The 144,179-nt window shown below is 42.2% G+C and overlaps 2 protein-coding genes, 1 long non-coding RNA gene and 1 pseudogene across 5 annotated transcripts; 2 read left to right on the top strand and 2 right to left on the bottom strand.

Annotated features, from left to right (window-relative positions):
- Positions 1-27,600: 27,600 nt before the first annotated feature.
- On the bottom strand, positions 27,601-42,468 carry snrnp48 (small nuclear ribonucleoprotein 48 (U11/U12)). Its single transcript, XM_078216818.1, has 9 exons — positions 41,998-42,468; positions 41,067-41,183; positions 39,737-39,797; positions 38,701-38,781; positions 33,124-33,303; positions 30,856-30,977; positions 29,833-29,969; positions 28,243-28,410; positions 27,601-28,141 (listed from the first exon to the last, which is right to left on the bottom strand). Exons 1-9 carry the CDS (start codon positions 42,193-42,195, stop codon positions 28,087-28,089), a joined length of 1,119 nt encoding a protein of 372 aa, XP_078072944.1. The 5' UTR covers positions 42,196-42,468; the 3' UTR covers positions 27,601-28,086.
- Positions 42,191-85,493, top strand: LOC144495943 (uncharacterized). 2 transcript variants are annotated; one of them, XR_013498363.1, is made up of 3 exons: positions 42,191-42,285; positions 77,968-78,120; positions 83,871-85,493. It is a non-coding gene; the product is annotated as an uncharacterized LOC144495943 (long non-coding RNA). The 2 variants fall into 2 exon arrangements; XR_013498364.1 differs by lacking the exon at positions 42,191-42,285 and adding an exon at positions 64,948-65,095.
- LOC144495941 (desmoplakin-like) lies at positions 61,315-134,484 on the bottom strand. 2 transcript variants are annotated; one of them, XM_078216816.1, is made up of 24 exons: positions 134,013-134,437; positions 126,596-126,692; positions 117,413-117,564; positions 115,081-115,264; positions 112,649-112,777; positions 108,951-109,019; positions 108,698-108,859; positions 105,913-106,017; positions 103,553-103,648; positions 102,746-102,871; positions 101,921-102,085; positions 99,896-100,050; positions 99,661-99,787; positions 97,191-97,392; positions 95,990-96,207; positions 92,654-92,826; positions 89,696-89,834; positions 88,350-88,543; positions 85,222-85,384; positions 83,423-83,506; positions 83,220-83,327; positions 77,556-77,654; positions 75,444-77,261; positions 61,315-65,165 (listed from the first exon to the last, which is right to left on the bottom strand). In XM_078216816.1, the coding sequence occupies exons 1-24, from the start codon at positions 134,321-134,323 to the stop codon at positions 61,989-61,991; spliced, it is 8,253 nt and encodes a 2,750-aa protein (XP_078072942.1). In that variant the 5' UTR covers positions 134,324-134,437; the 3' UTR covers positions 61,315-61,988. The 2 variants fall into 2 exon arrangements, with proteins under 2 accessions (XP_078072942.1, XP_078072943.1); XM_078216817.1 differs by lacking the exon at positions 75,444-77,261 and having other exon boundaries at positions 134,013-134,484.
- On the top strand, positions 117,992-118,508 carry LOC144496024 (large ribosomal subunit protein eL14 pseudogene; annotated as a pseudogene).
- Positions 134,485-144,179: the final 9,695 nt, after the last annotated feature.

Here is a 144,179-nt window from a genome sequence, read left to right as displayed (position 1 = left end):
TACAAAAATGGCTGAGTGTTGTTTCTGGTGAGAAAATCGGCGTGTTTCTCTCCAGAGAAACCTGGCCACACTGAGATCGGGGTGCCATCTTTAAAGGTTTTTCTCTGCAGTCCAGGGTCTCTGAGACACCACGTCACAGACTCGCTTAAGATCAACTTAAGCAATTAATGGTCAGGTTTGGGATCTTTCTAGTTTGACAGGCTCAGCAGTATACTTGGCTACTGTGAAACCCTAACGTGCATTTTAATATAAAATGATGAAGTCATCCAAATGCTGAGCTTTCTTTAATATAATTAAACATAACGGCTGGAATTTTTCAACCGTTCGCACCAGCAGGATTTCCCACCCACTGCAGTGAATGGAGACTTGGATTGTTGCCAAATTCTCCATCTTCACTCTAGCGGGAGCAGGGCGTGAATGGCTGGTAAGATCGCACGCAATTTTTAAAAAGAAATAAATTCAAATCACTAAATCCATCCTTGTTGCCCATCAGAGATAAAAAATACAACCTGTAAAGAAATCTTTGTCTCCTGATAGAAAGTGAACACTCACACTGATAAGACATGGAATGTATTTATTATTTTTTGATTTTTTGATTTGATTTATTATTGTCACATGTATTAGCATATAGTGAAAAGTATTGCTTCTTGCGCACTATACAAACAAAGCATACCGTTCATAGAGAAGGAAAGGAGAGGGTGTAGAATATAGTGTTACAGTTATAGCTAGGGTTAATTAGAGCATTATTAAAGTTTAAAAGAGTTAGAATGAAGTTTTAGAAGTATAGAATGAGAGTAAAAACTGGAATTAGAAGGTATGCTGGGCACAGCTTGCAAGAAGTTGCCTCATTCCAGCGCTATCTTATGTTGTGTATTACACTTGAAGTTTACCATTGGTCCTGGGTCACCTCGTCTTCCTTGGGCTCCTTTAAAGCCTCGGTAACCCTACAACATACACAAATCATTGGATTTTAGCTTTCATTGCAAACATGTACAGCAATCAAGTTTCTCCTATGTAGGTGGGAGAAATAAAAACTAAATTAACTTAAAAGGATTGTTCCCAGCTGTTATCTCCTGCTACCCACACCACCCCAACACCCTCCCCAATGTCCCTTAGGGAGGGAAATCTGCCGTCCTTACTTGGTCTGGCCTACATGTGACTCCAGAGCCACAGACTCTCAACTACACTGGGGCAATTAGGAATGGGCAATAAATGCTGGCCAGCCAATGTCGGCCATGTCCAATGAATTTTTAAAAAAGAGAGTCAAAGAGGCAGCAGCAAGAGGAAACACCCACATCACTGCTCTGGAAATATGGGACAAAAAGTGCCTCGGAAAAATGTAGTACAGGATGTGACACAAAGCGCTGAAATGCAAGACAATCCTTTAAAATACAGGACATTTGGTCACCCTGGCTATTTGTTCAACTCTTGCCCTCTCACAATCCTTCTGCAACTGAAGATTTACTATGTAGGGAACCATCTGTGCCAGATCCCAACACCAGCCACTAGGCTTTGTTGACACCTATGCTGATCAATGAATCCAATGGCAGAAGATGCATATTTTTAATCCTATCCATGGTAAGTGAAACTATTCATTACCTTAAACTAGAGGTGACCAATTTCATTGTGCAGATGGCATTAGGGTTGGATTTAGAAAGAACAGTTTCATTTTCCAGAGAGGTATTTAAATGAATGCTTTCCACATTGAAGCCAAACACAAGAATTGGTGTAAACTTACCCAAGAGTGTCCTTACATACCTTTCTACCCTGAGGTCCTGGCAATCCAGGAGTGCCTTTGTCACCACGGTAACCCTGTAACAATGGCATTGTTAAGGACCAGAATCAGAAACTCCAAGGTATTGTATGAAGTTAGCCTAGAACCTAATTTTTGTACTTGGTTTTGGCATCAGGGTGAGCATTATGTGTTTCACATCAGATATGATTCAAGTGATCCACTAGGAATCTTTTATCAAAACAAACTTTACTTAAGAACATAGTTAGAATATAATAAAAAGCATAACTTTTACCAATTAAAATACTTAGACATGACAAAGTATAATTTTAACAGCTAGCTATCTCTGTTGTTCCAATTTAAAGCAATACCCCATAGACATAAAACCATCTTCAGAATTAGTTACACAAAAACAAGTATGCTCACGTGATGCTGGATTTTCAGCTTTTTAACACTTCTGGACAGATATCCAGACAGCAGTTTCCAGAGAAGGATATAGCCTCAAAACAGTAAAACGTCAGAGAAGTAAACTTAGTCTCTCACAGCTCCCTGTCTCCAGATTTCAGAGACAGGAAGGGATGCTTCTCTCTGTATCTTTCAAAACAGCAATTCTCAGACAGAGATCCACTCTGAATCTCCAAGAAAGAAACATATCTGGCAGATTCCAGTCACCAACTTCAGAGAGGGGAAAAGAGAGACACTGCTCTCTCTCACCTCAAAAGCAGCATCTAAGCTTGAATTTCTGTGTAAGCCCAGCTCCCCCATCACATGACCATACCTGCCAATCATCCCAATCAAGTCCTACACTGCAAATATCCCAGGGGAAAACAGCAGAACAGCATTAGTTCAGATTAAAACCAACATTCTAGCCATTCGAAGCAGTTATGCTTCTGCAGCAACAATGCAGGATGCCAGTAGATAGAACAGTTCCAAGTGCATAAAACCGCTCCAACAAATTCTGCACAAGAACATGACTCAAATACATTTCCTAAAGGCACAATATCATCACAGCATTTACCTCATTACCTTTAAATCTCAGACAAAAAGGCAACCACAAGAAAGTTACTCTCTGAAAAACTTCCTGAAGTGATGGGAGAGCTTTACCTTTGGTCCAGGGAATCCAGGGAATTCAGGCAGTGCAGATCTGCAAGGACATCCTGATGAGGTGCCATCAAATCTTTGTCTTTCACACTACATTGGTTGTTTTTATGAATCAAAAGATTGACAACAACACAAGTTAGTCACCTTCAGTTTTCAAAAATTCAAGAGCAATTTGGACAAACGCTTTCAGAAAGAAAACTATTACATTTTATGGCAACCATATGATATGACACAGCAAATTTAAAATCAGAACCAGCTGTTTTAAGAGAGAAGTCAGGAGACAATTCACACGAAGTGTAGTAAAAGTGTGGAACTCTCTTCCTCAAACAGATGCATAGATCAACTAGTCATTTTAAATCTGTGATCAATATTCTCTTGCTAGCCAAGGGTATTAAGGGGAGGCAAATGGAGTTAGGAAACATATGTTTCACGGGCCAGGATTTTCCGGCTGTTCACTCCAGCAGGATTCTCTGGTCCTGGTTGAGCGCTAAATTCTCCATCCTCGCTTGTAGTGGTGGCGGGACATTAATGGCCAGAAAAATTCCGGCCATGATCTCCATAAGTGGCACTGGACTGAAGTCCTTGTTAATGATTTCCATCTTTTGAATGGCCGACCCCTATGTTCCTAGCACCAGTGTACAGTGTTACAATGGTGGGGCTCCAAGTTCGAACACATCTATCGTGCTGAAGTCCTGATCTCATTTGCAGAGGATTTGGACAAAGGCAAATGCCAGGGAACTAAAATAAAGATAACCACACTTCATCGGACTTATCTCCCATCCCACGTACTTTCTAACAGCTGGAGAGCTTAGCTGACAGTGGCTTGAGAGTAAGCTGTTTATCTCTTGAATGAGAGGTGGGGACGCCCCAGTGGAGAACTCACAGTAAAAGAACATAGGAAAGACCGAAATATAAACTCAAATTATTCTGAAAGAGGAAGAGAAATGCATCGGAAAGTTTAATTTAAAGTTTAAAGTTTATTTATCAGTGTCACAAGTAGGCTTACATTAACACTGCAATGAAGTAACTGTGAAAATCCCATTACTGTGAAAAGTGCCTATTTTTCACCTTTAACAACAAAGCAATAAAGTACCTGTGGAAGAGGAAATGTAACAGATTTTGTACTTACAAAACTAGGCAATTCACAACAAGTCACCTCAGTTGCCTTATTTGGGTTGCTATAAACTTTGAACTGTTGTACATCCACCTATAGGACATAAGGGAAGTATGGCAGGTGAATTTAAACTCATTCACTTACTCAGTGCTTATAAATCAGATCGACAAGCAGCGAATTGTAATGTCACATTATTCAGCTTTTGCACTTTAACAGTTATGCAATCAAACAGATACATGTATGTGTGATCAGGGGTTAAATAAGTGGTTTCAGCCGTTTGATTCAAATGCACAATATTGACCTGGATTTTGCTAGAGTGCATTAGTCACAGAATTCGAAGAAAACTGCCCTCAAAGGTCCAGCAATCACTGTGGAAGGAATTTCCCCTTCCTCTATGGCAGTTTCAATCTGGTGCCAGGTCAAGGGGCGGCATGGTGGCACAGTGGTTAGCACTGCTGCCTCACAGCGCCAGGGACCCGGGTTCGATTCCCGGCTTGGGTGACTGTGCGGAGTTTGCACATTCTCCCCGTGTCTGCGTGGGTTTCCTCCGGGTGCTCTGGTTTCCTCCCACAGTCCAAAGATGTGTGGGTTAGGCGGATTGGCCATGCAAAATTGTCCCTTAGTGTTAGGGGAGGGAATAGCTAGGGTAAAATACATGGGGTTATGGCGATAGGGCCTGGGTGGGATTGTGGTCGGTGCAGTCTCGATGGGCCAAATGGCCTCCTTCTGCACTGTAGGATTCTATGGTTCTATGATAAGGAGATGCCTTAACATACAATAGTAGTGATGTCAACAAGGGTCACGTTGAAGCATTCACAAACAAAGGGGTTAAAAGCACTTAATAAACTTCACTTCTAACTTAAATTTCCAGATGTGAAGTAAGATAGAAGATAAAATAAATATTAAAAATATAAATGTTATTTTGAAAATTGGGAATTTTTTACCATAATGAATAAATTGGGCGTTGCACATTGGGCGTGATCTTTCCAGCTCGCTGCGCCAGTCAATCAGCACTGCAGGCTGGGAAGATAGTGCCCGAGGCTTTTGCAATGGGTGCAAAAAGGTCTCGCACTGAAAGCCACCTCCTGGCCCTGATTTGCTGGTGAGAATCACATTTCATTCCTGTTCAACATGGACCAAGCCCCATGACCTCAGTAGGGGCATGGCTGGGCAGTGACCACTGGGCAGTGTCAACTTGGCACTGCCCACCAGGCACCCTAACTGTGCCAAGGGCAGTGTCAAGGGGGAGGGGCCTGAGTGGGGATGGAGCCTGAATGAAGGTGGGGCTATGATGGAGGGTGGAGACAGGGGTAGCCCTGTGGGGGGAAGAAAGGGAAGGAACTGTGGAGGGGGGGGCAAGGAAGGGATGATAGGCAAAGGGGGTGATTGACAAAGGGGAGGTAATCAGCAATGGGGGTGGGCCGCAGAGATGGGTGTGGGTGGCGGGGGGTGGGGGAACAGGCCAGGGATAACAGGCAATCTCCCAGTGCACTGTCAAGACTGGCGGGATTCACACCAGTTTTCATACCAAAAGTGACAGGAAAATTATGCCCACAGTTTCAGCACCATTATCACTGGAAAATCCAGGCCATTATTAAACAGTGAGGCAAAGAACATGAGGCAACTGTACCTCTCGTGAGAATCCAAGCCAGAATATCTGTGCTACTCAGTTTCATGAATATCTACACATCTTGCAACTTTATCTGGTGTTTGACAACAGGGAACTTTATAATATTACCCTTGTTGCTGCTATATTTCCATAAATTACTGACAGAATTAATATTACTAATCTACATAGACGCCTTCACTACCTCTGAGTTGCCTCTCTTTTACCATATGATTGCTATTTACTAGAAATATCCCTCAGTCAACGAAATCAGCAATATACAGTCAAACAAAAATAATCCGTGTATTTTATACCAAATTAATTATTTTAGATTTGTGATCACTGAAAACAGAACACTGAAAAAATATTAATGAAAGGCATGTTTTCCATTGTTATGACCTCATCAAAGTATATCAAAAATTCAGTCATAAACACAGGGTGGGATTTAATGACAAAAATTCTAAATGCCAAATGAGCGAAAGAAAAGAAAATTTCACACCTGTTTTTTGGGCGAATTTGAAAATGCAATTTTATGGCACTTAGTGCAAAAACGATGCCAGGATGTGATTCTCACCAGCAAGGCTGGGGGGAGGGGGGTGAGTGGAGACCATCCATGATTCTCCGTGGGAGAACCTGAGTTGGTGAGGTGGTTAAGGTAAGTGAGCCCAGATGGGTCTGGGGCTCGTTAATGACATGCTAAGCGTTTAATTAATATGTAAATCGGCTTTCTGATTTCACTGGCAAAACAGGGCTGGTACAATCGGGGGGAGGTGGGAAACTGGGCGCGTTCATTTGTCTTTTGGCTCCCGCTCGATCTTACCACCTCGCTTCTCTGAAAATCCGACGGGACCAGGTCGTAAGATCAGGCCCGTAGTTTCTTTATGCACAGCTGTGTGAGCGAAAGAGGTGATGGGGTGAGATGAAGTATCATGGAATGAAAGCTGCTTACCGGGAGTGTAGCATCATTCCGTGCTCCTGTCGCTAAAATAGTAACCCCATCCGTGACGATGAACCCATACTGTCGAATGGGAGCTGTGCCAACCTGCTGACAGTCAACAAACAGAGTCAGCTGCGTTCTGGTGGCACTGAGCGAGAGCGTGTGCCAGGCCCGGTTGAACAGCTGCCCCACATTCTCAAAGGTGGTGACCTCCTCTCCTACAGCTGCCACGTTGTAGACTTCAACAGCGTTGGTCTCACCATACAGTCGGAGGCGGAACTGCTCGTCGCCATATCTGTCGGTTACCCCCCACAGATTCCACACCATATCAGGGGTACTTTCTCTCATTCTAAAGGTTGTGACAACTGAGAATTCTTTGGGGAACCCATATGGATGAACAAACCTGCAAAGTGCATAGCAAATGTTAAAACATTTTTCCCTACGCATGATTGCAAGTGATATACATATTTTAAAAATGTTGTGATGCTGACGTTCCTACATCTTAATAAGGGAATACATATTTTCTGTATCGCACTCTGGTTACCCATCTGTGTTGCCCACAATGGTGCACTCGTGTATTACACCACAATGAGATAGATTATAAATTCAGTCAACTAAATGGGGGGAATTTTAATCTCGAACAATGTATGGGTTTGGGTCAACTGGGATTTTAAAATGTTAAAAATCCAAATTCCGACCCCAACCCTCCTCTATCCTGTTGACTTCTTTTTTTAAAAAGGTGGACAATTGGAGGAGGGACAACCAGCGCACTCCCAGAAGGCGGATTGTCCATTTAAATATTATAGTGAAGCTGCTTATCTCATAAAATATTAGTTTGAATAGAAGATTGGCTGGCTGGCAGAAAACTGAGAGTATGCATAAATGGGTCTTTTTCTGATTGGCAGGATGTGACAAGTAGAGTCCCGGAGGGGTCTGTGCTGGGCCTCAACTTCTTACAATTTATATCAATGACTTAGCGCAGAGGGATCGAGGTGTTCTTGTGCATAAGTCACAAAAAGTTAGTACGCAGGTACAGCATGTAATCAAGAAGGCAAATAGAATGTGATCCTTTATTATAAGAGGAATTGAATACAAAAGTAAGGCTGTTATGCTTCAGTTATACCGGGCATTGGTGAGACCACATCTTGAATGCTGTGTGCAGTTTTTCTCTTCTTATTTAAGGAAAAATGTAAATGTGTTGGAGGAGGTTAACTAGATTGATACCTGGAATTAGCGAGTTGTCTTATGGGGATAAGTTGAACAGGCTGGGCTTGTTTCCACTGGAGTTTAGAAGAGTGATGAGTGACTTGATTGAAGTATATAAGATCCTGAATGGCCTTGACAAGGTGGACTTGAAAAGGATATTTCCTCTTGTGGGTGAGTCCAGAACTAGGGGGCACTGTTTTAAAATTAGGGGTCACCCTTATAGGACAGAGATGAGGGGAAATGTTTTTCTCTCAGAGGGTTATGCGACTTTGGAACTCTGCCTCAGGAGGCAGTGGAAGTGAGGTTACTGAGTAATTTTAAGGCTGTAGTAGATAGAATCAAAGGTTTTCGGGGGTAGATGGGAATGTAAAACTCAAAACACAAACTGATCAGCCGTGACCTTGTTGAATGGTGGAGGAGCTTCAAGGGGCCGAATGGCACATTTCTGCTCCTATTCCATATGTTCATATATTGAAACATCATTTTAAAGTTAACCCTCATCCAACAAGCTTCCTGGAGTGCAGAGAAATTTTCTAGCACCTTGAGAAATTTGGCAACTAAGCAAGGCGAGAATTGTTGGATGTAGGTAGTAAGTGACTTTCCTTTTACCTGCTGGATCCAACTTACTTGCTTCATCCAACCCCATGGTGTTCCTTCCAATTTCCTCCCTGGTCTTTATGATCTGACCCCTATGATCTCCCTCAACCCTGGCCTTTGATCTGACCTCTGGTTCTGGTTTCAGATCTTGCCCCTGGTGCACAATCTGCTTTCTGGTCTCCAATCTCTCCCCCCACCCCCTCCACCCCCCACCCTCGCCCACTCTGGCTTCTAATATTCCTCCCCCAACTCTCCTTTCCAATCTATCTCTCCATCCACCGCCTCACCAATCCCCAGTTGTGGAAGGCTGACCCATCTGGTGGTCAGTCAGCCTCTCCATGTAGCCAACTACAGCTGAGAATCAGAAAGAAACATTAGTCCTACAATTAAATGCAATATAATCCTAGGGGAAACAGTTCTTCTGAGTGTCCCAGTAGTAAAATTTTCCCTCACCCACCTCCTGGCTTCCTCTCTGTCTCTAGGATCAAGTCCAATGATTTAGACAATTTGGCTGGATGATCACAATAAACCAGATAAAGACTACTTTCTCACCCAGAGAAAGCTGGCTAAAAGAGGCTAAAATGAAATGACAGATGACCACGAGATTTCTTTTGCTCAATTTCCAAGTGAATACAAGAGGGGAAACATGTGCATGATACGGTGGCAAAGTGGTTAGCACTGCTGCCTCACAGCAACAGAGACCCAGGTTCAATTCCAGCCTTGGGTGACTGTCTGTGTGGAGTTTGCACATTCTCCCCGTGTCTGCGTGGGTTTCCTCCGGGTACTCCAGTTTCCTCTCATAGTCCAAAGATGTGCGGGTTAGGTTGATTTGCCATGGTAAATTGCCCCTTAGTGTCAGGGGGATTAGCAGGGTAAGTGCATGGGGATAGGGCCTGGACGGATTGTGGTCGGTGCAGACTTGATGGGCTGAATGGCCTCCTTCTGCACTGTAGGGATTCTATGAAAAGAACTTTGCTTGAATTACATTTGTAAAATGTAAATATTAAAACAAAATAGTCAGCCAAATAGTTACTTGTGTTCTACATTTTTGAATACCACACCATATTTACATTGGACAGATGTTACTGAAGGACAAAATTAATTCATGACACGAGCAGTAAAGGTGCAGTTCAAAAGAATATTTATATGATGGTCTTCAAAAATGCCACCCTTATTGACAGAATGGATCTCAGCAGCAAGAACATGCAAACTCCACACGGACAGTCAGCCAAGGCTGGAATTGAACCCGGGACCCTGGCACTGTGAGGCAGCAATGCTAACCACTGTACCACCCTAATTTTAGCCTCTGTGAACCACTGCTACCAATATTTTGACAGTGTTTCTTGCGATGATTGCAAATGTGTTTAGTTATGGGCATTAACTTTGTGGGAGAATGCAATGACAATTAATGCAAACAAAACCCGATTCTGTTTAAAATTTGTATCAAACCTATTACAGTTCCCATGTTGGTATGCCTGGTGCATTTATGAATTTACCCAAAAAATGGGAAGCAACAGATTAGCTTTCTAAAATAGTGTATAGCAATTGGAGAACATTCACCTTGCAATTTCTTAAAAATGTGAAGTAGTATGTCAGGAATGGGATGATGAATAAGTGTACTGTGTATTAGCCTTATTTAGAATGTGGCCCCTTTAATTTAACTATGAGCATGTAAGCATATACATTTGGAACAAAAAATTATAGAATATTAAATTTTATAGTTTATTTTATAGTTCGAAGAACCTCATTGGTTTTGGACATGAGTTGGTCATGAATGGACTTATGTAAATGCAAGGTTTTCTTTCTGTGATATTACATACCTTGTTTCTCTCCTAATCTGTATTCTTGGTTCGAGGCGGTAAGCTGTTAGGTGATTCTGGGATCCTTCCACCTCATATATACCTATGGTGCTCAATACCCCTAATGCATCCAACATGTCAGTAACTGGAACAGAAAGGAATTGTAACTCGTACCAAATCTATAGCTGTTTATCTAATTTTCCTGAGCATGATTTATGCACACTTATAACTCAGTATTACATTGTTGGGTAGAAAATAGCTTGGACCTGGAGATGGGAAATGACACCATCCTTTTGGAAAATTGCACTAGTGCCTCTTGTGTCCATGTTTATTGGCTGAGGTTAGCTTGGCTGGAAGAACCAGAAATGGTTCATGGTCGCTTTTTCTTTTTTTTAAAATGATGGTCTAAAGAACAAGACAATAACCATCACTGCGGGTCACACAGAGACAAACCTTTAAAACTGGAGCAGCAAAGCACAAGCTGATTAAAAAGAAAAGGCAGACTAAATATTCTGGAGAGCAGCGTGGTAACAGCTGCCCATTACAATGGGCTGTTGTGTAGCTAATAGTCTGTGAATAGTCAAACCATGTTTGAACATTCAGAAGCAAATTCTTTAGCAAGTAGGAGCCAGTCATCCTGTGCTTTGTAGCAACATGACACACTGTAGTAATGCACTGGGGTTAGATTTAGTGTACAACATGAAAAATTCATGAGCCAGTAACCTCAAAGCTACCACTATAACTGAGTCGCGATGAGTGTCAGATATCCTTTGCAACCCAATGCACACCGCTAAATAACAACGTACAAGATCTCCTTGGGCTTTTTGTATCCCGCATTTTCTTCTGGGAGTGAGAGATGAGGAATAAACGCTAGGCAGGATTTCAAGGGCTTGTTAGCAAAGCTATGCATGATATGAATGTTGATGACATAATGAGGTAACAGTTAATGATGGAATATGAATGAAGGATAATACAGTGCTCTGCTCTTAAACGTGCATGATAGCCAATCTTTTTATTCTATATTGCATAATTTACTCACATAGTCCTTTGCCAAGTGTTCTGATCACTTGCTGTGCTGTTCTGAAGAAATCCAATTTGGAACTTGGTGCTTGGAGATCTCCATCCATGCAGCACATTTGGGTAAGTTGATATCATTGTTAACTGACTGTATATGTAATAATTTCCACAGAACTTTACCTCATGAGAAAAAGCGATTTTATAAAAATAGAAAGTTGTATTAAAAAATAAGCCTGTGATTTTAAAATTGCAGAATTTTAAGATTTTTGGGGCTCTCTACTTGTTCAGGGGGTCTAGGTAGGGGCAATGGGGATAGGGCCTGGGTGGGATTGTGGTCGGTGCAGACTCGATGGGCCGAACGGCCTTCCTCTGCACTGTCAGGTTTCTATGCTTCCTTTTGCACGGTTCAGCCTTTTAGGAACTCATTTAATTTTAGGCTACTAATAAAGTAGATATTGGCCATTTCTTAATTCACCATCCATTTAAGAATCTTGTTTTTATCTCTTAATTAAAATGAATACCGTTGTGTCACGATAGTGTGTTCAGAAGCATGTTTGGTTTTTGTAAGTGTTTTCAACATATAACAATGAGAAGCTTTGTACTATTCCAAGGACTGGATTTTCCAGGGGTATAACGCTCATGCTCAGGCCTATGCGTGGGATTTTATGGCCTCGCTTGAGTGAGACCGGAAATTCCCGCCTGCGGACAACGGAGATTTCCATTGTAGGACCCTCGCCTGCTCCGATTCCATGGCAGGCGAGGTGGTAGAGTTTCGGCCTATCTCTTTATATCCAAATGTTTATCAAACTCTGTTTCGAATATACCGCACAACTGAACAACCACAGCCCTCTGGGGTAAAGAATATTCCAAAGATCCGGAACCTTTTGAGTGAAGAAATCTCCCCTCATCTCAGTGCAAAATGCCCTATTCTGAGACTGCGTTCCCTAGTTCGAACACAAAATTAGGCAAGTGACTCCCTTCTGTTTTAATTGCATGCACGTGCACAAATCAGCAGCTCACATACCTTCTCCCTCTGATATATCATGAGTAAGAAGCGACTCCGTCTCCACATCGAATATTTCTCTGTGGCGTGTGTATGGCATTCTTGTGCGAGGATTGACTTCCCAGGCAGGAATGTAAGTACCTGTGGGGTTAGTGTAAGGATAATCTTTGTCCGTGACCATTTTTAACGTTGGCATGCCTGACCCCCTTTCATCTGGGTCAGGATCCCCAGAAACTATACGGTATAGCTCATCGTAGTCAGGTATTTCAATTTCAGGATAATATCCTGATGGGGATTCAATACCATTGCGAATGTCTGTTGTGATTCCATTCCCAACACCAGACATTCCATTCTTAGAGGAAGTACTTCCTGCTCCTGTGTTTTCTGATGACCCTCTGTGCAAATCTTCAGCTGTGGACCCTTTAAAGGCCTTCACGTCATCATCTCCTAAAGGAAACAATAGTTAACTTCAATAGCAACCTTACATAGTGTTGACTTTTGGATTTAGAGTCATAGAGTCATGGAGCAATACAGCACAGAAACAGGCCCTTCGGCCCAACCAATCCATGCCAACCATGATGCCCTCCCAGCTAGTCATAATTGCCCATGTTTGGCCCATATCCCTCTAATCCTTTCCCATCCATGTACTTATCCAAATGCTTTTTAAATATTGTAATTGAACCTGCCTCAACCACTTTCTCTGGCAGCTCATTCCATATACGCACCACCCTCTGCATGAAGAAGTTGCCTCTCAGGTCCCTTTTAAATCTTTCCCCTCTATGCCGTCTAGTTTTCAATTCCCCCTCTCTGGGAAAAAGATTGTGTACATTCAAAAGTATTTTCTGCATTTTGAGTGACTAATAGCTGGATTCGGCCAGAGACAACAGTATGGAGAACCAGTGTCTTGGGACCTTAAACCTGCCTTCAAAAAACCCCAAGAGTGCAAATTGGCACATCTGAAACCTCTCCAGTGGCATATTGTCTGTCCCAATATCCCTGGTTCATGATGATGCTTGAGTCTATTTCAAGTTTCATATTTGGGTGACACATTTCCAGACAATAGTGTTTGGAAGACAACTCCGTGGCCAGACAGTTTTGTGAAGTTCCGCTGCTGGTATTCAATACAATCTTTTCAATCATGGCAGAATGATGAGATGAAGCTTGCAGCATATCTTGTATTTCCAGCATAATCATACAGAGACAGACCTGACTATCAGTCCTGTTGCAGTCATGGTGATGTGGAAGGGCTAAGAACCGGACCGGAGGTCTCTGGTTTTGGAAAGTCTAGCATGGAGTAGCAGATCTAATCCAGCCCACTGATCTGACTGGAGGGCACGGTGGCACAGTGGTTAACTCTGCTGCCTCACAGTGCCAGGGACCCAAGTTCGATTCCAGCCTTGGGGGGGTGACTGTCTGTGTGGAATTTGCACATTCTCCCCATGTTTCCTCCGGGTGCTCTGGTTTCTTCTCACAGTCCAAAGATGTGTGGCTTAGCTAAACTAAATTGCCCCTTAGTGTCCAAGATGTGTAGATTAGAGGGATTATCAGGGTAAATAAGTGGGGTTACGGGGATTAGGTCTGGATGGGATGCTCTGTCGGAGAGTTGGTGCAGACACAATGGGCCTGCTTCTCCACTGTAGGAATTCTATGATTCTAATTCTATGATTCTATGACTGGGCCTTATGCCTTTAGAGGCCAAGAGCAAGAGAATTTATCCCTCACTCTGATACCTGCCGAACAGGACTCCAGTAGTCCATCATTGATCAGAAATAGGCAATTGTGACAAGGGGGTTTGAGCGATTTGATGAATTCAAACCACCTGACTGTATTTTGCAATGATTTGCATTTAACTGCACTATATTAACTGCTAATTCATAATTTAGAACATTAACAATCTTTAAAATTGCCAGGCACTATCAATAAAAATGTCACCTTCGTAAGTCAGAAGTCAAAAAGATTCAAAATTCACAATTCCCTGAAACATCTGCAAAGATATTGGCCATCGCTAAAATCTCCCTTCCACTAATTATATATTTGCCCTTCAGGATTTGGCCATTTTATGTTAACCAAAGAGGAAATGTTCATCCTCCCAGCATGCACCTTTGTCTCAAAAGAACATGTCAAAGCATATCATATTTTTCACAATACCCACTTCAGGAACCCTTAAATCTCTTTACAGCCCCTGAATCTTGGTCACCTATATAGCATGAAATGATATTCCCTGGACAAACAGAATGCATGGCTTCATAATCAAGGACCCCACGCACCCAGGACATATATTCTTCCACCTTCTTCCATCGGGAAAAAGATATATAAGTCTGAGGTCACGTACCAACCCACTCGAGAACAGCTTCTTCCCCGCTGCCATCAGACTTTTGAATGGACCTACCTCACATTAAATTGATCTTTCTCTGCACTCTAGCTATGAAAATACCACTACATTCTGCACTCCCTCCTTTCCTTCTCTGTGTACGGTATGCTTTGTCTGTATAGCGCGCAAGAAACAATACTCTTCGCTGTATAGCAATACATGTGACAATAATAAATCAAATCAAATCAAAACTAAAAGCCACATGTATTATGAGGATGTTTGTACTGTGCACTGGTTAGTATGGAGCCGGAAGAAGGGGCTTAGAGCTTCGAAAGCTTGTGTGGCTTTTGCTACCAAATAAACCTGTTGGACTTTAACCTGGTGTTGTTAAACTTCTCACTGGTTGGTAGCCAGAAGCGCAGCCTAATAAAAGCCAGCGAAGCTAAATAGCCGCATTAAAGCATTTCGGAATTTTTCATAATTTCTCTTCATTGGGAAGAAATGAGAAAATAACATTGTCAGAAAATCAGAAACCCCCTAAAATGTTTCTGATCTTTAACTGGAAGGTTTTGTAAGAGAATGACTGCTGCCAAGCAAATAGCAAACCTCTCGTTCTTCCAGCTTGACTTGACAGAACGATCCTGACGTTTAAAAAAAAACTTTGCATTCATTCTGAGAACCAGAAACAATGTAATTGTGCAATAGGCTGTGGAATTTATATGCTGCAAAACATTGCAGACGGATCAGAAAAATACACCATCAGCAACCAGGAAAATGTCATATGTAACATTTCTATTTTTGAAAATAATTATTCTAATCAGTCAAAAATAAACATAGGTATAAACACAACTTTCGTTTTACACAATTTATTAAAATTATTATTGGGGAAAACTATCTTAGAGAAAATCTGAAAAGTGCCACATCAAACTAAGTAAACAAGTAGATAAATTCAAGCGATAAATAAATTTAAGGACGTGTTTTCATAAAACAAGTTTACTTTAAACCCAAATGTTTAACATCTGCCAAGAATAATTTGGTGTCGCAAGGAGAATAAATTCTCCATGTGCACTATAAGAACAAAAATTAGTAAACTTTACCAATTGTTTTGCAAAGGGATTACCAACACAGGCTTTGTGTGATGGCTAATCTTCGCTTTATATCAAAATCTTCCACTAGTCTTCAGACTTTGAAAGGATCCTCCGGACATGATTTGATGATTATAGAACCACTTTTTTTTAACAGACTTGAAAAGGCAAAACCAGGAAACAGAGATAAACCAGAAACAGAACAGTGTCTGCAGAACATTGGATCAAGGCAATCCAGATCGGTTGATGTTAAACTGGTCGTTCAGATTCTACTCACCAGAGATGGAGCCTGAATATTCCTGACAATTAACATCAAGTGAATGTAGCGAAATTAGGAAACAAACTACTGGCCACAGCATCTGTCTCCTCAAAGGCATGGAAGAAATCTGTAAGTTTGGATTGAAAACATGATAAATTGATGATTGAATTAGAAAAGAAAGTTACATATTTTTAATATCTAATATGTTAGAAAACACCTTTTCCTGATCTGACAGCATTAGAATATCCTTGTAAGGAAACTACCTTGAAAGCAAAGAAATATAATGGAAGGGTTCATTAAGTTAATACAGTGGTGGGACACACACATTCTCATGTATTACTGGAACAAATTGTGAACAGAGTTACACGACCGAATTATAAAGTAACAACTTCAAACACAGCTTGGAGTTAGTGGAGTGATGCCTAGAATGTACAATCAAGATAAAAGTGTTCCATGCATGTATAGCAACCCCCTTCAATGTATCAGACTCCCAAGCAAAAGGTCTGGAAGAAAGGGAAAAGAGGAAATATTTGGAGCATAATCAGAACAGGAAATGCTGGATGAACACAGCAGGGCTATCAGCATCTGTTCAGAGACAAACAGAGTTAATGGCCAGTATTTTCCGACCATTCACAGCCCTGGGGTATTCTCCCATCCTGCTGCAGTGAATGAAGATTTGGCTGAGCGCCAAATTCTCCATCCTTGCTTGCAGCGACGGTGGGGCGCAATTGGCTGGAAAATTCCGGCCAATATTTCTAGTCCATTTGGACTCAAAATGTTCATTCTGTTTCTCGCTCCACAGATGCTGCCAGACCTGCCGAGCTGATCCAGAATTTTCTGTTACTATTTCAGATTTCCAGCATCTACAGTATTTTGCTTTTATTTTAACATTAGGACCATGTAAGTTAAGGAGGCCAACTGCCTTTTGCAGCAAGCTGCACTAGACAGGTTTGCAAGTATAATGATTATATATATATAAAACACAAGTTGTAATTCCACTGTGGCAATTTGAGAATTTGATTTCAGTTTTTAAAAATCGAGAAATAAAAACTCAGTAACAGTAAAAGTGGCCGACCCTCTAACTGCCAAAATATCATGATTCATTCAGGTTCTTTCGGAAAGGAAATCTGACAGCTTGGGATTCTCCCAAAAAAATTCTAAGTCTGCAATTCGCATGAAAATGGGAATAACCCCCGTCGATTTTTTTAGCAGGATTTTCAGATTGAGTCTCCCACACTCTGAGCACTGCAGAGTGCCCTCGTCGGATTCCCTCCAAAAATCAGGGAACAGGGCCTATTCCTGCCCGAGAGGTCCGCAGCATAGCGCTGAGAGGGCCACTGCACATGGACCAAGCTGTCAGCCGAGATCGGAGCATGCCCCGCATTGCCGGCTGCCCGATTGATGGCCAGCTTGACCACTGGCCAGTCCCGTGACTCCCCATCACTGCCCTTCCGACCCCTCCCACCCTCGCTCGCGAGACTCCCGAACTTCTCCGGGTCAGCCCCAATGACCCCCCACCTCCACGGTCCCTCTGGCCCCACCCCCTTGGCACTGCCCTATGCCCAGTGGGCAGTGCCAAAGTGCCCCTTGGCCATTGCCAGTTTGCCCCTTAGGCAGTGCCAGCCTGGCACTGCCCAGGGGGCAACCCCCTTACCCCTGACTTCGTGGGAGGGCCTCAATGGCCTCCCTTCACCCCAGCAGGGTCAGGCCAGCTGTTCCCCATTATTAGTGTCACAACTAGGGAGCAGTTGTAAACCCCGCTGGTGTGAACCACTACCAGCAGGGGGGGATAGACACGAACGGGCCCAGAGACTTCAGTCCCAGGCCCACTAATGAAATGGAAATACTCATTTCCGTATTGTAATCAGCTCCGTGCTGTTTTCCAGTGCCGAGCCGATTACATCAGAAATCTTGGACGGAGACATGCAGAAGCTGTGGCGCCCAGCGGGAAGCCCACAAAACGGCCTCCGCTGATGTCTCCCACAGCGCAGTGGGCTGGGCGAATTGCCCCCGACAGTCTCATGTTGTCTTGCCTATTTGTGACTCCAGTCCCACACCAATGCGGTTGACTCTTTACTGACCTGGTCCAGTACAAGAGAGAATTCCAAAGCATCAGGTCCAAGCATGTGAATGGACAGCCATTGACGGCAACGCAAAGGGAAGGGATTATCCAACTGACCAGAATCAGGTTAGCAAATAATTTGGGAAACATCGATGCTCGAAGGTATCTGGATTTTCATATGGAACAGCTAGATCCTAACATTAATACAAAAGTAAAATTCTGCAGATGTTATGGATTTTCACAGTAACTTCATTGCAGCGTTAATGTAAGCCTAGTTGTGACACTAATAAATAAACTTTAAATCTGGAATAAAAATAGAAATTCCTGAAGGTGAGGCAGCACCTGTGGTAAGAGAAACAGAGTTAAATTTTCAAGTGGATGATCTTTCATCAGTTCTGGTTAACTCTGTTTCTCTCTCCACAGATGCTGCCACATCTTCTAAGAGTTTTGGGGCATTTTTTGTTTGTATTTGTATTCTTTTTTGCAACATTAATTTTTCTTTTCCTTGTCTCCCTGCAGGTCATTTTGCCCCCAGGGGCTTCAAAGAAAGTTCCGGATGAATCTCTTTTACTTTGGCAAATAATGCACCAAATTGAAGTTCTTCCAGCTATGAATGATGATGGACACTCAGCAAACTTTCCATTTATATGGCGCACCTTTGCGAATGCCTGAAGAAGCTGATCCTTGAGAAGCAATTCTGCCATAGTTGCCACACATGAAGCTTCCAAGTGTCACTGTAGGTTGCTGCTTTTGATGTTGGCACCTGTTTCCCATGATGACATCATGGCGGGGCACGCCAACCCTGGGAAGCATCGCCATATTTCTCTGTCATCGGCTAGTGACCCCCAGGCCGCCTCACCGAATTGCATCAAGCTGACCCTTAGGATCGAGCTGATGGTCTACAAGGCCTGTGTTCTCAGCACCTTTGTACAGCTGTGAAACTTGGGTGACATGCAACCATCTAGAAAAGAAGCTCAAAGATTTCCATCTTTGCTGCCTGTGATATATCCCGGTAGGACAAGACCTGCAGTCCTTTCTAAGGCAGAGCTCTCAATTTTTTTTGTAGCATTCATCAGACAGAGGTGGCTTTGTTGGCTCATGTGTATCCACAGGATTGAGGACTTTCTGTATGATGACGCAGCTGGAGCCGGAAGACTGGTAGGAGTCCCAAAACTCCGCTTCAAGGATGCTTGCAAGTGTGACATGAATGTCCTAAACATCAACTATCACACCTGGGAGTCACTAGCTGACAAATGGAGGATAAATAAATATATTGTTCTGAATATTGTCCCCCACTGTCCTGAGTGCAGTGGCTCATGCTAGTGTACCACAACTCTAGTCCTTATGTCTGATGCTAGTAAATGTCAAACAATTCAACTGCGGTGAAGGATGAATAATCAAAGATCAGTTGATTCTTTCCTCACTTAACATCTATGTTTATAACCATCTTGATTTGTGGTATGCACTTAATAGTAATCAAGAACTTTCATTTCATGGGGAGGCAATGGCCTAGTGGTATTATCGCTAGATTATTAATCCAGAAAATCAGCTAATGTTCTGGGGACTCGGGTTCAAATTCCACCACAGCAGATGGTAGAATTGAATTCAATAATTAAAACAAAAATCTGGAATTAAGAATCTACTGATGACCATGAAACCATTGTCGATTGTCGGAAAAACCCATCTGGTTCACTAATGTCCTTTAGGGAAGGAAATCTGCCATCCTTACCTGGTCTGGCCTACATGTGACTCCAGAGCCACATCAATGTGGTTGACTTTCAACTGCCTTCGGGCAACCAAGGATGGACAATAAATGCTGGCCAGTCAGCGATGCCCATATCCCACGGATGAATAAAAAAAAATTCTCAATCCAGTTGTGCTGAGGCCAATTATAACACGCTTGCTCACAGATCACAGAAACCCTACAGTGCAGAAAGAGGCCATTTTTGGCCCATCGAGTGTGCACCGACCACAATCCCACCCAGGCTCTATCCCCATATCCCTACATATTTACCCGCTAATCCCTCTAACCTACACACCTCAGGACACTAAGGGGCAATTTTAGCGTGGCCAATCAACTTAACCCGCACATCTTTGGACTGTGGGAGGAAACCGGAGCACCCAGAGGAAACCCACGCAGACACGAGGAGAATGTGCAAACTCCACACAGTGACCCAAGCCAAGAATCGAACCCAGGTCCCTGGAGCTGTGAAGCAGCAGTGCTAACCACTGTGCCACCGTGCCGCCCGTGCTATGGTAATAATTCTGACATTCACATGTGTGTTTTGAGTATAAGGTGGATATGAATGTAGTGAGATGAACTAAAAGGTAGATTGCAGTCAGATACAGTGGGTGAAATTTTCCCATACCGCTCGCCACGGGAATCGTAGTGGGCAGGACACGAACTATGCACAAGTTCATTGACCTTGGGTGGGATTTTCCGGCACTGGGGCGAGCGCAGTCGGAAAATCCCAGCCAGTATGTTAGAGCCTCAGAAAAGTCCTTCATATTCTACAAAAACACCATTTTCCATAACTGACCAGTGTCTTCTTGAGATTGCCAATTTGGAACTATATAATAAGCCTGCACCCATGCTTGCTGAGAATGCTCTAGCATATTTCACATAGACCTGTTACAAACCAATAGACAGAAGAGGCTTTCATTACAGTTGCATTCCACTGGAGGTCAAAGGTTACTGTGTTAACCTCCTCCTGGACCCAGACATCCCTAAATTATTGTTAATTGATCATTTAATGCTGAATTCACAGTAGAGATTTTGTGAGGTTTAGAAAAGAAATTGAGTTTATTTTTGTCAAGTGAATTTTGTATAGGACAATAAAACTGATTATTAGAGATTAATTTGATGAGATGCTCCTCAAATGATAATAATTACAGTCAATTTATAAACTAAACCTCTTAGAATATCTTGGATTAATAATAAATCAAATGCCATGCTTTTCACTATGATCTCCTCCACATGAATATATAAAAGAGCAATCATTTGGAGTTATATTTATGTCACTGCAAGTTTAAGGTGGTCGTGACATAGAATGCAGAGTCAATGAATGTAAGGACATTTAAACTAGGAGCAGGAGTAAACCATTCAGCCCCTCAAGCCTCAATTCATCATGGCTCATTCTCAACTTCGATTCTACTTTTCTTCCAATGCCCATATCCTTCAATTCCCTTAAAGTTCAAAAATCTATCGATTTCAATCTTGAATATACTCAACAACTGAGCATTCACTGCCCTCTGGGATATAGAATTCCAAAAATTCACAACCCTTTGAGTGGAGAAATTTCTCCCCATCTCAATCCAAAATGGCTGTCTCCTTACTCTATGACTATATCCTCTCAGCATCTACTCTGTCAAGCTCTCTTGGAATCTTGTATATGTTGATGATAGATCACCGTTCACTCTTCTAAACTCCAGGAAGTATAGACCTATTCTATTCAATTTCTCCTCAAAGAACAATCTCTCATCTCAAGAGTCAATCTAGTGGATTTTTGTCACACCCCCTCGAAAGCTGGTATATCCTTCCACAGATATACAGATCAAAAATGGGTCTCATTACATGTATGGAGCTATTAAGACTGTTGTATGTCAGAGTGCTCCAGGTTATTCAATGAATAAGCCATGTGGGTCAGGAAGGCCTCAAGGTTCAATACCCATTGTTTGCTCAATTAGCTGCTCTTTGCAAGTTTGACACCTCCTCATTGCTGGGTTAAGAAATGGAAAGATTATAAATGTTTGATTGCTATTCAACCCCTGCTGAAAAAAAAACATGTTTCGAACAACAGTAACTTGGGCAAGAACATCCTGACTGCATGGAACTGTATCCAACAAGGAGTCAATGGAGCAAATTTTACAGTCCTGCCCGCCATGGGAATCGGAGCAGGTGAGGGACGGATTATGGAAAGGTCCATTGACCTCGGGCAGGATTTTCCGGTTCCAGAGCGAGCGTGGCCAGAAAATCCCGCCCAATGTCTTCAAGAGGGGAGGAGAGGGAAGAAACCTGTTGAGAAAAGGAAAGCGAAACAAAAATACATCAAAATGTGTCCCAGTTTGAAAGCAAGAAGATATGTGAACTTTCTTAAATGACTCTCAATCTGAAAAGTACAAAATTCTAACATTTATTTTCATTATTGAACATTACCCGTTGAAAATGTTATCCTGTCAAACTTTTAAGTAGCATTCCTGAATTAAAATCTGTTTTCAACTTATTATATGAATGTGAGATAATAGATCTGCAAATTCTACAGATGTTCAAAATGCAGTAAAACAAATCTTTGTCATCCAACAAGTTTAATCAATTATATTTTCTCAGATAAACATTTCACATGAAGGGAGGACTTCTCATTATCTACAGGGGCTGAGAAAGGATAGTTTTTACCTCGCTCAGCCTGTCTGATTTGCTTAGTTTGTTCACTCCGCCATGTGAAACAAACAGATCGTTATACCACTGCAAATAGAGGCAGTCTCTCTTTTATGCTCTGCACACCCAGTCTGTACAAGCTGCACTTTAAACGATCGTGTTTTGTACCCTATTTGATGTGGCATATTTTTCCATACAGTAGCACATGCATTAATATTATCTACTCAAAGTTACACTGAATGCATCTTGTAAGATACTGCAAGAAAAATCTCAAGTGATAAAAACAACAAAGCTCCTGACGAATCTAATACCCTCTACATGTTTCCTGAAGTACTAAATCAAAACTGGATACAGCAAAAGGACCCGTTTAACACAGAGAAAGATCAGGTGGATGTGCATGCACACACAGACAATCTGAACAATTCCCCTAACCCCTGTCTTCTTTTTTTTGTGAATCTAAACAGCCGATTTATATTCCATTGCATTTTAGTTATTTACTTTTTAATAATGAGAAACAGAGCAGCCTTTTTAAAAAAAAATGTTTCCAAGTTGCATCTAGCAGTTGTAAGACATGTCCATGCTCCCTAAATAGCTAAAACATCTCTGCTGGGTTTTTGCTCTGCCCATTAATACATTGCAACATTATAAAAGTACATAAGACTAAAGTCATTTCAGAAAACCTGCATTTTTTGCTTTTAAAATTCAGCTGGAATTGACCAAAATGTAATTGTGAATTTTCAAAATGAAAATACAGTGGTTTATTACATAGAATTTAAACGAGTTAAAAATATCAAAATGCCGCTATCCTATTTAACTTAGTTGACTTCAAAGGTTTTGTTTAATTTGCCATATAGTTAAGTTACTTTGAGCTGCAACAAGAAATCAAATTGATCAGAAATCAGCTTCAACAGCCACTAGTTTGAATGATAAAACCCTACATTGTGATGCCCTTGGGCTCAACACATTTACACTGATCATCTATCTATTACAATAGAATTCTTGTACTTTTTCATGTTATTTTATAAACTGATAATCCTCACTTTTGGGTGGGGACAAACTCACTGCCTGAAAACTTGTTTTTTCCATTTAAAAATATTTTTCTTGTATTTCTAAAATGTTATTTATTCTCAGGATGCATCTTATTACAGCCAGTTACTCTCCTGTTGACTTCCAACTCTCTTTGCTTTTAATTAAGACTTAAGAAGGAAGTACACCCCCCCCCCCCCCCCCGCCCCGCCACCATCCCACAACTAGGAATTTACTTAATCTCGGCTGTTACACGTCAAGCTGGGGCTTAAGTGTGTTTAAATACCATTTACTATCATATTTGAAAAACGAGTGTACAGCTAAGCATAACAAGAGCACAGTGTATTATAACAAATTGGGTTCCAGTAAACCAGTGTTTTAATGTTATTTTTGTTACTTATAAACACCAGCGTTCCACTTACCTCCACTTTTACAGCTGCCATTACTTTGGTCGACACACTAAATCACCTCCACAACACACTGGCTTCCAGGTAACCTAAAGCTCAAAAGCTCTCATTCATAATGGAGCGTAGTGGTTGATTTCTCAGATCTCCTTCCTCAGAACCATCCAATGTGACAGCCTTCTTCGATGCAAGTTTCATCTGCCCCCGTGCAATTTCGCACAGGCTCATCTCAGACGACCATCTGGCTGAGGTGTGAAATACTTGAGTTCTCCAACACAAACATTCAGTAAAGATCATTCTTTAAATTTCCCATCTGAGACTAGTCATTTACGACCATGACATGGCACATCTACCGCTACCATGGTCTACTAAAAGTAATAAAACTTTCAAAAGTTTTTAAAACAAAATGCGCAAAGTAACCACCGCCTTGATACATTGGTGCCTGTCACATTACAACAACCTTATGGGTGAACTTAAAAACCATTACGCACATTAATGCGTGGGTTAAAATAAATTGTTAAAACTAAGATTGGCAGAGCTATATTATTGGAAAATTATGGAAAATAAGTGAAAACTAAAGACCAATCGTCTCCAATGCTTGAAAGTCTCTTTCCTATGCTTTAGTTGTCTAAAATAGATATTGAGTTAGGTTCCAGAAGCGAAGTTCAATAGCTCCACAATAAGAATCATGAAAGTCAAGTTCACAAGCTCCCATATGGCCACCTGAAATTAACAGGTGATATTCTTACCCATCCCAGTCTAAAACCATTCCAAGAATGTCTATCTTCTAATAACTTCACCCTGCTGCAACAAATAGAGTTAAGACTTTTCCCATGAACAAAGCCATTCACTATATTAAAAAAAATTAAAATCTTGCATACAGAATCAGGGCATTTTAGGGCTGTAGAGAAGAGTGTGTCGGGATAATTAGATAGCTCTAAGACACACAGGCAGATATGGCTGTTTCAGCACCAATCCCATAAACTGTGTTTGCTCTCTCCCGTGTTAATGACAATAGGATCCACATTTAAGCAGATTTCCCCATGATTATCCATAGAATCAGAATGTACGCAACAATTTACAGGGTGGCACGGTGGCTAGCACTGCTGCCTCACAGGGTTCGATTCCTGGCTTGGGTGGCTGTCTGTGCGGAGTTTGCACGTTCTCCCCGTGTCTGCATGGGTTTCCTCCGGGTGCTCCAGTTTCCTCCCAGTCTGAAAGATGTGCTGGTTAGGTGCATTGGCCGTGCTAAATTCTCCCTCAGTGTACCCGAACAGGCACCGGAGTGTGGCAACTAGGGGATTTTCACAGTAACTTCATTGCAGTGTTAATGTAAGCCTACTTGTGACACTAATAAAAACATGTGCAAACCTTAAATCCACTGTTACAAGAATACTGTTTGAAAGCTTAATAAGCTTTGCATGTTAGTGAATTATGCAGCATAACATGCTCTTCCGTGATTTGAGTGATGCCTATCACTCAATTCCCTAGCTTTGCAGTTTTAGAAAGCTAAAATTTTAAGACCCCCCCCATTGAATACTGATTTTAATAACATGCAGCAATTGAGCTGGAATAATAAATCTTCTGCAGTCAGTCACACCAGCACATTAGTTTAGATTTAAAGCTTATATATTAAAAAAGAGGTTTGTTAAAAATAATAAGGCTGAGATTCTCCAATCTCGCTCGCCTCTCCACAACTGCCAGCAAGAATGTAGAATCAGTCAAAACTCCATTCACTGCAGCGGGACCGGAGAATCCCAGTCTGGGCGAGGTCAGGGAATTCTGGCCATAAAAGTACAAGGCTTCCTTCTGCACCATCAGTTGAATGTTGGATGCATCTTGCACGATCAGGACACAATGCAACACCAACATCACAGATATAATGCACCTACGTCTTGGAGCCTATCACAGGTAAGATAACGACAGGCTTTTTAAAGACTCTAAAGAGAAAACTTTATTTGAAAATACTGACATACCACCACCCAAAATGGAAATTGACTGGAAGCTTATGGTGATTAAAAAAATGAAATGTTTTTCCTGGTTATTTCATCCATAGGAGAACATGACAACTCAATTCACATTTTTTAAGGTTAGAATCCCAGTTATGTCCTTTGGATGGGATGTTAAACTGAGGTCCTGTCTTCCCACTGAGGTGGATGCAATGATTCCATGGCACTATTTCGAAGAGGAGTTCTCCCTGGCATCCTGGTCATTATTTATCCTTCAATTAACATCTCAAAATAGATTAATTGGTCATTATCTCATTGCTATTTGTGGGAGCTTGCTGTGCACAACTGCTTGCTACAAGTGATTACACTTCAAATAGTACTACACTGACTGTGAAGTGCTTTGAATTATCCAGTGGCTGTGAAAAGCACTACACAAGAGCAAGTATTTAGCTTTATCTAAAAGCTAAAAATCAAATGATACAATCAAGGGGGAGGGGGTGAAACGAGTGAACAAGGGGGACTCTATCCTTGTTCTGGAATGGAGGGGAGGGGGTGAAGGTTGTGGCACAGGAAATGGACCACACACTGTTGAGGGCCCTGTCAACAACTGTAGATGGGAAACCATGGTTGAGGAAGGAGCACATATTAGAAGAACCACTTTGGAAAGTGGCATTATCGGAGCAAATGCGACGGAAGCGAAGGAACTAAGAGAAAGGGATGGAGTCCTCACAGGATTGAAGATGGAGTCAAGAGGAAATAAGTTTGGTGGGACAGGAGCATGCTGACACAATGGACCTACCTGGATAGTCCTTTTTGTAGATTTTGGGAAGTAGGTAGAAGTGGCCTGTCCAGGCTTGGGAGACTATGAGGTTGGAAGCTGTGGGGGGCAGGCATTCGGAGGAAATGAGATCGGTAACAGTGTTGGAGATAATGGCTTGATGTTCAGTGATGTGGTCATGGTCCAGGGGGAAAGTAGGAGAAAGTATGTGAAATTTGGCACTCAGTCTCTGCGAGGTAGAGGTTAGTGCACCTTGGTCAGCAGGTTTGGACCTGAGGGAGTGATGAGCAGAAACTTCGGAAGGAGAGGTTGGAATGGGTGAGGGGGGCAGAAAAATTAAGACAGCCAATGTCCCGTTGACAGTTCCCAATGAAAAGACTGAGAGTAGGCAATTGTCCCGGCAGGGGTGTCCAATCGGAGCAGAATGTTGGAGACACATGAAAAGGATCTGTGGAACAGGGGGAGGACTCTTGCCCAAAGAAGTGGGCACAGAGATGAAGGCGACAGAAGAAGAGTTCAACAGCATGACGAGCCTGGAATTCATTGAGGTGGGGACATATAGAACATAGAACAGTACAGCACAGTAAAAGGTACAAAGCTAAGTCCTTTGCTGAGAACAGCATGCTCAGCCTCAATGGGGAAGGTCAGAGGGTATGGTGAACACACGGCAAGGGCTAGGGCTAGAAGAGATGGGGTTCGAGGGATTGGGACTGGTGGGGGCCTAAGATTCGCAGTGGTGTTGATGAGTGGTTAAAGCTCGTGTTCCTTAACATCTGCAGGAAACAGGAAAAGTTTTTTGTTCAAAAAGGTCGAATGATGCAGAGAATGAAATGAAACTGGGGACAGGGACAGCTTTGCGAGAGAATTGAGAGATGTCTTCAGGTGGCGGCGCATGGCAGAGTAGCTTTTAGTATGTGGCAAGATAGCAGTTCGAAGAATGCTGTATATCCTGGAGATACCTGTAAATTAAAGCTTTGTATGAAGGTCTTTCGCTTATTGAATAAACATGGCATCTGCTACCTTGTGTGTATTCAATGTATACTCTATTAAAAATACACATTTGAATTCATTTCTTTAAATCTATAGAAAGTTTAACGTTTCAGACGATTGGCAGGTGATGCATCACAAGAATTTACCCTCTGCAAACTTCATGAAATATAATTATTGAGCACAGGAGTTAATTGCCTCAATTTCAAAAATGTTTACCTTTAGTTTAATTTTAAAAAAAGGTCCTTGAGATGTCAGGAAGGAAGCTTTATTTCAAGTATAACAGACATTTTCCTTACCAACTGAATTCAGCTTAGGATTCAAGTATTTAATAAAAAATGTTAACCTTAAAAAAATTGAAAAATTACATTCAGTCAACAGGAAAACATCAGAAATTAATCAATACTTAAGACTAGTGTGCTGTAACCAGGTCTCACAGTTCAAACAATGTCAAACTTTGAATATACGATTCAGAACTCCAGATATCCACACTTGTCACTCAGATATACTCTGGCGAAAGCTATTCTTACTTTATAGCTGGAGACATCAGTTTAAAGTAATAATGTATTCAGATATTTATTGAGATCTTTAACCGGAAGTTTAACAATTTTCATTTTGTACAACCACCTGTAGACATTCATTTAAAAGGTTGCAGTTCTCAAAAATCAGTCCCTGTACACAGTCCTCATAGATTATTTTACAAGTTTTATTCCAGCTTCTCATTCTATCAGTCCTGGTTTACTTCCGCCGTTTGTGACTTCGGTGCCGGTCCTCATCACGGGAATGATGCTCTCTGAAATTATACATGAAAACTATGTTAAATCTGTCCTGCTACACAAGGATTCCATACCCTGCAACTAGAGTGAACCACTTTCCAATCGGAGATATACTCACTTCTCTCGTCTTTTCCTCGAGTCTCTTCCTTTATCCCAGTCTGGACTTCTTTTCCGTTCATGTGGACTTTGGTTGCGGTTCTTCCGCCGGCTGTCATGATCTATAGTCTTACTATTTCCAGTAGATTGGGATTCCATTGAAGGAGACCGTTCATCACCAGATCTTCTTCTATAACAGAAAAATACCCACCTCAGCAAAGAAAACGGTAATACAATGCTATTCCTTCACCAATTACCCTTTGGAAATTTCACAATAAAGCAGCTAAAATGAACCAGTTAGGTGCAATTAAAGTAAAATGAAAACAAAATGACTGCAATGTTGCGAGAAGTTTGCACAACAACATTTATGCTAAGTTTTAAAGTTTATTTATTATCGTCACAAGTAGGCTTACATTAACACTGCAATGAAGTTACTGTGAAAATCCCCTAGTTGCCACACTCCGACGCCTGTTCGGGTACACAGAGAATTTAGCATGGCCAATGCACCTAACCTGCACATCTTTTGGACTGTGGGAGGAAACCAGAGCACCTGGAGGAAACCCATGCAGACATGGGGAGAACGTGCAGGCTCAGTGACCCAAACCGGGAATTGAACCCGGGTCCCTGGCACTATGAGGGAGCTTTGCATTATATTCACACCTAAAAAAAGGTGTTTTTACTCATTGCTTTTGTATGTCGAAAAGAAACATACAAGCAATTCAGTCAACTGTTTTCAGTTGGCTGGAAAAAGTAACATTTGTTCATTTCCCTCAATCTTTCTCTCCCTCATCCCACTCTCGTGAAATTTAGAAACTTGCCATGCACAGAAATCAATAAAACTGCCACATTCCAATGTTTATAAGATGACTCCAACCAAGGTTCTAATTATGTCTCAGCAGATTTATTTATTGAGTGCTGCAGCTCAAGATGATGAAAGGTTGAACCCCAAATTGATGCTAAATTAACCAATTCTAACTAATTACTCAATTAATGACAATGATTGCTTGTCATCTAATTACATGAGATGAAAAGCAAACTTATATTTGTGAGATAGAGAGTGGGGAAACCAAAAAAAAATTCTTCAGGATGACAGTTTTCATATCATAGATCACAACATTTTATTAGGTTGCAAATGGCACAGCAGGTAACTTAGGTATACAACTGACTCAGTGGATTTAAGTTATTTGTGGAACAACATCCAAATTTGATTTGATGGTAAAACAGTGATGGGTTGCTTCTAGGACCAAATTGACTCCCACTGTTTCAAGTGCATGGTTGGACATGCATGAGAAATTCTCCATTTAAAACATAATTTTACTACTTCTATGTACAAATTTAATCATTTAAGTATAGACCAGAATTCTCAGGTATCATACATCCCTGCCACCAGTGAGAACGGAGAATTTGACGCTCAGCCAAATCTCCATTCACAGCAGTGGGACTGGAGAATCCCAGCCATAATTTCAATCTTTTCTGGGTGTTCATTGTGGATTGTAATGAAGCAAAAGTAGAAATCTATCCTCACTCACTAAATGATCAACAATTCACCTCATCTATCTGGATTTTTGCCACTTCTCATGGTCAAATCCAAACAATTTTGACAACTGCATACCTGCGAGAAATTGTAGAGCCTTTCAAAGATAATGAAGAGTTCTGATCATCATTCTCTTCAGTGTTACTGTAGTCATTCTGGTCGTTCCACTGTCTTGACAGTTCTTCCATATGTACATTAATAACATCCTTAATTATCTAAATTAATTAGGTACAATAAAAAGGATTAAATTTTAAACACAATAAACTGACAAGCTAAGAGCACATACAATAAATTCACTTCGAAACCGACTTCAGACCCACAGGCTGATTTCACAAGCGGTATTAGAATTACAACATAACCATCATTATCTAACACAACACAGGACACTCCTCCTCCCCCTGGTGGTGAATAATGGAAATTGGCAGATAGTCCTCACACAGTCTTAAAAATCTCATGCAGCAATAATGCGCAAATACATTACAAATAGATTTTAATCATCAGAAAACTAGGACAACATACAACCATTGGAAATCCGATAAATAATTTGAGGAGCAGATGACTGGGGTGCAGATAATGGAAGTTTTTGGACCATTTCCATCACTACTCTACATTTTTCAGTTTTCGTGCAGGATGACTCAAAAAAAAAAGTTCTAGTCACTTTACTTTCATGTGGCCTTGATATTTAGGTAAGCTTTTTAGCAATGTGGGCAGCATAACAAATTAATTGCTCTTGGACACTGGGTGCCTTAGTTTTCAAAGAGAATCAGGACTGGCTCTCAGGTCAAATTAAATAAATTACAATAGATGTACAAGTAGACAAGACCAGTTATATACTGCACAAATCTGCCACCCTGGTGTTCAACTAAAGGAAAAAAACAAGGATTACAATACTAAACTCCAAGTTAACCCTTTGTTGATAGCTTTATAATTCTATTCCAAGCATTTTCTTTGTGCTATTTACAACCTTAATTCCTGATGAGATTCACGAAATGAGTATGTTGAAAGAATAGGAATAAAATAATGAAGGGAAATCTAAAATGAATGAACTAATTAACTTAATATTCATCCTAGTTTAGACAACATTAGCTCATAGACCCTTACCTCTGTGTAAGATTTCTTTGTAATATGAACATTCTTGGCTCTGTAAGATTGGCGACGACGTTTATAATCTCTCATTTCAGCAAGAATTTCAAGGTGTGACTTTGGCCCTTTCTGTTCATCATCTATGTTTGGATGAGGAAGACATTTTTGAATACACATAATAAAAGTGGTCTGCATAATCACAGCTGAATGCAAGTATGGATCATACAATACAAAAAAAAACTTGAAACCCAACAGTAATCTGCACTAGTACCAGACTTTGCTTCCATAGTTCCAAACAAAATAGGCAGACTACATCTTTGGACAACTCTAATGCCGAAACTATCTATCCCTGCAAAATCTAAAAATGATTTATGATACATCTATAGTTAAATTTAGTTAACTACATGGCTTAGGATTCAATCTCAACCAGACACATTGATAAATGATCATGAGCTCTAAAAGTAATATTCTATTCCCCAATATGACCAAAAGACCATGATTTTTAAAGTTAAAGTTTATTAATTAGCCACACGTAGGCTTACACATTCATACTGCAATGAAGTTACTGTGAAAATCCCCTAGTCGCCACAGTCCTGTGCCTGTTCGGGTACACTGGGGGAGAATTTATCATGACCAATTCACCTAACCTGCACATCTTTGGACTGTGGGGGGGGGAAACCAGAACATTCAGAGGAAACCCACGCAGACACGGGGAGAATGTGCAGACGCCTCACAGGCAGTGACCCAAGCCAGGAATCGAACCCAGGTCTCTGTGAGGCAGCAGTGCTAACCACTGTGCAATATATTTTAACCAATAATCAGTACTGGTTGTTCAAGGTTATTGAAAAAACAGGATCACTACAAGAGAAAGGAGGACTTGTGGCAGAGTGGATAGCTTCCCTGCCTGAGCCAGAAGCTCTGAGTTTAAGTCCCACCCCAAGACTTGTTGGTTCATAACATGGCCAAAAGGTTCAACCTACAAAATCCTTCCAACTTGTCAACGGTTGGCGGTAAGAGTGGGAGACACTCCTGGTCAGCTATGCTTGGAGCTCCTTAAGCTATAAGCCTCTGGTGACAGACTAGCAAACTTTCCAAGTAAAAATAAGTTATGGGAACAGCTGAAAGTCTGCCTTGTGCACCACCAGGTGCAGGAAGAGAAACAACAACAAGAGAAAAGGGAAGTTAGCTAGGAACAACCCTTTGAGCCTATTTCATCATTCAGTTAGATCATGCCTGATCTGTACCTCAACTCCATCAATATGCCTTGGTTCTGTAACCCCTCCAAAAAAATCTGTCGATACTGAAATTTTCAATTTATCTGATCTCAGATGTTTGGGGGAACAACGTTCCAGGTTTCCACTACCCTGTGTGTGAAGTAGTGCTGCCTCATATCACCCTTGAGCAGACCAACTCTAACTCTATGCATCCTTGTTCCAGCCTTGCCTCCCAGAGGGAACAGTTTTTCTCCATCTACCCCATCAACTGCTTTAATGATCTTAAACACATCAATTAGATCACCATTCAACCTTTAATATTCAAGGGAATACTAGTCTGTACAACCTATCAGTGATAGACTGTACAGACTAGTATTCCCTTGAATATTAAATAATGTAATACTTTTAGTACTGATATCAGAGTGGTGAACACACTCGCAACCCCACCAAGGTTTTCCTAAAGTAATGTGCAAAACTGAAAATATGAGTCCAATTGAGCTTTACACATCTAACATAACTTGCACCCCATTCCATTTCAGCCCCCTTAAGATAAAGACTAACATTCTGTTTGGCAATTTAATTATTTTTTGTATTTGTCGACCAAGTATTTCGTGATTTCTGTACTTGGACTTCTAAATATTTCTGCTCCTCCAGTTCATAAAATACCTCGATCTATTCATGTTGGGTCCAAAGTGGATGACCTCAGTTCCCTCCATAGAACTCCATCTTCCAAAATTTTTCTCACTTATTCCATAAACGCCCCCTTCCAACTTTCTGCACTATTTACTGTGACATTAAATTTAGTGTCTTGGATATACAACTATTTATCCCATTTGTAAAACCCACAACATTTATGCACTCAAACAAATCAGAGTCTAGAATAGAACATTAATCAAACCAACCCTGCTGCAATCAGATATATTTTTAACAAGAGCTTTGGTGCGAGATTAAAACAGTGGTGATGTTGTACATTACCTTATATTTGAAACTAGACTATTGGTTCTGGTATTAGTAGAAGAATACACCAAGAAAGTACAAGCTACTAAGTTAAAAAGAAAAATCAAATACAAACCTCGACTGAGTTTTGCAGCAAGGTCCACATATAAATCATCATTTTCAATAGATTTAGTTCTTTGCTGGTTGGTTTCTTTGACAACACGTTCGTAGATAGCTAGGCGATCAGCAGGCGTTAGATCACAGATGAAATGCTTATGATTCTCAGGAACCTCACGGGGTACTGACGAATAATCACCTATATATATATTAACAGTTTATTCAGTTACTCCTAAACTTCATATAATTTTCAAACAAAATAGTGCAAGTCCAACTTCCACATGGAAAATGGGCTATTGTATGCGTTGTCCACCAAAAGCAATTTATAATTTTTATATTTTAAAGGTTCTGCAGATATCTTGAAAGATATCTGGTGATTAGCAAGAACGCTTTCTCAATTTCCAATTATGAATATGAAAAAATATTTTAATGCTTACAACAAGCCCAGTAGTGTTAACTGTATAAGCAATCATTAGTTTCAAGTTCCAACCTGCCACATCAATACCAAGGTTGCCATGTCTTGACCAGACCACCAGGAACAGCTCTTGCATTAAACTGAAAGACCGCACCACCTCACTCATGACATAAAATGCTGACAAAGAGGGGTCAGCATTCACTAGGAGGATGGCTGGAATTCTCTAGCCATTCACGCCGGCAGGATTCTCCGGTCCTGCTAGCAGTGCCCCCCGCCTGCAGGTTTCCCACCGGCATGCAGAGATGTCAATGGGACTTCCCACTGACAGCGGTGGGACCAGAGAATCCCGCCACTAGTAAACAACATGCCAGCTCCCGCCAGGAGGAAACACATAGCCAGAGAATCTTGCCCAACATCTTTCAAAGACAGGAATTCGAGGCGTACAGCCTGTGACTCCCCGAAAACACTCCCTACTTGGAGCATCAAATCACAGAATTCTCTTTGCAGCATTTATTAAAAGTTGTAATGAAGTCAGGTTATTCTGCCTTACCAACTAAAGGCATGTGTTGCAAATGGGAATCAAGACTCTGGAAAACATGGCAGTTTCTAAAGCTATAGGATAAAAGTGTCTCATCCAAGAAAGATAAATTTCTGTGTTATCAATATAAAATGTTACACAAAGTCAAAACTGCTTTCAAAATTTGATCTAGCATTGAACTGGTGGGACAATGCATCAATCCACTGCACCAGTTTGGGAGTCCTCAGACTTCTACACAAGAACTAACTTTTCAAACCTGACCAGATTATTCAGGTACAGCAAGTAGATAGAAAAACAAAAAACTCCCATTTCAGCCCCTGTTTACAATCTGACACTACAGCACCACTGGTAGAACAAATGAAAATGGCAGCCATGACTATACATCATGGGATATGGGTAAGTGATTACAAAGAAAAGAAAAATCACATTGCCACAAAATTAAAATAAACTATACTTTTATATCCTATGTTATGTGCTGCTGGTAAATCGAGCTTATTAACTAGATTTAGATGAGGATGTTCAAAACATTTTGTCAAACAAAAACTAAAATTGCACTGAATCTGACATCACAGAAATTAAAAGAGATCTGGGTAAAAATTGAGCAGTATGCTTCAATGTCAGGAATAAGGTCACATATTCAAACAGCTAAAGTGTGAGAATCTCTACTCTTCAATGCAAGATACTGAAGATGATACTGATAATATGCACATGAAAACACGCAACTTATTTCAGGTCCTAAAATTACCTTTGTCACAATAACTAAACCTTTATACTTTTAGAAAGTACTGCCTGTTCAGCAGGGATGGCAAATGAGGTTGCAACTCTAGATATTCCCATAGCACTTTAGGTGAAGTAACTTCATTGCATAAAATTAACCTAAAATGTGTTTACAACCCTTGTGCACTATCATACCGACAGACCATCTGGTGTATGTACAGCAAGTGATCCGCAGAACTTGCAAGTTAGATCCATCTATTGTTTACTTATTAAAACACATGTATGAAGATGTTTTAACAAACAATGGTAAGGAACTGTCAACAACAACAGCCTTCAATTTGACCCTGTGCTTCTGATCTCATAACTCTCCATCACCAAGACTGGCGACTTCTAGTTCCATAATATAAGCCTTTGTACCGTTGAAATCTTCATTCTTGATTTTGTAACCTCCAATCTCAACCATTCCAATGGTCTCCATAAACCTACGCTCAATCAGCTCTAAACACAGACCCATAAAGTACAGGTCTGCTAAGAGATGGTATTTTTATTTCATGGTTATCTGTGTAACTAGGTCCATTCAGCAAACATCAAATACAGATAGAAATGTCTTAATACAATTGTTTACTTCAATTTAACCAGTCCATTAAACTGAGGTTCATATTTAAAGGATATAATAATTTTAAAAGGATACTGTATGACATCAAGTAAAATTCTGTGCAAATCTGTACATGAGGAGAACATTCTTTCATGTTCATCATTCCTGCCAAATATACTCACCCCTGTTACTGAAAGAGAAAAACCAAGAAGTTTAAATTATCATGTTCAAAAGGAATTCCAAATATTTAGTGAAATGTGCATCACAGAATTACAGTTAAGTAGTTAGCTGCCATTGTAACAGTGTCAAAATAATGTTCTAGAGATAAAGGCAAAATACTGCGGATGCTGGAATCTGAAACATAAAATTCTGGAAAATCTCAGCAGGTCTGACAGCATCCAAGGAGAGAAAACAGAGCCAACCTTAACCCTTCACAGGCCAAAGGGTCATCCAGAGTCGAAACATTGGCTCGGTTCTCTCTCCACAGATGCTGTCAGACCTGGTGAGATTTCCAGAATTTTATGTTTCATGGTCAATAGCATTGGCTGAAGTTTATCTTTAGCTAGAGGTACCAAGATTTAACAACTGATGTGAAGCAGGCAAAGTTAGGAATTCCTCATGGCCAAAATCTCCGACATGTGTAGCTTGTATGCATATATTTCACATAAAATGCTAATTTTGGCACTTGTATTGGTCCCAGTATAATGCATACCTACCCAACCCCAATACTAACCAACTATCCTGAAATATCCAGAGGGAATAGAAATGAACATAATATGCAAAAGAAATTGCAGTGAAAAAGATTACTTCTTGGTACACAGTATTATAAATAAATAGTTAATTCAACTGCTTCAAACAAATGAAAAAATACCACTTATCATGCCAGTACAATAGGTTATTACTAGCGAATAGGAGGTCACAAAGGGAAATTTACCCATTAGAGAAGTGAGTCTCGAATTACTTAATAAAGCAGAATTAGACTACAATTACAAGATTTTATTATTCAAAAGCATTTCCATATTGACCATTTAACCTTTAAAAAAATATTTAAAACTCATTGAGCAGACAGTCTTTCAGTTAAGAATGTTAATATAAACTAGGGGAGATTTTTTTGTTCATCGGAACTTGAATAATGGCTTCTAGCTTTTCCATGAACCTCACTTCTATACTGTAAGGATCTACAAGAGATATCAGAGTTAAATATGTCAGTCCAACCTTCAAAACACTACTACTGACTGGTACAAGGGTAAATTCATAGGAGAGTTTTTGCATTGTGCCAGGAGTTTCGACTACACTATGCTTTTTGAAAAATAAAACAATAGGATTACCAAACACTGAAGTTCAATAGCTCATAGTAAATGTCTAAACCTGTGCACTTGAGTTCTCTAACTACATGAGTTTTCATTATACTGTAGACTGAATAGTTACAGTCATGACCATACGTTCCAAGAAGGCAGGACCAATTGCAACAGAATCACACAAGGAACTTGCCACTAACAAGTTACTGAATTAAAATAGGATTGAGCAGCTATTATTAATATTAAAATTGAAGCTTTTTCAGTCCTCTAGTAATGCAATCGATAAACGGCATTGGGTGTCTAAACCATGAGGAAAGAGGTTCACATTGAGAGAGAAAAGGACGCAGAGGCAGCATTATTGCAATATTTAAAGTTCTGAAGGGAATAGATTAAGTGGACTCCAGAATGATTCTCAATATTAATACAAGGGCAAGGCAACTTGGATCCATGCTTGAGGAAAAACCAAAATTTCAGGTTTAAGAAACAACTTATTTACTGAGAACATTTTGATTTTGAAACAGAATCGTAGGCTGGAACTTTCCCAAAAAATGACTGTGTCATAAGGGTGAGAAAACAGGAGCGATCCATGTCAGCCTGTCCAGCCCAAACCGGACAGCAATCATCCCACATTCGGGAGAGTGGCAAGTTGCGCTCCAGTTCTGGAAAGGGCAGGGCCTAAACACTCTGGTGAGCCCAGCTACAAAGTGATTGGGTGCCGTTTTGAAAGGGCACCCTGATAGACTCCTGCCCTCCCCCCACGGACATCAGGAAGCCCAACCGTCCTCCCCCCAAAGGCAACATGTTTCCCTGCTCCTTCCCCGACACGGACCACCGGCATCAGGGCTCTCCCAATGGGTACCCCTTGATGACCCCCGACATGTACCACCTCCATTCAGGCCCTACCCCAGCTGTGCCAGATGGGCACTGCCCAGCCATGTCCCTGACCACCCAGGGCTTCAATGGCTTCCAAGCTCCCCTCCCCCACGTGGCCATCACACCTGATCTGATTCTCACCAGGCTCTCGTCACACCTGAGGATCAGAAGATCCCAGGAGCTGGGAGAATCCGGCTTCAAACAGGCTAAACATATTTAAATGTTGTTTTAAATATGCTAATAAGCCTCATGCCCTTTGCGGTGAGACCCGGTTTGCGCCAGTGACAAGGGACTGCGACGATTGCCAACCATTCGGCACCAGGCGCAAAACCCGTTTTTAGGCCTGCATGCAAATTTTTGGGATTGGCGCGATCTGCACCAAGCACAACGAAGCCAGAAAATCGTGGCCATAGACTTCTTTGTTGCAGACAAGGCTATTGCTGGGCTTTACAATTAAAGTAGGGTTAGAAACCTGTGTCCTTTGAAACAAGGTTTCTGATTGTCTACTGTTCTGTTCCATAGGAACATCAATACAGGAGTAAGCCATTCAGCCCCTCAAATCTCTTCTGCCATTAAATAAGCTTATGGTTGTTCTCTATCTCAACTACTTATCAGCCTTCATTCCATATCCCATGATACCCCCATTTATTTTGGTGGGGGGGGGGGGCATCATTTACTGTAAATTCAATTCTACATAGTGGCTAAGCATAGTCAGCTGAAGCTTAGAAGGAATGTCCCAAAATTTTGTCCCCAAACTACTGACAATGTTCATCCTTCGCAAAAGTTGTATAACTAGCAGTGACAAGGCACATGCAGGTTGTGCCATCTAATGGATAGGGTGATCATTGATGCAGTTGATGGGTTTTATTTTCCTAATGCTCATAATGGCAGTGACATTTGCTTCCAGCTTCTGTACAAAGTTATACACATCTTGAAGACTAGCAATTGAAAGATGGTCTTACTGATGATATAGATAGTGCCTCAGCAGTTCAAATGGCCAGTGCCAGAACAGCTATTGCAAGGTGATCAGTTAGAAGAGGCATCATGATGCAATTGTAGAGTGCTAACGCCCTATATTAAGTCAATTTTACATTGGAATTACATTGAAGGTCTTATAAAATTGTATTTTTTTTTAAACTCCAACTTGGATTTGCTCTTACCTTGAGAAAACACTCTTTCTTCTTTTCCAAGTGGAGCTTTACTTTTTGCTTGTTGAATTATCTGAGCCTGCAAATCTTTATCTAAAACAGAACAAAAACAATTCTCACCATTTCACACAATCTTGAGTGATGGCACTTCAAAGATGAAGTTGAGCTTAAGATTTGAACAAAGAGGTACTCTTGAGAATCATACAGCTTGTCTTTGCTAAGAAAATGTGCATAAGTCATGCTTTTAACATGAAAAACAGAGCATGCATGTGACAGCACACTTATAAAAATATTCAGGTGTTAAGCATAAAATTGCTAAGTCTTTTGCTCCATTTCAGCAACCAAAACAATCTGCTAGGTGCATTTTGTCAATGCTTTTCTGGGATCATTTACTGATTATTCCAGTAGGATTCCTTTCCAGGTTCACTGGTCACCATATTCTAGAAAAGATATAGAGACAATAGAGAAGGTTCTGAGAAAATGTACAAGGCTGATAGCAGAAACATATGGGTGTGCATATCAGGAAAGGATTGACAGAGAGGGCCTCTTTTCTCTTGATAAAGGCAACTGAGGGGTGACTTAATAGAGGTCTTTAAAGGTTTTGACAAGATTGGATAGATAGTATGTTTCCTTTTGTGGGAAAGAGCATAACTAGAGGCCACCAATACAAGATAACCACCAAGAAATCTAATGGAGAAGTGGTGAGAATGGGGGACATGCTGCCACAGCGTTGAAGTGAATAGTGTAGACACATTTAAGGGGAAGCTAGTCAAATATATGAGGGTGATGGTAACAGACGGTTACAATAATAGATTTAGATGAGGAAAAATGGGAAGAGGCTCAAGTGGAGCTTAAACACTGGCTTGGCCTGATTAAGTCAACTGGCCTACTTGTGTGTCATATATCCTATGTAAAATATACACCCATCATTTCCTATGTGTAGAGCGTACAATTGTTGATTACATTCACATTGAAATTAATCATCAAGAAATGAAATCTAGAAGTTACAGCTATAGCCTTCTTGAAAATACCTATGTTGTGTACATACCCATTTTAAAAGTAGGTACCAGAGTTTTCTCATAGGCGAACAAAGGATCATACATTACATCCTGAATGATAAAAAAAATCAAGAAAAGACTGTCACTGTAAAGTTGAATTCACATATAAAACAACATTTACAAACAAGTATTTACCTAATGATGACTTAAGCTTGATAATACCAGCAGCCACACGTTTGACATAGCCCAATGAGAATCCTGGACTACATTTTCATGTTAGAAACATTACACTTCATGTTTAAAATAAACTAATGTATCTTCTAAAACAGAGGACAAAGGATTGTAATACAAATATGTCTGTTAATCATAGAAACCCAACTATACAGGAGGCCGCCATTTGGCCCATCGAGCCTGTACCGATAACAATCCCACTTAGGCCCTATCCCCGTAACCCCATGTATTTATCCTGCTAATCCCCCTGACACTAAGCAGCAATTTAGCTTACCCAATCATCTTTGGAGTGTGGCAGGAAATCAGAGCACCCAGAGAAAACCCATGCAGATAAGGGGAGAACATACAAACACCACACAGTCACCCAAGGCCAGAATTGAAGTCGGGTGCCTAATGCTGTGAGGCAGCAGTGCTAACCACCGCCTCAAATATAATGAATATAAAGCACCTTTAGGTTGTACTATTTTACAAAAAAGAAATCACACTTACTGGGCTTCATATGCTATACACTTCATTGCAAATACTGACAGGTGTGGTGAGCGTTGAGTGCATAATGGGTCATTTTATTAATATCTTCAAAATGATACATTTCAAGCATACATTCTTCATAAATGGAGGGAAGAAGCAATAGGCAAAATTGCATTTCACAGTGAAAATAATCCTAGGAGAGATCTCCATGAACTGATACCTCAGTATAACCATGTCTGTGGATCAGGCATGGCTTTACAGAGAAGCCTCTAAACAGTACTTTTCTAAAATCCACCCTTTTTTATGAATGTTCACGTACAAGTCACAAATGCTTGTTTTACTTTCTCTCTACTGTTCTAGATATCTTACTGACAACCACATACTGATGGGCTCCAGAAAGTCAACAATGCTAATCAACTTCAACAGGAAGTTGATAAATAGAAATATAATCAATGTGTGGGGTGGAACACACTCTGGAAAGATATCATGATGTTGCCAACACAGAATAAATGAATTAATTTGAAGTACCACATGCAGCTTCCACACATCTCTAATCTGTATCTCTGATACAAGATGAACACTTTCTAGAAAGCTGACAATTGAACAAAAACGGATTTGCAGAGAAAACGCTGGGTTACATACTGCCCATTTCAAATACATCTTGCACACTTGCATACAGACCTCTTCTTCTCTAGAATATTCCAGCTTCCTTAGTCTGCACGATGCAACATGCTTCTCCAGTGAAGATTTCGGAAGTTTGTGATCTGCATCGAATGGACAAGTAGCAATTGGATCAGGCTGAAAGAAATTTGGGGAAGAAAGTGTTATGTCCAGGATATCGGTCCTCCCATGCTACAGAAATGTGTTTTATTTTTATATATGTGCCTAACTGCAGACCCATCCTCCCCTTCCAGAGAAATGTATTATATATACACACACTCTATGTTATATATATTCTCTATAACTAGGCTAACTGCAGACCCATCCTCCCCACCAGAGAAATGTATACATCATAGACCCATCCTCTCCCACCTGAGAAATATGTGTTTTATTTATATTTTTCTCTATAACTGGGTTAACTACAGACCCTCCCCCATTATAGAAATGGGTGTTTTATTTATATATATTCTCTATAACTGGGCTAACTGCAGACTGATCCTCCCCTACCAAAGAAGGGTGTGTGTGTGTATATGTAAGAAGTCTCACAACACCAGGTTAAAGTCCAACAGGTTTATTTGGTAGCAAAAACCTGTTGGACTATAACCTGGTGTTGTGAGACTTCTTACTGTGTTCACCCCAGTCCAACGCCGGCATCTCCACATCATGTGTATATGTATACATACATACATACATATATATATAAATATGTATAAATAAATGAGAGATACTCACATACTACATTTTTACATTTTTCCTCTATAACTGGGCTACTGCAGACTGGCCCTCCCCTACCAGAGAAATGTGTGTAAAAATAAATATACATTAGAGAGAGATACCCACATACTATATATTTTTTCTCTATAGCTGTGCTAACTGCAGACCGGTCTCCCCGCCATAGAGATATGTGTGCGTGTATTTTTAGCAGGCCTCATGCAGCCTGGGTCTCTCCTACCGGCTGTGCCGCAACTCCGGGCGCGGCTTGTGGCGACAGGCCCAGTCCCGGGCTCTCGGCGCTCCAGCCCAGCTCGGTCAGGATGCCGCTGATGGAGCGGCCGCAGTGGCGCGCGAACTCGGCCAGCTGGCTCACGCGCTGCAAACGGCTCTGCAGCTGCTTGGAGAACTCGATGTTGGCCTCGACCGCCGCCGCCATCTTGTGAGCGACTGGACGACAACTTCCAGCGGCCGAGGGAGAGCGGCTCGACGACAACTTCCAGTCCTGCCCCCAAGCAGCCGGTTCCGGGTCAGTCACTCGCTCCTTTATACTGTTTTATTTTGGGGGGGGGCGGGGTGGTACCTTTTGGTACTTTGTTCCTCAAAAAAAATTAATTCCACTCATGGTCCCCACACCAGTGACAAACCAGATCCAAGTGGCAAGACCAGGATATACATCCCATCTTGGGTTCAATCAAACAAGATCCAAGCTGCCAGGATAAGGCATTGCACCCCCTCCAGGGCTGGATCTGAGCTTTATTTTAGCCAAAAGACCGAGGTAGCTTTGCAAAATTGCACCAGGTAAAGCCTCGGTTTTAAGCTCATTAGCTACCCTGATCGCTTACACTACCCAGGGAAAACCGATTCCCGGCATGGGTGACTGTGTGGAGTTAGCACGTTCTCCTTGTGTCTGCGTGGGTTTCCTCTGGGTGGTCCGGTTTTCTCCACAGTCCAAAAATGCGCAGGTTAGGTGGATTGGCCATGCTAAATTACCCCTTAGTGTCCCGGGATGCGTAGGCTAGAGGGATTAATGGGGCACATATGTGGGGTTACCGGGGTAGGGCCTAGGTGGGATTGTTGTTGGTGCAGACTCGATGGGCCAAATGGTCTCCTTCTGCATTGTAGGGTTTCTATCATTCTTTCTATCATCATTCTAATCATGATTGCAGGTGTCAGCACACCCCAAGCACAATGGGCTAGCCACGGACCCTACTTGATCATGGTTTCACCCCTCCCTCAGAAAACTAGGAGATGCTTTAAACTGATCTAATCAAGAGTCCGCCAGTGCCCATCCTCAAAATTAGCATCCTTCAACCCTTTACCATCAGGCTTGGCCAACCTTTCTGCTCACATATGTGCCTATTTTCTCACTCAAGGGGCCAACTAACAAATTTCACAATTTGGCACAAAAATAAACTGAATTTCAAAAAAATACTGTTGAGGTTTTAAGAAAAGAAGCAATTGCTGAGAAAAAGTACTGCAATAAATTGTTATGCTAAAAATGTAAGTAATAAGAATAACCAGCAGAGGGTCTGTATGTAGATGAGTGAGCGGATGCATGTGTATCTATTGATATGTTCTGGAAAGAGTGAGTGAGAAGCCTGAGATTGGGTGTGAGGTAGATTCACACTCTCCACACACACACACTCAGTGTCATGCTTCATCCATCCACTCACTCACTCCCGACACACACACTCACCCAAGTGTCTTGCTGCACCCACCCAACTTCCCGGTCCCACACGCAAACTCTCACTCACCCCCACACTCATTCAGTGTCATGCTTCATCCACCCACTCACTCAGCCCTGCACACACACTCACTCAGTGTCTTGTTGCACCCACTCACTACCCATCGTGCATCCACCCATCCACCTGCTCCCACGTACAAACACTCACTCATACCCCATTCACTCACCCCCCCACACACACACACTCAATGTCTTGCTGCACCCATCTACCACACTCACTCATCCACCTGTTCCCACACACACTCACTCCCTCCACCCCCTCACTCACATCCTCCTTCTGCGTTCCTTCCCTATTAAAATATCATCTTAGTATAATCACACAACAGAAGGAGGATGTGGTAGTGGTTTCAAATCATATTGAAGAACCAAATCCAGATGATTCTGAATTTGACATTCCTCAAATTAAATTGGATAATGAGGAAATTATCAAAAATTGGGATAAATTATTGAGTTACCTTCTGGAGGAAAATCAAAATGGCCTGAAAGAATTATTACAATCACATGGAGATATGTGTGAGAATAAGCTGGGAAGTACTAAAATAATTGTGAATGAGGTAGATGTAGAAAATGCTGTTCCAATTCAGCAATATCTGTATAGACTTAACCCTTCCAAGTTGGCACATGTTCAGAAGGAGAAGCTGATGTTTACTCGATCTGAAATGCAGCAGCCTGAAGTCTTGATTAACCAGGTAAAACTGGCAAAGACTGAGAAGGAGAACCAGTTACTGAACAATGATGTGAATAAGGAAAGTGAGCAAGTGTGGAGACAGATGCAAGACAAGTTGACTGGTTTGGAACTGTTCCTCAGTTGTTGAAATTACCTGAAAATAAATTGCAGGATTTTCAAAAACAGTTCATCATGTATGCCAATAAAAATGTAGATAAATCAACAGTCATGTGTGATCTCAAGATGGAGATTGAGGAGCAGAAGTATTTTACTCTTGCAGACAAAAGAAAGGGACAACAACATGAAGTGAGACTGTTGGATGAAACTGTACCATCATTCGAAATGAACTGATGGAATAATGAATCTGCACAGATTGCATAAATGTGGATACCCAGTGAAACAGTACTGTTCACAACTGGTGTTCGAGTAAATTCCAATGATTTTTGCGGCGGTGTAACTGCCACAGTGATTTGTGGAACCATGGTTGCAACAGATTTTTACACTGAGGAAGACAGTCTGCTGTGCATCTTTGCCAAAGAGTGTGCAGAAAGGGATGGTGAAGATCCAGAGCTAACAAGGGAGTTGGACTGCCTGACAGAGGAACTGAGGCCAATTAATAAGAAAGAGGACAGAGATAAAGTGACCTTTCTGGATGGCCTTGACCACACACATGTGAAGTTGAGAGATATGCATTGGGACAGGCTCTCTTTGACAAAGTTTGTGAGCAGTTCAATTTTCTAGGGAAAAAATACTTCGTTTTGACATTCCGAGACTCCCAAAATCAATAGAACTGGTTGGAGTTAGCGAAGGAAATTAAGAAGCAATTCTGAAGTGGTTTGTGCCAGTTTGCAGCCAATGTAAAGTTTTACCCTCCAATCCTGCCTAGCTCTCTGAGGACTTTACCGGAACTAATTTATACTCGTAATGATGAAATTGAGCTCAGACTTTGAATCATAGCAGGATTAAGGACCCAAGGAGGTTTTGAAAAGGAAAGAGGAAGCAGTTGAGCAACAGTGTGTTGAGAAAATAAGGAAAAGAGATTGTGATGGCTGATGCTTAATCACAACTTCGATGAAAGAAGCAGAAATGTTCAATGGTGGAAAAAATGACTGAAATGGACTATACTACTGTTATATTTGCATGCTTAGATTTAATAAAATATTGTAGAGTACTAATAGCGTGAAACTTTGCATATTGATAGTTCTTTTTTTAGCGGAAAGTAAAAGTTTATTTATTAAAGTTTATTTATCAGTCACAAGTAAGGCTTACATTTACACTGCAATGAAGTTCCTGTGAAATTCCCCTAGTCGCACCTCTTGAACGTAGAAACTACTGTAAGGGAATCAGAAGACAGATGTCTTTCTGTATTTGTCCAAAGGGGTTAAAGGCTGGAAATTTAGCATCCATGTGAGCAATCCATTTTTGGTGCCAATTGGTTCTGAAGGAAGATTTATGTCTATGGGGATAGTGCTTAAATTTGAACTATAGAGATAAATAGCTGCTAAGAATTATATTTTGTCATGTTTAAGTATTTTCAATTGGTAAAAGTTATGCTAATTCTTTTTGTTACATTTTAACTGTGTTGTTAAATAAAGTTTGTTTTAATAAAAGCTTCCCAGTGAGTCATCCGAATCATACCTGGAGTGAAACGCCTTATGTTCTCCATAATGCCAAAATCAAAACAAGTTGGGGTCTAGGCTAACTTCACAATATACCTTGGAGTTTCTTATCTGGTCTCTAACAACTGATATCTCATAAAGTGATGGAACAGTGTGATCTCTTTAACGCAGTGGAAATCACAAAGGAGTGGTCCAAAATCCTGGCACAGTGTCACTGCTAAAAGTGTAGCGGAAGCTCTGGTCAGCCAGGTCTTTGGAAAATATGAACCGGATTTTGGAATGTGGATCGCTAAATGAAAATATTGCTACGGGAGATTATAAATCTATATCTCAGAGTGGAATTTAGACCCTCTCATATAACAATCATCTGGGGAAATCCTGAGGACAAATTGCAAATATCAACTTTTGGTGCTGATCAGACAATTGTAGCTTCAAATGTATTTTGTTATCCGTAGTAACCTTAAATCTGTGTGCAAGTGTTATGCTAAAGGAGGAGTAGAGGAATATTGTATTCCATTTTTAAAATGTTTAATAAATGTTTTCTTTTGTTGTTGGAAACTAATTAGCAGTCCTGTGACTCCGTTTCCTTTACATTTGGTAAAAGTAAAAAAAAACTCTTATGATCTTTTGAGATAGAGTTCCACTCTGGGATCCTCCTGTCCAGTTATTACACCAACTGAGATCATAACAAAAAGTGGGGCTCATCATCTGGAATATCAAAAGGTGGGATATGGGTTATTAGTGACAACCTGGTGAAAATTTTGAAATGTGGAAAATAAGTTACTGGAGGCTGAAGAGAAAAACTGGTTTTGGGATTTATTGGTAACTGGTGTGATCTGTGAATTCTTAAAGAGTGAGTGCATCCGTATCTCTGGTGTAGGTGCCCACTTACGCCAGAGGTATTGAGGCCCGGGCCAAAAAAGGGAGCTACCATAAGATATACTATACAGATTAGAATCCAAAATGGCATTGGGAAAAGCTTTCTTAAAGATGGAAGATGCAACTCTAACTGGTTTACAGAAAGTAATCAAAAGTTGGTGAATGGCCAATAAATTTGAATTAGGATTACCTCCAAGATTAAAAAAAGCTGACATGATGGACAATCTAGCGAAACATTTAAAATTGCAAGGGTTGCTTAATAGATCAAATATTCCGTGAAGTGAGGAAATTGAAATAGCCAATCTTCAGTCGCAAAGAGATACAGAAATTAATAAGTTAGAGATGCAGGAATAATGGAGGAAATAGGAAGGGGGAGAGCTTTCCAACGGAGAGGGGCGGTACTCTGACACAATAGTTAGCACTGCTGCTTCAGAGTACCAGGGACCGGAGTTCATTTCTGACTTGGGTGACTGTGCGGAGTTTGCACGTTCTCCCCATGTCTGCGTGAGTTTCTTCTGGGTACCTGGGTTTTTCCCACAGTCCCTAGATGTGTAGATTAGGTGATTAGCCATGGTGAATGCACGTGTTTATGGGGTTAGGGCAGATAGGCCTGGGTAAGATGCTCTTTAGGAGAGTTGGTGAGGATTCAATGGGCTGAGTGGCCTCCTTTTGTATTGTAAGGATTCTATGGATTATATGGGAATGAGGAGAGAGAGAGGGAGTTTAAAAGGGAAATGGAGCAATATGAAATGGAAGAGAGAGACTTCCAACATTGCACACAGGCAGCAGAAAACTAAAGGGCAGCGCAGACAGCCGTGGAAGGTGGTTCTAGATTGGAAACTAGTGAGGAGATGTTCTAATATTACAAGCACTTCCCAAATTCGCGAATGAAATGCCGAGACATTTTTTTTATGCTTTTGAGAAAATAACCGAATGGATGAAATGGCCGGAAGAAATTTGGACATTGCTTTTACAAAGTAGATTGAAAGGTAGACATAGTGAGATGTATACATCATTCTCAGAAAAGGTACTGTAGATTATGATGTTGTAAAGAAGGATATCCTTATTGAGTGTGAGTTAGTTCCTGAGACATACAGACAGAAATTTTGAAATGCAAGAAAACAACATGTACAAACTCATTGAATTCTAGAGAGTAGAATCATAGAATCCTATGCAGAAGGAGGCCATTCAGCCCATCGAGTCTGCACTGACCACAATCCCACCAGGTCCTATCCCCATAACACCATGCATTTACGCTAGCTAGTCCCCCTGACACTAAGGGGCAATTTAACATGGTCAATCCACCTAATCCGCACATCTTTGGACTGTGGGAGGAAATCGGAGCACCCGGAGGGAACCGACGCAGACATGAGGACAATGTGCAAACTCCACACAAACAGTGACCCAAGCCAGGAATCGAACCAGGTCCCTGGCGCTATGAGGCAGCAGTGCTAACCACTGTGCCATCCCAAAGCAAAAAGAGTAAAGCAAAATAATTTTGACCATTGGATATGTGCATTACAGATAAAGAAACCATATGAAGCCCTTAGAGTGATGATTCTTTTAGAATAATTTAAAGATTTGCTTCCTCTGATTACTAGGTTGAGGAACAAAAATTAAAACTGCTAGACCGGCAGCAAAATTAGCTGTTGATTATGAACTGGTTGATAGAACCAAACTTTTTTTCCATAATTCTTTTAAACAAGAGAAGGATAAAAAGTGGGAAGATGAAAAGAAAACAAATGGTGAAGAGGTGGAACAGTTGAGAAGAGTCAGGAAAATTCCCTTCGGATCAAAAGGTGTTGAGGGTGGAAGTGACATTTGCAGGCTTAAGTGTTTCCATTCTAACACAGTGGGACATATTAGGGCAGATTGTAGGAAATTAAATGGAAGATGAGTTGCAGTAGTGGGAAAGGAAGCAGCAGAAAAATGAATGACTGTTAAAACTACAGCAGTAGTGCAGGTAAAACATGCTCTTTCAGAATCAATAATGAAAGGGGATAGATCTCAAGATAGTTCAGAGAATTATTTGAGTACAGAGGAAGGAAGTCAGGCTATTGGAGGTTCTGAATGCTTTGTTTCAAAGTGCTAGGTTTTCCATTATTTGTCTAACCAAATAAATAAATCACTTAAGATTTTGAGAGATACAAGAGCAGATCAATCATTGATGATACAATTTGTGTTCCAGAAATTTTAATGAAAGAAAAAGTACTCATAAGAGTGATTAATGGAAGGGATGAACCTGTTTCTTTTTGTAAAGTTAATTTATGAATGGAATTGTGAATGGAATTGTTACAGTGGCAATTATTCTAAATGATCTATTAGAGGAATAGATTTCATCCTAGGTAATGATCTGGCTTGTGGAGACGGCCAGTGATGATTCTTAGAATCTTAGAATCATCACTGATATGACGGCCAGTGGTTTGCAACAAGTTACTAATAACGATGTTCTTACCAAACCTTTGCAAACTACTGTGGAGAAAAATGACTCACTTATTGCAAATAACAAGCAATTGAAGAAAAACATGATTAACACCGAAAATCAACTCTAGAGCATGAAATAGGAGTTTGCAAATGAAAAACTGTTGAGAACAATCGAGAATTAATCAGAGAAAGTGGAATATTTGATTGAAGACTTGAACTGTCTAAAGAATAAACTTGAAAAAGCAAAATTTGCAAAGGTTGATCTTCAGTTAAAACTTGGTGAATTTCAACCATCAGAAGTATTTATGAAGTATCGTGCAAAATGCCTTGAACAAGAAAAGGAAGTTCTGGTAAATCAGATTAATTGGTTGAAACTGACAATGGCTTAACAATTCATTGTGAGAGGAGCAATGAGATTTTTGAACTTCAAAGCAAAATGGAGGAAATGAAAAAGAAGATGGATGGTGTGGAGTGTTGCAATTTGAAAGTTAGTGTGAATAAAAACTCTTTGTTGAATACTGATCAGGTTGAGCAAATAACTGATACAAGTAAGATTACTAATGCATCCAAGTCAGTAATGGGCGATAAGAAAACAACTGAAGTACCTGCAAAATTAGGGAAGTTCGAATTATCAACCAGAAGTGCTGACATTGCAAAATAATCTGAGTCAGTGACCTAAGACTCTGATGTAAAAATGCTTGTCGGTGATACACACAAAATGTAGCGTTTGGAAGAAGGGGAACTGAACATTTTGCCGAAGACCATTCAAATTCTACTGAGAATTGAACTGAGATAGTTCAGACATTGTGCAAAAAGGTTGAAGGATTAGAATGAATTTTGAAAGTTCAGAGAAAAGACATGATTGACATGTCTCAGAGTTGAAAAGAACATATTTGAAATGGGACTGGGAGAAACAACAAGATCATAAAATGTTCTAAGAACAAACAAAGCAAGAATACAATACTATTCTGGGTGAACAGAGAAAATATCTTAATAATATTATTGAAACAACAAAAAACGATTTTGTCAAGGGAAGAACTGAAATATTAATACACAAAAAAATGACATTTTGACTTTGTTAAATCAAAATGCTAATTTAACACGTGTGGATTTGGAAAGTGGGTTTGAGAATGGAACTATGCCTACAAGTGACAAAAAGGACAATTGCACTGTAGACTTAAATGAAACAGTCTTTTCTGAATTAAAAACCTGAAATCAAAAGAAAAAGAAACAGAAGACTGGAGTACGATAAAGTTACCATGTTTTGATTCCGATGTTGATGTTATTGTTTTTGTTTTGGTTAAATCATTGTAATTATATAAAATGACCTGTGCAACTGTGAACTAAGAAAAATGTACTTGTATGATGTAATAAGTAATGTGGTTAGAGATTTGCCTTATTAGGTTTGAAAAATGGGTGTAATTCCAAGATACAGAATTGTGAAAATGTCTTTCTTTCCCAGGGGGAGGTGCTAGGAAGCCATATAGTTACTGTTAAGGGATTTATATTTGTATGGGTAAACATTAGAAATAAGGTATAGTCTTAGGTAGGTTTAATTTAATGTTTCCATGTTGGCAAGGAAGCTGTGGTAAGTTTTCAGGCTAAGTGAAACGGTTAATAACCATACAAGTTTAAAGATCATATAAGCTGCTCGACTCGATCGCACAGGGAAAGAATTATACAGTGCAGAAGGAGATCATTCGGCCCATCGTATCTGCACCGACCACAATCCCACCCAGGCCCCCTGACACTAAGGGGCAATTTAGCATGACCAATCCACCTAACCCCACACATCTTTGGACTGTTGGAGGAAACCGGAGCACTCTGAGGAAACCCACGCAGACCCAGGGAGAATGTGCAAACTCCACACAGACAATGACCCAAGCCGGGAATCGAACCCGGGTCCCTGGCGCTGTGACACAGCAGTGCTAACCACTATGCCACCATGCCATCATTATGCCACCATCATTGTTTATGATTTACATAGATGATTTGGAGTTGGGGACCAAGTGTAGAGTGTCAAAATTCGCAGATGATACTAAGATGGGTGGAAGAGCAAAGTGTGCAGAGGACGCTGAAAGTCTGCAAAAGGATATAGATAATCTAAGTGAGTGGGCGAGGGTCTGGCAGATGGAGTACAATGTTGGTAAATGTGAGGTCATCCATTTTGGTAGGAATAACAGCAAAATGGACTATTATTTAAAAGGTAAAATATTGCACCATGCTGCTGTGCAAAGGGACCTGGGTGTCCTTGTGCAGGAATCTCAAGGAGTTGGTTTGCAGGTGCAGCAGGTAATTAAGAAGGCAAATGGAACTTTGTCCTTCATTGCTAGAAGGATGGAGTTTAAAAACAGCGAGATTATATTGCAGCTGTATAAGGTGCTGGTGAGGCCACACCTGGAATACTGTGTACAGTTTTGGTCTCCTTACTTGAGAAAGGATATACTGGCACTGCAGGGGGTGCAGAGGAGATTCACTAGGTTGATTCCAGAGTTGCGAGGGTTGGCTTATGTGGAGAGGCTGAGTAGACTGGGGCTATACTCATTGGAATTCAGAAGAATGAGGGGAGATCTTATAGAAACATACAAGATTATGAAGGGAATAGATAAGATAGAAGCAGAGAAGTTGTTTCCACTGGCGGGTGAAACTCGAACTAGAGGGCATAGCCTCAAAATAAGAGGAAGCAGATTTAGGACTGAGTTGAAGAGGAACTTCTTCACACAAAGGGTTGTGAATCTGTGGAATTCCCTGTCCAGTGAAGCAGTTGAGACTACCTCATTGAATGTTTTTAAGGCAACGATAGATACCTTTTTGAACAGTAAAGGAATTAAGGGTTATGGTGAGCGGGCGGGTAAGTGGAGCTGAGTCCACAAAAAGATCAGCCATGATCTTATTGAATGGCAGAGCAGGCTCGAGGGGCCAGATGGCCTACTCCTGCTCCTAGTTCTTATGCCGCCATGAAAGCTATGAGAAAACCACAGGTCTTGATTAAAGCAGACCAGATAAGCGTCAAGGGCCATAAAACTGCATGTTTTACTTCCACTGAATTATTTCCAGCTGCAGCTTGTCAGTACCTGTTATAACGAGGGTTTACTGAACTGGGTTTAAAGGACATGTGACCCATAATGAGGGACTAGCATTTGGAGCACTGCGAAATGCTGGTCAGAATTGGAATATTATACAGTGTGTGCTTGTCGGATTCTAGAGCCTCTACAAAACAACAGAAAGGTAATCGTTGCTCATCCGGCAGTAAGGATACTCCTGTAGCAAACAAATTAAAAACAACTTCACAAAATAAGTCAAAGTAAAAGTTTAATAAAGAAATTTAATTACACTACCACCACTTGGGCCATGCCCTGGGTCACAAACGCTCCCCCCATCCCCATCTGCTTTCTATTTATACCGGGTCAGCTGACCATCACAGCATGTCACCATTGGTTACATTGTAACAACCGTTGATATTAGGCCATTGAAGAAGGCATTTAAAATGGTACAGTTGGGCCCCACTCAGTGAGGCATAGTCACATCAGAGACGGAGATAATCTCTGGGGGCTTACTTTGTGAAAGTAATCACAGTTTTTGTCTGCAAGTTACAGATTCACTGACTGGGGTAATTCCACCTGCCTGGAAAAACATCAGATTACTTGTTTGATGCCTGGTGAAATGACTCGTTGTACATCAATGAGACACAGGGAAAAGTGAACCGCAGGCTATGCGGGGGAGGCTATGGCAATTGCCCATGAATATGTCAGTTGCTCCAGAGATAAAGGACAAAAACAGGTGAATCTAGCTACCCAGACTCCCACCAGATTGAAACAATCAGGGATACACCATTGGTGGACATATTTGTTCCAGGAAAGGCAGGAAACCACCTGACCAATTTGTGGGAAATAATCAGGATGGAGGTGACCATAGGGACAGGGGTAATATTATTATGGGCCACCATGATGCGCTATCTGTTAAGTTGCAAGTTCTGACAGTACCTTACTATGCTCCTGTGGCAGCCTGTAAAAAGGAAGAAGGGGGAAAATTAGAAACTGAATTTCACAGCAGCATAGTTTAGGATACCTCCTCCCATCTGGACAGCTGGCCATCTGAAGGATTTGGAGAGGTGTTCTCAACATCATATTGGCCTTTTGGGGTGGTTACCCAATGGCCAAAGGAGGGGATTGAAAGTGTTAATAATCACACAAGTTTAAAAATCACATAAGCTGCAAGTCAGGGAAAGCTATGAGAAAACCAGAGCTCTAGATTAAAGCAGATCCAGAAAAGCATCAAGGAACATAAAACTACACATAAGACTTCCATTGAATCATGTATAGCTGCGACTTCTCAGTATTTGTTAATAACAAGGAACAATGGACATGGGAGGTTGACAAACCATTGGTCAGACATATAGCTATCATACTCATGTCCGGAGGGCGGTAGATAGTAAGAAAAAACCCTTGCTTGATGGTATTATAATCAAGTAGATGTACACATGTTGTGATTAGTTAGTAGCATTCTTACTTTATGCATGATATAAACCTGATCAATAGTTGTGAATGGACAAAGATAACTTTGATACAAATGTAATCTCTAATTGGTATATGCTAATTACTTGTAATCAAATCGGGAAGAATATCTATTTGTGTAACTGTATCCAGTGCTCTGGACTACACCACCATCTTTGAGGAGCCCATCAGGATGTATACCTTGTTGTCATGCATTCTCTCTGATGCAGTTGAGTGCCATGCAAGATTGGGACCAATGTTCTTTGGTGGGGGGGATGTGCTGGTGAAATGCCATGAGACAATGGAGGCTCAACACTATTCATCCTGCTGGAGTAAAGAAGAAGCTGTGTGGGTATGTGCCTGTAGTGTCAGAGGGGGTGGTGTGAAGGAAATCAGAAATTCACAAAGGGGAAGCATTTGAGTGGAAGTCACAGATGAAGCAATGAGGGTCGGGGTTCTGTTAAGATTCCTCAGTGCTCAATGTGGTCTCATTCTTTCAGAGCATGATTCTAGAGAATCATGGAGCCTGTTGAGTTGGCATTTCTACTGATTGGGATTGCCCAGCTGCAGAGATGACGATGTGCTATGGCATGTAGCCAGGACCAGCAGCATGCAGCTGCTCAGGGAGCAGGACCACACATGGAGGAACAAAGACCGTTACCAGGCAAGCAAGGATGCCAAGGGCTTGGCCATCTAGCAGGGATGCTCCAAGTGCAAGAGCTGATAGACAGCATCCTCTTAAGTCACCATGGCGGCATGCAGTGCCATTCAGGAACCATGAGGGATTCCAGTCGTCTGTGTCCACACAATGGGCTTCATGCCGGTGTGTGCCCGTTTCCTGGGGATTGCTTATGACAGCCACATCTTGAGCCACTCACAAATCCCAGCTGTCTTTCCATGGGCCAGATCCTCCTCTGGGTTCAGGAAAACCTAACTGACACGCTGTCACAGCTCACAAACTGCATGTGACCCATGTGTGACTTCATATGCCATTTTTGTCTCTTTGTACTGAGGTTGGGTTTGCAGTGGATTTTGTGAGCCGTGCTGAAGTTCACCAGGGGTGTGGGTGCAGAGGTGGACCTATTAAAAGGCATGTCTCAGTTCTCCGACACAGTACCTAGCTTCCAACAGTATTTAAAGGCTGACACTGTTCGAACGGCACCCTAAACTCCATCCCCACCCACATGCCATACCAGCCCATGTCTCGCCTCAGATCGTAGCCATGATGTGGAGATGCCGGCATTGGACTGAGGTAAGCACAGTCAGAAGTCTCACAACACCAGGTTAAAGTCCAACAGGTTTATTTGATAGCACAAGCCACAAGCTTTCGGAGCGCTGCCCCTTCATCAGGTGAGTGGGAGTTCTGTCCATAAACAGGGCATATAAAGACACAAACTCAATTTACAAAATAATGGTTGGAATGTGAGTCTTTACAGGTAATCAAGTCTTAAAACTACAGACAATGTGAATGGAGAGAGGGTTAAGCACAGGTTAAAGAGATGTGTATTGTCTCCAGCCAGGACAGTTAGTGAGATTTTGCAAGCCCAGTCAAGTCGTGGGGGTTACAGATAGTGTGACATGAACCCAAGATCCCGGTTGAGGCCGTCCTCATGTGTGTGGAACTTGGCTATCAGTCTCTGCTCAACGACTCTGCGTTGTCGTGAGTCGTGAAGGCGGCCTTGGAGAATGCTTACCCGAAGTGTTCCCCAACAGGAAGAGAACACTCTTGCCTGGTGATTGTAGAGCGGTGTTCATTCACCCGTTGTCGTAGCATCTGCATGGTCTCCCCAATGTACCATGCCTTGGGACATCCTTTCCTGCAGCGTATCAGGTAAACATCGGCCGAGTTGCAAGTGTATGTACCGTGTACCTGGTGGATGGTGTTCTCACGTGAGATGATGGCATCCGTGTCGATGATCCGACATGTCTTGCAGAGGTTGCTGTGGCAGAACACTTCAGTGGTCACGGGCATTCGGCCTCTGATCTTCGGGTAAGCGTTCTCCAAGGCCGCCTTCACGACACACGACAAGGCAGAGTCGCTGAGCAGAGACTGATAGCCAAGTTCTGCACACATGAGGACGGCCTCAACCAGGATCTTGGGTTCATGCCACACTATTTGTAACCCCCACGACTTGCCTGGGCTTGCAAAATCTCACTAACTGTCCTGGCTGGAGACAATACACATTCCTTTAACCTGTGCTTAACCTTCTCTCCACTCTCATTGTCTGTACCTTTAAGACTTGATTACCTGTAAAGACTCGCATTCCAACCATTATTTTGTAAATTGAGTTTGTGTCTTTATATGCCCTGTTTGTGAACAGCACTCCCACTCACCTGATGAAGGGGCAGCACTCCGAAAGCTTGTGGCTTGTGCTACCAAATAAACCTGTTGTACTTTAACTTGGTGTTGTGAGACTTCTTACTGTGCTCGCCTCAGATCACCATACCACCTCTATAGCCTTCGGCTTCTGTTGCGTCAGTATCGCAGCCTAATATCCATATTCCACAAACATTTATATGGACAGTGCTAACTAAGCCACGCATGACTTGCTGAGATGGTAGTGCTGATAATGGTAATAATCAAAGTTTTGAAGATTTCAAGTGGTGGGCTGTGACTATTTCCTTTAACAGCTTGTTCCATTGTGGAATTGTTTTTGTGAAGATCATTGATACACTCTCTTAAAACAAACAGGCTTTATAATTTGTGTAAATGCTACCACATGTTTTGTTATTGCCAGAGGACAACAGTTATCAGTTTCTGTCAATTTACTCAGCTCATTTCATATTTCACAGAATATGATCAGCCTACTTTTCTCCCTCCTTTGTCACTCGCCCAATACTATGTATGGTCCTCCGATTCCATCCAATATCAATGGAATTTGAAACCCACACAGACACGGGGAGAACGTGCAAACTCCGCACAGACAGGCACCTGAGGCCAGATTGAACCCGGCTCCCTGGAGTTGTTGGGCAATAATGTTAACCACTGTGCCACAAAGGGACAATCTGTTATTACAACTTGAAATTGTCATCCCTCCTCAGATGATGTACTTTAAACGGGCTTCCAAAGCCCCACACTACCAGACAAAAATGTTGTGCGAGAGGAAATCCGATTGTCATTCTCCAATTAAAATTGGAAACCCTATCAGCAGGGGGAAGCAGCGGTGGCAGTGTCTCTGGAGCTGAGCCTGGCCCAGTAGTGCAAAAGGGTAAGGAAAGGAGGGTAGTGCTAATTGGGGACTCTACGGTGAGGGGGTCAGATAGGCGTTTTTGCGGACACAGACGGGACTCTCGGATGGTGGTTTGCCTCCCTGGTGCAGGGGTCCGGGATGTCTCTGGTCGAGTCCCAGAAATCCTGAAGGGGGAGGGAGAGGAGCCGAAGGTCGTGATGCATATAGGTACTGCTGACATAGGTAGGAAGAGGGAAGGGGTCATGAAAAGAGAATATAGGGAGTTAGGTAGACAGCTGAGAAAGAGGAATGCAAAGGTAGTAATCTCGGGATTGCTGCCTGTGCCGCGGGAGAGTGAGAGCAGGAATCGATGGAGAATGAGTGCGTGGCTGAGGGACTGGAGCAAGGGACAAGGATTTGGGTACTTGGATCATTGGGACCTCTTTAGGGGCAGGTGTGACCTGTTTAAAAAAGACGGGTGGCACTTGAATCCCAGGGGGACCAATATCCTGGCGGGAAGGTTGGCTAAGGCTACTGGAGAGACTTTAAACTAGAAAGGTTGGGGGGAGGGAATCGAAATGAGGGGACTGAGAGCGAGGAGGTTAGCTCGCAAATAGATAAGGAATGTAGACAGGGTAAGAGGGAGGTTAGACGAGTGATGGAGAAGGGAAGTGCTCAGGCTGAAGGTCTGAGATGTGTCTATTTTAATGCCAGGAGTGTAGTGAATAAAGTGGATGAGCTTAGAGCGTGGATTGCTGCTTCGAATTGTGATGTGGTGGCCATTACGGAGACTTGGATGTCTCAGGGACAGGACTGGGTGCTTCAGGTGCCGGGTTTTAGATGTTTCAGGAAGGACAGGGAGGGAGGCAAGAGAGGGGGGGGGAGTGGCACTGTTGATCAGGGATAGTGTCACGGCTGTAGAGAAGGTGGACGCCGTGGAGGGATTGACTACGGAGTCTCTGTGGGTGGAGGTTAGGAACAGGAAGGGGTCGGTAACTTTGCTGGGTGTTTTCTATAGGCCGCCCAATAGTAACAGAGATGTTGAGGAGCAGATGGGGAAACAGATCCTGGAGAGATGTAGGAATAACAGAGTTGTCGTGATGGGAGATTTTAATTTCCCAAACATAGATTGGAATATCCCTAGGGCTAGGGGTTTGGATGGAGAGGAGTTTGTTAGGTGTGTCCAGGAGAGTTTCCTGACACAGTATGTGGATAAGCCTACTAGAGGAGAGGCTGTACTTGATCTGGTGCTGGCTAATGAACCTGGACAGGTGGAGGATCTCTCGGTGGGTGAGCATCTTGGGGATAGCGATCATAATTCTATCTCCTTCACGATAGCATTGGAAAGAGATAGGATCAGGCAGGCTAGGAAAGTGTTTCTCTGGAGTAAAGGGAAATACAGTGTCATCAGGGAGGAAATTAGACGGGTAAATTGGAAGGAGGCATTCTTGGGGAAAAGTACCGAAGGAAAGTGGAGGATTTTCAAGGAATGTTTGTCTGGAGCTCTGCATGACAACGTTCCGATGAGACAGGGGGGTGTTGGTAGGGTACGGGAACCGTGGTGCACGAAGGTTGTGATGAACCTGGTGAATAAGAAAAGAGAGGCATACAGAAGGTTCAGAGAGCTAGGAAGTGTTAAGGATTTAGAGGAGTATACGGGATGTAGGAAGGAGCTTAAGAAGGAAATTAGGAGAGCGAGAAAGGGTCATGAGAAGACCTTGGCGGGTAAGATTAAGGAGAATCCCAAGGCTTTCTACAAATATGTCAAGAGTAAAAGGATGAGATGTGAAGGCATAGGACCCTTAAAAGGTGAAGGGGGAAAAGTTTGTGCGGAACCGTTAGAAATGGCGGAGGTGCTTAATGAATACTTTACCTCGGTATTCACGGTGGAAAGGGATCTGGGTGGTTGTACTGCTGGTTTGCGGTGGACAGAAAGGATCGAGCATGTGGACATAAAGAAAGAGGATGTGTTGGAACTATTGAATGGCATCAAGGTTGGTAAGTCGCCGGGACCGGATGGGATGTACCCCAGGTTACTGTGGGAGGCGAGGGAGGAGATTGCGGAGCCTTTGGCGATGATCTTTGCATCGTCGATGGAGACGGGAGAGGTTCCGGAGGATTGGAGGATTGCAGATGTGGTCCCTATATTCAAGAAAGGGAACAGGGACAGCCCGGGAAATTACCGACCGGTGAGTCTAACCTCAGTGGTTGGTAAGTTGATGGAGAGGATCCTGAGAGACAGGATTTATGATAATCTAGAGAAGTTTAGTATGATCAAAAGTAGTCAGCACGGCTTTGTCAAGGGCAGGTCGTGCCTTACGAGCCTGGTTGAGTTCTTTGAAAATGTGACCAAACACATTGACGAAGGAAGAGCGGTGGATGTGGTCTATATGGACTTCAGCAAGGCGTTCGATAAGGTCCCCCATGCAAGACTTCTTGAGAAAGTGAGAGGGCATGGGATCCAAGGGGCTGTTGCCTTGTGGATCCAGAACTGGCTTGCCTGCAGAAGGCAGAGAGTGGCTGTGGAGGGGTCTTTCTCTGCATGGAGGTCAGTGACCAGTCGAGTGCCCCAGGGATCTGTTCTGGGACCCTTGCTGTTTGTCATTTTCATAAATGACCTGGATGAGGAAGTGGAGGGATGGGTTGGTAAGTTTGCTGACGACACCAAGGTAGGTGGTGTTGTGGATAGTTTGGAGGGATGTCAGAAGTTGCAGCAAGACATAGATAGAATGCAAGACTGGGCGGAGAAGTGGCAGATGGACTTCAACCCGGATAAGTGTGTAGTGATCCATTTTGGCACATCCAATGGGATGAAGCAGCAGTATAATATGAAGGGTACCATTCTTAGCAGTGTAGAGGATCAGAAGGACCTTGGGGTCCGGGTCCATAGGACTCTTAAATCGGCCTCGCAGGTGGAGGATGCGGTCAAGAAGGCGTACGGCGTACTAGCCTTCATTAATCGAGGGATTGAGTTTAGGAGTCGGGAGATAATGCTGCAGCTTTATAGGACCCTGGTTAGACCCCACTTGGAGTACTGCGTGCAGTTCTGGTCACCTCATTACAGGAAAGATGTTGAAGCCATTGAAAGGGTGCAGAGGAGATTTACAAGGATGTTGCCTGGATTGGGGGGCATGCCTTATGAGGATAGGTTGAGGGAGCTTGGTCTCTTCTCCCTGGAGAGACGAAGGATGAGAGGTGACCTGATAGAGGTTTACAAGATGTTGAGAGGTCTGGATAGGGTAGACTCTCAGAGGCTATTTCCAAGGGCTGAAATGGTTGCTACGAGAGGACACAGGTTTAAGGTGCTGGGGGGTAGGTACAGAGGAGATGTCAGGGGTAAGTTTTTCACTCAGAGGGTGGTGGGTGAGTGGAATCGGCTGACGTCGGTGGTGGTGGAGGCAAACTCGTTGGGGTCTTTTAAGAGACTTCTGGATGAGTACATGGGATTTAATGGGATTGAGGGCTATAGATAGGCCTAGAGGTAGGGATATGATCAGCGCAACTTGTGGGCCGAAGGGCCTGTTTGTGCTGTGGCTTTCTATGTTCTATGTTCTATCAGCTCACCGTGCCAATCAATCAGCGTGGTGAGCCGGGAAGATCATGGGCAAGGATTAAAAACCAATTCGTGCCAGTTTGCTATTCTCTTGGCCCTGTTTTGCTGGCAACATAAGCATCTGGGCATGGAGCCTATTTACATAAAAGTAAGACTACTTATGTGCTCCTGCATGGCATCTTCCTGGAATCTTCCCCCTTGCCGGTGTAATATCACACCGGTGAGAATCAGCACCAGCGGAGACCAGGCGCCATGGCCACGCTGGGGGTGGGGGTTGGAGGCCATTGAAATCCCTGGGTGGTCAGGGGCATGGACGGGCAATACCCACCTGACACTTTTATGGTGCCCAACTGGGAACTGCCAGTGTGCCAGAGCAGTGCCGGGGTGGGGCCATGATGGGTTGGGGGGATGTGCGTGACGTGCAGGATGTGCAATGGTGAGCATAGGATGTCTGCCAGAGAACTCTTTGGGAGGGTTCTGATGTCCCGATGCTGGCAACCCATGTTGGTGTGATAGGGAGAACATGCCACCGATGATTTGGAGGGCGGGTGCAGGAGGTCTCCCGGTTCAGAGATTGGGGCTCCCTGAGCAGTCTGCAGCTGGCTTCCCTGGTGTACTTAGGCTCTACCCCTCCCCTACCAGCACAAATCTCCCTGCTGTTAGAAAAACTGACAAGTGTGGGAAGTTTGCAGAGCTGAACTCGCCCAAAAAAACAGCATGGAACATGTTTTCAGACTTTTAGGACACTTAGAATATTTTTGGGAAAGTCATCTCCCCAGTGTGTGTTTTGCACACTAAGCATTCCCAAACCACAAAAAGGAGAGAGGAAAATGGCCCGGTTCAGGAATGTGGAAGAAAATCTGATTTTCTCCAAAAACATATTAAGTTTGGCTATTTGTACACCAAAAACACTCTGTATCCAAATGAGAATTCAGACCTAAGTGTGTGAAATTTTATGTGCCCGCTATATAACACTCATGAATATGTCAACAAATTGACATGGTAGCACTGATAATGTAAGTATTTAATCAGAAACAAAGTCACTCCAAATAATGCAACTTTATTCATAAAGAAAAGTAAGAATACACAATCCTAAAATTCAGCATGCATACATACAATAAATCACTCCTTTTTATTAGCATGTGTTTAGAAAATCTACGTACTGAATACTCATTGTTCAAAAAAAAATTAAATTTAAAGCACAATTTCCTGTCCCCCACTAAAAACATCCAACTACTAGTCAGTATGAAACTACATTCAGAACTGTGGAGCCCACTTAAGATCAACCTATGTTTCTCTGTACGAAACTTTTCACTACAAAGAAAACATCAATGCTGTACAATAAATTTCCTCCAAAGTTTTAACATTTTTAAACAGGTTCTTTTCATTGGCACCACTCCATGGCACTTTGAAACTGCTATATAGTACAAAGCATTAAGTATGTAAAATAGAATCTCTGCTTTAAAGATAAAGGTTTCCAACATAATTCCTTATTTTCAGAAACCTTGTGATATGGATTACTAAACTAATTCAAATTAATTTTCTCTCTGCAACATAAAGTTACTGATCTTAACAGGGCACCAGTGTATCATTAAAAACATGGGAGTTTCAAAAGAAAAATAAACATTTGGATTAATGCGTTTTGAAAATGCACAATGTTTAGATATTTGTAGTAAAAGATTAGCGCAAGGTAGAACTGGTTACATAGGTTGTAAGTGTATTGACAGATGTGCTGTAAGATGTGGCATCAAAACTTCCTCGTCTCGACCCACTTCGTGAACCCGAACGGGAACCAGAACGGGAACTTGGTCCCGAGAAGCCGCCTGCATTATAAGCACTGTCAATTCCTTTCGTAGAAAATGATGATGCTTCCAACAACCGCAGGGCAGTCTTATCTTCAACCATAGAACGATCTACTGCTTCTTTATATGAAATCTTCAATTTTGTTTTGGGACAGGTGAGGCTTTTTGAATGGCTATTGGTGTCTTGCAGTTTTACAGCTGTTTTGGCATTAATCAAGCCTTTATCTACTGCACTGTCAATGGTGATTCGTCCTGGAACATTTGGCACAATCAATCCACCTGTAACCATCTGGTACTCAAGGAAGCGTTGTCCAGCTTCATATGGTAGCCAATTTTCTTGCATCGCTTCTGATGCAGAGAGCCTTTTTTTGTTCTTCACATCATCAAAACCAACATATGCTTTTTGTGCTGGCTTTAATCTCTTCCCCATGTCTTCCTCAATAATAGCTTGGCATACAGCATCTTGGATGGATAGCTTCTGACCAGTTCCAGGATTTATTATACCTCCTGTACAGGCCTGGGCTTCCAACAACCTCTGTCCAGTAATAGCATCAACAATATTACGACGAATGGCTTCAGTAATTGTTATTTTTTCCAATGTTTCAATATCAAATATTGCTGCAATGGGAGTGGAATCATCAGAAGAATCATGAGACGTTATTTTAAAATTTGGCAATGGACTTGGCAATGGACTTGGCAATGGACTTGGACAACGGTTTGTTAAACAATTTTGTTTACTCTCACTTGTACTGATGTTAATCTTATCAGTGAACATATCTGCAAACTGTGTGAGTGTCATGCTTCCAGCACGGTAGTCATCAAGACTCTTTTTATCAATTAAACCTTTTGTTAATGATTCTTCAATGTCATACTGATTACCTGTTTTTCTGTCAACAATAACGGTTTTTGTGGTCCCATCCGATGCTGTAATTGTTATTTCTTCCCACTCTGCCTCCTGTTCAGAAAGCTCTAGAAAAGTCTCATAATCTATCAAGTCTTTGTGGTAGGCCTCACGTACTGTCATCTCTTGATTTGTGTCAGGATCCACAATGACAACTCTACGCTTTCTCACTGCAGATGACCTTGTGGTTTTGGATTCCTTTTTCTTTTCTTTCAGTGGCAACAAACAAAGGCCTGTGGCTTTATCAATAATGCACCGTTCCACTAACTGAAGATAGGTAAGATTTTCTTCTGTGTTGGGATCAAAGAAGCCTTTGGTGTCATCTCCTGGATCCATCAGAATTTCATTCAGTTCTTCATCAAAGTAATTACGTTTGTAAGCAATGTTAACTGGCAAGCGATGGCTATGCTTTGGATCAATAATTCCACCAGTCGCAATTTGGGCTTCCAGCAAGCGAATGCCATGACTGTGTTCAATCAGGCCTTTTTTCATTGCCTGAAACAGTGAAATGATATTCCCAGTTTCAGGATCTTTATAACCTGTAACTGCCCTTTCTGCTGAAAGAAGTTTATTTGTGAATTCTCGACCTATAACTCCTTTTGTAGTAGCAGCCTCAACTGTCAGCTTTTGGTTATTGACAGGATCAATTATATGACCTGTGGCTGCCTGAGCTTCCAGAAGTTCAAGAGCTGTGCCCTGTCTCAGCAAGCCTTTCTTCATGGCTTGGTAGATTGGAAGTTTCTCCTTTGTGGCTTCAACATACACTCCTGAAATACTACTATTGCCTTGCAGGTAGCCCTTATACCGTTCACTGATTTGCTCTGGTGTTAGGCTTCCCCTTTGAAGAGCAGCAGCTGTATTTTTATCTATAATGTTGGCCCCAACAAGACTGTCTACTGACACATCTGCTCTAATCCCTGGTAATGTTATTTCATTCTTTTGCACTGGCAAAAGAAGCAGGTCTGTTCCAGGATCTGCTCGACAGGCTAATTTCAGCTGTTGGTAGGAAACTTTTGTATTTGTATTTGGATCAACAAAAATTTTTGAGTTATCAAAAGGAGAGGCAAGTGTCTGATACGTTTCTGCATCAATCAGCCCACGTTTATATGCAAGCTCTTTTGGTAGATACACACTGTTTATTGAATCAATTATTCCACCTGCTGCAATCTGTGCTGCAAACAAGCGGAGACCTGTCTCTCTGTCAACAATATCTTTTTTCATTGCTTCATATAGGGAGATAACTTTTCCTGTAAATGGATCTTTAAATCCAGTTGCAGCCTTCTCTGCTACCAGCAGTCTGTCTCTGTCTTTATGGTCAACCAGGCCCACTGCAACAGCTTCATCCACTGTCATCTTCTTGTTTTTGTTTGGATCGGTGATGTACCCAGTAGCTGCTTGTGCTTCTAGAAGTGACAAGGCCACTTCGGGAGTAAGAATGTTCCTTTTTGCTGCTTCTGACATCGAGAGTTTTTCTCCATTTTTCTGAGAATAGACTCCAGCTATGTTCTCCAACCCATGAAGACTCAATTTAATTTCACTCGCAACATCCATTACAGTTTTTTGTCCTCTTAGTAGCTGGTCTAAAGTTGATTTATCAATAAGTTGACAATCATACAACTGGCTTACTGTGACCTTTTTACGAACTCCATCAAATACAAGTTTTGAAGAATCTACCGTAACTATACCATCTGTTTGAGTCTGCTTGTTGAGTGTTGGTGGTTCCCGATGGAGCTTTTCAATTTCTAATTGTGTTTTTATGCGCAGTGCTTCTAGTTCAGATCTCTTTGCCCTTTCACTTTCTTCAAGTTTCTGCCTGTAGCTTGCTTCAGTAATTCTCAGCTCTGTTTGCAGTCTGTCAATTTCAGCTTTCAAACGTTCAAACTCATTACTCGTCTTTCCTTTTTCTAGCTGTCTTATTTCTGCTTGATTCTTCCAGTAACTTAGATCAGATTTGACCGCATCATTTTCATCCTGAAGTCGCAGCTTCAAGCGGGATTCAGCTTCTAGCAGTGCCTTTATTCGACTTAGTTCATCTTCATAACGTTGAAGTCTCGATTTATCCTGCTCCAAGAGTTTGATCTTCAGTAAGAGAGATTCCTTTTCTTGCAAAATGTCTTTATGAGCAGAGTGTGTCTGTTGAATCATATTAGTTGCCTATATGTCAAGATAGAAGATAAATGTTACTTTTTCACATTTCAAAAGTGAAGTCAACAAAATTAAGCTTTTTTAAAAAAGTAATGATGAAAAATGAAACATATTGTCAAAGCTTTTAATGTTTTACCCATCAAGACAGTTTACAAGAATATCAATGGTAAAGGGAACAACAATTTATACTTCATGGGAAGAGTGCACTGATTGATTGGCAAGGAGACTCCGATGGATGAAGGCATTGCCATGGGGAACCAGGGAATGACTGTTTTTCATAAATTCATTTATGGGATGTGGGCATCACTGGCTAAGCCAGCACTTATTGCTCAAGTCTGGTTGCCCTTCTGAAGGTGGTAGGAGCTGCCTTCTTGAACCGCTGCAGTCCCCGAGGTATAGATGCACCCGTAATTCTGTTAGGGAGACACCCACAGTGCTATTAGAGCTATTGAAAAAGGCACAATGCATGGATATGTCTGCAAAGGACAAGGCTGGGTGTGTGAGCATATTTAGCTTCTAGCGTGCGTACATAAGCCAAACAGAGCAGGACTGATTATCTTAAATTGGTTTTCAGTGTAATTCTTAGCAGAATTGCTTAGCAAATGCTGTCCATTTGCAGAATTACATTTAATGATGGACACTATATTTTGTGCTTTGAAAGCACAGGCTGGTTGGGTATGGTCTGTACTTTGCTTGTTGCAATTAGCCAAAAGGATATGATCTGCCAGTCGATGGGACGTACAACCTACATCATACCGGTAATGTCTCTTCCAGAATCCATTTGCCAACCAGTAAGTACTCTTCTCATGAAATATAGATTGTTCCCTTTACTACTGATATTCTGGCTAAAGTGCAAGACATAAAGCTTTGAAAGCATGACTTTTTTTTCCCAGCAATACTCAAATTTTATATTACCAAATGACATTTTAAAATGCTTATTTTAAACCAGACTATTTTATATATTTTCCAAATATCTTAACCATTTATCAAAATTATTCTTCCAACTGTCAGGAAAACAGAGGTAATTTTAAGTGATCTATATTTGTATTGTTAAATATTATAAATAGTTTTAAGTGGGTTTAATTTAGTGTAGTGGTTCTGTGTAAGGGTAAACCTATAGTTAGATTCATGTTGGACAAAGGTGTTTGCACTGGGCTGGAGGTGGGGGGTGGTGGTGGATTGGTTTCAGATAAAACTGTGCTTATGGCATGAAAAGTAAACAAGCTGGAGGAAGTATAAAGTCCATACTTAACAACTGGGGTGCATTCTTAGGGTAGGAAGACTTTTGAGTGTTTTTAAACTGACTTTATAGCAGTTGGTTATAGGAGACTAGTGCTCTCTCAGCTTTGCGAGAAGAAAATTCATACCATGTAGTAATGGTCAAGAAAGAAAGCACAGGAAACTTAAAAGAACAGTTGGTTAAGGAAACTAGAGAACTGAAATTTCCAAGAAGTCTGAAGTTAAAGGAACAAAGGGGAACTGCCTTTGGGAACAGGACACTGTTTATGGAAATTAAAGTCAGACCTGGGAAGAGAAGAGCTGATGAGGTTGGCTACAGATAAGCCACCTGCTTGAAGTGATTGTAAGATTTTACTACAGCCTGTGGAATTAAAGTTGAAATAATGGAGGAAATTGGTAGCTGGATCTCAGAGTTTGTGTAAAAGCATTTGAGACAAAGGAAACCTGAAGGAAAGTTGGAAAACCCAATACTAGATTTCTTGTTAAAAGTGGAGCAGAAGCTTTGTTTGAAAGGAGAAACAACAGCTCCTGATCAAGTATTGCCTTGATTTTAACATTTTCATGCTTGTTTTCAAACCTTTTCAACACCTCACCCCTTTCCATCTCCAGAAACGGCTCCAGCCCTGCAGCTTATCCAAGCTATATGCACTCCTCTAACCCAGCCTTTTGTGCATCCCTGACATTAATTATCCACCATTGGGTGGCCAAGTCAATAACTGCCCGAGGCCAAAGCTCTAGAATTCTATTCTTAAGCCACTGCCTCCAGACCTCAGTTTCCTCTACCTCTCTGACAAAATATGGTCATCTTCCCTAATATCTCTGAAGTGCTGTAGGATGTTTCATTACATTTAAGATGCTACATAAATACAAGTTGTTGTTGTATTTATGCTTTACTCATGCTTCACGGAGGATGGCAGCACGTAGACCAGCCGCACATTTCACGGACGGAGAGCTAGGATGGTGGCTAGATATCGTAGAGAAAATCCTGGGATGATTGTGGAGCCCCTTTTAGGCTCATCCAAAACCTAAAAGGTATCGGTGCGGACTTGATGGGCCGAAGGGCCTTTCCCATGTTGTATGATGCTCTATGCCCAGGGCCAGCCAGTACATCCAAGAGGGCAGACGACCCTGGAGCAGGGACTCAAATGTAGCCTGGGATGCGGTGGCTATGGCAGTCAGAGCCCGCGGCCTCTCACTAAGCAGCCAATGCTAGAAGATGATGAACGACCTCATTCGGGCTGCAAGTGTGAGTATCCATCTGTCCCGTCCTGGTACCTGCCCCCTGGTCCCACCAGCCAGCCATCAAGCTCTTGTTCATCCCTACTGTCTCCTAGGAGAAGATGGCCCACAATATGAGGGAATGGGAGAAGACAGGTGCAGGAATTCCCAAGTTGCGTCTCCTGACCCACTTCAAGGAGCACACGATGGAGCTCTCAGGAGGCAGCCGGGTGAGCTGAGAGTGTCAGTGAGGTCAGTGTGTGCCACAGAAGTGACCATTCACAAAACCTTCATCCATATGAACTGTCTCAAGTAAGTTCGAAGCTGCCTGGACACTTGTTCCTCCCTTGCACTGAACCATGTGTCTTCTCTTCCAGGAGCAACACCTGACGTGGCTGAAATCTCAGGAGAGGCATTACCCCCCCACCCCCCACCACCTTACAGGAAAGGTCTATAGAAAACATTGACCAGCCATTACAGGCTTCACTCACACCATTCACAGCGCAGAGAAACACAGCTCGGTGGGTAGAATTAGCAGGCAGGCTTCGGAATCCTCCAAGGGCATCAAAGGCCACAGGGCACAGCAGAATGCTTCCACCTCCGATATGCATCCTGGGGGGTTCACCCAAATGTAATGTCAGGCCACATAAGATTAAGAAGTTGTAGGGTCACCAAGAGGGCACAGGGGAATGCAGACACTGTCATTAGGGATGCACTATACACAATGACGATTAAAGGATACTGCATTCCAAAGCCATGACTCCTCCGTCTTGACCCATTTCCCATCTGTACCCAAAGGGGCATAGAGCATCATACAACATGGGAAAGGCCCTTCGGCCCATCAAGTCCGCACCGATACCTTTTAGGTTTTGGATGAGCCTAAAAGGGGCTCCACAATCATCCCAGATGGTGCATCCCAGATCCTCGCCACCTGTGGAGCGCAAACCTTTTTCTAAATCCCTTCTGAGTTTCCTGCCCCTCACCCTGAAACTATGCCTTCACGTGATTGACTCCTCAACCAAGGGCTCCCTATTCATCCTGTCCAAATTCCACACAAACTCATGCAGCTCAATCATGCCGCCCCCCCCCCCCCACCCCGCCTCAGCCTTCTCCACTCTAAAATAAAACAATCCAAGCCAATCCGCCTATCTAAATAGCTCAAATGTTCCATCACAGGCAATTCTGGTGGTCCCCTCAGTATCCCTTCTAGTGCAACCACACCCTCCCTATGGTGAGGTGACTAGAACTGCACACAATACTTCAGCTACGGCCTGACCAACGTTGCGTACATCACCAACAAAACCTCCCCACCCTTGTACTCTATGCCAAGACTGATGAACGAGTGTGTCCCATATGGATCCGCAACCACCATATTCAACCGCCCTGCTGCCTGCAGGGATCTGTGGTTAAATGCCCCAAGATCCATCTGTTCCACTGAGCTGCCAGTGTCCTGCCAATCATTCAATACTCGCACCTTGCTATTCCCTCCAAGGTGCATCACCACGCATGTATCAAGGTGAAATATTACCCACCACTGCCCATCTGACCAACCCATCTATATCTTCCTGGAACCTACAACTGCTGTCCTCACCATGAACCACGTTACCAACCTTGGTGTCATCTGCAAACTGATGGACCATTCTCTCCACATGATCACAAATATCAGTTATGTATATCACCAACAGCAGGGATCCAGCACGGAACTTTGTGGTACGCCACAGGGCATCAGCCTCCAGTCACCCGAACAGCCACCTGCCATCACCCTTTGTGTCCCATTACTAGGCCAGTTTCGGATCCACCTCGCCAAGTTCCCCTGCCTTCAACCAGCTCGATGGTCCCCCTCTGGAACCTTGTCCAAGGCTGTGCTGAGAGCTATATGAACTATGGCAACTGCACCTCCCCCATCCACGCACTTGACTGCTTTTTCAAAACCTGGTATTGAATCATCTGGCATGATCTCCCTCTGTCAAAGCTATGCTGCCTATGCCAAAGCAGCCAACACCTCTCCAAGTGGAGCCTCACACGACCTTTCTGAATTTTTGCCAACAGTTCCCCCACTGCTGCTGTGCAACTCACCAGTCTGTAATCCTCTGGTTCATTCCCTGCCAGTCCCCTCCCCTCCCCAGGGCAGCATCACAGGGAGTTGACACCACCATCCTGCCTGGAGAAGTCACTCGCGGACACAGCCAACCCAGTATGGCTGCAATTCTCGCATCCCGCCAGGAGAATCCTGCGGCGGCCAATTCGCGGGGTTTGCATGAGCGTTTGTGCCCCACTTGCGTCTCCCAACACCGTATTTCCAGCGGCGTCCGCTCTGTGCCAGAAATTGGGGGGGGACGGGGACGGGGACGCACAGACCATCTAAATTGTCATTTCAGTATTATTTGAATGTGATTAGCAGGCCCGGGACTGAAGTCTCTGGGCCCACTAGCATCTCCCACCTCGACAGAGTATTTCACTCCAGTGGGGATTACAGTAGCTCTCCACTTTCAGGGAGCTAGCGGTCCGACCCCGATGGAGTGAAGGGGGTCCAATCTGGGCCCTCCATGGTGTCTGGTGGTGGGGGTAGTGCCCCCTAGGCATGGGTACCAATGCAGTGCCAGCCAGCCTGTGCCCCGACACTGCCCAAGGGGCACTGCTCATTGGGCACAGTGCAGTGCTAAGGGGGCGGGCCTAGGAGGCGATCAGTGGAGTTGGAGGGTCCTGCTGCCAATCTGCAGTTGGGATTGGTAGGGGAAGGAGGGAGGCCAGTGATCGGGCAGGCCATCAGTATGGGGCCACTGCACATGCGCCAATCTCGGCACTGCTCAGAGCGCTGATTTCAGCCTCTCCAGTGGGAATAGCCCCCCCTCCCCCCCTCTCCGCCGAAAGTTAATGATATTCACGCTGGTGGCCTCTGCAGTGCACGGAGTATGGGGAGATTGGGAGATTCTTCTCTGAACTCCCACTGAAAAAAAACAGCACAAATTACTTCACTTTTCACCCGAATTCAACACTTAGAATTTATTTGGTAGAATTCGGCCCCATGCCTCCTAATTACATAATCTTGTGGCAATGAGGGCCTTCCTGGTCCTCTGGTATGCTGGACCCTAAAGCAGGCCAGTGCACTGCTTGATGGTGGATCGGGTGGCAGCATGGGCCTCATTATAGCAGGTCTCCACCATGGTCTCAGGCCTCCCCGAACCGGCGTCATCAGCCATGACCTCAGCGAGTAGCCCTTGTCCCCCACTAACCATCCTGGCACCTGGGAGGTGGTTTTCAAAGACCCTGGGAATATCCAAGTGCCCCAGGATGAAGACGGGAGGAGGGAGAGTTAGTCCCTAAGGTTATCCATCCTAGGTCCCTCAATTCTTCCCAGCACACCGTGTCCCCATGAGTCTGGATCCTGGCAACCCGGCACCAGCCCTGATGTCCAATGATCAATTGGCTGCTGATCATTTCCACATCATCACCTCAGCGGGCACCGGCAGTGCCCATGCCCCCACATAATCACCAATGGCGTCCCACATGGCTGTATCCTCTCTTCATGATTCAACACAATGCCTTCTACACCCCCAGTGCAATTAGCTGGTGTGCAACGCAAAGCTGCCCCTCCGGATGGTACCCCCCCCCCCAGAAACAGACCCCTGATACCACAAGGCAGCATGTGGCAAACTGGGCTCAGTGCTTCGGCACATGGTGATAACGGTGGCTGTGAGAAGGTCCTCACTGAAGAATCCTTGCAGTATAAACCTGCGTGTACCTACCTAGACATATGGTGCAAACTGGCTTCCAGACATGGCTTCCAGTTCAGACAGATGGTAGGGAAGCGCCCACCTGACTACCATGCAATGGTGTCCATTGTAGGGAGCATCGCAGAGTTCATGCAGTGTGAAGAGCCGTGTTTAACACCTGCTGAGTTCCCTCGATTGGGTCAACGGCTGCAAGACCTGATGTATGTAACTGTTAGTGGGGCCAGGGATGGAATGTCTGCAATAAGCCACGGGGCCTTTCTAGCAGATGGATGGCTGCATTAAGAGTGCGACATTCGTGGGATTTGAACTCAACCTCATATGGAACCCTTTGATGATCTTTCAGCAGGCAGAGAGAATGCTCGCCACACAAGCCCCAAACCCCAATGGCGACCCCGACCCGAGGACCCCCCCCCCCCCCCCCCCCCAGACACACATACCCTGGAAGTTGGTGCTCAGTGGTACTCACCTTGCTCATCTTCGCTAATGTTGTGCCTGAACCGCACTTCAAGGGACCAGTAGTGATTCACGCCCATGTTACGTCCCACCAGAGAGCTGAGACTATTCCGGGAGGGGTGGGGGGGAGGAGGAGAAACAGTCATGTGCCGAACTCGCTAATGAGAGTGAAATCCAGTCAATCTCATGCAAATTGGCCTCACACCCTTGACCCAATCGAGATCATGCTATTAGAGAAGGGCCGGGAGGATCACAGACTGTTTGGCACCCCATGCAAGACCGACTTTTAGGCCTGCGTACTATTCTCCGGGATCAGTGCAATCTGCACCAGGCACGGCCAGGTCAGAGAATCACCACCCCCGAACCCCCCACCCAACAACTCCATCCCCCTCCTCACATCTGGAGCACTGAGAGTAGTTTTGGTCCCCTTATTTAAGGGAATATATGATTTCTTTGGAGGCAGTTCAGAGAAGGTTCACGAGGAAGTATGGAGGGAGATTGTCTTAAGAGGAAAGTTAAACACGTAGGGACTCTACTCTTTGGAATTTAGAACAATGTGAGAAGATCTCATTGACAGAGGAAATGCTGAGAGGATGTTCCCCCTCTTGGGAGTGTCTAGGACCAGAGGGCGTAGTCTCAGAATAAAGGGGCACCAATTAGATGAGGAGGAATTTCTTCTCTCAGAGGGTTGAGTCTCTTTTGAATTCCCTGCCACAGAGAGCTGTGGGTCAGAGTCCTTGTGTATAATTAAGGCTGAGATAGATAGATTTTTGATCAGTCAGGGAATCAAGGATTATGGTGTGAAGTTGTACGAACTAAGGAATAGCACGATGGGAAAATTGGTCAGCTATTTGGTACAATATAAGCAAGGCTGACTCCGCATAACTTAAGGCTGTATGAGTAAATAAAACAAGATAAGGTCAGGGATGATGGAGTCACCGACCTTCTGTTACATCAAAGGATAAGATAAGGGTATGAATAATGAGACAAAGAGTTCTAGGAGGTCAGCAAGTTATGACATGATTAATGACATTGCTTATGATTCTATTACTAATCGAATTCCTGAATATGCTCTGGTCACGCAAACTGATAATGATTATGTAGAAATACTGAACTGATTCTTTGTGCAATTGCGGACTTGAGGAGGAATTAGCAAGTTGTACCAACTGCTCTCTGAACTCAAGTTTCAGCCAAAACTGCATGCAGTCTTTCATAAATAAAGACAAAGTTATTTAGTCGGAACAAATTTTGTTGAGTCTTTCTATCACAGTCAAGAAGCAGGAAAGTTTCCACTTCAACAATGGGGAAAGGACAGGAAAGTGGACATGAGGAATGTTGGATCAGCCACGATCCTATTGAATGCCGGAGTAGACTCGAGGGGCTGAACTCCTTTTCCCGCTCATGTGTCTTATGGTCTTAACTGAAACAGGTTTAGACAAACTAACCCCAAGAACAAAGTGAAGTCCTTGTAACATGTCCAAATAATATGTGCAAACGGATAAAAGGTGATTAAACTTGGAAATCATTGAGAACTTCTTCTGCTATTGTTCGTTCGGTCATTTTACATGGAAAATGTTTTGCTATTTTATACAGTAATTACACTTGGGATGTCCTGACATTGTGAAAGACATTAATCAGGATTTTCTGCTTCCATCCACAGCGGGCAGGTTTGGCTTAAACATGTGACACAGTTGTTGCCTCCTGCCATCAGTGATGGGCACATTTCCCATGTTCAGTGTCAGGAACCTCATTTGATTGCATTACCAATTAACTATAAGGCCTGTATGCCAGAATAATCCCCCACCCCCTGCTCCGACACCCCCTCCCCTTTAAGAAAATTCCATCCGCAGTGGCATGATGGCAGGATAGCTGAAGCCCAACAGGTTTCCAAAGGCATGCATCAGGTGAACAGACATCCCAGGGGAATGCAGTGCTCAGGGGGAAGAGGGCCAATGCTGGGTAGTACCCTGGCATCCCCAGCACTGCCAGGCATCCCCTGATACTGCCCAGTTATTCCCACTTCCTAGGTAGGGCCAAGGGGTGCCCTGGAATACTGACTGAATCAAGGACACCTTTGAAGAGGTCATGGTCTTCTTTATGAGGATTTTTAAAAAAAATTAAGTCAGAAAATGAAGTCAATACATTACCATGAAACCCCCTATGAAACAATTCAAACATGTAAGGCAGTAGAGTGGCACAGTGCTTAGCACTGCTACCTCACAGCACCAGGGACCTGGGATCGATTCTCAGCTTGGGTTACTGCCTGTGTAGATTTGCACGTTATCCCTGTGCCTGCGTGGGTTTCTTCCATTGCTCTGGTTTCCTCACACTCCAAAGATGTGCAGGTTAGGTGAATTGGCCATGCTAAATTGCCCTTTAGTGTCAGGGGGATTAGCTAGGGCAAATACGTGAGGTTATGGGGATAGGGCCTGGGTGGGATTGTTGTCAGTGCAGACTCGATGGGCTGAAGGTCTCCTTCTGCACTGTAGGGATTCTATTAAATAACTTAAAGAATGAACAATACTTTGCAGAGGCAGGTAAAGGTTCAGGATGAGAAAAGAGTCAAAGTCATTAACGTTTCTCTATCTCATCAAATACGAGAAACAAAACAAAGGGGTTTAGTGGCAGAAAAAAAAGCATTTTAAAGAATGTGAGTGCCAAAAATAAGATGTGAAAAGAAAAAAACTTCCATTTATTATAGCAGCTTTCATAACCTCAATGTCTCTAATCACTTTACAGGCATTAAAGCGCTTTTGGAGTGTGATCACTGCCATAGCGAAGGAAAAGCTGCAGCCAATTTGCACATAGTAAGATCCCATAATGAGATAATGATCACAATCAGTTTTTTAAAAAATAACGTCAGTTGAAGGTTATCTATTGGCCATTGCACTAGGAAGAACTCCCCTGCTTGGTGAAATCACAGATAAATGCTGTAAACATTCATTTTTTATGAGATCATGCACCAATATATGACCATAAAAGGTCACGAAATCGCTGAATAATTCTATCCCATGGTGAGGGCAAAAATAAATGTAATTTTACATAGTGCTACACAGATTTTCTTTTATTCATATGGATGTCATTTGGACATTGGGGGAGGGTCATGAGTAGGATATTGATTTTGATGATCAGCCATGATCAAAATGAATGGCAGAGCAGGCTCAAAGGGCCAAGTGGCCTCCTCCTGCTTTTATTCTCTCTGTCTCTATCACTGCAAGGTCCATCGTAAACTATGGTGAAGTTTGTTCTTAATCATTTAAATTCATTTTTAAAATCTGGGAAAGCAAATAGTTAACCACGTTGCATTCTCCCTTATCCTGTAAATAAATAAGGAGCACTACCTTCTGCAGGGGTTCCCTTATTATGTGCTGAAACTCTAACAAAAGTCCAGAGAAATTAAACGAACAGCCATTTTACCAATCTGCCACAAGTGCTACATTGAGATTGCCCCCCCCCCCCCCGCCCAGAAATTCTGCCTCCATTTATTTCCACAGCTGAGGGTACCCAACTACAAATACTAAAAATAGTTAAAAAATCAAAATTGGTTAAGCATTCGTTTTGGGCTTTTTAAAAAAAACCACAGATTGTTAATAAGACTAATACAAAATACTTCACACGATAAAACAGTAAAACTTGCGAGTACCTCTAGAGCCTGCTTTTGGAATGTTTCAACTTCCAGTCTCAACTTTTCCCTCTCATTCTTTAACTCATTAATTAGCCCGTGAAGGTCAGTGGTTCTTTTGTTTGTTAGTTCAAGCTGGAGCCTCAGTTCAGAGATAGTTCTTGATTTATCGTCTTCAGCTTCATTTTGGACACTATGAAGGTCATCATAATTTGACTTCAAATTTCTTAATTCTTCTTCCAGCTTCAGTCGTTCTTTTGTGAGATTTTCCACAACTGAACGCAGTCTGTCTATGTCACTTATTCTTTCATTCAAAGCCTTGGTTTTTTCTTCAATAGTTTTTTGCAAATGTTCATTTCTCTGACAAGCCTGTCTTGTGTTTTCCCGTTCTTGACTCAATTGGCGACGCAATGTTTCCACATCAGCATACAGTCTACTCAATTCCTCTGAGCTGATATTCTTCTCTTTCAGATGTTGGTCGAAAGCTTTCTGCTGTTGGGAGAGATCACTTTCAACTTTTTTCTTCATGATTGAGATGTGCTCAATCTGCTGTGTGAGCTGAGTGATTGTGAGTGTATGCTCCTTGCATTTTTTTTCAATGCGTTCAACTTCTTCTTCAGCCCTTTTTCTCTTTGAAGATTCTTCAAGTACATTCCTCTTTAGCTGTATTAGTTCCTCATCTATTCTATATTTGACATTGTTTGCTTCCCTTATATTGTTCTGAAGACGTGTAATTTCTTGTTCCAGTCTGGATTTTTCTCTGGATACTTTCTCATGTTCTATCTTTATGACTGTAATCTCTTGCTCTGTAGTTTTAATTTTGGTAAGTTTTTCTGTGTCCTTCTTCTGAAAATCAATTTGCTGCTGTTTTAATTTGTCATTTTCATTTTCTAAGTGTTTCCGTTTTTTGACTTCTTCTTCTAATAAAATTCTTAGTTTTTCAATCTCCTTTCCTTTGTCTTGGATAGCTTTGGATGTATCTTGTTGAAGTGATTTAAGCCTCAGTGTTTCCTCTGTTTTAAGCTTGGTGAGTGTTTGAATTTCTATTTCAAGTTCCTGTCTCCTTTTAGATTCCTCAACACAAGCTGATTTCTGCTGCAAAATATTATTTTCTGCCTTTTTTCTACTGAATTCAGTTTCTCTGATAGTGCTTCTTAATAGTTCTAATTCATCTATGAGATTCTGCTTCTCTCTCAAAGTTTTGTCCAACTGAATTTTCAATGCCGCAATACCATCTTCCTTTTGTATACTTAGTTTTTCAACTGTAGTTTCTCTTACATGAATCTCTCTTTCAACCTGTGTCTTCAACATCCTGTTTTCCTGCTCAAACTTGTCCCTAAGCTTATCTAGTTCACTTTCAAACTGTCTCCTTTTTAAAGACTCTTCCTGCAATGCATTCTTAAGCCTTTCCATCTCTCTCTCTTTGTCTTTGATTGATTTCTCAATTTCCAACCTTTGCCACACTGTCTCATCCAGTTCTTTCTGTTTCATTCGGGAAACTCTGTCAAGTTCATCCTTTTGCTGATCGTGCCGGTTTTCAGCTGCTTTTCTCTTTCTCCTTTCATCATCAATTTCAAACGTCAGTTTTGTAATCCTCTCATTAATTTCTTTTATTTGGAGAAGGTACGCGTCCTCCCTCTGCCTTAAGGTATCACGGTCCATTTCAATATTTCTCTTCTGTTCCTCTACGATCATAATCCTTTTCCTGAAGTCTGAATACTCAGTTTGAACCTGGGTCAAATGTTGATCAAGAAACTTCTTCTGCTGAATACCATCAGCATTCTCATCTTGAGCATGTTTAAGTGCCTCTTCCAAAAGTTCTATTTTTGTGTTTTTCATCTGTATAATTAAAATTAGATGGAAGTGGCCTGTGATATTTTGCTTTGTATCCTACAATCTTAATACAAACACAATATGCAATCTAAAAAGTTGTTTACATTTGTAACCATAGTTACATTTTTATAGAATAAATAAAAGGCTGTTCAACTGGCAAATATACACCAGACTATATTACAAAAGAGAATATTTTTTACTTCCTATGCAAAAACAGCCAGCTACCATTGGAATATTTTCAGGAAGAGCTACAATGTGAATATTAACTTTCCTGGAACAGCAAAATAAAAATAAGTTCACCTTTACTTCCTCCATGTTCTTTAGCATCTCACTTAGATACTTGTAGTAGTCACCAGATCTTGTAAGAAGTTCTATGTAGCGAGATTGCAGATCTGCAGACTAAATGAAAACAAGGAGGGTTTTTATGATTATATGGAAGCTTTCTTGACTCTTTCTGGAACTCATATTACAATGTTTATTGAATTCAGTACTTGATTAAATAATATTAGCATGACCTCTGGATAACTAATTTACTATCATAACCACTATTACTATATCTAGTGACCGACAGCAACTGTATTTAGTGCCAGAAGTTCAATGACAGCATGTTTGATCACAGTCTGCACCTGATATCACCCTCATCCTAGCATCCGGATTGCATTTCATAAAATGGAAAGCAAATTACTTCATACTGTTTTCCTGTTAAAAGCAGAAAATGACCCATAACCAGTGACACCTCAGTTTCGCAAGGTTCTGCTGGAAAGCACCAGTTAGCCATCTCAGAATCTCCTGCCACTGAGGAAGCACAAAGGAAAAAAGATTGGGACTGAGAGACACTAAGGAGCAGTGTTAACAAAATAATAAGGTAAGAAGGCAAATAGATTGTTTGACTTAAAATGTTTCTGTCACACTGCCAGTACATTTAGGTTCATGGGTCATTTATCCCCTCGAGCATGTTCTGCCATTCAATGGGATCATGGCTGCTCAGCGTCTTATCCTTGGATAACAAACCTCTACTAATTTCAGATTTAAGATTTAGAATTGATCGAACATCAATTGTCATCTGCAGAAGAGTGTTTCAAACTTCTACCACACTTTGTACGTAGAAGTGTTCCCTAGGTTGGAAATTTACTGCCCCACTTTGATGGGACTGGAAGATCCCACTGGCAGTAGGGGTTGTAAAATACTGCCCCTAATTTCACTCCTCTAAGATCTGGCTCTAATTTTTTTTAAATACAAAAGGACTTGTGCCTCCTACCACAAAAGTATTTTCTCTTTATCCACACTACCTGTTCCACTTAATATCTTGAAAACCTAACCTTCCAAATTCCTATGAATACAACCCTAATTTGTATTAGCTCCTGCACTCATTCCAGGCCTTCCCAAGGTGTGGTACCTGAACTGCTCAATTACCTCAGGTATGATCTAACCAGAGCTTTCTATGGCTGACGAAGCAAGAAGGGGAATAGGGATAGCCCAGGTAATTACCAACCGGTGAGTCTAACCTCAGTGGTTGGTAAACTGATAGAGAGGATCCTGAGGGACAGGATTTATGAGCATTTAGAGAGGTTTAGTATGCTCAAGAATACTCAGCATGGCTTTGTCAAGGGCAGATCATGCCTTACGAGCCTGGTGGAATTCTTCGAAAATGTGACTAAACACATTGACGAAGGGAAGGCGGTAGATGTGGTTTATATGGATTTTAGCAAGGCGTTCGATAAGGTCCCCCATGCGAGGCTTCTAGAAAAAGAGAGAGGGCGTGGGATCCAAGGGGCTGCTGCCCGGTGGATCCAGAACTGGCTTGCCCAAAGGAGGCAGAGAGTGGGTATAGATGGGTCTTTTTCTAAATGGAGGTCGGTCACCAGTGGTGTGCCCCAGGGATCTGTTCTGGGACCCTTGCTGTTTGTCATTTTCATAAATGACCTGGATGAGGAAGAGGAGGGATGGGTTGGTAAGTTTGCCAACGACACGAAGGTTGGTGGGGTTGTGGATAGTCTGGAGGGATGTCAGAAGTTACAGAGGGATATAGATAGGATGCAAGACTGGGCGGAGAAGTGGCAGATGGACTTCAACCCAGATAAATGCGTCGTGGTCCATTTTGGTAGAACAAATGGGATGAAGGAGTACAATATAAAGGGAAAGACTCTTAGTACGGTAGAGGATCAGAAGGACCTTGGGGTCCGGGTCCATAGGACTCTGAAATCGGCCCCGCAGGTGGAGAAGGTGGTTAAGAAGGCGTATGGTGTGCTGGCCTTTATCAATCGAGGGATTGAGTTTAGGAGTCTGGGGATAATGATGCAGCTATATAAGACCCTCGTCAGTCATCACTTGGAGTACTGTGCTCAGTTCTGGTCGCCTCACTATAGAAAGGATGTGGAAAAGATTGAAAGGGTGCAGAGGAGATTTACAAGGATGTTGCCTGGATTGAGTGGCATGCCTTATGAAGATAGGCTGAGGGAGCTCGGTCTTTTCTCCTTGGAGAGACGAAGGATGAGAGGAGATCTAATAGAGGTGTATAAGATGTTGAGAGGCATAGATCGGGTGGACTCTCAGAGGCTTTTTCCCAGGGTGGAAATGTCTGCTACGAGAGGACGCAGGTTTAAGGTGCTGGGGGGTAGGTACAGGGGAGATGTTAGGGGTAAGTTTTTCACACAGAGGGTGGTGGGCGAGTGGAATCGGCTGCTGTCAGTGGTGGTGGAGGCGAACTCAATAGGGTCTTTTAAGAGACTCCTGGATGAGTACATGGAGCTTAATAGGATGGAGGGTTATAGGTAGGTCTAGAAGGTAGGGATGTGTTCGGCACAACTTGTGGGCTGAAGGGCCTGTTTGTGCTGTAGTTTTTCTATGTTTCTATGTTTAAGGTGACCCCTGATATATATCCCATGGCACTCCAACCACCCATGCTGTTGTCACCTTCTGCGAGTAGATCCTATGCACCACTGTCAAAATTCCATACCTTTCCAAAAATATTTGCTAATTACTTTATTGGCTTCCCATCGCAAGTGGGTGGATTGCTGCCACTGATCTGAAGCCACTGTCGGTAAATGTGCAAGGAGGCAGGAACATGTCAGGGAGGCAGGAAGACATTGGGAAGCTAGCCCAATGCATTTTATGCCATTTTCCCAGCCTATCACCCTTATCCCAAATATGTCAAGGATGCTGCAAAATGTCTCCCAAAGTGTTCAAATAACTCTTCCCTTTCCTGATACCCCACAATGTCTGCACCTCAGGCTCCAGCACAACAACTTGGAGATGAAGCTGCGATAGATGGAAATACTTTCTGCCAATGTGATTGGCTGGGACAATGCTCCAAACTCCCATATGCTATGCTGCCATTCATAGATAAACTTGTATTGTTTATTTTATTAATTAGCTTATGTATTTAATTAATTAGGCAATAGTTTTTAATTCTTCAACTAATTTTACTTGATCGACTTATAGGTAAAGCAAATATTTACATGTAATATAAATCACTAAGTAATTGAGACAAAAGGAGCATCTCCTTCCCCCGCTTCACCAAATTTCAAACTTTTTGCACCATGTACACAGACATTATATACTCTGATTTTTCCACAATAGAAAAAAAAATTAGGCAAGGTGCACAACGTCCAGTTTTCTGCTTGTGCCAAAATGAAAACTGCCACATGACAATTCCAATGAAATGGAATAAAAATTAATAACTGCCCACTTTAATTGGGTAGGCAGCACACAGAGGGGAACTTTTCTCCAAAAGCATTCGAGTATAAAGGATAACCTAAGTCAATCACATAGGAATTTTGGATGCTTGGGGGGGGGGGGGGGGGGGGGGGAGAAGCTGCATTGACTGAGAACACAGGAAGGTAAAGAGTAAACATTCGTCTGCAGTTACCACCAGTAGTAATTGCTTTCTTACTGATAGGCATACAGCTTGACGGAAAATGTGATTTTACATTAATTTTCAAGAACAGGAACACAAGGTATATTGGGGCACCAAAGGCAAACTAAAGTGGTGCAACCAGCTTGATAACAGTGAACTCTTTGGTGTACATTTTAATGGGTTAATAAAACACTGGGGTTGAATTTCCATGGACACTTCCTGATCCTTCGCTATAGCCTTTGCACACGTGGTACAAGTCCTGCTGAAAGAGTGTTGACTAGTGAGCCTATCAGCAACCAATGCAAAAGAGAAACAGTCTTGTGATTGGAGGAGCAGTGAATAGTGTTTCATTCAGCCTGTGGCCTGATCACCAGCAGCAGGAAACTGCTGGGGTGGAGAGAAGCTTTTGGGAGGCGCGTAGGGAAGAGGGAGAGAGGCACTTCCCCTACACAAGACATAATGAGGAACAACGATTGCAGCAACAGAGGGACCTGGGACAGCCAAGTGTTAAGACAGAGCAGGGACAAAGAGGGTGGTCCTGAACATCTCCTAGGCATTTTAATCTGCAGACCAACTGAGCCCAGTTTCAGGGCTCTCACTCACCCTCATCCCCACAGACTCACACAGTGGGTGTGAGTGAATGAACATCCTGAGACAGAGTGAGCCAGACAGACATTTTCACCCTCTCACGTTCCAATGATCATCTTTATTAATGATTATTTTTTTAAATGATCAATTTATTGCTTTGACATGATTTCTTCATCTGTCAATTTTTAAAAAAATTCATGTTTGATGTTGTGATAAATCTGACCTTTCCAAAATTTGCTCGATGTCAACAGATCTTTAAATGGTCTGCCAGTGGGCGAAACTGGAAAATTTACCCCATAGCCTCTCCATTTCTGTCAATTTTAAGCTAAAGTTAAAGTGGATAACCAGGAGACCTCCCATCAAAATTAATGGTGAATTTTTCTGGTTGATGGTCTATTTTTATAGTAAAACTAGAATCAAATATAAAGTGCTACCACTTGATTTTGGAGTGGAAAAACAACTTCAGCTGTACTTTCTGCTTACACCAGCATTGATCTCAATATTATTGTTTGCTTTCAATGTTGAAAGCTGGCACTTGGGTGGGTGGTAGGCAGGTGGGTAGAAGGGTGGTAGGCAGGTGGGTGGTGGGCACACATCAGATGTTAATGCTGTTTCTAAAACAATGGCCAGAATTTTCCTGCCGTTCCCGCAGCGGGATCTACTCATCCCACCAACAGCGGCCTCAGTGCAAATAACTGGAAACCCTGTTGATAGTTACAGGATGTGGAGATGCCGGCGTTGGACTGGGGTGAACACAGTAAGAAGTCTCACAACACCAGGTTAAAGTCCAACAGGTTTATTTGGTAGCAAATAACATAAGCTTTCGGAGCACTGCTCCAAAAGCTTATGGTATTTGCTACCAAATAAACCTGTTGGACTTTAACCTGGTGTTGTGAGACTTCTGACAGTTACAGGACCAGAAGATCCTGCCACCAGCCAAATACGGCTGCCTCCACCACCACAAAACATGCCATGAGGGGAGTGAAAAGTCCTACCCAATATTTTTGAGGTGTAGACTAACATTCAAAAGACACATATTTTACATTTGAATAAATATATAACAAGGTTAGCAAAGTATTGTATGTTGTAGCCATGATGTGGAGATGCTGGCGTTGGACTGGGATGGGCACATTAAGAAGTCTCACAACACCAGGTTAAAGTCCAAAGTCCAACAGGTTTATTTGGTAGCACGAGCTTTCGGAGTGCTCTCCTTCATCAGGTGAGTGGGTCCACTCCCCTGATGAAGGAGCAGCGCTCCGAAAGCCCATGCTACCAAATAAACCTGTTGGACTTTAACCTGGTGTGAGACTTCTTATTGTATGTTGCGTTAGCAACCAAATGTTTAATGGGTTTAAATGAAAAGGTTTGAGGGTTTATGCCCTCATTCAAATAGTGCACAATGTCACAAAGGGTTTAAAAATTCAATTATTACTTTAATCAGTCATAACTTTCATTCTTAACTTAAGACAAGGAAATAGTTTGCAGCTTTAGGAAGTTCAGAACAAGAAAATGTTTCCTACCTCATGAAGAATTGTACTGGAGATTGATTGTGCCAGTTGTCTTTTGATTGGAATATTAAGCAGAGTTTCCAGACCAGCACTGTAAGATGCTAGTTGTAGCTCATAATCCTGTTTAACAAATAACATTGTGTACATAAACATCCCACAGTATAAACATACAAAAGAAAATTATTCACCTAGGAGACCATATTTGAGTTTCTTACCTTTACTGACGTTGCACATAGGTCTGCATGCTTTTGGTAGTCTTCAACACTGCCTCGTTTGCTCTTTATTTCAGAGTACAACTTCTATTCAACAGTAAAGTTAGCACTCAATTAGGAAAAAGAAATCTTCAATAAAATCAATCCATCTCAGTTATAATAATGAACCAACTCTGATTTTAATAACTCCTTCCTTGGTGGCCATGCCTCCATCTGCTTCAGCCCAAAATTCCAGAATGATCCCCCTCCCGCACCCCCAGACATCTCATCATCCTGTGAAATGCTCGTGAAGATCTCCTTTTTTGACCAGGCTTTTGGTCATCTGTCCTATTACCTCAAAATTCTGTTTGATAATATTTCAATAATATGCATTAGGACATTATACCATATCAAATATGCTGTAAAATGCAATTTTGCTAGTGAAACTACCCTGGTTTTTGTTTTTCCGCAGTAGGTCGTTACCAATGTTGGAAGCTTGAAAGGACACAACAGCAGGGAGATTTCCTTCCCTACACTAGGCCCAGGCCACTGCCAGGGTAATGGAGCACATTGGGTTTCCCTTGAACCCAGCTGCACGCTGTCTGACAGACATTTCAGCCAAGTTGGGAGCAGAGAAGAGGGATATCAAGGTTCATGTATTTTCACTTGAAACCCATCATAACAGTGAATTTCCAATCTCATTCCCATCAGTAATCAGATTGAGCACCTTCCCAAGGAATGAGGTGTAACTAAGCCAAAATGATGAGTCTTGCAACGGATAGATAAGAGAATCAGAGAACTTGGTCAACTGCGCACTGTTAATCAGAAAAGTGGGAAAAATAAAACTATTCGGGAAAGCACAACAGGCACAAGCTGTGATGATCCTATAACTTATATTAAACATTTCCAGCGCATAATTCATTTTAAAGGCCCAGCTTTGAACTGTAAATAACAATGAGGCCATGAATGCTCACTCTTTTTATGAAATAAATTCAACAATTTCCAGAGCACGCACATGTACAATTAAACATGGAAATTGAAGTTGTTTTTCAAGTTACCCTGCTTCTCCAAGAGACCCAGAATTGAAATCCATGCAACAATGTGAAGTTGCTGTAATTGCTCATTAAGCATGGCGGGTGAAACTAAACCTGGTGCATTCAAGTGTAAATTAATTTTTAAACAGCATGTTAAGTCATAATTATTTCCAAATAACCCCTCTGGCATTGAACATTAACTTTACAAGTGTGGAGTCAGATGCCATCAGAACTTTTTAGCGCTAAGAATTAAACTTTTTTTCTGTCCTTTATCTCTCTCTTAATCCCATCTGTCTTTCTCGTTATTTTGTTTTCAGCATGATTTAGATTTCCCGGTTTAGGTTGTGTGTCTCAGCGAGGGTTCTTCAATCTGACTGGTTTAAAAATCACACCGTTGCTTTTACAGCTCATAACTGCCATGCATCCAGTGTGGAGCATGTGCCATGCTGGATAAGATGCCTAATGACAGTATGCTGTCTCTCAAAAACCTCCCAAACTCTATAGGTAACTGTGTAAGAGAGTGAACTCAGACCATCTTTTGGCTCCAAGCCAAATATTCAGGCCAAATAAATACTGTACGGTTATTGTAAACTTTGTGGAAATATGCAACACCACATTTGGTCACCATGTTTTTTGAGATAGCACAATATATAACCAGGAAATTTCGCTATATTGGTCTATTTAGATTTAATCCTTTAAAATCTGTTTGCAATCAATATATGGAATTACTGGACAGTCACTTTATACAAGTAGGCTGTATATTTCAAAAATACTAAATTTCATACAAACCTTTTGCTCATTTAGCTGATCCACTAGGGCATTTGTATCCCCAAATCTATTAACCTGCAGTGCATCCTGTTTCTGTTTTGTCACATCGATCCACTTGCTCAGGTTCTGGAACAACTCTCCATAGTCTTTTAGTTGCCTATGTTCCTTATCTAGGTCAAGATACCTGCACAAAAAAGGAAAAAGATCCATCTAATTCCATGGGAATAATAATGAATTCATTGCAATGTTTATATGATTTAACGACAAATTAAAAATGTGATGATTTTTCATGCAAATTGTTAGTCAACCAAATTACTTGCACATGAAGGTTTCTAACCCCAACTTCAGAAATATTATGGGCTGTAGCAAGGAACAGCTACTGGAGGCGCAAGTATGAGAGAAGCTACTTGAGTGAGTAACTTGGGGTGAAGTGAAAATGACAGCCCTTGATAATCAAGGCAGCATTTGGCTGAGTGTGGCATCATGGGGCCTCAGCAAAACTGGAGTCAATGGGAATTAGGGAGAAAACCCTCCGCTGGTTGAAGTTATACCTCGCATAAAGAAAATGGTTATGGTTGCAGGAGGTCAATCATGATGTGGAGATGCCGGCGTTGGATTGGGGTAGGCACAATAAGAAGTCTCACAACACCGAGATGATTGACGGATGATTGACCTCCATAAGAAGTCTCACAACACCAGGTTGAAGTCCAACAGGTTTATTTGATAGCACAAACTTTTGGAGTGCTGTCCCTTGATGAAGGGGCTCACCTGATGAAGAAGCAGAGCTCCAAAAGCTCGTGCTACCAAATAAACCTGTTGGACTTTAACCTGGTGTTGTGAGACTTCTTACGGAGGTCAATCATCTCAGTTCCAGTGCATCACTGCAGGAGTTCCTCAGGGTAGTATCTGAGACCCAACCATCTCTAGCTGCTTCATCAATGGCCTTCCTTTCCATCATAAGGTCAGAAGTGGGAATGTCTGCTGGTGATTACACAATGTTCAGCACCACTTGCAACTCCTCAGTTACTGAAGTAGCCCATGTCCAAATGCAGCCAGATCTGGACAATATCCAGACTTGAAGTGGCAAGTAACATTCATGCCACACAAGTGCCAGGAAATAACCACCTCCAACAAGAAATAATCTAAAATTCATCACCCTCTTGTCATTCAATGGCTTTACCATTGCTGAATCCCCAACTATCAATATCCTGGGGGTTACCATTGACCAGAAACGGAACTGGACTAGCCATGTAACTATTGGGCGGCATTTTCTGGCCCTTCTCATCGCCAGGATTTCCTGGTCCCACTGAAGGTGACCCCTGCAGTGGGTTCCCCGGTGGTGGGATAGGCGATACATGTAGAATGCCTTGGACTTCAGTGGGACCAGAAGATCAGAGGCAAAGAATCCTGCAGTGAGTAACTCACTTCCGGTCTCCCCAAAGCCTATCACCACTTGCAATGCACAAGTCAGGAATATGATGGAATAATCTCCGCTTGCCTGGATGAGTGCAGTTCCAACAACACTCAAGAACCTTGACACCATCCAGGACAAAACAGACCACTTGGTGGCCCCCATCCACAAACATTCACTCTCCCCACTACTGATGCACAGTGGCAGCAGTGTATCTGCAAGATGCACTGCACAGACTCACCAAGGCTCATTAGATGGCACCTTCCGAATCCATGATCATCATCATCTAGAAGGACAAAGCCAGCAGACCCTCAGAACACCACCATGTGCAAGTTCCCCTCCAAGGCACTCACTACCCTGACTTGGAAATATATTGCTGTTCCTTCACTGTCGCTGGGTTAAAATCCGAGAACTGCACTGTGGGTGTACCTACACCATATGGACTAGTGGTTCAAGAAGGCAGCTCACCATCACCTTCTCAAGGGCATTTATGGATAGAGAATAAATGCTGGCCTGGCCAGTGACTCCCACATCCCATGAATGGATTTTTAAAACTTGAACATTATAATTATGCACTGCTTAGTCCAGTATTTCAAATTTACATTGAAATCAAAATCTTCCCCAGATGAAGAAGACTGTTGTAAAATGAACTATTATTGGGCAGCTAGTGCTGGCTGACACTAGTCTTAAAATAGTCCTAAGAAACACCATTAAACATTATGAAATCTGTTATTACCTCAGTAAAGGAGACAAATGAGACCATTCTACCAGTAGACTGGTATTGGCATGGTCAGTACTACTAGCCCAAGGCCTCAACACTTTGGCTCCAGAAGCTATTTTATCCAAGATGGAGTCCCTCCTTCAGGCAGGAGGCCTCCTACTGACTAGGAGCTGAGACAACTCCAGACTCTTCCATTATAGCAGAGCCAGCAGAGAACATGGAGCTTGAAATCTAAAAGTGGGGAAACATTACAGCTAAGAAAGGTAGAAATGACTTGGTAGCAGAATGAGAGATATTAAATCTTCTGGAGGGGGGCTTGGACAATCCCAAGTATGAACACAAAAGCATTCCCCAAAGGTTCTCATGAGTATCTTGGTGTTGGGCATGTGAAGATGCTGAGGGTGTCCAGGACTATAATCAAAAAAAATTAAGTGCCTGTGTCCAAATTAATTTCTAACCTTCGGGAAAGGGATCCAACTGGCCAGGCCAGCATTTATTCTCTATCCATAAATGCCCTTGAGAAGGTGATGGTGAGCTGCCTTCTTGAACCACTTTTGAACAACCCCAAAGGAACGTAAATTGAAATGTAAAGCCAATCTTACTAATTCCACTATGCTTTCATTGAGCACATTCCTTCAATTACTGCTCGTTTACAAATATTATCTTGTTATGGCAATCCAACCCTTCAAAATGCATAACCTGAATTACCCTGCCACAAAGTCAGTGCTTGGAGACAACCAATTTTCCATCAGGATTTGGTACAGTTACTGTACATCCATCTCCAGGTACAATAAGCTGAACAGGTTTGGCATTGTTTCTAGTAATTACCTGTCCAGTTCTTGTGTACCCTCCCTTCAATTTACAACTAAAACCCAGTTCTGTTTATAATTGACAAAGTCAATCTTCCAAGATTCTTGACATGAAATGTGAACCTATAATCTCTTCATTCAGGACAAGATTGCAACTAAATGAACTAATATATTTATTTTTTTCAAAATATAAATGGCAATATCCAACCTGCTATCAATTTCTTTGTAAATTCTCTGCCATCGGTCAGCTAGCTGTGTGACCTTTTCATTGTATTTAGTAAGATCAATGTCACATTTGTAGAAAGATGGCATTATTTCATCATTGATACGGAGGGATTCCTGCATATTTTGCTGCATCAACATAATTAAGTCCTTCTTCTGATCCAGTTCACTCTTCATTTTCTAAGAAAAAAAAGTGTAAAAAAAAAATTAATGCAAAAAGCTGCTTTTTAAAAGAGATAAACGGGCAGAATTTTCCATTTCTCAACAGCCGGGAATCCAGAGAGCGAGACACCGTTTTTCACAACAAACCAAGAAGGGGAGCCTCCCACCAACTCCCCCCTTCCTCCAATGGAATTCCTCAGCGGGCCCCCTGGCACCCTGACACTGCCCCCATCAAATTACTCATCAGACTTCCAGTTTGCAGTTTGGCTTTTAGTTCGAACATTAATATTGACCAGGTGTGCCAGCGTAATACTAGCAAGAGATACAACTACCCAGTAATGTCAGAAGAATCTTGTCCCATTTTCTAGACTCCTCAATCAAGTAAACTGTTGGTTCAAAGTTTGCTTCGCAGAGGCAGCTCACTCACTATGGGAAATTTACTGATTCATGACTGCTATTGGAAAGCATATGCATGTCAAGGGAGTACTGGTCCAGTCTCAGGAGCGATCCTCTGCATAGCTGAATAACCTAACATTCACTGTTTAGGTCTTCACCCAAAAAATGATCCCTTTGTACTTAAGGGGGTACAAATGTTTACTGAGATGTATCTCAGTGATAATCTGAGTAGGTCACATGGACTTTGTAGAAATCAATGGGATCAAAATAGGGCAAGTTCTAGAATAGATGGACAGCAACTCCAACAAATTAACTATCTATCCAAGGAAGGTGACAATTATCTCCAGTGTCTTCAGGGAGAAAACTGAAAGTAACACAAGTGGTTCTGATACAGGGAGATGGTGCAGTTGTATTGTCACTGGACCAGTAATCCAAAGACTCAGAGTAATGCTCTGAGGACTTGGGTTTGAATCCCACTATGATTGATGGTGAAATACGAATTAAATAAAAATTTGAAATTAAAAGTCTAATGATGACCATTAAACCATTGTTAAAACCCATCTGGTTCACTAATGTACTTTAAGGAAGGAAATCTGACACCTTTACCTGGCCTACATGTGACTCCGGACCCCATAGCAATGTGGTTAACTCTAAATGCCCTCTGAAATGGCCAAGCAAACCATTCAGTTCAAGGGCAATTAAGGATGGGCAATAAATGCTGGCCAAGCCAGTGATGCCCACATCCCTTGAAAGAATAAAAAAAATTCTGCTTACCTTAAGATTGATTCTGTACATCTCTATTTTATCCAAACTCATTGGGACTGTTTCCTCTTCAGTTAGTCTAGCTTCATAAACTTTTATCACATCCTCCGCCTCCAGAATATTTTGGAAGAGTAACTTAAGTGCTTTCATTCTGAAAACAAATTAATGCAATCAGTGCATTCATGGAAAAGTAGAAATAAGCGATTAACACAGACTCACAAATAATACGTCAATGTGATGCTCTGGAACTAGCCATACCTATAGCCAAGCTATTCCAGTACAGCTACAACACTGGCATCTACCCAACAATGTGGAAAATTGCCCGGGGATGTCCACTCCACAAATTCAACCTAATTAATTACTGCCCCATCAGTCTACTCTCGATCATTTGCAAAATGAAGCAAGGTGTCATTGTCATTGCTTTCAAATGGCACTTACTCTGCAATAATCTGGCTCACTGATGCTTGGTTTGGGTTCCACCAGGGCTACTCTGCTCCTGACCTCATTGCAGCTTTGGTCCAAACATAGACAAAAGTACTGAATTCCAGATGCGAGAGTGACTCAAGAAGTCCTGGCAAAATTTAAGTCAATGGGAATCACTGGGAAAATCTTCCACTTCACTGAGATGGTAATTGTTGTAGAAGGCCAATCCTCTCAATCCCAGGATATCATTGCAAGATTTTCTCAGGGTAATGTCCTAGGCCCAACCGTCTTCAGCTGCTTCAATGATCTTCTGTCCAGATGATTGCATAACATTTAGCTTCATTTGCAACACCTCAGATACTGAAGCAGTGTGTGGTCCATCTGCAGCAAGACCTGGACAACACTCAGACTTGAGCCACTAAGTGTCAAGTGATTCATGCCACATAAGCACCATGCAACGACCATCTCCAACAAGAGAGAATCTAACCATCACCCCATACCATTCGATGGTATTACTATCACTAAATCCCCTATCAACAACCTGGGAATTACCATTGACCAGAAACTTAACCAGACTAACCATATAAATATTGTGGCTACAAGAGCAGGTCAGATGCTGTGAGTTCTAAGGCAAGGAACACTTCCAGTCCACAAAGCACAAATCAGGAGTGTGATGGCATACTCTCCATATGCCTGAATGAGTACAGCTCCAACAACACTCAAGAAGCTCAAAACAATCCAAAACAAAGCAGCTTGCTTTATCTGCACATCACCCCCAGACCAAACATTCATTCCCTCCACCAATGACGCAGTGGCAGCAGTGTGTAGCAACTACAAGATGCACTGCATTAACTCACCAAGACTCCTTCAATAGCCCCTTCCAAACCCATGAGCACTACAACATAGAAGGGCAAGGGTAGCAAAGCATTGGAATACTACCACCTGTTAAGTTCCTCGCCAAGTACATGGTATCCTGAGATGGAACTGTATCACTGTTCCTTTACTGTTGCTGGGTCAAAACTCTGGAACTCTTACGAAATGACACTAAGATTGTATCTCCAGCGTATGGACTGCAGCAATTCGAGAAGGTAAATCACCAGTACCTTCTCCAGAGCAATTAGGCACGTGCAACAAATGCTGGCATCCCATGAAAGAACAAAGGGAGACTTGTCACGGATTATGTAATCTGGCTACCAGCTTCCCATAGATCGCTCAAAATGCTTCCTTTAAAAAAAAACAGCTGCTTTTCCTCCCCGCAAACTGTAATTTCTAATATCCAAAAATAAGTAATGGGGATGTGACTATTTCTTTTGACAGCTTGTTCCATTGTGGGATTATCTTTGTGAAGAATGATTGTTAATATACCGTGACACCGCGGTTACCACTGCTGCTTCACGGTACCAAGGACCCGGGTTCAATTCCGGTCTCAGGTGAATGTGTGGAGTTTGCACTTTCTCCCCATGTCTGCATGGGTTTATGATGTGGAGATGTCAGCGTTGGACTGGGGTGAACACAGCAAGAGTTTTAACAACACCAGGTTAAAGTCCAACAGGTTTATTTGGTAGCAAATACCATTTGCTACCAAATTTGCTACTAAATAAACCTGTTGGACTTTAACCTGGTGTTGTTAAAACTCTTACTGCATGGGTTTATTCAGGGTGTAAAAGATGTGCGGGTTAGGTAGATTGGCCATGCTAAATTGCCCCTTAGTGTCCGGAGGGGCTCGCATGGTAATTACATGAGGTTATAGAGATAGGGTCTAGGTGGGATTGTTGTTGGTGCAGGCTCAATGGGCCAAATGGCCTCCTTCTGCACTGTAGGGATTCTACCAAGGAGGAACAGTGTGGAAATATACAATGGCCAAGATTTTCTGCTCCTGTTCACAACGGATGGGTTTGGTGACAGGAGCAGAAAATATCGCAAGAAGGCCAAAGTTGCATTTCACAACAATGTCAAAACAGGAACAATTGTCCCCTTCTCCCCTCAGTGATGGGTCACATTTCTCGAAGTTGAACATCGGAAACCTCATTATAATAAATTAACATGTAATTATCAGGCCCATAAACCAGAACCATCCTCCACATCCAAAAAGTCCATCCACTGTGTCATGTTGTCAAAAAGAACATGAAGCACGACAGTCTCAAAAGGAAAGTGGGTCATGCCAGGGTAGTATCAGCTTGATGCCCACGTAGTGCCAGGGGTGCACACCTGAGTGAAGGTTGTTTCCTGGTTTGCTAGCTGTGCACTGGGGACCACCTTTAAAAATGACGCCCAGATCACTCAGTCTGATTTGATGGCAGGAAGGCCGAATTAGAGGCTGCCTGCCAGCAATACTTCGTGGTACCTGTAACTGCAAGTTTTATTTTTCTACGTCCCAGATTATATGGCAGAGAAAGCCACCATTGCTTTCAATGCTGTTTTTCCCACCTGACATCAGCCTTTACATTTTACACATTTATACTATCCCAAAGTACACTTGTACATGCAGAGAATCCGCTGATGTTTCATTCAGATTACTTAAATTTATAGTTTTCATCTCTCTCTCACCTTTCTAAATAAGCAGAAGAAAAATCACTGCCATTCTTCAGTCTTTGGCCTATCAGGCCAAATTCTGTTTCGAAGAATGTTCTGGACTCATTTGGCACAGTGGTTGATTTATACCACCTATTCTGCAGGCTGACAAAGTCATCATCAATTGTATTCAGCTCATCCTGTGCAAACTGAAGAAAAGTGAAGAAAAAAGATAAATGAGCACAGAAACAAAATGGCAACATTCAACATTTCTTTCAATAAAACTTGAAGTTAAACACAAAATTAACATTCAAAAATTCAGGACAGCTTTCAAACGTAATACAGAAACCTGATAAAAGCACTATTCCTAAAAAATAGCACATAAAGATTAACCAACCAGCAAAATAATCCATTACTTAATTTTCACGCACTAATGCCTAACATTATTTTGTGATAAAGGGGCAAAGAATGGTGGAGGTAATGGTGGGGATTTCTGTTTCTGTTTCTACCGGGGAATAAGATAGGGGGCAGAGAATCGAGGTCGAGTCCCAAAGTGGATTTCAGGCCAGTCAGATTTCCCCATTCCATTGTCTCCACAACCCCCCTTTCCCCACCCCCGGTGAGTAACAGGGTTCCCACCATGCAATGACGAGAACCTCTTTATGATATATTACCAAATACGTAGCGGGGCTCCCTGCTGTATCACCTCCTTACATAGGGAATTCCCGTCACACTAGCAAGGTTTACAATAGACATTGTAAAAACGGGGAACTGGCGAACGGAACCCACTGGCGGCAAGCAGGTAAGTACAGACCCCGGGAGGAGAAGGTGATGCCTGGCAGTGACTGAGCACTACAGGATGGAGAGGTGCCCTTTCAACTTACAGAAACCTAATTTTCTGGCAAGCCCACCCCACCTGTGTGACATCGTGGAATCCGCCCATTCCATTTCTTTTCCCTAAAGAGTTGAAAAACACAGCGGAAAAGGCCGGCAGAGCAGCAGGGAAGCTTGCTTTTCCTATCTGAGACAACACTTTTTAAAAAAGAAATTGGAAAATTCTGCCCAATGAGTTCACTTTGTGAATTTTATACCCATCCTGATAAGCATTGTTTAACTGAGCACTTTCCTATTTTGCACACCTATGCTATGAAATCCTCCTTTGACATTCTTGGGCATATACCAGAAATTGCCCAGCTTATGATTTCTCTATCCAGTAATTTGAAAACAGAATATCTAGCCTTGGGTTTCTGAGTATTGTTAGATATTGATAAGGTTCAAACTATTTCGAAATCATAGAAATCATAGAATCCCTACAGTACAGAAAGAGGCCATTCGGCCCATCGAGTCTGCACCGACCACAATCCCACCCAAGCCCTACCCCATATCCCTACATATTTAGCCACTAATCCCTCTAACCCACGCATCTCAGGACACTAAGGGCAATTTTAGCATGGCCTAACCAGCACATCTTTGGACTGTGGGAGGAAACCGGAGCACCTGGAGGAAACCCACGCAGACACGAGGAGAAAGTGCAAACTTCACAGAGACAGTGACCCAAGCCGGGAATCGAAACCAGGTCCCTGGAGCTGTGAAGCAGCAGCGCTAACCACTGTGCTACCGTGCCGCCAACAATGAACTCCAACAAAACGCCAGGTAAAGTAAAAATAACTTGTTAGAAATGCTAATAATTGAAGAATCCAATTTCAAAGCATTCTCATCAGCCCGTCTGTGGTTGAATGCAGCCACCTCCAGCACAAAGATCCTTCTGCTCCGCCTCAGCATACCTTGGGTCTAGAGAGAAGTACCCACATAGCCTCACTAACGTACTTCTATTTTCCACTTTGAGACTGAAAGTTGGTGTTGAATAGAGGTGGTTTCTGCTGTAGGAGGCCTGCATTGCTTCAGACTGACAAAAACCATTTCACATAGACCTCTGCACCTGGAGAAAGGAAGCCTTCATCCCATTTAGTCTGGGTTGGGGTTTCAGAGATTAAAAGACAGTTTTTTAATAATGCAGCTGGAGTTGCAGATTTTCAGTTGTTGTGCTTGGATGCAAATTACCAACTGGTAAAAGTGCATAAGTGCAAATTAGGCAGGGTCAGGCAATGACGTATGCGTAAGTACAGCCTGCCTAATTTACCTGCTGTTTAAAATAAAAGGGAAAGAAAATAGGAGATCTTCCTAACTGTCCAATTTTCTTCCTATGTGCTCTACTGAGCAAGTTATTTACCCCCAAAGCACAGAGGAAAATTTTCTTGTTAGTTTAGAAGAGGATTCCAGCCCCTTTTGGATTTTGTAAATGCAAAAAAAAACTTTTCATTTCATATTCATGTTAGGAGAAATATAGCATTACATTGCAATGATGCAACATTATGAACATCTCTGATTCAATGATGAACATAGAATCCCACAGTACAAAAGGAGGCCACTTGGCCCATCGAGTCTGCACCGACCACGATCTCACCCACGCCTATCCCCACAACCCCATGCATTTACCCTAGCTAGGCCCCATGACACTAAGGGGCAATTTAGCATGGCCAGTCCACCTAACCCACACATGTTTGGACTGTGGGAGGAAACCGGAGCACCCAAAGGAAACCCACGCAGACACAGGGAGAACATGCAGACTCCGCACAGACAGTGACCCAAGCCAGGAATTGAACCTGGGTCCCTGATGCTGTGAGGCAGCAGTGCTAACTACTGAGCCGCTCCTAAAGAAGAGCTTTCTATTTCCGTTTTATTATCTTCCATCATTTCTTTCGGCAGAATTTTCCAGCCCTTCCTGCTGGCGAGTTTTCCTGTCCTGCTGCTGATGGCAACTCCTCCCGGCAGCAGGTTCCCCGGTGCTGGCCACCATAGACATTGGTGGGACTGGTATTTAAGCTTGCCAATGGCAGGCGACCTTCACCACTGGAAAACAGGCCTGGGAAGGGGGGGGGGGGGGGGGGAGGTGGGTGACATGACCCCCACCTTTTGTCTTTTCCTTCTTGTTTTAAATACTCCTTAAGGATAACATATCCATTTGGTGAACTTACCCAAGTTAATAAAACCAGAAACATTAAGTAAGAGATTTTTGAGTGCCATTGTCACTTTCCAGGCACTTGTTAGACTAAAGATTAAAACATTCCTTAAAGCTCTGGGATTCAAGTTCTTGAATGAAACAAGTCACACTCCCAAATAATCTTTAATTCAGTTAGCTGTGTAGTGATCATTTCTGAGCTACTTTTCCACACATATCAACAGATTTCATGAAACAATTGGTATATATTTATAAAATCTACCACCGGTAACAGAAAACAAACATTAAAAATAACTGCTATTAACTTAAAATTTCAAAGTTAATATTTCAGGTTGCGGATACTTCATGCTAACCTCCAACTCAGACATCCTTTGCACAAAGTCCACATGTGCATTAGAATCAATGAGGAGATGTATTTTTTCCATCATTTTATACTCATTCTGTTCTAAACGGCGACGTATCTTCTGAAGTTCTTGTTGGAAACTCATGTCAACCTTTGGTGGTATTGGTTGTTGCGGTGGCATTGGTTGTTGCGGTGGCATTGATTGTTGTGGTGCTAATGTTACTGGAACTGTATTTCAAGACAACATAAAAGCTTAGGATTAGAAAAACCAATAACTCTTATGGAGACCATACAGAATTTGCTTCATCATGGATCCTCAGTTTCGTGAAACACACACTATCCACAAAGAAGTAATGCAACATTTTTCTCAACACTCCACCCCAAATATAGAAACAGTTAAAGTTCTGAAATATGAATGTAAACTTACAATATAATTGCATAATCTGTCTAGCTGAATTCCATAGGTGATTCATTCAATTCCATTAACACCAAAGAACCCTCTTGTATGGTATTCAATTAATTAATCTATTCTTACCATTATTTCATTCAATTCCATTTTTAACCATGTAGTTATTCTGCTGTTTTATTAAGATAATCATGATATCATGATAGGGAGACCGTGAGGGAGAGCGTGAGAGTTTGAGTATGTCCCTTGTACCCCTGGTATGTTGTCTTCTTCTAATGTTAAATAAAATACAAATTATCCTTTTAACAAGTCTTTCGCTTCCTGATTGCGCGATTATAGTCTCACTTTCATCCATCTTAATGGGCCCAACATTTTCCTTTACCATACAAGCATAGAATTCCTACAGTGCAGAAATAGGCCATCTGGCCCATTGGGTCTGCACCAACTCTCCAAAAGAGCATCTCACCCAGGCCCTCCCCTCATAACCCCGTGCATCTACCATGGCTAATCCATCTAACCTACACAGTCTTTGACACTGAGGGCCAATTCGGCATGGCCGATTCACCTAACCTGCACATCTTTGGACTGTGGGAGGAAACCGGGGCACCCGGAGGAAACCCAACGCAGACACAGGGAGAATGTGCAAACTCCACACAGATGGTTACCCACAGCTGGGATCGAACCTAGGTCCTTGCCGCTGAGGCAGCAGTGCTAACCATTGCCACTATGTCGCCCTTAGAATATTCTCATTATATTGATAAATTGTACAGCTCTTTAAGGAAACATAATAGTAAATATTACAAACCCTGTCTGTGAATTCTTTCATCCTCCAAAACAGTCACCAAGTTTACGTAATGTTTCTTGCTTGAACCAAAATCAGATTCCAATTTTCCTTTATCTGCATCAGTAAAGTATTGTGAATCCTTACTGTACATCTGGAAAGTTTTAAAGTTCTTTTCCAGGTTTCTTATGACAAGCTCATAATCCTCACGAGACATTGTCCGTAACTGAAATCAAAAGAAAGATTACTTGCAAGGGATAATGTTTTTGTTACTTTAATTCCCTAGAAGGTCCCATCAGCTCCCTGGGGGTGAGCTGTGAGAGATTTTCCCACCATTATAATTAATGATGGAAAAAGCAGGTGTAACATAGGCCCGGATTTTCACAATGATGGGGAACCTCTCAGTTGTAAAAATGACGGAGGTGCCAAAAAGCAGAAGTCCCACTCCAGTCCTACACCAGTCATTCTTGCGATGACAGGAATTGGAATGGATCACATTTCATGCAGGTGCATTTTGCGGAGGCAGCTGTCCATACAAATTAACAACTGCGTCCAGTCGCATCAGCATGGCTCTAGAAGTCTACCAAATAAACCTGTTGGACTTTAACCTGGTGTTGTTAAAACTCTTACTGTCCAGAAGTCTACCCGTGGTTGATACTGAATGCGTTGCCATGGTAAGCGCAGGGGCAAAGGATGGTGGGTGGGTAGGAATGTGTTCGCATGAGTTGGTACTTTTGGCATTAGGGCTATAAAAACTCTTGGAAATGAGCTGAGGGGCATAACTTGGCATGGAGAGTACGAGGGGCCATGAGGTGGATGGAGTAGATGGGTTATCATGGATTGGCCATGTGGGGTGGATGTTTCATTTTAATTGTGTTGTTTTAAAAACGCCAACACAATACTGGAGTACTGATGCCAGCTTCCTACCCAGCCCACTTCCACACCCGACACCCCCTGTACTCGAGGGTTGCCAAGCCTTACTCCCAAGGAATACCACCACCAAAAACCCAACTTATGGGGCACTTTCTCCCAAGTCGAGTTTGCAGAGATGGGAATTGTCCCAACTGTGCGCTTCTGACATGGAAGTAAAAATTCAGGCCATAATCTCAAGTTTCTGATGCACACTTCTGCAAGGAGTGACTCCTCACTGGAGGGGGACAAAAAATTCTCCAATAGCTCCCAACGTTGAATCGACGGAAAATATGAATTAAAAAATTTTTCTTCTCATTTTTAAAATTTTACATTAATTTTGCTAATCTTTTAAGTCCCGTGGTATTGACGGAGAGCAGGCACATTTCACACTACAGGCTAATCCACAAGTTAACAGCGACAGATGGTTTACCACAGCAGGACAGGTCATTAGCCTGGATTTTATGGTCAGTAGCAAAGCAAGGGAAAGCAAAGCAAGGGAAAGCACTGATCTCAGAAGAAAGCGGCCCACAAAGATCTAATAGAGTCATAGGGTCATAGAGGTTTACAGCATGGAAACAGGCTCTTCAGCCCAACTTGTCCATGCCACCCTTTTTTTTTAAACCCCTAAACTAGTCCCAATTACCCATACTTGGCCCATATCCCTCTATACCCATCTTACCCATGTAATTGTCTAAATGCTTTTTAAAAGACAAAATTGTTCCTGCCTCTATAGAGTCATAATGATCCTGGGAGTGGGAATTTCCCCTTTTCCAGTGGCCATTTAAATCTGACGTCAAGTCAAAAAGATATTTTTCCATGCAGCAGCAGTGATGTCAGCAAGCAGGTAAGCAACCAATAAAACTTAAAGTCTTCCTGTATTCATTTAAATGTTCAGGTACAAAAATCATATGACTGTATTCGGATAGAAGCTAAAATAAACAGACTGCAAAAAAACCATTTTGTTTTTAAGAAAATGTGAATCTTTTGCTATCATGGTGAAGAAATTAGATATCCCACCAATATAAAATCGGCTTTTTAGGGGTAGCAAGGGAAGACAGCAGCAATTATCAAGTTAAAAACCCAATTACACCTCATTCAACAAAGTGCAACTTTATAAGGGTTTTACAGCAAGACTAACAGTGTAGAAGAGGAAGTTTTCACCATAATTACAATAGAGATTGCATTCTGTAGGAACCTCTATAGTGCATCTTATGGAGGTGGATAACCTGACCACAACCTTTGAATTTACCCTGCGGTCACCTGGACTCCAAACGTTGCTGCCAGTTTCATCGAGACAATGATGGCGAATGTTGACAGCTTTTCCATCATAACTACAGCAAAATCCAAGCATTGGTCTTTCCTTGTTTCATCTTAAGAAATATGTTTGTCCCCAATAGAAGTGTTGCACATTGGTAATGTGGGACTTCAGTCTCTCAATTAACCAATGCAGTACTGAAGTGGCATGCATTTTTGATATCAGTATTATATGCCTCATTTGCTATTACGAACCCCACCCCGTCCCCCCAAACCAAACAGCTGGGATTTCAAGAACACACAAAAATTTATTCTGAAAGTCCCTTACCACTGATATGGTCCAACTGCGTATCTTTTCGACATCCATCATGCAGTATTGCCAAGATACCAAACTCTTCATGTTAATGTACAATTGATTCCACAGAGCAAGGATAGCCTCATAGTATTGATCAATTCTGATTTCAAAGAACAAAATAAAGCCCCATTTAATAATCAACAAAGCATCTGAATTGTATTTATAACCTTAAATAACAAAGTACGGAACAAAAGACGGAACTTCGTACTTGTTTGCAAGATCAACTGCGCCAGGATTTGGAGGTGGGATGAGAAGACAAACAGATGGAACCATCATTTCCATTCCACCAGGTCCTATCACCCTCCATTTGCTGCGTTGTGAGTTGTCCAACAAAATACATTCATTGCCCCTATGGACAACCCGCTGAAAAATAAAAATGAAAGGAGAATTAATATATTAGAATTGTAGCAAAATTATTCAAAAGCATATTATAGCTTCTCAATGAATGTACAATTAAGTCAATTTTGTCACTATTTAGTACATTGTGGGGTGGCACAGTGGCTAGCACTGCTGCCTCACAGCGCCAGGGACCTGAGTTTGATTCTCGGCTTGTGTCACTATCTGTGCAGAGTCTGTACCTTCTCCCAGCATCTGCATGGGTTTCTTCCGGGTGCTTCCGTTTCCTCCCACAGTCTGAAAGACGTGCTGGTTAGATGCATTGGCCATGCTAAACTCTCCCTCAGTGTACCCGAACAGGCGCCGGAGTGTGGCACCTTGAGGATTTTCACAGTAACTTCATTGCAGTGTTAATGTAAGCCTACTTGTGACACTAATAAATAAACTTAAACTTGATTCCAGTAAACTAGAAAACTTTTACTTAAATCAGGCAACACTTCAATATTCAGTAAAAAGTTTCATAGAATCCCTACAATGCAGATGAAGGCCATTTGGCCCATCGAGCCTGCACCGACAATGATCCCACCCAGGCCCTATCCCTGTAACCACATGTATTTACCCTGCTAATCTCCCTGACACTAAACAGACAATTTATCATAGCCAATCCACCCAACTCGCACATCTTTGGACTGTGGGAGGAAACCGGAGCACCTGGGGGAAACCCACGCACACACAGGGAGAATGTGCAAACTCCACACAGACCGTGACCCAAGCCGGGAATCGAAGCCGGGTCCCTGGCGCTGTGAGGCAGCAGTGCTAACCACTGTGCCACCGTGCTGCCCTAGGCAATACTTTGAATTCACAGTCTCAAATTGTTCTCAATCACTAACATATAAAGTACCAGTGCAGTCAATTTCTGTTCTTTTAAAATTGCTTAATTTGAATTACTGGCTTATTCAATTTGGATTTTAAAGAAAACTTCAACGTAGTTTTATTACAATTGCTTATTCAAACTGCTTGGAAGTTAAAAAGTTACAGTACAAAAAAATGTACTGCAACTCAATGTTACATAGAGCAAAAAAACAACGGACAGAACCTAAACTTAGCAGAATGAATTTTATAAATTTTGCTGCACAAGCCCACTATTATCATTCACTAAAGTCTGACTCCTGTCAGATCAGGTTTATGCTAAAACCTTGGCACAACTCCTTCAAATCGACACTAATTTTAGCACAGGTGTGATCTCAGACTTAACGAACATTTTTTAATGTCACAAAGAGCTTTGTTGGTTTGTATCTGCAGATTGGTTACATCGGCATAACATCTAAAAAAGATTAATTGTGACACCTGATTAGTCCAGTGTCACCATCGATTTTTTTGAAAACTCATTTTACAATTAACTAAATTAATTAAACATGGTCCAGTGGCACAGTGGTTAGCACTGCTGACTCACAGCGCCAGGATCCCAGGTTCGAATCCCGGCTCGGGCCACTGTCTGTGTGGAGTCAGCACGTTCCCCCCGGATCTGCGTGGGTTTCCTCTGGGTGTTCCAGTTTCCTCCCACAGTCCAAAGATGTGCGGGTTAGGTGGATTGGCTATGCTAAATTGCCCCTTAGTGTCAGGGAGGCTAGCTAGGATTAATGCATGGGATTATGGGGATAGGGCCCGGTGGTCGGTGCTGACTCGGTGGGCCGAATGACCTCCTTCTGCACTGTAGGGATTCTATGATATTTCAATGAATATAAAGCAAGTATATTCTTCTAATGCTTTATTGGTCCAATGATACATAAAGTATTATCTAAAATAAAAACCCCACTTTGTGTACTGGCTGTTTTAAAGTTTTACAAATGACTGAAATGACAAGATTCATTCGCAAAATGTTCAACAGAAATTCTACCTGATCCTGTTTGTAGTCACAAAGAGCCTTGAGAATGATTTGGTTCTGGGCCCGATGATCGGTACTAATAGGGGGGTTGCGTGGTTTCAGCTGTACTATCTTCTTTGATTTGTTTACCAGGTTTGACACCTGTCTTTTGTATTCATGGATTTTCTCTTGATCTTTCTGCCAAAATAAAACAAAGAAAGCATATTCAATAAATGAAAAACTCAAAGCCAAGTAGTAAGAAACAAGTCACTGGGGATTCCTGTAAACGTGCCACTGCATTATCATAGAGATTGGGAAGTCCAAGTACATACAAATCATTCAATTTGTTTGCTTAATACTGGCTAATATTTCATACGTTAAACAAACCTAAACCTAAAAGTAACAGTCCATAAAGTTAATGGCTCCCATTTTTCAAATACTACCTCTTTCCCTGCCACCATCCACCACTGTTCAGTTGAGCAATGGCTGAATTTGGTGTTGCAGGCTGTTAATGACCTGGGCTTACTGGTGCAGGCCAGTGTCCTGGCGAGGCCAGCACCAGAAAACAGCAGGAAAATACAGCTGCAGGTCTCATCGTCAACCTTCAGGCATTCTGCTGCTCCTGGACAACACCAGGCAGAGACACCCAGCTCCCCTCTCCCATGGGAACTCCTGTGCAACACAGAGATGCAGGGGATGACATAGGTCTCCACTCCTTTACACCTGGAGAGAGGTCGCTGAGGCAAAGCACAGGAAAGTCACACCCAATGCTTAATTGTCAGATCTTTAGGAAACTGAACATATCTGATAATTCATCTAACATTGGAAATCTGCACTTTAAAATTATCTATTAAATACCTCAGATTCTGCAATCATCTTCTCTAATTGTGGCAATGATGTTGACTTATCACAGACGTATTTCTTTCTTATGGAGTCCTGCATTTTCTTCAATGAGTTTTCAGTTGCTTGAGCATCCTCAAAAAACTATAAAACAAAAAGAGCTTGGGAGTTAATATATAGGAACATGAACAGAATCACACAAACCTATAGCGAAGAGTGCAGGTTAGCCAATTAATTGGAATCTCTTGACCACCTAAACATTTCCATAAACTGTTGTTCTCCTTCCTTGGCGTAACAGTTAGAAAGAATGAGTGTGCAAATCCACAGGGCAAAGTGGTTCTTAAAACATTACCTTCGCTTTCTTCCACCTCATTGTCCCAGCCAGGGAGACTATTAATCCAGAAACTCTGGGGACCTGGGTGCAAATCCCACTACGCCAGATGATGGAATTTCAATGCAATAAAAAGGAGCTGAAATTAAGAATCCACTGATGATCACGAAAAACCATTGTCGATTGTTGGAAAAACCCATCTGGTTCACTAATGTCCTTTAGAGAAGGAAATCTGCCATCTTTACCTGGTCTGGCCTACATGCCAGAGCCACAGCAATGCGGTTGACTCCGAATTGCCCTCGGGCAACTAGGGATGGGCAATAAATGCTGGCAAGCCAGTGATGCTCGAGACCCACAAATGAATTAAAAAGAACTACAAATCTTCGAAGTTAAAGCAAGAAACGAGATAGCCATACAAGTATCCCAGCTAATAGGGCACAAATCATTTTCAAGTTTAAGTTACGTTGACTGATCTGCGGAACTGGATAGTTTACCTGGAAGTAATTGGAATTCTCTTTCAGATGAACTTCAATGCACTTGGTAAGCTGGAGAATCCAACTCCATTGTGTCTGTAGAGTATCGATGTAGGCCTGCAATTTTTAAAAGAGTGCACAATGTTCTCTCATATTTTTCTGAAGATTCAGCAAAAAAAATCAGATTGTGATGAAATAGAAATCTATAATTTGCTATGATGAATATGACTTATTCTTACATATGCTCAATATCGCTTTGAGTCCTGGGGTCCTAACGCATATTTCAGAAGGTCGTAAATACAATGCATATATACACGCGCCAGATTTTACCATAGTGTTTTTTAAAAATGATGTGCACCATATACAAAGATGTGCGGGTTAGGTTGATTGGCCATGGTAAATTGACCCTTAGTGTAAGGAGAATTTGCAAGGCAAAAATGTGGGCTACGGGGATAGGGACTGGGTGGGATTGTGGTTGGTGCGGACTTCATGAGCCGAATGGCCTCCTTCTGCACTGTCGGGATTCTATGTCACTGTCAGTGTCTTTATAAAGCTACACAAGTTTCCTTCCAATGTTGGGGAAACTGCAGTTTATTTCCAGCTCTCCTGATTTTATTCATGTCTCCACACTTGCTGGTTTTGAATCTTTGGAGCTTTTTACACAGAGAAAAAATTCATAATCAGTGAACAACTAGGCTAGTTTTTTATATGACGGCATTGCCAAAAAATGTGAAGCTAACACTTCCACATATCCAGTGCGCAGGAGATCAAATATCTGGTGAAAAATGTGAACTGATAATTCAATACCAGTTTAATTCTTTTTAAATCAAGATTTTAAAAAAACGTAAGGGCAAAAAGGATGATACAAAGATTACCACCAGGACAGCTATGTTATTACATATCAAATTTCAGAGCAAGTAATATCTGCACTCCCAAGAGATGGAATTTCACCAATTATAGGCTGACAGCTTTTGTTCTGTTGAAATTAATTGTAAATTACATTGAAAATAGTAAACGGGGTTGATATTTGAATCATGGCTTCAGGCAGCAATTGTATCTGTTCTATTGCAAGCTGAAGCCTCTCTTGAAGATTATTTTTTTCAAATAACAAGCACGAAGATTATTTTTTTGGTCCATGCATTCTGACTCGGGATGGCACCATGGTTAACACTGCTGTCTCACAGCTCCAGGGACCCAGGTTCAATTCCGGCCTCGGGTGACAGTCTGCGTGGAGTTTGCACATTCTTCCCATGACTGCATGGGTTTCCTCCGGGTGTTCCGGTTTCCTGCCACACTCTGGAAATATGCTGGTTACGTTGATTGGCCATGCTAAATTGCCTCTTAGTATCAGGGAGATGGTAGACGTGTGGGGTTATAGGGATAGGGCCTGGGTGGGATTGGTATTGGCGCAGACTCGATGGACCGAATGGCCTCCTTCTGCACTGTAGGGGTTCTATGACTCAAATATAATGTTTAATATTAGAGCTCATGTACTGGAACAGGTCTTACCTCAGGCAAAAATGAATGCTAAGTTCTTATTTCTAGGATCTTCTCGCACAGGCGGCATGGTAGCACAGTGGTTAGCACTGCTGCTTCACAGCTCTAGGGACCTGGGTTCGAATCCCGGCTCGGGTCGCTGTCTGTGTGGAGTTTGCACATTCTCCCTGTATCTGTGTGGGTTTCCTCCGGGTGCTCCGGTTTCCTCCCACAGTCCAGAGATGTGCGGGCTAGGTTGATTGGCCATTCTAAATTGCCCCTTAGTGTCCCGGGATGCATAGGTTAGAGGGGTTAGTGGGTAAACATGTAGGGATATGTGGATAGGGCCTGGGTGGGATTGTGGTTGGTGCAGACTCGATGGGCTGAATGGCCTCTTTCTGCACTGTAGGATTCTATGATGATACACATGGCACTTCTAGTTAGGAAATGACAGCATGAAGCTTCACATTTAATTTAACATAATACAAGATGGAAAATGGATAGTGGGTAAAGCCTTCATGAGTAATCAAACAACACAATTTCCATCCAACAAATGCGACAAACGTGTTGTGCCAAATTCAGGACACAAGAATTGTGCAATTATTTTTGCCCTGCTTTTGTATCAAACTCTTTCCCATTGGGAAATTAATTCATTTATTTTAATCACATCCATTAAAATAGTAAAAGAATTTGATGCAATTGCAGCACCCAATCAAATTTTTAGGCTTGTAGCAATTGTCACTAACATCTTGTACAGGTACCTAGGTAATGAATGGTGATTGTGCTCCACATGTATAGAAGTGCTATCACTTCCCTTTATCTCTAAACCTGACAGTAAGCTTGATTGACAAGGCTTGGTCAAGATTTACACTGCCCCTAGAGAATGATCAACCAGGCAGCCCCACCTCAATCTTGTCAGCTGCAGGATGATTATTTGCTACTAGCTGGTCACCATCTTGTTTGAGTCTGTTTAACTGCTTTTCTTTTTCTTCCAACTGGCTCATCATCACCTAGCAAAAGCAAGTAAAATTTAAATAATTAAACATGGATGCGCACAACCAACCAGTCATTTGATAGTAGAGAATTTGAATATTGCTGAAGAGACATGTTGACAACACTTTTTGTCTTGCATTCATCAGGACAAATGTAAGAATGCCAAATTTCAAACGTTCATAACAATTTATACTCGAGGAGAAAAGGGTGCTGATTGGTTGGAAAGTTGACTCTGATTTGCTGAGGCGTTGCCTCTGAATGTATTCAAGAGGCCACTAGATATAGCACTTGGGGCAAATGGGATCAAAGGTTATAGGGAGAAAAGTAGGATTGGGCTATTGAGTTGGACAATCAGCCGTGATCATAATGAATGATGGAGCAGGCTCGAAGGGCCAAATGGCCTCCTCCTATCTTGTTCAATGTTTCCATGTTGCCATGGAGGAAGCGAGATGGCATTATAGACTCCCCAAGCAATTCAAAAAGGTGCAAGGCTTGAATATATTTCTTCTGTTTACAGAGAAAACAGGGATCAGTTTTCTGGCCCAATTTGTTCCAAAATTGAGGGCCATTCTTATTGTCTAGCTTATGGATTCCAAAGGGAGTTAAAAATTTGCAAAACACAAAGTATAATCCTTTAGAAAACATTTGAGCTTCTCCACCATACTCTGTCGCCTCAATGTTCCACTCGTTGGTGAAATGCAGGAGTCTTTTTTTTAAATTGCTGATTGATTTCTATAATTTCCTGTCCAATTCCCCCAAACCATTTGATAGTGGCTTACTGTTGACATTCATATCATTTTGCATTCATTACCACAGGTCAATTATACAGGATGTGAATGCTACAAAAACTCCATATGGGGAGGTAAAACAAAACAAAAATGAAATATTCCCTCTCTTTTTATTCCCTCTCTCTATTCTTTTTCAGATTACAGAAATTGTGCAGAAAGAAAGATATTTTCAAGGAAATCATCCATCCACACTGACCACCTCCACCCCAAACCCCCAAGTCGCATTTTTTAAGACATTTTATTTGAAATCTTACTATTTTTGAAGGCACAGATGGCACTAAAATTAAACAAAATATCTTCACATATAACTTGAAATGCATTGTTTAGTTAATTAAAATAATATACAATATTTATTACCATGTTTTTCCCCTAAAATAATTTAAGTGATTCTGCAAAAATTTCTAAATACGTAAACCACGAAGATAAAGCAAGTAGAATTGCCTCAAAAAGAATGTTAATGTAGGAATTAATAAAAGGACAAATTCATGAGAGACCAAAAAAAGACAGACTTTCTTGCATATGGCTTTCCTTAAAGAATTTAAAATTCCCTCAAGTAAAAAGGCATTTCTTGTTTGATTTTTCACCAAACTTGACGATGGGGTAAATCTTAACAAGTTGGTGCTCTTGGTTTGGGTTCTGACTCCATGACAGTGCAGATATACAGTCAGATCCAGAAGTACTCGGTTAGACCATACTTGGAAGTACTGGGGACCATACCGATCTTCTATAAAGGATATAGAGGCAATGGAGAAGGTGCAAAAACAATACTAGAATGGAGAGATTATAACTTTCAGGAAAGACTGAACAGACTTTTCTCTCTAGGCTTTTAAAGTTATGATGGGGTGTGACAAGGTGGATGTAGAGATGATGTTTCCAGTTATACGGCTTCCAAAACTAAGGGCCATAGATATACAATTATTACGAATAAATCCAGTTAAGGGCTAAGAAAATTCATAACCCCAAGTGATTATAATGTAGAACTTGTTAGCCCATGGAGTAAGTGAGATAGAAAGCATGGATGCTTTTAGGGGAACCTAGTTAAATACATGAAGGTATGGAATGATATGCAGACTGGCTTTAAACGAAGTAGGGTGGGAGGTGCCTCAGATGGAACATAAACAATAGCACTGGCTATTAGGGTTCAAAGGCCAGTTTCTGTGCTAACTTTTCTACATAACCGATGAGGAAAGCAACACATCCGATTTGTGGTTCAATTTCAATTTTTGATTTTGAAAAAAAATGGTCATTAACCTTCAATGGCAGGCAGTAAGTATAACATTAATGATCAGCCACATGTTATACACCTGCATTTGGAAAGGAAAAGGCAAACAAAAAAGAGTAGCTTGTGTTTTGGCTTCAGTATCCAATCTTCCCTTGTTAAGCAAGGTTTCATGCAGGGAGTGCTAGCTTGCAAATTTATCCAAAGCTGTAGTAGCGATTAGAGGTTAATGATGACTGAAAACTACATCAAAACTTTGACTTAAAAGTAAACCTTTTCTCAGGCTTGGTTTTTGGATTATGTTTGCCAATAATTTGAAATTTCACTGCCAGGAAATGTGAGGAAAGGTGTTGATAAGAGCACGAAAAAGGTGGAGTAAAAATAGTAGACGGAAAGAGTAGTAATTGTAATCACACAATCACGAGTGTTGGTCATCGTTCGAGTCTGGCTCAGTGAAGACAGCCAGTTAGCAAGTACATCTTTTCAAAATGTCTGGCATCAACACACGTGCGTACTGCTGAAACACGCGCAAAAATCGATTTCCATCTTCAGCATGCTACTCTCACCCAACCCAGCTGGTTCAATTTATGGGGGAGGGGTGGTGAATGATTCAGAGATAATTTACACATCTATCTTTGTATCTGCAGAATGCCGCTTGGGTGAGTTTTATTCCAACAAATGCAGACTTACGGAAAAAGCTTCTTGTTTTTCGGCAATCTTTGTGTTCTTATCACTCCAATCGTGAACAAGTTCTTCTTCTTCACGGTCATTGATCCACATAATTTCATTGCTTGTGGCTGAAATTATGTTCTGGAGCTTTTTTAGTTGATCAAGTCTATCCGCTGAAGCTTTCTGGCATGCGTGTAAAAATCAACACTCGTTATTTGTTCAATTAGGTTACCAAAAATATCTGCTTTTAGGTTTACCAAAGACTTCAGCTTACCAAAATGATTTCGTATTGACTTTCCACTAATAGCAAGTGCTCTCTGCTGCTGTCAGAATAGTTCCCCTTCTAGGAGATAAAGGCAAAGCAATCAGAACTTCCGAATGTAAAACCATCATTAGATATTTGATTTTCAATGTCATCAGAAAAGTGGCACTGGTAGTTAGACTCTGCAATTCAGATATGTTCAATTTGGCAAATTGCGTAAATAATCTATATCTAACTACGCATTTAAAGCAGCAGCCAAGATTCTTGTGATCTTTAACTCCACATTCTGGAATAAGTAAGCAGCAAATAATTTAATCAAAACTTTTATTTCACACAAGATCCTTGCTAACAACACCAGCTCAGTATATCCATGTCTTGCACAGTTTGCTCCAATCAGAAGTTTAAAGTATTAGGTCACAAATAAGCTGCATTACACTGCAATGAGATAGCAGGCTTGTTGGAATTTGCCACAATCTGCAAATCAAAAAGACCCCATTACTGTATTATCTGGGTCTCCCAATAATACATTTCAGCGAATCTCAAAGTTATTTCTGGATTTCAGGCACAAGGACAAGAACATAACACTAAGAGGTAGGCAGGGGGGATTTTAACCTTCAATGGCAGGCAATAAGTATAACATTAAGGATCAGCCACATGTTATATACCTGCATTTGGAAAGGAAAAGGCAAACAAAAAAAGAAGGGCTGAGCAACAGGGTTATATGCCGCCACCAGTTTCTCACCTAGCAGCGAAAGTTAAAATCTTACCCACAAGTGAGAGTATCACTAGCGCAAAGCTTACAATATAAGGAGGCTTTTAAAAGTAATCTTTCAATTCCTTACAACTTTAGCTGTTAAGGTAAAGCTGGCATCTGCAGGGCAGCACAAGTAGTAACTGAAGGTTAATATCTTAAGCTGCAATTGTGCCAACTGTTCGTTGGGAAATTTGGCATATGCATTAGCCCACACTCTTAGTTTACAAATACAGTGGACTTGAAATTCATTTCATTCTGCTTGTAGATGCATAACTAATAGCATGGATCCAGTACATAGCCGAACCAGGTCAGCATGTCAATAAAAATTGTGCCTCGTTATAATATTTGCAGCGAGCTAGATGTGCCTGCTGCTCCTCCAAAGAATGAGGGGGCCCAAGCAGGGGCCAGCAGTGGCCCCTTTATGGACCGCTGATTAGGTCACTGTAGAACTGAAAAATAAGTCTGAACATGCCTCATATTTGTGACCTCTGCAATTTAGGTAGACTTTACTTCTAGTGTGAATGAGTTTTAATTATACAGCACAGCCATTGCTCACTGTGCAGTAAAACAGCACAGCTAAGTGTACTAAAATGGATTTTATGAGATACACATAAAATATTATTGGCCGAGGGTAATGCTAAATGCCTATTTTTTCAAAACTGTAAAATACATTGTGGAAAACATAAACCACTGGGAACTCCTTCCTAACAGCACTGTGGGTGTACCTACATCACATGGTTCAAGAAGGCATCTCACCATCTTCCCAAGAGCAATTAGGGAAGGGCAATCATACAAGAATAAAGAAAAACACTTTCATTTTTGATTCCAAGAAGATGTGCTTAACTAAAAATTACCAACAGAGGCCAGTGTATCATTTATCAACCAGAATCTTGCAAATTTAACTTGTTTACTAAGATGGTCAGCTCCTGGTATAGGTTCGAAAATTGTAGAGGACCTGCAATAAAAATTCAATGATGGCTACAACAATAATTCCAGTTCTCTCAATGTTGGCAATTAACTTTCCAAGACTATGGAGCTATTTGCAAAGGCAGTGGTCCTCATAACACAACAATGGCCTTCATACATTACTTGGAGACTACTTGCAGCCCACCTTGTCCTCAACTGTGCTATGAAGTGAACCATCTGCTGCGTATCTTTGCTATCTGTTCACAGCTGGCTTAGCCATGGGATACTGTCTGAAATAAGAGACAACATCAGTTTCCTTCTCTCTTCCAACTCAAAACAAAACCAAAGTCTTTGGTCCCAACGTCCATCCAGCTGTATTTTGAAATATGGAATAAAACTACCCAGCACCTCGACTCCTATGCAAGGAGTGGCACAGTCCACAGTAAAACATGTTGGAACAGTCCAATATGGCTTGAAGCAAGACACTTACTGGCCTGTAACTCTCAGCAAAATATGACATCACGACATAATGTGTTAAGTTTGTCATTCATTTTCAGTTTCAATTTTATAATGTGCCCTTCTGGCTCACTTTGCTGTTCTTCATACATGCTTCCGGCATAAGCTTAATACTTGTTAGACGATTTCTGGTTACATTATTGTGCTCCTTTTCAAAATGTTAAAAATTATAAATCTGCAGTTTCACACATAGTTAATCAAAAATGGAATTTCCTCGTAACTAAAAATACAGGCCATGGATTTCCACTTCTTTAGTTCCATGCAGTAATCTTCCATTTATTTTCAAATAGGCTTAGACCATAAGACATAGGAGCAGAATTAGGCCACTCGGCCCATCGAGTCCGCTCCATCGTTCAATCATGGTTGATATTTTTCTCATCCCCATTCTCCTGCTTTTTCCCCATAATCTCTTAAGAATCTCTTATTAATCAAGAACCTATCTATCTCTGTCTTAAAGACACTCAATGACCTTCTGCGGCAAAGAGTTCCACAGATTCACCACTCTCTGGCTGAAGAAATCCCTCCTCATCTCTGTTTTAAAGGATCATCCCTTTAGTCTGACGTTGTGCCCTCTGGTTCTAGTTTTTCCTACTAATGGAAACATCCTCTCCACATCCACTCTATCAAGACCTCACAGTATCCTGTAAGTTTCAATAAGATCCCCCCTCATAGATCATAGAATCATAGAAACCCTACAGTACAGAAAGAGGCCATTTGGCCCATCGAGTCTGCACCGACCACAATCCCACCCAGGCCCAAACCCCATATCCCTACATATTTACCCGCTAATCCCTCTAACCTACCCATCTCAGGACTCTAAGGGACAATTTTTAACATCGTCAATCAACCTAACCCGCACATCCTTCTAAGCTCCAATGAGTACAGACCCAGAGTCCTCAACCGTTCCTCGTACAACAAGCTCTTCGTTCCAGGGATCATTCTTATGAACCTCCTCTGGACCCTTTCCAAGGCCAGCACATCCTTCCTTAGATACGAGGCCCAAATGGGGTCTGACCACAGCCTTATACAGCCTCAGAAGTACATCCCTGCTCTTGTATTCTAGCCCTCTCGACATGAATGCTAACATTGCATTTGCCTTCCTAATTGCTGACTGAACCTGCACGTTACCCTTAAGAGAATCTTGAACAATGACTCCCAAGTCCCTTTGTGTTTCTGACTTCCTAAGCATTTTCCCATTTAGAAAATAGTCTGTGCCTCCATTCCTCCTTCCAAAGTGCATAACCTTCAAATCGCAGTACCTACTGCAGCATCAGAAAACATTGGCCACTACTTTTCTAATCTCAGAAGAGAGTGCAACAATATTGGGAAGCAAATCTTTCCAACTGGCTCAAAAACATTCCATGTTCAGCAGGGTCTCAGGTAACAAAGATCAGCTTGGAGATTATTTTGGAAGGATGGTCCTTCTTTCAGGAATACTGTCCCAAGTACAGTAGTGACCTTCCTTCCAAGTATGTTTCCATTACAGCAAAGCATAATTTTGGGGGGAAAATATTCAAAGGCTTTGTATAGTTACCTGTTCCGCTTTGAGCTTATCTATTTTCCAACGATAATCTTCTAGGCTCCTATGGTATCTTCTTTGCTCATTTATCTGGTGCTCTACCGAGGCTGCATCTACTCCCCATTCTTGAGCATCTAACACATGCTGTATGGAAAATGAAGAGATTAATTTAAGAAGAATAATTATGATTCGAATTTCCCTTTCTATTCTTTCCTATTACAGAAGGCTAATTGCCAATTGTGGACTAAATTAAAATAATTATTAAAATAGTTTAGCCTATATTTTGAATTAATACTTGACACAAGCATTAGGAATGACATCAGAGGGGAAAAGAAAACAAACCTTAGACACAGTTCTGTCCACGTGGTTTACAAAAAAATCAAGCATAAAAATCAATACTGACGACCTTGACTGTATTAAATATGCAAAAGCTGGATTTAACTTCCCCTATAATCACACGAGCAGGGAGGTCTATAGCCAGGTGCCTGCCCCTAAAACCAGCCATTGGAAACTTATCCTTTTCTCCCTTTGAATTCCCAATCCACTTGCGGCAGTGATTCCACCTGCCCTTGCCCCTCTCTCCCCCAAGAGGTATTTCAACCCATAACTGAATTCTATTTTGAAATTCTTTAAACCGCTGCCATACAGCACAATTTTGCTCTCGTGCCACCGATACCAAAACCACTTGAAGCAAACGTATCACCCTGCACGACACAAAGCATGTCGTAAGCTATAGCAATACAAAACCTATCTATTTTCAGACCATTCTGTCCATGTTACACTAGAAAATACACATCATTGTATTGTAGGTTAGAGAGCAAGAGTTCTTCATAAAGCAAAGCACAACTATTCAATCAACCTAATTAGCCCAAGAGACTGATAACTATAATGTAGCTTTTTTTAAAAGTAATGAATTTATAGCTGAATAAATCATTATGTAGATTGGGCCTAGCATGACATGTGCACAGGCAATTAAGTTGATAATGCAATGGTATCAGAAGGCATGTGGCATTGTACAACTGATACTGATGATGATATTACCTCCTGGAATTCCATAACCTCCATGCTTGGAGTAAGAAGGTGATGAGGCTACATGGAGGGGAGGAGAGAAACCAAGAAAGGACAGTATCTGGAGCATAGGCAGCACCCAGGTTGTAGGTACCAATACCAGATGGTTGACCAACCAAAATAACTCACATCTAGATTTTTCCTATTGGTATTATGTAATAAGGTTTCCTTTTGTCCCAGTGCAGTAAGCAAGATGTACCAGCTGTTGGCACACAAACTGCAGCTTCTTGCCAGTGCGGCACAGCTGTAAAGGTGACAACTGCTCTAATGCTCATGCAACTGGGCATTTCCAAGTGGCTTCAGATAATATTCAACAATTAGCAGTGCAGTTGGCATAATAGTTGTCAAAAACCTTGCTCAGGCACTCATCAAATTCATTTCTTTTCAAGTATATACCCAAATTATTAGGGGGTTGGTGAGGGACGGAGAAGGGAAACTGAACGCGAGGGAGAATAAAGAAAAATCAACAAATTTCAATGTGGAATGCTCCAAGGACAGACTACAAGACTGATGAGATAATAAAGGCCTGATCAGAACCTGCTGGATTAACAGTACAAGTTGTGAGTGATGCCAGCTACTTCATTCTGCATGGCTAAGCACTTTAGGCAGCAAACAGCTGCGATTCTTTTATTCTCAGACAATCCACGATAACCTGATCTCCCTATTCACAGTAACATGACCAGAAATACCTGCTTCATGGCGACATCTCTGTCAGCCAAGGACAGAAGTTGTAAATAGGTACAATGAAGTACTCAGTGCTACTTGATTAATAATTGAGATTCTGCAGACATTTCATTGCAATAATGCTGGGCAGTGTAGGATTTCCTCAAGCTGTCACTTAAACATTGTCAATCTTAGACTTACGAAGTGGAATGAGAGATATCTTATAAAGAAGGAAACTAATGAGACAATTCACATGTGAAGATTAAGAACAGAAGAATCCCAATTCTCCTTCAACCAAACCCACTGTCTTCTCCTCAAACCACTTTTCATAGAGCTGGAAATAGCAATTTTGCCTATCATCTCATTATATAATAGGTGGCATATCAATAGACTTGCCCCATTATATTCACTTTGGAAAAATATATCTAATTTGTGTTTGATGGAATCTCCTGTAGTTTCAACAGATGAGTGTCTAATTGATGTAAACACCAACTTCATTCAACGTCCATCACCACTTGAGTTAGAACTTCTTCCTGGTGTACTTTTCTCTAAAATCAAAAATGGTTTAGTGGGTAAATGGCATAACTTAAGGACAAAAAAACTGAAAAGGAAGAAAAGGAAACTTTGAATTTAGTTTTTAATTAATAAAGTCAATTCTTCTTTTCGTTATTCTATAAATACTTAGTCACTTTTTTTCCAAGTGCAACTTTACTTACCTTCTGTTGGCTTAACCAACTGTACATCTCACTAGTGGATCTCGAAAACCCATCATCCCAGGAACTTCTGGGTTTTTGGATGCTGTGTTGCCTTAGAGTCCGGCTCCTTTCAATCATTCGCTCAGCGTATCGGTCAGTGATAGCCTTTGAAATGGCATGCATCTGATTCCGAAGACTAAACAGCCTGCAGGAAAGTTTCAAATATAGTGACTACTGAACAGGCCTAGCTGAAGAGAGCCCCAACAAAGTATAATATTGGGTTTTCACTGTCAGTTTTGACTTTGGTGTCCGTTATCCACCCTAGTGTTATTATGTGGGTTTAACCCTCACATCCAGCAAATTTGTGGAATCAATCTTCACCTTTATCGTCAAGATGAAGCCCAAAACATGAAAATTGGAACGGCATGTCCATAACAGAGCCTGATAGGACTAAGTTTTTTTTTTTAACTGGTCGGTGCAACATCGTGGGCCGAAGGGCCTGTTCTGCGCTGTAATGTTCTATGTTCTATGTTCTAAGTCAAGAGAGGCCTGAGGGTCATTTAACAGTCCTAAAGATTCCAGCCAAAAAAATCTTACGTCACGGTAGCACAGTGGTTAGCACTGCTGCTTCACAGCTCCAGGGACCTGGGTTCGATTCCCGGCTTGGGTCACTGTCTGTGTGGAGTTTGCACATTCTCCTCGAGTCTGCGTGGGTTTCCTCCAGGTGCTCTGGTTTCCTCCCACAGTCCAAAGATGTGCGGGTTAGGTTGATTGGCCATGCTAAAATTGCCCCTTAGTGTCCTGAGATGTGTAGGTTAGAGGGATTAGTGGGTAAAATATGTAGGGATATGGGGGTAGGGTCTGGGTGGGATTGTGGTCGGTGCGGACTCGATGGGCCAAATGGCCTCTTTCTGTACTGTAGGGCTTCTATGATTTCTTCTTCTATCTTGGTGTCTTCTGCCTACTCCGATGTCATTGGGATGAGACTTCTAAAGATAAACTGGCCCCTTGTTTGTCTGCAGCAGGAACTTCAGCCAACTTCAAAGATAAGGCAAGATGTCACCAGGCAATAACAGTACAACCTCAAGCCAATAAGTGGACTCTGCTCGATCCTCTCGTTGGGTAGGGGAGTTAAAATTGGCCCGAAAAGGACACTACAAAATCTAATGAATCAGAACAATTTTGCAACAACTCTGTAAAAGTAAACAAGTGACTATCTGGCCCACTTTGTTTTCTGCTCACCATGAATACATCATTATTCTGATTTGCAATTATCTCACACTTACACAATTTCAGTAACTTCACAATCGCCCAGCTTTTTTATTATCCTGGCAAATAAATTTAACGGCGAGTTCAGTTAGGGAAAACTGGGCTTGCAATGAAAATACAACAAAAATGTCCTCATTTAATTTGAGGCAACAGAAAAAAAAATGCTGCAAAAATATTTTAATTTATTTTAATAAGCTACTTCACAGGTGTGACAGATTGGACACTCAGGTCCAATCTTAAATGGCTTGTCAGAGGGGCAGGGGAAGATCTTTCGAGCAGCAGAGAATGGAATCAAACTATTTTAACATGCTTACATGATGCCGCCCCTGATCTGTAGTTAACATTATAAGAAACAGAATTAAGACGATTAATACGGATTCCATTCAAAAATACATTTTGGACTCTACCTAATGAATGACAGAATTATTAAACAAAAAAGTTGCTGTCCATAATATTTCCTCTATTGCGCATGCTGTTTATTTTGCCCCATGTCTCTGTCAATAAAACTGTCCTGGTGTAGAGTGTCAGGTTTGAGGGGGAGAGGCACTGCCTCAGTGGGTACACAACGCCGAAATAGATAGACCCCCTTGCCCAATACCAGCCCAGGTAACTAAAACTACCAAGCTACCTGCTTGCTGTTGACCTCCCCCTCCCGTGTGTAAAATAGTGGCGGGATGAGGCACCCAATTGGCCATTTGACAGCCTCAATAGGCCCAAGTACAGGCGGGCTACCCAATGCCTTGTAAAATGGGAGCTAGATCTGGGATGAGCGTTGCATTTTACAAATGCCCCTGCCTTCAAACTTGCCATCAAGGCACCATAAAATTCCAGCCAATAAATTTTTCATCTTGCAATATCTGACGGACACTTTCTGTTACAAGTCATAATATCCAAGACTAATGTTTACAGGTTTTTGTAAAAATATTATGAGGTATGGAGATGGAATTGAGGTTCAGATCAGCAATGATCTGATCAAATGGCAGAATAGGCCCATAGGAATGAGTGACAGACCCCCATTCCTATGATTCAAAACTAATCTTCAATATATTTCAGCTTACACTTGAATAGAAGTAAATTTCCTTACTTTTTTTGGGTTGATTCAGAAGCCATCCCATTACGTTTCAAATCTTCAGCATAGTCTTCAATTTTTGCTAGCTCCTCACCAGCAATTTTCAAGAATTCATCAATTTGTAATCTGTGTCTTCCGGACATACCAGAATCAAAAGCATTCAGATCCTGAAATGAAATAAGAGAACAAAAATGGCTCTTCACCAAAGAACATTCTATTCCACTGTAAGCATATAACATGATTTCATTTTACAAGCGACTAAAGTATTCAAATAATTTTGTGCAGAAACATGACAAGTTAATGCTTTGGCTAAAATAAAATGACAAGTAATTTTATTTGAATACGTTGTATTTCGTGCAGGTTTTCAATAAAGTACAATTGTTGAATGTACCCCAAATACAAGTTACCATTCATAAATCACTCGGGATATCTGTAGCTCCCAACTACCCAAACTACACATGACTGTGGTACAGACACATCACAGGAATTTTGCAACAAGATGGAGATAATGCTTCCTCATATTCCCAAGTACAGTTGATGCTCCATTATAACCATACACCATGCTCTCACTCTCTCTCCTGGCTGCCAGCTGCCATGGTCTACAAGCGATATGTGGAGATCAACCGCATGGTCTATGTTGCTTTTGGCCCTCACGCTGGCAAACTGGTGGTGATTGTTGATGTTATTGACCAGAACAGGGCATTGGTGGATGGCCCTTGCAGCGGAGTGCGGAGACAAGCAAATGCCATTTAAACATACGCAGCTCACTGATCTCAAGATTCAAATGCCACACAGTGTCCGCCACAAGTGTGTGAAAGCTGTCTGGGAAAAGGAGAATGTCACCGAGAAATGGGAAGCACCTCCCCCCCCCACCCCCACCCACTGGGCAAAGAAAATTGAAGCCTGTGCAAAGAGAGCCAAAATGACAGACTTTGATCGCTACAAAGCCATGAAGACCAAGAAAATGAGAAACACAATCGTCAAGCACAAGCTGTCAAAACTGAAGGAGGAAGCTGACAACAAAGCATCAAACGTTCATTGTTTAAACAAAAAGAATAAACAAGTAAATATTAGGCTGGGTTTTCCCAAAGAGTGCGTCACAGGGAGTTAAATTTAATTCCTTCTCTCCTGAAGTTGACAACTTGCTGGCTTGTGATTTTGTGGATGCCATGCACATCTTCAGCATCTTGCCCACAAATGGCATTCTACCCGTCAGTGAGAAAAACTGAATATTCAGTGTTCAGCCCATCTCGGTCCTCACCCAACACCCATCTACAAGTTCAGCAGGGATCAGTGCAGGAATCCAAATCAATCATCTCCTCTCCAATCCAAATGCTACCCTGCACCCAACTTCAATCACCATTCCATCTTAAGGTCAGCTCTTCCAATAAAAATTAGCAATTGGATCATCTGGAACAAATGGTTAATGAAACAATTGTATCCGGTCAAAAGTGTGCCACGTTCTGCGTTTAACGGCAACTTTCTCTATGTAGCAATGAGGACAGATCCCAGCCGCACAAGCTTATATATTGCAATATGGGATCAACTGGAGGGTTTACGGTGTGCAGGGGAAAGCTTGGTGGTAAGAGCAAGCAGTTGAACCAGTCAGTCCACAATGCCTTGGAAAATTGACAGGTAATCTATAAATGGGTTCTTCAGTGGCAGAAGATGGGCAGGTTTCTTATCAGGTCTGTTACACGGCGATGTGCTGCAAGAAGCAGGAGAACTCTATTGTGATCAACCTTCTGGTTGAACATGTCAATGTCTCCAGCCACTCAGATGCCCTGAGCAAAGGGACCCCAGTTGCAGTTGACTGGCTCCAGTGCAGCTCCTGGCTGCCTTGGAATATCTCCATAATAACTGAGTGGTCAGGGGTGGCACAGTGGTTAGCACTGCTGCCTCACAGTGCCAGGGACCCGGGTTCGATTCCCAGTTTGGGTCAGTGTGTAGAGTTTGCACGTTCTCCCCACGTCCCCACCCTCCGGGTGCTCCGGTTTCCTCCCACAGTCTGAAAGATGTGCTGGTTAGGTGCATTGACCCGAACAGGCACTGGAGCGTGACGACTAGGGGAATTTCACAGTAACTTCATTGCAGTGTGAATGCAAGCCTTACTTGTGACTTTTATAAACTTTTTATAACGTCCTTACAAAAGTGATGAAAAGGGGGATGTGTGGAGACTGAGCATCCTTTTGATGACTCTTAGCATGGGAAAAGTTGTAAAGGAATACCCGATAACTGTGCCAAGCAACGTCCCCAGCAACTTCCAGTATTTCCTCAATAAGGTGCTATGGTCCATGGGCCCCATATCTCAGGCCTATGTTATAGGTGAGGCCACGTTATTTATAGCTGGTGCCAAGTGCTGAGGTTTGATCCTGCCATGCCAGGACCAATATTGAGTGCAAAAAGACCTACAGAGTATGGGAGCTGCAATAGTGTAGGAGTCACATATACATGTGATGTTCCTGATGCCAATGTTACTTTCTCCTGGGCATGGCGGTCCAGTAGAAATGGATAACTGCAGAGCTGAGTGACTTTCATATCAGAAGATTGAGGGGTAGAGGCAGCTTGGCAGTAAGCATGCAAGGTTGATTCCTATCTTCTGTAGTGGCTTGTGGGTAGCTGTTCGTCCCAGTTCGATGTCGCAAGCTCTAACTGCTGTTGTACATGCTGAGCAGTCTCACTCTGGGACTGATGCCCACCACCTCCTTCCCCTCATCTCACTTGGGATCTTGTAGAGTTTGTAGCCTGAGCTTCGATCATCAGCAAAAGGGACAGCTAAAAGATGGAACTTGTGTGGGAGAATGGCCTTCCCAGGGGAACCAGTTTGGTTGTATCACAGCTTGGTATGGCTCCTGCTCTGCCCAAGACCACAAGAAACTACAAAGAATTGCGAATGAAGCCCAGTCCATCACGCAATCCTGCCTCCCATCCTTTGACTCTGTCTGCACTTCCTGTTGCCTCGGAAAAGCAGCCAGAATAATTAAGGACCCCACGCACCCCAGTTATTCTCTCTTCCACCTTCTTCCATCAGGAAAAAGATACAGAAGTATGAGGTCACGTACCAACTGACTCAAGAACAGCTGCTTCCCTGCTGCCATTTTGAATGGACCTACCTCGCACTAAGTTGATCTTTCTCTCCACCCTAGCTATGACTGTCGCACTACATTCTGCACTCTCTCCTTTCCTTCTCTATGTACGGTTTGCTTTGTCTGTATAGCGCGCAAGAAACAATACTTTTCACTGTATAATAATACATGTGACAATAATAAATCAAATCAAATTTCTTCCAGCAGTAGCTCACCCAGCAACAAGGAGCAAATTGGCAATGCGCCAGGAGTAGATAAGTTCTGGGATGGACTTAGGCAGGAAATTGAGCCGTCAAGGGCGCACAATTGTGCTGTAGAGTCCATTGAAAATCTCCTTTCGTACTTTTCTTCAATACCCTCCAGAGTCACTTTAAGGAGTATTAATTAGGTCACTGTAGAACTGGAATAACCAGTCGCAGCATATACAGCACTTGCTCCATCTTACTTTTTATGCATTTTGTTGAAGGGCACCTGAAAGGTGCAGGGCCATTCTTCGCATTTTAAATTGTTCCAACATCATCTTCAGATGGCCACCAGAGACGCTGCCAAACAATGAAGGTCAACATAGTGACTGTTATAAATCTAACACAGATTACAGACTAGACCTTAAACCCAAGCATTGGGATACATTCTGCTTGTTTTTCAACATGCCAAATGCTACCCTAGTGTGTCCAAATGACGTGTTGAAAATGACCCACGCCAAATGTCAGGGTGAGGGATCAGGCCTGCTAAGGTGCCCCTAACCTAGAATGAGATGGAAAGTTGATGCATTGGAATACCATCAACTCCAATTTCTCTTACCCACTCGGGTATAAAATGCTGTCCTTTTTTTCGTTGCCGGGTCAAAATCTTGGAACTCTCTACCTGACAGCACCGCCATTGCATGAACTATAGTAGTTTAAGGTGACCCACAGGACAACTACAGATAGACAATAAAAGCCAGTCTGGCCAGTGACTTAATGGAGCCAGCCTCCCTGTGATGGCCAACACGGGGAGGGGGACAGCATCAAAGCCGGGATTCTGTGGCCAAAGGAAGGCAGCCCCAACTACACCCTGCTGAAGAGTTTTCCCCGCAAACCTTAGCCCTCTTCCTGACTATCTCGTCAGCATCTACCTGACATGGTGGCACTGAGGCTTCACAGTTGCCAGCCCTCTGATTGAACTGACAGCATTAGGAGTCTGCCCACTGTCCCTAATTGAATGGTCAACCTGGAGGCAGCCAATCAGGTGGCCACCTTTTGTAAAATTGCAGAGCAGGTCCAGCTGTTGGAACTTGGAGGCTCAGGACCTGTTTTTTGCACCAACACTGGGGTCCCGAATCTCACGGTAAAAGTCAAACTTGTAGCTCTGGTCTTTGTCATCAGGATGTGCACAATGTTGATCCACATTTATTGCCCATTATTATTTGCTCTGTGAAGGTGACACCCTGACTTTTGCTTTGTGTTCATTCCTTTCAAAGTCCTCAATGGGGGAGTGTTACAGTTCAGTGAAGCCAGAGTTTCTGTGACAACAACCGTCGTCTGGAGATATGGATTGTGATGGTACAGGGTCCAACATTCTTTCACATGGCTGACCAGAAATCTCTCCTGCTCTTACTGCCTGCCACTTGCATGCGAGAGAAGCATTTGCATGTTGATAAGTCAGTCTATTTGGTTGTGTTATGTACATACCTTTCTTGGGCAGCAAGTCCTAGGGTGGAATTTGAATCTGGAGCTTCTGGATCAGAAACAGGGACATTAAAAGTCCCTATTGCTTGTGATGGTTAACTTTGAAAGGAATGTGGGAATCTTGTTCAATCAGTTTGAGAGAGTATGTGTAGAACTGGAAGAGGCCATTTACACTCTCAAGCCTGTTCTGCTATTCAATAAGATCATATCTGATCTGCACTGCAACTACAATTACCTACTTTTGCTCTGTAGTCTCTATACCTTATCTAACAAAAAGAAACTCAATCTCACTTAATTCAACAGACTCTAAATATGTGGTTATGGTTTTTTAGGGAATAGATTTCAGATATCCTTTACTCTTTGTGTTAAAAAGTGCTACCTAAATTCACTCCCAAATGGTTTAGCTTTAATTTTATTATACCTCTTTATTCTGGATTACCTCAAAGGACATAGTTTAGATGCAGATAAACTATCAAATCCATTTTGTTCATTTTAAAGCCCTTGATTAGGTTAGACCTCAGCCCTTTAAACTCAAGAAAATATAAACTACATTTATGCAACCTAGCCTCATTTTAATCCTTTAAGAGGACAATCCAGCTGTGCTTCTAATGAGAGCTACATTGTCCTTGTTTTCCCCATTTTCCCAGCTGATAATAACACACTGTTTATAGAGGGAGAGCAAATTAAATTGTCCTTTGATTTGTGGTATATGCCTTGATGGAGCTTCAACCATCAACCGAGATTGATTATTTTTTTGTTAGATAAGGTGTAGAGTACAGAGCACACATTCATGGATGCTAGAAAAGAACAGCTTTGTTGTTGTGTGTGACAGATGTCCAGAGAAATGGAAAATATGACCATTTTTGGCATTTCTCCAGTTTTCCCCAAGCGTTTACTGAAATAATGACAGTAAATTGGAAGGACACGGTTGGATTTCAGGACCACATTGGAGTTCAGGCGTGAGTAAAGGCCTCAGGTGAGGTATCAGAGAGCATCACACATTCATGGAACCACACCCCATCAAAACTGGACATCTTTGGTTGAAATTTAGGGCGAAGAAAAGCAGGGAGGAAACAGGATGGGGGGGGGGGGGGAGAGAGAGAGAGGTGGAGAGGCAAATCACACAGCCACATGGATCTGCTATTCCAAGGGCCTTAAGGTGTGGGAGTCACAAACTTGTGGATTGTTTTTATTCATTCGTGGGACTGGCTGGCCAGCATTTATTGTTCATCAGTTGACTTTCAACTGCCCAAAGGCAGTTGAGAGCCAACCACATTGCTGTGGCTCTGGAGTCACATGTAGGCCAGACTGGGTAAGTTCAGCAGATTTCATAGAAACATAGAAGATAGGAGTAGGAGGCGGCCATTTGGCCCTTCGAGCCTGCTCCGCCATTCATTATGGTCACGCCTGATCATCCAACTCAATAGCCTAATCCTGCTTTTCCCCAGAACCTTTGATCCCATTCGCCCCAAGTGCTATATCCAGCCGCCTCTTGAATAAATTCAGGCATCAACTACTTCCTGTGGTAAAGAATTCCACAGGCTCACTACACTTTGGTGAAGAAATGTCTCCTCACTTCCGTCCTAAATGGTCTACCCCTGGTTCTGGACTCCCCCACCATTGGGAATATCCTACCTGCATCTACCTAAAGGACACTAGTGAACCAGATGGGTTTTTCCGACAATTGACAATAGTTTCACGGTCATCAGTAGATTCTTAATTCCAGATCATTTTTATTGAAATCAAATTCCACCAACTGCCACGGCATGATTCAAACTGGGGTCCCCAGAACATTAGCCGAATTTCTGGATTAATGGTATAGTGATAATACCACTCGGCCATCACTTTTCCTTGAGATGCAAGCAGATCTTATCTGCTCTTCAAGAGTGTTCACCTGTTGTGGTTTGGAGTAATTTAAATCCCAGCCCTTCAAAAGAAAGAAAGCAAATAGGCTGTAAATGTCAAGAGGAAAAAAAGCACAAGCTATTGGAGTACATCGATCAACAGGCCATGTGGTGTAATTTTAGAAACAAAATACAAAAACAAAGGGTTATTATAACCGAGTTCATTGTGAATGCTTGGCTGAGTTTCAAAAGGCTAAAACCAATAGATCCATTCACATTTTGATTGACGGGTTTAAGAGGCTATTAAAGGATTAGCCGTCTTTAATGTGATTACTGAATTAAAGTTTGTTCTTTTTAAATTACAGATTGACCACTTAGGAGATTTAAAATCTTTGAATGAAAGTTATTTTTCTGTATCAAGTGTGTATGAGTGAGAGCTCCATTGGATGTTTAGAAGATGTTTTTTCAAATCTACAAGGCAGTGGAGGTCTATCTACAGTAGATACTAGGTAAATGGCTATTGTGGAGGCATGGGAAAGGGACTTGAGGGCCTAACAGCCTTTTATAAAATGGTTAAAGTGTTCATTCTTGCCATGTGATTGAGTCTGTAGAATCTGATATGATTTGCAATTGGGAAGTTATTGCAAACAAGTGAACACCATAAATCTTCACATACACTGGCTTGGTAGCAAATATCTGGCCCTTGAAATCACTTTGAATATGACAGACATAAAATGCAAATGGAATCTAAGTCTTAATCTTCCTTCAAAATGGTGAAATTATTATTCTATGAGTCTGGTAATTCTGGATCCCTTTTTTTCTGCTGTAATGATTTCTGTTGGCTCAGCCATTTTCTTGACATCAACAAACTGCCCTAATTTCAGGTATCTAAAATTTGAAGAACTACTGACCATTGCAACATAGGTGTGAAAGTAAAAATAGTAGGGAATTAAGTGCATCAAATTTGCACCCTCATTTTGTTAAGCCAAGTTTTTGTACGTTCTCCCCATGTCTGAGAGAGTTTCCTCTGGGTGCTCCACTTTCCTCCCACAGTTTAAAGATGTGCAGGTTAGGTGAATTAGCCATGGTTAATCCATAGGGTTACAGGGATAGTAATGGGGGGGTGGGGGGCCTGGGTAGGATGCTCTTTTGGAGAGTCGTTGCAGATTCAATGGGCCGAATGGCCTCCTTCTGCACTGTAGGGATTCTATGGTTCTCCACATCCATTCTTTCCAACCACATATCTGTATAGCTTTTAAAGATATCAAATTACTTTGCTTTTATGGTCTTTCCCAGACAGTCTGTTCTACTCTCTCACGATGGGAGTAAATTATTCCTAGAATCCAGAATCAGGCAACCTAATAAGGCAAACCACTTTGTCCTGGATATTGTCAAGTTTCTTCGGTGTTGGTGCAGCTGTACCTATCCAGGTTACATATGAATATTCTATCTTGCAGATGGAATGCTGTGACTCAAGACGACAGCTCACCCATCACCAACAAATGCCAACTTTACCAGCAACAGCCCACATCCCAAGAATAAATATATAAACAAAATAATGGCAAGAAGGTTTTAGAGTCTGGAAGTGAGACATTCATTGCATAATACCCATCTCTGCCATGCTGTCTTAGACAAGAGCAAGTTAAACTTATGATCAATGGAGCTCCCAAGATGAAAACGATGGTTTAGTAATGGCAGGGTCTTGGAAGATCAGGGTTGAAAATAGCCATTACTTGATGTTGCAAATATTATCCACCAAATTTCAGCCCAGGTCCGTCCCCTTCATCCGAAAAACACTCTCAATATGCAGTGAGACTTGCATGGAGATATGTTTAAAACATGAGTGTCCCTGCAGCACCTGAAGTTGGCAACTGTTCCATTTGTTGCTAACTTATTAATGGTGTTGACTTTAAAACATGGACGATGTTGGATGGCAGTTTGGACAAGAATGTTAATGAGAAAACCAATTCCAACTTCTATACTTCAAGGATGTTTTTAATAAAATATTATGCTAAGGTTCAACAAATTTTCCAGTTTTACCAGGGTAAATATTAATCTTATGCAACAGTGCAAACCAGGCACTATTTCACAAACTGCCTGTTATATATAATGCACAATATACAGTTTTATTGAAGTCAACATAACTGGGCATTTGACAGCAGGCAGCTGATACAATAAACTCCGTGTTTTACTGCTTCCTGAGACATATTTCTAGCCCACTACCTCTACATAGCATCATAGCTGTAATGTTGATTGCTGTCTGAATCATATTAGAGGCCTAATGACTGAAAACTTGAGGTTACAAGGATAAAAATGAAATCAATACATAGCTAAGGACAGTACAGCACAGGAAACAGGCCCTTCGGCCCTCCAGCTGTTGGAAGAAGCTAATAAAAATGACTTTTTAATAAAACAGAAAACCCCCAAGGCCAATGCACAGGATCATAAACTTTTATTTTAAAAATAGAATACATTTGCAAATCACTTTTGATCTTTGTTACATTGAGACATCAGAAATATGAATACCACATTTTATTGTAACCTGCATGAAAGATGTTTGTGCGTTCTAAAACTTTTCATCCAATCTACGTGAGAATTTACCTGTTGAAGTAGAATCTCTGCACGACTGAGGTTCTTTGCACAGCCGTCCGTCATCTTTTGGATCAGGCTATGATGTCTTTTTAGTGAATCCATATTGCTTAAAGAGAAACAGATAGGAGTGTGTGCAGTACAATTAAATGTGTTTATCAAAATCAGTTGCTTCTGTATTAACACACTGCTGTAGTTCTTTTTAACTTCTCAATCTTTAGCCTCCTGGATACCTCTCTCCTGTCATCACACTTCCTTTCATTTACCCCGTGCACACCCAAATCCCCAACCCAACCTTCAGAACTGCTTGACTATTTTACTATACTGGTGCCACTCTGGACTCAACTCCCTTAGATAAGCCTACAGCTTCTCACGTTGCCTCTCTTGGTATTCGCCAAAGGGTCCATCAAGACACTCATCATTGCAATCCTGTGAACAGCAACCACAACTGCCCCATCCTATTAATTGACTTTTCGATCTATCGCATTTGCTGGGAGTCAATTTTGCCAATTGATTGTCCATCCAAATCATGCCTCCCAGGGCTGACCCTGTGGGCTTTGCCAGTGGATCACTGTCACCTCTCTCCGCATCTCCCATCAGAATGTACGTTCCCTTGTGAACAGGGATCTTGACGTCCGTGAGCTTATTGTGGATGATTACATCAAAATCATGGCCTTGAACTGGCTGAGGAACAATGACACCTTTCCCCTAATTGAGGCCTCGCACCTGGCCATACCTTTCACCATCATGCAGGTGATGTAACTTTCATCAGCAGATCACACCTTGATCTTTTCCCTTAATTCTAACACTTTCACCACCTCTGAGCATCTCACCTTGTTCTACCTCATCACCTTTCATTTAAAATCCTCATTCTCTACCACCCACCCAAGTATAATTAAAGTTTTCTCACCAAGATATTTTCACTGCTTTCTTTCCCCCTCCTCTGACCCAAGTGACTTCTCACCCTCAATAATTTCACCTCCATCTCAATTCTTGCTTTCTCTCTCCAGAGTTCACTGCCCTGCTACCTTCACCCAATGCTCCCCTCATGAAAACATCCCAAGCCATAATCATGATAACCCTCTCAGTCTCGCCATCTCATTTAATCTTGTTACCTCCATCACATCAATCAAAGACAAGGCCATTTCTCATGACTTCCTTGTATCATTTTCCATCCACATCTACCTTCCCCTTCTCCATCCTCCTTCATTGTGTCCACTGGGGCCCTGGGGTCAAATCAGGCCGTGGCAGATGGTGAAATTTGAATTCAATAAAAGTCTAGAATTAAAAGTCTAACAATTACCATGAAACCATTGTCGATTGTGGTAAAAAAAATCAGCATCTGGTTCACGAATGTCCTTTAGGGAAGGAAATCTGCTGTCCATATCTGGTCTGGCCTACATATGACTCCAGACCCACAGCAATGTGGCTGACTTTCAAATGCCCTCTGACATGTGAGAGACAGGCAATAAATGCTGGCCCAGCCAGCAATGCTTTTGCCCCGGAAAACGCCTCTTACATTTCATTTACACTGAACTTTCAAAGTTTCAATTGCCTAGCCTTTGGTCCTCTATACAACTAAACATTTCTGTACCTATAAATCACACTCTCACTTCCACCTTTGATCCCCAGGTCTTATTAAAACCATTACGTTCTTGCACCCAGACTGTTCCCGGTCTGGCCCTCACCTCTAGTCCCTTAAGTTCAAGGAATGTGGAATGATGGGTAACTAGTTCATCCATTCATCACCAGAACTGGCTGGATAGATCCTTGCGAGAAATGCTCACTGTATCAGCATCATCATGAAATGTGAAGATTATCCTAGTTTTCTTTCTTTATCAAACCTTCTTTTTAAACCTCTCTCCTCTGTCTCCTCCACACTTGCCTCCAACAAGTACAAGGAGTGCATGGGCATACTTTACTAAGATCGAGATCAGCCATCAGTTGCCTCCCAAACTCAATGGGTTCTCTCCACCGTAGCCCTGAACTCACAACCTTGTCACAGTGTGCTCAGATTTCCCCTCATACCCTCGCAGAGCTCATCCTGCCCACGCGACCCACCTACTGTTCCACTCGACTCTATTCCCAAGGTGCTGACAACTGAATTTTTCTTTTGGCTCCCATGCTAGCTGATATAGTCATGGTTCTCGCTCTTCAGATGTTGTAACAAGCACTCAGAATAATCTGCTGTCATTAACCCCTTGCTCAAAAAGCTAACTTTTGACCTCACCTTCCTGGCAAAGTTACTACCCTATCTTCAACCTCCCTTTCCTCTCCAAAGTCATTTAATATGTGGTCACCTCGTGAATCTGTGCCCAGCTTTTGCGGAAGACAACATCTGAGTTCTTCCCACCCTGCCACACTTCAAAAAGCTCTAAGTCGCAAAGTATATTTTTTGTGACTATGATCATGGTAAACTATTTTATCCATCACAACTTGTCTGCAGCCTTCAACACAATAGCCAAATGATCCTCCATCTCTTCGATACCTCTTTAACCATCTTCCAGTTATGTGGAACTGCACTTGCATTCAAATCTCTCTAGTCATAGCCAGTATGCCTTCTTCATGTTCCCACACCATTACCTCCAGCAGTTAGTGAGGGTATATCCTTGACCCCATCCTTCATCTATATGCTGCCACTCAGTTTCATTAGAAAAGACATTAGTTTCCACTTGCAGGTTGGCATCACCCAGCTCTGCCACATCACCACCTCTCTCAATATGTTTACTCTCTATAAATTGTCAGACTCCTTGTCCAACGTCCAGTGCTGGCTGAATAGAAATTTCCTCCAACTAAACATTGGGAAGACCGAAGTCACAGAATTCCACGCCCGAGCCGCCGACTCCACCTCTCTCCTTTGCAAATGTGAGGCTACACCAGGCTGTTTGCAACCCTGATGACATAATTGACCCCGAGATGAACTTCCGGTCACACATCCTTGCCATCACTAAGACCATCTGACCTTGCTCCTACCTCAGCTCATCTACTCCTGGAACCCTCTTCCCCATCTATGTTACTTCTCAATTTAATTATTCCAAAGCACTCGCAGTTGTGTTCCACATTCTGCCCTCCCTAAACTTGAAATCATCCAAGTGCTGTCTATGTCCTAACTTGTATCAAGCCCATTCACTGATCACCCATGTACTCAATAACCTATATTGGCTCTCAGTGAATGTCGCAATTTTAAAATTCTCATCCTTGTTTCCAAACCCAGCTTCACCCCCCCACCCCCCATCTCCAATCTCTAGAATCCTCAAGGTATGTGCTCCTCCAATTCTGGCCTCTTATGGCTTATGAAATCTGCTCTAAAATCTCCTTTTGCGGCTTGGTTTTTTAATGTTACTTGGGTTGGGAGAGGAAGGGGTGTGAAGATAGAATCACAATCTTTACAGCGCAGAAGGAGGCCATTTGACCCATCAAGTCCACTCTGGTTCTCTGAAAAAGTGTTCTACCCAATCCCCTGCCCCTGTCTTATCCCCATAACCTTGCACATTCTCTCTTTTCAGATAGCAATACATTGAATACCATGACTGAATCTGCCTCCACCACCTTCTCAGGAAGTTTGTTCCAAACTCCAACCACCCTCTGGGTGAAAAGTACTTTCCTCACATCACTTCGACTCCTTTTGCCCATTATTACGAATCTCTTCACTCTAGTTCTTGATGTATTCTGGAGCAAGAACAGTTTCTCATTGTTTACCCTATCCATACCCCTCATGATCTTGGCTACCTTTATAAAGTCTCTTCTCAGCCTTCTTTTTTCTAAGGAAAACAGACTCAATCTCTCCAAATATGCTCACGGCTTCAATGGTTTATCCCTGGAATCATTTTTGTGAATTTCCTCTGTACTCTCTCCAATGTCTTCACATCCTTCCTCGAACCATAGACTATGGGTGGCATGGATGCACAGTGGTTAGCACTGCTGCCTCACAGCACCAGGGATCCGGATTCGATTTCCAGCTTGGGTCAGTGTTCTCCCCGTGTCTGCGTGGGTTTCCTCTGGATGCTCCAGTTTCCTCCCACAGTCTGAAAGACGTGCTGGTTAGGTGCATTGTCCCCAACAGGCACCAGAGTGTGGCAACTAGGGGAGTTTCGCAGTAACTTCGTTGGTGTTAATGTAAGCCTTACTTGTGACTAATAAATAAACTTTACTTTTAATTATACAGCAGAGAAGGGGGCCATTTTGCTCATCTTGTCCATGCTGACTCAAAGACACCCAGATGCCCTTTCTAATCCCATCTTCCTGCACATGGCCCATAGCCCTGCAATCCAGGTATTTTTAAAATGTGTTTAGGCTCTCTGCCTCCACCACCAACTCGGGGAGTGAATTCCAGACACCCAACACTCTCTGTGTAAAGAGGTTCTTCCTCATGTCCCCTCTAATCCTTCTTGACCTATGACCCCTGGCTTTTGAATTCTGTAAGTAGTCTCACAACAGCAGGTTAAAGTCCAACAGGTTTGTGTTATGAGACTTTTTACTGTGTTTACCCCAGTCCAACGCCGGCACCACCACATTTTGAATTCTGTGCCAAGGGAAACAAGTTCCTCCCATCCACTCTCTCCCTAACCCTCAATTTTGTACACCTCAATCATCAGCCTTATCTGCTCCAAGAAAAGCAACCCCAAGCTCTCCAATCTCTCCTTGCAGCTACAATTCCCCAGCCCTGACAACATTCTAGTAAATCTTCTCTGTACTCTCCAGTACAATTACGCTCTTCTCGTAATATGATGGCCAGAAGTGCACACAATACTCCAGTTGTGGCCTCACCAGTGTCTTATACAGTTTCGTCATTATATCCCTACCTTCATATCTGATACTCCTGTCAATGAAGGAGAGCACTCCATATGCCTTCTTTACAACCTTATCTACCTGTACTGCTACCTTTGGGGATCTGTGCACTTGCAAGCCGAGATCTCTCAGTTCATTTACCCCTCTCCGTATATTTATTGTGTATTCCCTTTTACTCTTTAACCTTCCTCACACTTATTAGAGTTGAACTCCATCTGCCACTTTCCTGCCCATTCCACCAACCTATCATTTCAGCTTACAACTATCCTCTACACTATCCTCTACACTATCCTCTACACTATCCTCTACACTATCCTCTACACTGCTAATTTTTGTGTCCTCTGCAAATTTTTCAATTGTGCCCCACACATGACTTTTGGCAGACACATCAGATTTCTAACTAATCTTCATTTTACTCTCATTGTCAGATGAGTAGCATTTCACTTGAAAGAAATCGGCAAATACGACACTGCATTCCTCTTATCATTAGTTTGAATAATATTCTCAAAACATGTCAGTATTTGAAGAGTACCCCCAAGGCATGCAAGTAATTTGTGGTTCTCATCCACCCAGCTCAACACAAAGTGTGAAAGAAAAATCTGCATTTATATAACTTTTATATAATTCCTTTAACATATCCCAAGGCACTTCATAGGACAATTGTCAAACGTTAGTGTAAACTTTCAGATAAGATGACATTAGAATGGGTGACTAAAAGCTCGGTGAGAATTAGATTTACAGTCTAGAGGAGAGTGGGAGACATCCAGGATGGAAATTAGAGTTTGGGACTTAGGCAATAGAAAGCACTGTTGCCACTGACTGAGCGATTAAACTCAGGAATGTGTAAAATGCCAGAATTGAAGGAGGGTAAAGATCTCAAGGTTGTAGGGGAGGAGATTCAAGAGACAGGGAGTGGTGACATAGAGGGACTTGAAAACAAGGATAGGAATTTTAAAACGGAGGTGTTGCCAAAACAGGGGCTAATGTAGATCAGTGAGCGCATGGATGATGGACAAATGGGTCATAGCGTTAGTCAAGATACAGTCATGAACTTTGTTTTGGATGAACTCAAATTTATGGAGGGTACAAGGAAGGAGGGCAGCCAAAAGTGCACAAGAATAAGTTTATTTCTCAGCGTCACAAGTTAACTTACATTAACACTGCAGTGAAGTTACTGCAAAAATCCCCCCATTGCCATTGTATACTGAGGGAGAATTTAGCATAGCCAATCCACCTAACTAGCATGTCTTTCAGACTGTGGGAGAAAACCCACGCAAACACGAGGAGAACATGCAGATTCTGCACAGACAATGACCCAAGCCGGAATAGCTTTTGGCTGCCCTCCGTCCTTGTACCCTCCATAAATTTGAGTTCATCCAAAACAAAGTTCATGACTGTATCTTGACTAACGCTATGACCCATTTGTCCATCATCCATGCGCTCACTGACCTACATTAGCCCCTGTTTTGGCAACACCTCCGTTTTAAAATTCCTATCCTTGTTTTCAAGTCCCTCTATGTCACCACTCCCTGTCTCTTGAATCTCCTCCCCTACAACCTTGAGATCTTTACCCTCCTTCAATTCTGGCATTTTACACATTCCTGAGTTTAATTGCTCAATCAGTGGCAACAGTGCTTTCGAGGCAGCAATGCTAACCACTGTGCTACCATGTCACCCCAGTCTAGAGGTGAGAAAGGCAATGGATCAAGATTTCCATAGCGGATGAGTTGTGGTGAGGTAGATGTGGGCTCTGTCACGGAGGTGGAAATCAGTTTTCACAACTTCAAGATAGCCAGAGCACCTAACAGCCGATTCATTACTTTTGAAATGCAGTCACTGCCCAACACAAATGTTACACAGTGCTACACGGATTGTCTTTCAGTCACGTGGACATGATTTAGACCTTGGGACTAAAGGGATATTGGGGGGGGGGGGTGGTGCTGGGGCAGGATATTGATTTTGATGATCAGCCATGAATAAAATAAATGGTATACTCCTGCTTCTATTTTCCAAAGAAACAAAGCAGCCAATTTTCATGTGGCAATATCCCACAAACGGCACTGTGATTATATCTACATAACCTGTTGTTATTGAGCTGAAGGGTAAATACCGCCAAGGACACAAATCCCACAGCAAGTGCATGTTGCAAGGTACTGATTTGTGAAAATACGCCTCTTTTTCAAAGTTGTACAACAAATTAGGCAGTCTGATTCTCAAAACTATCAAAGAGGTGGGGTTCCACTGCAAATGGGCAAACTGTTGAAACACTGCTCTCTCCTCTCGTAACTTCATTTTGTATTTTTTTTAAAGGTGCGGCAAAGGCTTGCCACGCCCAGCGCAGGTGAGACTCTGAAAACTAAAGGATCCATTTTGAGGCACTTCAGCAACTACTTTCAGATCACACAGTACACGCCCAGAATTCGCCCTCCAGTTCTCCCCACACCCAATGTCTCTTCTCCCACCCACCAAAAAGAAATAGTTAAAAATAACCAATGCCAAAACGCTTTTAAAGACATTAAAATAGAAACCAAATTAGGAAAAAAATAACTTTGCTACAAAGTTGGTCAAAGGGGGAGGAGGGAGAGGAAATCAGAGAATCCCTACAGTGCAGAAAGGAGGCCATTCAGCCCATTATCTTTACCTGGTGTACTGACTTGTATCAAAGTCGTGGCCTGACATCCGAGGGCTTTTGGTGATTTGCATCATCTGAGTCTGGGTGGTCATGGGCAGCTCACCACCAGCCCCGAAGGTGTGATGCAGCTGCCCGGGCAGGTAGGGTCCAGCCAGGTGTTGGCCAGCCATTTGGATGTCACCTCCTCCGTAGTGGAAGGGGCTGGCTGACACAAACACGTCCCCCGCTCCATCACTACGGGTGGAATAGTCTCCGGACATGCGACCCATGTAGGACACGGAGCGGCGATTCAACGCGGTCTGTGAGCCGCGTAAACTCATCGCTGCACCGGCTCTCTCTCCCGACTCGCTACTGCATATATATTATATATAAATCCAGCCGGCTGCACGGGAGGGGAGTCACTCCACCATCTCTACACCCTCCCGCAAGACTGCAAGCAGATTGCAGGAAGAATTCCCACTTTGGTTCCCGAAACTCCTCCCCAAGGTTTGGGCGCAACACAGTTACACCCTCAGCAACCGCCCACACCTGAGTAATGCAGAGCTGGCTGGCTTCTCTGTTCTGAAGAGTGAAACGCCTCTTAGCCCGCAGCGACCTAATCCATGGTGTAGGGTTTTCAAAAAAAAGTGTATTCTAACCAGATAAAGATCACACCCATCCCATTTTGCTGACTTTTCTTTCTAACCAGGTGGCGTGTTCACATTGGAATAAGATCTGTGCGTGGCTGATTTGTTGGTTAGTGTTGAGTTTAAAAGGGGAGTCTGTTTACCCCAGTCCAACGCCGGCATCTCCACATCGAGTTTAAAAGGGGGCAGTGTGTGTGAAAAGCAGCCTTTCCCATTATTTTTGTGGCTATGACTCATCTTTCATTCCCTCCCCCTACAGTATAAATATCTCCCATTTTCTGGGGGGGGGGAGAAAGTTTTCTATGCCTTTTAGCTTTGACAAAGGGTCATCTGGATTCGAAACGTCAGCTCTTGTCTCTCCTGACAGATGCTGCCAGACCTGCTGAGGTTTTCCAGCATTTGCTCTTTTGGGGCAGTGTGTGTGTGTGGCTGCCGATAGGTATGGCTGCAAAGGAAAACGATTAAGTGTGTCAAACGTTAAGCCTGATGAAGGAGCGGCGCTCCGAAAGCTCGTGATTCCAAATAAAGCTGTTGCACTTTAAGCTGGTGTTGTGAGACTTCTTACTGAACAAAGAACAATACAGCACAGGAACAGGCCCTTCGGCCCTCCAAGCCCGCGCCGCTCCCTGGTCCAAACTAGACCATTCTTTTGTATCCCTCCATTCCCACTCCGTTCATATGGCTATCTAGATAAGTCTTAAACGTTCCCAGTGTGTCCGCCTCCACCACCTTGCCTGGCAGCGCATTCCAGGCCCCCACCACCCTCTGTGTAAAATATGTCCGTCTGATATCTGTGTTAAACCTCCCCCCCCTTCACCTTGAACCTATGACCCCTCGTGAACGTCACCACCGACCTGGGGAAAAGTTTCCCACCGTTCACCCTATCTATGCCTTTCATAATTTTATACACCTCTATTAAGTCTCCCCTCATCCTCCATCTTTCCAGGGAGAACAACCCCAGTTTACCCAACCTCTCCTCATAACTAAGCCCCTCCATACCAGGTAGCATCCTGGTAAACCTCCTCTGTACTCTCTCCAAAGCCTCCACGTCCTTCTGGTAGTGTGGCAACGAGAACTGGACGCAGTATTCCAGATGCGGCCGAACCAACATTCTATACATCTGCAACATCAGACCCCAACTTTTATACTCTATGCCCCGTCCTATAAAGGCAAGCATGCCATATGCCTTCTTCACCACCTTCTCCACCTGTGACGTCACTTTCAAGGATCTGTGGACTTGCACACCCAGGTCCCTCTGCGTATCTACACCCTTTATGGTTCTGCCATTTATCGTATAGCTCCTCCCTACATTATTTCTACCAAAATGCATCACTTCGCATTTATCAGGATTGAACTCCATCTGCCATTTCTTTGCCCAAATTTCCAGCCTATCTATATCCTTCTGTAGCTTCTGACAATGCTCCTCACTATCTGCAAGTCCTGCCAATTTTGTGTCGTCCGCAAACTTACTGATCACCCCAGTTACACCTTCTTCCAGATCGTTTATATAAATCACAAACAGCAGAGGTCCCAATACAGAGCCCTGCGGAACACCACTAGTCACAGGCCTCCAGCCGGAAAAAGACCCTTCCACTACCACCCTCTGTCTTCTGTGACCAAGCCAGTTCTCCACTCATCTAGCCACCTCCCCCTTTATCCCATGAGATCCAACCTTTTTCACCAGCCTACCATGAGGGACTTTGTCAAACGCTTTACTAAAGTCCATATAGACAACATCCACGGCCCTTCCTTCGTCAACCATTTTGGTCACTTCTTCAAAAAACTCCACCAGGTTAGTGAGGCATGACCTCCCTCTCACAAAACCATGCTGACTATCGTTAATGAGTTTATTCCTTTCTAAATGCGCATACATCCTATCTCTAAGAATCTTCTCCAACAATTTCCCCACCACGGACGTCAAGCTTACCGGCCTATAATTACCCAGGTTATCCTTCCTACCCTTCTTAAATAACGGGACCACATTAGCTATCCTCCAATCCTCTGGGACCTCACCTGCGTCCAGTGACGAGACAAAGATTTGCGTCAGAGGCCCAGCGATTTCATCTCTCGTCTCCCTGAGCAGCCTTGGATAGATTCCATCAGGCCCTGGGGATTTGTCAGTCTTTAAATTCTCTAACAAACCTAACACTTCCTCCTTTGTAATGGAGATTTTCTCCAACGGTTCAACATTCCCCTCCGAGACACACCCAGTCAACACATCCCTCTCCTTTGTGAATACCGACGCAAAGTATTCATTTAGGATCTCCCCTACTTCTTTGGGCTCCAAGCATAATTCTCCACTTTTGTCCCTGAGAGGTCCGATTTTTTCCCTGACAACCCTTTTGTTCCTAACGTATGAATAAAATGCCTTGGGATTCTCCTTAATCCTGTCTGCCAAGAACATTTCGTGACCCCTTTTTGCTCTTCTAATTCCCCGTGTGCCCACCCCAGTCCAACGCCGGCATCTCCACATCAATATTAAACCTGAGCTGACACTGCGTTTTGTGTAAAAGGTGCAAGCATTCATTTCAGCCAGGCTTCCACAGCACTCTGGGCCAAAGAAAAACTATTTGTAATAATCCAGATGTGAACTCCAACTAAAACTGGAATTTGAAATTTTTGAGCTTATATTGCGCATAATATTTATCGAGTGTTAAAGTTTTCAGTGATTAACCTTTTTAATTATACAGTATTTGTTTTAATTAAGTGAAAGTTAGGAGTCAGGCCCTGGAAACATAGGGAAATACTCGGTTTGATTTGATTTATTATTGTCACATGTGTTAACATACAGTGAAAAGTATTGTTTCTTGCACACTATACAGACAAAGCATCACGTTCATAGAGAAGGAAAGGATAGGTTGCAGAATATGGTGTTACAATCATAGCTAGGATGCAGAGAAAGATCAACTTAATGCAAGGTAGGTCCATTCAAAATTGTATCAGCTGGGTTTGAATCTGAAACTACTTTTCTTGTTTATAATGTAACATTAAAAGTGGAACAACAATTGCACATCCGATCTTTCAGGCCAGATGAATTTTTATTTTGTCTGACTTTTTTATTTTTGTGAAATAACATGCCTGTGGCTGATCCAGGCCAACCAGTTATTGGGGAGGTGATTCAGTGGGGTGGGGTGAGACCGGTCGTGTTTCAAGTTTGCATGCCTTTCTATTGCCACTTTCAGAGGCTTGCAAACAATTTGCCACTTTGAACTAAAAGGTGGAATGCTTTAAAATAAGAAATATTGGGCTCTTTAGTCTGAAAGATGTTTTGCTGCAGAATAATAGAACTTTTTCAACCACCATGGCTTCCATCTGTCACTATCACACATTCCTATATCACAAATAGGGGGGAGTTTGATTACATGGAGAGGAAAAGTAATTCGACTGTGAGGGATAAACAGATTGGTGGGGCTGAACTCTAATAGTTTCGTCAAGCCTAGTCTCATGAGTATGTGCTCTGCATCATTCCACTGTCCACAGCCTCCTTCCTATATATCCTCTCTGAGTGAGATTTGCTAAATAAATACCAAGTTTTGTCCTGATCATCCATGCCTACTTCTAACTTCAATGAGGTGAATTAAACTCATTTTAAGTACTTTTTTTTAACCATCTGCAAACAGAGGCGTTGTTCATCCCGTGAGTTTGGATTCGATTTGAATGCATTCTTCAGTGGCTATGGTCCCTTTTCCATTCCTAGTTCATCTGAATCCATGTCAATGTGGCTGTACTTTAAACTGCCGAATGTAAAGCAGATTTGAAGAGAGCTAGAAGCCTTAGGGTAAATTTTCAGTCAGTTTTCTGATACGGAATTGAATTTTATGGAATTCTCCAAACTGTGGTGGCACAGTGGTTAGCACTAGTGCCTCACAGCGCCAGGGACCCAGGTTCGATTCCTAGCTTGGGTCACTGTCCGTGTGGAGTTTGCACATTCTCCCCATGTCTGTGTGGGTTTCCTCCGGTTTCCTCCCACAGTCCAAAGATGTGTAGGTTAGATGAATTGGCCATGCTAAGTTCTCCCTCAGTGTACCTGAAAAGGCGCCGGAATGTGGCAACTAAGGGGTTTTCACAGTAACCTCATTGCAGTGTTAATGTAAGCCTACTTGTGACTCATAATAAACTTTAACTTTTTACTTTAACACTTTGATTAATGTCCCTCACATAGCAGCATTGCTATACAATCCTGTCCTCATGATAGAACACAGCAGAAGCAAACAGCACTAAGGTTTGCTCCAGAGATCCACTTGGATTGTCACCTTGTGAAGTATAACTCCAATCCATGATTGCGGCCTCTGTCTTAAATGCCCATCAATTTCCATTTTTGTGCATTCCTCTGTACCCTTAATTGTGCACAGATCAAAGCTTGAGCAGAGTTTATATTTATTTATCCTGTTCTGAGGTCTAACAGGCCCTGCTTCCAAACTGAAGCATTGCCCAACATGAGGCAATGAGCCAGATAGTGGCAACATTTCCTCACAATGGCTGCTAAAATCTTGATCAATGAGAAGGCAACAAACTGAAAACCGCACAAAGAAGAAGCTTAATCAATGGACATTTAAGGAAGAGGCCTAGGCAAGTCTAAGCAGAGCTCTGGAGTCGTTTGATTTTGCTGTGTTCTGGATTGAGAACAAGATTGTAATAGCAATGTTTCAGTTTATTATTGTCACAAGTAGGCTTACATTAACACTGCAATGAAGTTACTGTGAAAATCCCCTAGTCGCCACACTCCGGCACCTGTTCGGCTACACTGGAGGGAGAATTTAGCATGGCCAGTGCACCTAACCAGCATGTCTTTCAGACTATGGGAGGAAACCGGAGCAACTGGATGAAACCCACGCAGGCACGGGGAGAACGTGCAGACTCCGCACAGACAGTGACCCGAGCCGGGAATTGAACCCGGATCCCTGGTGCTGTGAGGCAGCAATGAAAGAGGAATTAATAAGAGTATCATAACAAACTTCATATCCACATCAGAAAATTGACTGTTAGACTTTCAAACTGTATTTCGTTCACCAGTTTCGTGCATGTTCATATTTGCAGAAGCTAAGCCAATAATGTTTGCAGATGCAGGTCATTATTATGAATGAGTAAACCTGTTCCTATGAAAGTTATCAAGGATGGAGTCAGATACAGAAATCTGTCACGTAACATTACTTTATTAACATGAAAGTGACAACAAGATTATTACAAGTATCAAACAATACGTAAATGACTTGTTACATTTAGTTAATTAGCAAAATTTAAACTGTGACTGGGATGAATGTCGTTTAACTCTATGGCAATAACTCAACATCAGTCGGTTTGATTTCACACAGGAAAAAGTTATAATCAGTGCCCAAGATTAATGTAGTTAGCTGGACTATTTTAACATGACATTCATTGTCTAATTATCTTCTCATTACCTATGTTGTCAAACTTGGGGTCAGAAATGGTGCTCATGTAACAAAGCACTCTGTCCATTTCATTCTGGTGTACAAAAAAATTACATGTGTGCATTTCATAGAACAACTAGGCATGAGGTATCTCCATGAAGCATTGCAAAAGATGGTGTAACTCAGCGCTGAGAGAACCAAGAAGAAAGAAAATTCTAGATTTGCACTGCCACCAGCCCTTAGGATAACATCACGGTAGCTTTACAAAGATTGTCACTGAAGCAGCCAACAGCATTGAGATGAAGTAGCTATTCTGATTATATTGCACTACTGAGTTCCTAGTTATGTCCAGGGTGCATCTAAGAAAAAAGAGGCATCAGAGATGGTGCAAACAAAGATTCGCGAGGATGATACTAGAACTGGCAGGTTATAACAATGACAAAAGACTGGACGGACAAGGATCTTTTTTCTAGAAAACAGAGACTGAGTAATGACTTTGTAGAGATCTTCAAGATAATGAAAGGATTCAAAGCAGCGACGAACAACCTAGGTTAGTGAGTGGGCCGCAAGATTGAAATTGAGCTTGTTTACTAATTGTGACCCCATGAATAAGATTGAATACATTTAATACATGTAAATATCTCATAACAAGTTATAGAAAATGCTTAATCGTTCATATATTAACAGAACTGTCATCAATTTCACAGTGGTAAAAGCAAAATAAATGTTTATACTTTGGACGCAGAGGGAGTGCTCAGCTCTCACAATCAGTGTGGTGTGCAATTAGTATGCACCTCACTTCACTTACCCTTGCTTTATGTGCATATCACTTCAGTTATAGCGGTAGGAAAAAGTTATGTGGATGGAAACCAACAGAATGCGGCATCTCTGTGCAGGTTGCCCACTATTGATTCAAAGGGTAGGTGTGAAGAAAATGCTTCCACTTGTGGAGGAGACTAAAATCAGAAGCCATCAATATAAGGCAGGCAGTCACTGTTAAATCCAATAAGGAACTCGGGAAACTTCTTTATCCAGAGAGTGGTGAGGATGTATAGGTGAATAGTGTAGATATTTTCAAGGGGATGCTAGATGACTACTCAAGAGAGAAAGGAATGGTAGAGTATGCCAATTAGATGAAATGGGGCAGAAGCATAAACTTCAACATAAGTCAGTTAGGTCAACCCATTGTTTCTGTGCTGTAAACTTGACATAACTAGATGTTATAACTTGATCTCTCACTTTCCTTCCAAAGCCAGTTGCCCCTGGAGTGAACTCATGCAAGTCCTCAGTACATTTAAGGCTTTGGCGGAAGAAAATAATTAAGATTTAGCTTTATTTTCACCTTGCACATTTTTCAGAGGCATTTATTATATTTTTGTGCAGATGGTTACCCCAATGTTACTCCAATGGTCAGTTCAAGATGGTCCCAAAAAAAAGCCAAGATGGTGCTGAAGCGAGGCGACTTCTTGCAAGCTGTGCCCAGCATACCTTTTAATTCTATCTTTTACTCTTGTTCTATACTTCTAAAACTACATTCTATCTTTCTCTACACCCTAGCTATGACTGTAACACTACATTCTGCACTCTATCATTTCCTTCTGTATGAATGGTATGCTTTGTCTGTATAGCGTGCAAGAAACAATACTTTTCATTGCATACTAATATATGTGATAATAATAAATCAAATCAAATCAAATCAATACCCAGTTTAACTGAAGCAGCAGTGAGCAAAAAGTTTTTTAAAAATGTTTAACTTATACTGTTAATGCCTGTGCATTACTCAGGTGGGTGTATGCACTTTTTGGTTGAAATGTTGAGGCGGCAACACTTTTTTTGTCTTGAAATCCAATTTCCTGTCATCAGCCAATCATCTTGACTAACTCCCTTCACACCCTATCCACACCCTGCTGCCTCAACACAAAAACTTTACCCCACCCTTCTGGAGATTTCTGTTCGGTTGGTTTTGACTTATTGAAATCTCCAAGTCAGAATTTGGAACAGGAAAGTTCCCACAGAAATAGATGTTATGTGTACTAGAATTTACAAAGAGCACCCAGAAACACTGTGGTGTCTGTGTCCACATCAAAGTATCTGAAATGTAGGTTTCTTTGTAAGAATCATCTCAAACAAGTTTAATAGTTAGCAAATAATGCAGATTTTTTGACAAAAACCTGGAATAAATCAGCTACTATTCTATTGATCAAGTTAGTGATTACTAGGGGCCAGTTAATGAAGGAGTGGATAAAGTAGGAGATAAATACAGTAGTTACATTTCTTTCTATACCACAGTACAATGCTGACTGCACACTAATGTGGTGTTTCTGTACACCTTGGTTATTGAAGAGCTAGTTAATCATTCATCTAATGTATTCAAAGTTGCTAAAAGCTACTTATAATTCAATGAAATGATAAAATGAAAAAAGGTAAACCAAACCTCAATTGTAACCCAGGCCAAATATTGACCATACCTTACTGTAACAGAGCCCAAACATGAATCAAACCCTAACTGTAGACCAGCCCGAACTTGGACCAAACCCAAACTTAAGTCCAACCCCTGCTGAACTATATTCCAAATAGTGCCCAGCACAACCCGATTTCCTGCTTCCAGCGCAATTTTTCTTGGATATATTATGTCCAGAAATGGATATCAGTGCATATTATTGGACTAACCATTGCAATTTGGACCTCTAACACAAGGCAGAATTTCCAAGCATTTACGAAATTAAGCAATATGAAACTGAGAATTTAGATATATTTAGCAAGATTGTGAAAAATCTCGTACATATGAAGATTTATGGAAAATCAAAAAATTATTATGTAAACACTTTACTCGTAACCATTCTTTGTTATGAATTATGGCCACGATTCTCCCAAAGGCGCTGAATTGACGGGAAAACTGTTCTAGATCCCGACTGTTTTCACAGTTCAGCTTCTAACCCGAATTTCCACACTGCAGAGGTTCCAAGCGTGAATATTATTAAAAACTCAGGGGGATGGGGCCTATTCACGTTGGAGTTTGGCAGTTCTGGAGCTCTCCATAGCCCGGTCGCAGCCCCCACAGCAATTCCCGAGCCCTGACGCCCCCCCCCCCCATCCCGGAGTCCCCCGATGTACAGCCCACCCCCCTTCCCCAGCAGTGGCGATCCCCTCACCCCACCGCCCCCCCCCCCACCTCCCTGCTGACCCCCCCCTCACCCCTGGAGGCAGGCCCCCCCCAGCAGATCATCCCCCCCAGCCCACCCCAATCGCTGCCCTCCATCCCAGACCAATCGCCATGCAGAGTGGCAGCGGGACCCCCCACCCCCACCAATCACCCCTAGGCCCTGCCCGCAATAGGCCCCGCTCCTTTGGCACTGCCCGATGCCCAATGGGCAGTGCCAAGGTGCCCCCTGGGCATGGGCACTTTGTCCTTTTGGCAGCCAGGGTGCATGGCTGGCACTGCCAGGGTGCCCATGCCCAGAGGGCACCAGCCCCACACTGCCCGACCCCCTGGGCTCCAATTGCCCCCCTTCAATCCGGCGGGGTCTCCTGCTAGTTCCCCGAACATTGGGAGCTAGTCTAAACCCTGCCGGAATGAAGTACTCCTGGCGGGGTGGAAGATTCAATCGGGACCCAAAAGGTCCCAATAATTAGATTTAAAACATATTTAAAATCCATTTAAAAAAGCTTCAAATTACTTACCTGCCTTCCTGCTGGTTTCCAGCGTGGTCTGACCGGCGACTGTTCGCCGGCTCTGGGAGATGCGCATGAGTTCCCGGCACACGCGCAAATCCCAGTACAAGGCCGGTGATGCACATCTCCCACCGCGAGCCGCCAGAAACGTTGCGGGTTGGGATGGGAGAATCGCGACCTATAACTCATCAATTTATGTGTGTTTTTAAATTTCTGTAATTTGAATCTGTCTTAATTAACATAATCTCAGCTGACATGGGACTTAACCTTTTGCTAATCATCACAACCCAAAATTAATGCAAATAGATCTTTATTTCCAACCTGTTAAAAAACATGAATGGATGGTTTGTTCTTTTTCTGGGCTTTTTTGTATGTTTGCATTTCAACAGCAACAACTTGCGTTTAGATCAGCAAAGTTAATGGGCGGGATTTTACCACCTCGCTTGGGTGAGATCGTAACATCCCGTCCGAGGCCAACGGAAATGTATGTTGCGGGAACCTCGCCCGCC

This window comes from Mustelus asterias, chromosome 7 (genome assembly GCF_964213995.1).
Source record: "Mustelus asterias chromosome 7, sMusAst1.hap1.1, whole genome shotgun sequence".
NCBI lineage: Eukaryota > Metazoa > Chordata > Chondrichthyes > Carcharhiniformes > Triakidae > Mustelus > Mustelus asterias.
The sequence above is the reverse complement of the archived record's forward strand: the minus strand, read 5'-3'. Positions and strand labels throughout refer to the sequence as shown.

Excerpts from the sequence above, each read along its gene's own strand:
- snrnp48 (XM_078216818.1), bottom strand. The coding sequence starts at position 42,195 with ATGGCGGCGGCGGTCGAGGCCAACATCGAGTTCTCCAAGCAGCTGCAG. Across the intron at positions 29,970-30,855 it reads CAAAGAAATCTTACACAGAG|ATAATTAAGGATGTTATTAA; the intron begins GTAAGGGTCTAT and ends TAATTAATTTAG. Across the intron at positions 28,411-29,832 it reads GGCTCTACAATTTCTCGCAG|AAGAAGATCTGGTGATGAAC; the intron begins GTATGCAGTTGT and ends TTTCTGTTATAG.
- LOC144495941 (XM_078216816.1), bottom strand. The coding sequence starts at position 134,323 with ATGAGTTTACGCGGCTCACAGACCGCGTTGAATCGCCGCTCCGTGTCC. Across the intron at positions 126,693-134,012 it reads GATACAAGTCAGTACACCAG|CAATATGGATTCACTAAAAA; the intron begins GTAAAGATAATG and ends TTTCTCTTTAAG. Across the intron at positions 92,827-95,989 it reads AAAGGATGTCTGAGTTGGAG|TTTGCACAGGATGAGCTGAA; the intron begins GTTAGCATGAAG and ends ACTTTTCTTCAG.